The 114,997-nt window shown below is 55.0% G+C and overlaps 3 protein-coding genes across 8 annotated transcripts; 2 read left to right on the forward strand and 1 right to left on the reverse strand.

The window, feature by feature from the left end:
• Positions 1 to 2,976: 2,976 nt before the first annotated feature.
• On the reverse strand, positions 2,977 to 31,814 carry DHX30 (DExH-box helicase 30). Of its 3 annotated transcripts, XM_064647343.1 has the most exons (20): positions 31,748 to 31,814; positions 28,152 to 28,203; positions 18,535 to 18,665; positions 16,309 to 16,419; positions 15,281 to 15,636; positions 14,428 to 14,554; positions 13,265 to 13,414; positions 12,618 to 12,770; positions 10,986 to 11,807; positions 9,754 to 9,832; positions 9,148 to 9,252; positions 7,959 to 8,134; positions 6,541 to 6,747; positions 6,114 to 6,195; positions 5,440 to 5,633; positions 5,198 to 5,357; positions 4,848 to 5,005; positions 4,255 to 4,358; positions 4,019 to 4,158; positions 2,977 to 3,303 (listed from the first exon to the last, which is right to left on the reverse strand). In XM_064647343.1, exons 2-20 carry the CDS (start codon positions 28,180 to 28,182, stop codon positions 3,068 to 3,070), a joined length of 3,522 nt encoding a protein of 1,173 aa, XP_064503413.1. In that variant the 5' UTR covers positions 28,183 to 28,203; positions 31,748 to 31,814; the 3' UTR covers positions 2,977 to 3,067. The 3 variants fall into 3 exon arrangements, with proteins under 3 accessions (XP_064503413.1, XP_064503253.1, XP_064503334.1); XM_064647183.1 differs by lacking the exons at positions 28,152 to 28,203; positions 31,748 to 31,814 and adding an exon at positions 23,601 to 23,778; XM_064647264.1 differs by lacking the exons at positions 28,152 to 28,203; positions 31,748 to 31,814 and adding an exon at positions 23,394 to 23,544.
• A 2,484-nt stretch (positions 31,815 to 34,298) lies between these two features.
• SMARCC1 (SWI/SNF related, matrix associated, actin dependent regulator of chromatin subfamily c member 1) lies at positions 34,299 to 96,478 on the forward strand. Its single transcript, XM_064647531.1, has 28 exons — positions 34,299 to 34,508; positions 39,622 to 39,741; positions 42,128 to 42,213; positions 45,706 to 45,787; positions 46,890 to 46,982; positions 48,229 to 48,298; positions 49,136 to 49,205; positions 50,439 to 50,514; positions 51,205 to 51,330; positions 51,633 to 51,751; positions 52,598 to 52,722; positions 53,532 to 53,591; positions 54,218 to 54,255; positions 55,396 to 55,517; positions 56,487 to 56,558; positions 60,458 to 60,571; positions 60,654 to 60,807; positions 61,103 to 61,216; positions 62,836 to 62,895; positions 66,379 to 66,637; positions 67,330 to 67,491; positions 74,362 to 74,417; positions 75,949 to 76,063; positions 77,128 to 77,282; positions 81,862 to 81,996; positions 86,260 to 86,518; positions 92,991 to 93,164; positions 94,783 to 96,478. Exons 1-28 carry the CDS (start codon positions 34,314 to 34,316, stop codon positions 94,866 to 94,868), a joined length of 3,297 nt encoding a protein of 1,098 aa, XP_064503601.1. The 5' UTR covers positions 34,299 to 34,313; the 3' UTR covers positions 94,869 to 96,478.
• A 3,723-nt stretch (positions 96,479 to 100,201) lies between these two features.
• Positions 100,202 to 112,878, forward strand: CSPG5 (chondroitin sulfate proteoglycan 5). Of its 4 annotated transcripts, XM_064649139.1 has the most exons (6): positions 100,202 to 100,371; positions 101,579 to 101,751; positions 107,057 to 108,302; positions 109,244 to 109,432; positions 110,702 to 110,774; positions 112,353 to 112,878. In XM_064649139.1, the coding sequence occupies exons 1-6, from the start codon at positions 100,217 to 100,219 to the stop codon at positions 112,512 to 112,514; spliced, it is 1,998 nt and encodes a 665-aa protein (XP_064505209.1). In that variant the 5' UTR covers positions 100,202 to 100,216; the 3' UTR covers positions 112,515 to 112,878. The 4 variants fall into 4 exon arrangements, with proteins under 4 accessions (XP_064505209.1, XP_064504950.1, XP_064505036.1 ...); XM_064648880.1 differs by lacking the exons at positions 100,202 to 100,371; positions 101,579 to 101,751 and adding an exon at positions 104,937 to 105,351; XM_064648966.1 differs by lacking the exons at positions 100,202 to 100,371; positions 101,579 to 101,751; positions 112,353 to 112,878 and adding exons at positions 104,937 to 105,351; positions 111,188 to 111,930.
• Positions 112,879 to 114,997: the final 2,119 nt, after the last annotated feature.

Raw genomic sequence — 114,997 nt, forward strand, 5'->3', positions numbered from 1 at the left:
GGGGCCCGGCGGCCCCCGGGCTTGGGAGGAATGTCCCCCCCGAGCCCTCCCGGCCCCGGGACCCCGCGGGTGGGGCGGCAAACGGCTCCGGGAGGCAGCAGTGGGAATGCTCGGGCTCTCCTTCCTCCTCCCCGCTGAACTCCGGCCGGGTGAGCGTTTCCCCCTCCCTCCCCCGAGTCTCGGCGGTGTCTGGGGCAGGGTCAGACACGAGACTCCATCGTGCGCCCTTGTGCTCGTCCCACCTTCGGCATCACCCGCAGCTTCCATTGCCCGCACCGTAGGAACACCGGCCGGGACCGGGGGGTCGGACACAGGGTGAGCAGAGCCCAGCCCGGAGGGTGGTCCCGGCCCCGGGCTCCCTCCTCGGTCTCGGAAGCCACTAAACCTCTCTGCCTCAGCTCCCCCCGCTCGGGGTGACACTCTTTACCTCACCGGGCTGTGTGAGGCGTGAGCAGCGTGTGACGTGTTTCAATGTGCCGTGTTCCTGTCGTTTGTGTCATAGGGTTGTTTGCGGGTGCCCGCGGGGCGGACGCGGCTGTCCCCGGGCAGGGGGAGGGCAGTGCTCGGTGTGAGACCACAGCTCCGGGGGTGGGCTGGGGCAGAGCCCCCCGGCCTGGGGGACCCACCCGTTTGGTTCTGCCTTCGTGTCTCACCCTCCCCGAGGGGCTGTAAGACCGTCGTCTCCTTAGCAACATTTCCTGACTTGATGTTGTGATTCTTACTATTGTAAAGGGTTGAAATAAAGCTTCTAGATGTTCCTCCTCAGCTTGGGCCTGAGTCTGTGGGGGTGGGAAGGCCGGGCAGGGCGTGGTGGCACAGTCAGGGGCACCTGAGATGCCGCTGGCACAGGAAGCCATAAGGAAGGGGGGGGAGGAATTCGGTTGGATCCGATTCCTTCAGCCACAGAAAATCCCCATCATGGCTTTGCTCCTCAAGCCTGGGATCAGAGGGGAGAGGCGTCCTGTGGGCACCCCCCGGGGCCAGTGAGAGCCCTTGGTGCCCGTGGCAGTGTGTCACAGCTGGCACAGCCAGGGGCAGAGCCACAGGAGCCGACCTTCCCCTCCTGCCCATCCCACCTGGCTTCTCTTGGAGTGGCCCGTGCCAGGCCCTGCACACAGGTGACCAAAGGGGAACCCCCAGGGGCCACCACCCCCTCACTGGTACGAAGGGAAGGTTTTCCACCCTGGCTCAGACAGACACAACCTGGGACCCCACACAGCATCTGGACCCAAGGTCCAGGTCCCTGAGCAGCAGCAGCTCCTCTGCCCCTCCTCGTGCCCTGCCCTGGGGACACACTGGGCTGGTTCCCCCGGGCACCACCAGCCCCGGACAGCTCTGGCACTGCAGGGGGACTGTGTCCTGCCAGCTGACCCCACAGTGATCCCTCAGCCCCCCAGGCTGTCACTGACAGGGGGTCCCACAGTGCCAGGTCCCTTTAGCCCCCTGTGCCCTCCCCACCCACCTCACCCCTCAGCTCTGCACCTCTCCCACCAGAGAAGTGGCCAAAGAAAAGGCACAAAATTCCAGATGGTGCAGTAAATAAATAAATAGCAAAAAAGAATGAAGAGGACAGAGGCAGTTCCTACTCTATCCCTTTTTATTGTCTTTAATCTATGTTGTAAAAAGATCCAGTATCACATAACAGCCACGGAAGTATCCCAATATCACACTAGTTCGGAACCATTTAGACAATAGCTTAGTCTTTTTTTTTTTTTGTCTTTTTTTCTTTTTTTTAAACCTGCTGGAAGGGAAAACCATACTGCCCATTATACAGGCCAAAAGAAACAAACACTGGTCAAATAATAGTGACAACCTCAAGCAAGTGAAATGAAGATGAGAAGTTTTGAGTGACCCCAGGCTGCAGGACTCCGAGGGCCCCTTGTGCTGGCATAGGGCACAGTGCCTTAAAGCCCATGAGCAGTAAATTAAATCAGAGAACTGGGAGAACCAAAGGGGGGCCCCGGGGCTGCTCTGCCGTTGTTCCAGGGGCAGGAACGGCCTCGCTCCCGCTGCCCGGAGCAGTGCCCGGCTGGGGCCCTCAGAGCCCACCACCTCTGCTGCAGGTACAAAGAGCATAAGAAATGGGAATAAAAAGGAATGACCCCAGGCCCCGCGGGCCCCTCCAGCGCCGGGGGCACAGCCCTCGCGCCCCGAGTCCCTCCTGGTACAAACGCCAGCGAAGCCTCACAACAGCCCTGTGAGGTAGGTCACTGTCTTACGGACAGAGAGTCCAAGGCAAAGCTGGGATTAAACTCCAGATTCCTCGTTGAGTGCTGTGCCTGTCGCAATCCTCCTTCCACGGAAATATGGTCCCTGTTCGTAGAAAACAAAGGTCTGTGCCTGCGCTCCCGGCGTCCCGCGGGAGCGGCGCCGCGGGTGGCCCGGCAGCTACAATCGCTCCTGTGTGCACAGGGGACAGGGATCGACCTCCTCGGCAAAGGGAGAACGGGAGATTTAAAAAAAATCATAGTAACAACGCAAGAGGACGAAAAGTACGGGCGGGTCGGGAAGGACGAGCCACATCTCACACTCATGACGCCACGACTGAGGGCTGGCAGGGCCCCGCTGGCAGGCTCGCAGATCCCCATGGAATGTCACCTCCATCCGGCGCCTTCGGGGCTTCCTCCCCTCCGGGGCACGTGGAGAGTGGAGAGACGGCGATCCCTGCGCTGCCGGATCCAGGCTCGGCCTGGCACGGCCGAGATCCGTCCTCGTGGTGAGCCCGGGGGAGCTCTGGCAGCGGAGCGGCTCCAGCCCGGCCCCGTGGGGAGGGGGCACGGGACGGCCCCGGCGGCCGCGTCCTCGTTCCCGTCAGGGACGGCGCTGGGCACGGAGGAGGCGGGTGGGTGTCCACGCAGCTCGGGTCCATCGGCACTCCCAGTCCATTCCCGCTGCTCTTCCCACGCGGTGACCATGCACGGAGCCGACAGCAGGAGATTCAGACAACATTAATCTTCTAGGATGGAGAGAGATGACTTCACAAGGGATAAATAGAACTTTATTTAAATAAACATTTGTGAACATCTTTATACAAATTACAAGTCCCCACAGGAGCCTCCAGCTCCGCCTACGAGCCAAAGCTGCCGGGAGGGCCCTTGAGCAGATCCACCAGGATGTCGAGCAGTTGGCTGTGCTGGTGGTGCAGGTCCCCGGGGATCGCGGCCATCTCGTAGCACAGGCACGTCTCCACCATCTTGGACAGGGACACGCGGAAGTCGCGCAGCAGGCGGATGGTGTAGGAGTCCCCCTCCAGCACCAGGAGGTCGCTGTCCGTCAGGGACACCGTGGCTCTCCAGCCGTCATCTTGGGAGAGAGCGGAGGGGAGGGTGGGCACGGGGCTCACCTGTGCTGGCTGCTCCAGCCTCTCCACTGCCGCTACACAGCTCCTTCCCAGTTTAGACCAACAGGGACTCAGCCAGGCCAACAGCTCCCACAAAAGCCAGGCAGCACTGAGCACACACTGGGATCCTCCCAGTTTCCCACAGGAGGTGACTGACAGCAAGCCCGTCTGAGCTTGAGGGCTGGAGACCGACTGCAGCACTGCCAGACCCCAGGGGCTGAAGGGACACGTCCCCAGGGACAGGTGGGATCAGGCCAGCTCAGCCTCTCCTTCCCCCAGGATGATCCAGGCACACAGGCCTACAGGCTCAGCCTGCTGGGGGTTGCCTTCCTGGCCTCCCTGCACAGCTACAGCTGGGGACAGCTCACAAACCACCATTCCACAGCCCCACCACAGCAACACCCGTCCCAAAGCGCGAGCTCGGAGAGCAGGGCAGGCCGAGGGCCCGGCAGAGCTCGGGTGCCCCCCGGCAGCACTGGGTGCCCCCCGGCAGCACTGGGTGCCCCCAGCAGCACTGGGTGCCCCCCGGCAGAGCTCAGGTGCCCCCCAGCAGCACTGGGTGCCCCTAGCAGCACTGGGTGCCCCCCGGCAGCACTGGGTGCCCCCAGCAGCACTGGGTGCCCCCCGGCAGCACTGGGTGCCCCCCGGCAGCAGTGGGTGCCCCCCAGCAGCACTCACCTCGGACGTGGATGTCGGTGTCGGTCATGAGCAGCACGGCCAGCGGGTGCACCTGGGACGAGTCCCGCACGAACACGCCCCCGTTGGACTTGACAGCCATGAAATAGGTGAGCCAGCGGCTGTACAGCTTGGAGGCCTCCCTGCATGGACAGCCCTGTCAGCCACCGCCCGCTGGGCTCTGGGGCTGGCACAGCCCGCTGGGCTGTGCTGTGTGTGCTGTGGGGTCTGGCACCCACCTGTTGATGGTTGACTTGTGCAGCAGGACGGTGCCGGCCTTTGTCCGGTACGCGTAGCTGTTGGGTTTGAACTTCCCCTGGCGGGTCACTTTGCCTTGTCTCACCTGGAATGGGAGGAGAATCTCAAAGGCCTGCACAACCAGCAGGCCCTGCCCACCCACAACCAGCTCTCCTACGTGTGGGGAGGCGTGAGGATGTTCCTCTACTCCCAGAAGCTCTGCTGGGTTAGCAGAGCACACTCATGGGGTGACCAGACTGGGCAGTCACCCAACCCTGTGCAAGGGGCAGCAAACAGGAGGAGAAAGATGCCACCTCGGGCAGCAGGCAGGAGGAGGAGCCACCTCAACAACTCCCAGACCAAGTAACAAGAACCCAGGTGTGGACCTGTGCAGGCCAGGATGGCCACTCCTCCTGAGCGGGGATCCAGGGATAGCCCTGGAGAAGCTGGCAGGAGCACAGGCAGGAGCACAGAGCAGGAAGCCTGGCTTGGGGGGACACTCCCAAGAGAGCACAGGCATCTCTGGCACCTCAGCGCTTCCCAATGCCACCCACTGTGAGCAGCAAGCCCAGGAGGGTGATGGCAGAGCCAGTACCTGGATGAGGTTGGGGTAGAGCCCAGCCATGAGGACTCCCTTGACCAGTTCCTCCTCTTCACTGTACTGGTTACACACGGATGATGGCATGGTACAGTCAGACGGGGACGACACCAGGAAGGCTTCGTAGAGGTTCTCAGAGAACTGCTTGACAAGGCCTGGAGGGGATTAGACAGCCCCAGGGATGAGATTCATCCTCTCCCTTCATCCCTCGGAGTGATTACCTCAGCAGGACAGACAGGAGCTCCATCCTGTGGCAAAGCCAGGCCCTGCCCAGTCCAGCCCGTTCCTGCCCCCCACCCCTCACGGTGCCTTTCTGGGGGACGGGGAGCAGCAGGCCCGAGACTCACCGTTGATGAAGCGCAGGCTGGGCCCGTACAGGTAGTAGTCCTGCAGGTAGTTGTCCCTGGCACGGCTGTCCCTGCGCCTCAGCACCTCCTCCCAGCCCGCCACGGCCCGCACGAAGGCCAGGTGGTCACTGCCGCTCTCCCGGCTCAGCACGGCCTTGGCCTGGGACAGGGACACACGTGGGACACACGTGGGACACGGCAGCCCCCTGCCCCTGCTCCCCCCGCCCCGGAGGGCCCCTCACCTTGTCCACCTCGGCGCGGTTCTGCAGGCTGCTGCTGAAGGGGTCCCGCGTGAGGCAGGACACGATGACGAGCAGGGGGTGCAGGCAGCGGTAGATGGAGGCCAGGACGATGGCCTTGGCCAGCCGAGGGTCTGTGGAGATCTGGGCCAGCCGCTTGCCCAGGGTGGTGAGGGCCTCCCGCTGGTCCAGCACTCCTGCAACAGAGCCCCCAGGGTGGGAACAGACATCAGCTCCCGGGGGCTCTGGGAGCTGCCAGGAGAACCCACCCACAGCACTTGGGAGATCTGGGGGACCTCCAGAAGAGGCACAGGGACAGGGGCCTGCAATCAGCACCCAGAACCCCCCAGGTCTAACTGAGCTGAGGCTGAAGAAATGGCTGTCACAGGCACATGACAGTCAACAAGGCCCAGCTCTGAATTCCAGATCACCACTCCCCTTCTTTCCCTGTCACCCCCTTCCCTTTTGTTTTTAAACCTTGGAAAGTTCTCCCCACTCTTTGAGCAGAGTGGTGTGGGAAATAAAACAGCACTAGGCGTGTGGTTTGGGAAGTCCCTATTAACTGCCATCCCCCTCCAGGGATAATCCTGCAGAGTCTGTCCCACAGGATCCTGTGCCAGCTCCCACTTCCCATGTTTAGACAGCAAACACGTTTCCAGGACACAGCATTATCTCACCAATCTCCTGCAGCAAGATCACGGCTTCATCCACAGCTTTGATGTCAGGGCTGTCCAGAGCCTTGGAGAGAAATTCAACTGCCTGCAACACAGCAGGGGGGAGAGAAAAGGGACAAAGTGGGCAAGTTTCCCATGCAGGCATGTGGGAGAGCCCTCTGTCCTGCCCCAGGGCCCTAGACTGCAACAGCGTTCCCTCTTTCTTTGCCTCCAGGGATATGAGCTCAGCCCCCTCCATTCCTTCAGTCTTCTAGACACACTCTGTAATCGAAGGGTTCTTCACATTTCCTGGTGTTAACATCCCCAGACAGCCCCGTGTTTAGGAAAGCAAGATCCCAAGTCATCAGCCCGCTGGCTGTTCCCCACTCCTGTCCCTGGGGCTGGCTCCAGGCTCCCGCCGGCGCAGTCCCGCAGCCGGCGCTGTGCTCACCGTTTTCTCCGGCATGTGGATCTTGGCCTGCACCACCAGGTTCTCCAGGGGGGTGCGCAGGATCTCTGGCACCTGGTAAGTTGGCATCTTGTCCAGGCGGCTGCGAGGGAAGAGGTGGTAGGCAAAGCCCGACTGGCAGCGGCCGGCGCGGCCCCGCCGCTGCACCACGTTCGACTTGGACACCCACACCGTCTCCAGGCAGGACACCTGGGGAGAGGAGCAGGCGTGAGTGCTCCCAGGGCTGCTCAGATCACAGAACCCACACTGCTTTGGGTTGGAAGGGACCTTACAGCCCATCCAATCCCACCCCTGCCATGGGCAGGGACACCTCCCACTAGCCCAGGTATCCCAAGACCCATCCAACCTTGGACACTTCCAGGGATGGGGCAGCCACAGCTTCTCTGGGCAACCTGTGCCAGGGCCTTACCACCCTCCCAGGGAACAATTTCTTCCCAATATCCCACCTAAGCCTGCCCTCTGCCAGCATGAAGCGACTCCCCTTGTTCTGTCACTCCCTGTCCAAAGTCCCTCTCTTTGCATTTTTCCATCCACACACAGACTCCAGACTGACCAATGATCCCAAAGGGCCAGGGAAGCCTTTCCCTCTCCTGCCTCCTGCAGTGCTGGTCTCTATCAGGGCATGGATGGGACCCAGATGCCACCTGCTGGACACCTATCCCAGGTCCTCATCCCAGGGCTCCCTGGGATCTCCAGCCCTGCCCCTGGTTCTGCATTCTGAACTGGGAAAAAACTGGGCAAATATCAAAGGGATGGATTTAAACCAGGACTTGTCCAAGATGTGAACGGCCACCTGGCCCTGGGAGATGATGCTCTAGAACAGGGGCAGGGGGATGTAGCCAGAATTCCTTCTCCTCAGGGCAACAGCAGCACAGTTGTCTTCACCTCGTTAGGAAGGTGGACAGACAAGAGCCTTCACAGGGCTCAGCACTGCCAGACACGGGGTCTGAGGGCAGTGAAGCCCCTCTGGAAGTCCAGGAACCAACCAAGGGATTGGGGTCAGGAGAGCTGCAAACTTGAGCAGGGTCAACAGGTCAGGGCTGCCCTGCATGGGCCAGCAAGAGGTTTTTGATGACATCATGGAAAAAGGCAAAAAGCAAACAGAAAAGCTACAGACATTCCATGGTATCACAGACTTGGGAAGGGAGTAGGATTTGCCTTGAATTTCTTTGAAGACACCAGAATTTTGCCTGTGGGGAGCCTGGCACAGAGCTTGGACAAGGCAAACACTGGTGATGAGTCAAACACTGTCCCCAAACAGGGACACAGCACCCATGCCCCAAGGGCCAAATGAGAAGCAGCTCCATCATCCCGTTAATGACACCTCAAGTGCTCCTCTGAAAACATCCCTGAGGTTCAGGGTGTCCCCAATGCCCTCAGGGGCAGGAAAGCAGCAGTACCTTGGTCTTGAGGTCGTAGCGCTCCTCCTTGTGCGTGCCACTGTCCACCACGTGCACGATGTCGTTGATGGTGATGGAGGTCTCCGCGATGTTGGTGGCCAGGACAATCTTCCTGACGCCAGGAGGAGGCCTCTGGAAGATGTTCTGCTGGTCCATCATGGGGATGTTGGAGTGCACTGGGAAATCAAACCAGAGTCAGTCCCACCCGGCTGAGCTGGTGGGCAGAGATTCCTCTTGTACCATCCCCTCCCACTTCCAGAAACGTGGGACAGAAACGGGGGCATCAGTGATGTTCACTGTCAGCAGCTTCCTGCCTGCCAGACCCCAGGGAAGATCTTCCACACATCATTTGGGAAGGCCTCACTTCAGCTGCTTCAGCCTCTGGCTCAGCAGCAGGAGCTCTGCTCACCTCCCGTCCCGGAGCCTGGCGGTGCCTCCGGAATATCCCTCAAGTCCCACTCTCTCCCACAGTCCAGTTCTGCAGCTCCCCCTCCCCACAAGTCCCCCAGGGCAGGAGAATGGAGTGTCCTCCCTCCCATTTGGGCCCTGTTGGTCAGAAGTGGTTCCCAGCAAGGGCCTGTGGCTGTGCTGTGGCAGAGTGGCCTGTCAGAGCTGGGTGACACAGAGGCAGGGCTGGCAGTGGGGGGGGGGAGCAGGAGAACAGGCAGTTCCCATGGAAGAACACCTGTGTTCATGAACAGCTGAGCTGCTCAAAGCTCTGCCCCTGCCCGGCCTTGTTCCACACTGAACAGGGAGGGCTGCTAAAAAACAAACAAAGAAGTGCCAAAACCCTTCACAGCCTTGCACAGCAAAACTGCCTTTTGTCATAAACTTCCTCCTGGGATAAGCAATGTTAAATTCACCGATCAAAGCTGAGCTCCACAGTCCTTTTGCATCCAACAGAACAGGTCCTGAGGATCTTTTCTGGGCAGGCTCAGCAGGCAGCTACAGCAATGCAGAACTGAGCTGTTTGCCCCTGGCCTAATTCCCAGTTGCTGGAGGCAAACGGGAAGCCACTCGCTTTGATCACAAAGGAGGAGTTACTCACGCTCACCACACACTCTCACACCACAGGTACATCAAAGCACACGAGCTCTGTACCAGAGAGCAAAGCTGAAGGGGCTCAGCGAGTCAGCTGTCCCAGATTCTCCTGAATCCTGGGAAGAAGGGGCTGGCCCTGCCCTCTCACCTGGCAGGACGAGGTAGCGGCTGTTCTGCGAGCCCAGCATCTCCAGCAGCCGCTGCTGCACCCCTTTGATCTCCTGCCAGCCAGGGAGGAAGCAGAGGATCCCACCTGGAACACACCAACAGTTAGGAACACGCAGCCTCCAAATCCAAGCACCTTTCCCCAGCTGGAGATACAGGCTTTCAAGGCAGAAAGCAACCAGGCTGCCTGTAGTTTCAGAGTGGATACCTGTGAGCTTTGAAACACTTAAAGCTCTTACAAGTCACCTGAGAGTCCTGCCTTCTTCCCAAAACATCACCTTCCAGGCAAAAATATTTAACAGGGATGGGGCTCCAATATACAAAGATAATTGTGCAGCTCAAGGCTGCAAATGCTGGAGCACAGACAAGTCCTGCTCTTCATCCCCAGGAACAGCTGCCCAGGACACTGAGGCTCAGATGTTCTTAGCCAAAGACTTGGAATCCCCTCGTGCCACACTGCTCGAGGACACTTGGGCCAACAGGAATTCAAGGAGGCCTTGCACAAGAGGCTCAGCATCGTCTGGGCTCTGTAGGGTTCACTTTTATCTCCCCAGCAGGAGAAAAGAGCCATGGGAAAGGCAGAACCCACCTGGCTCTCCGTGGGCATCGATCTGGAGCACGAGGTCGGTGATCAGGTCAAGATCCAGCACACACTCATCGTCGGATTGCTGGATGGGACAGGACACGTGGTGAGTGAGGTAAGGCCAGCACTGAGCACACAGGCACAGCCTCCAGAGCATCTCCCGGAGTCTGCAAATGCCTGGACTTGGACAGCCTGCCCAGGACTTGGAGCCAGGAACCTCGGGAGCCTGGTTTTGGCTCCATCTGGAACCTGCTCTGGTCACAACTGCTGCCAGTTCCCTCTGCTGTGCAGTGAGAATACACAGTCCCTGCCCAATCTCCAGATTTGGAAGCTGAGATTTGTGCACCTCTGCTGAACAGCACCTCACAAGTAACAGAATTCACATGAGATTTCTGGGGACAAAACTGTGCCACGTGCACCTGGGACTGCAAAGCCACCAGACACTGAGCAGCAGCTTTTGTACCTCCTGGTGATTTGGGACAGGCTATCAGAGAAGCTGATAAAACTCAGCTACAATCCCAGCCACATCAGAATCAGGAAGAATGCCCTGAAGGCAATGGGATACCCCAAGCTGGTTTGCTGATGATCCAGGACTGGGACAAGTGGTTCATACTCCAGACAGTTGCTCAGCCACAGGGAGGGATCTCTCCAGGCTGGAGAAACGGGCTGACAGCTTCCAGACCAGCAGGTTGGACCAGAAACTGTCTGGAGATCCCGGCCAAGCTCAGTGACTCCGTGACCCACCGCTGGTGTAAGATTACCCACAGCACAGAGTGCACGTCTGGAGGGCATTTTCCAAGGGAACAGTTGGACTAGTTGCAAAAAGCAGCAACCAGGGAATTCAGTCATGCAGGACACGAGCACTGAGGTAACGGTGCTGGAAGGCACAACCCTGCCAGCCTTGGACAGGCTTGCAGAGAGTGTGCAAACCTTCCAGTGTGTGTCAGTGTCTATACACACACAACAACGAGCTCTCAGCCTACTCGAACGTCAAACTTCACACTAAAGGGGGACAAAAGTAACTTGACCCCCAAAAAGCAATCTTTACCCATTATTTAATCAAAGTACTCTGTGATTCCACTAAGCTGACTTCACCTCACGAGGGCTGGTGTGGAATTAAAGCTAAGCAAACAGTGTCCAGGAACCAGAGGGAAGTGGGACCAGTTCCAGGCCCAAACTCTCCCGTGATAACACACCAAAGTCAGTGCCCCACCCCAGGGCAACACCTGCCCACCCACCTTGATCTCGTAGTGCCGGTGTCGGTGCCGGCCCAGCTTGGCCAGGATCTCCTCCAGGTAGTATTCCTTCACCGGGTACATGAAGCCCGGCACCTTGACCACAGGGCAGTCCCCAAAGTAGTGGGAGAAGCGCTGGTTGTCCCCCGTGGCGCTCATGAGGACCAGGCGCAGGTCGGGGTTCAGCTTCTGGATGCCTTTGAGCAGGATGAGCAGGAAGTCGGTGTTGACGTCTCGCTCGTGCACCTCGTCCACCACGACGTGGCTGACGCCCTCCAGGCTGGGGTTGCCCTGCAGCTTCCTGAGCAGGATGCCCACGGTGCAGAAGAGCAGGGCCCCTCCCCGGGCGGGGGGTTTGCTCTCCAGCCGCACCTGGTAGCCCACGTTCTTCCTCATGTTGGGCCCCAGCTCCTGTGCCACGCGCTGGGCCACGGAGATGGCGCTGATCCTGCGGGGCTGGGTGATCACCACGTTGCAGCGGGCGCCGCGGCCCTCCAGGATGTAGTGTTCCAGCAGCAGCTGCGGGATCCGCGTGGTCTTCCCGCAGCCCGTGTCTCCCGCTATTACCACCACGGGGTTCTGCTCGATGGCTGACAGGATGGTGTCCTTGTGGGGGTCTACTGGCAGTGGGTGGCTCTCCTGCCAGGAGGCTCCTCTCCTTTTCCAGAGGGCCAGGAGGTTCTGGCTAAGGCGCACTTCCTCTGCCTCCAGCATGGGGATGTAGGTCTTCCCCGTGATGGCGTCGCTTATCGCACCGGATTCCTTGGTCAGGTTCATCATGTCATCGGCAATCCGGGGCCGGGACTCCCTGATGTCCACGGGATACTGGGCAGAGGGAGGAAGTTGGCAAGGACAGAAAGGTTAGTACCAGTCCTGGGACAGACAGAATGAAACAAGTGTCTGGAACACGCTCAGCCTGCCTGGCTTTGCCATGACTGTGAAGCTTTGCCACGACCACAAAGCTCTGCCATGACCACAAAGCTCTGCCAAGGTCTCCTCAGATTTTTGCTAACTCAGTCACTTCTGTTCTGAACTGAGGATATTTAAGGTGAGAATTAACGTGGGCAGCTCCCTGTGCTTTCCTTGCTGTGCTCCCTATTTCAGGAGGTATTAGTGCTGATGCCTGAACTGACAGGCACAAACCTGTTACTTAAGCTCTCCAATGCAACAGCTCCTCCAAGACAACTTTTGGAAACTATCACGTTACACCACCACCCTTCTCTCCCTCGGGAAGCCCAGACACATAACTCACATAAAACACAAGTGTTTTTGCCTGAGCCAGAAATATTCTGTCTTGGCAAAAGAAAAAACGGAAGTCCCACATCCCACAGGACGAACTAAAAGGAGCAACAACAGGTCAGGAATTGTCTAGAACACAAATCAAGGCATTGGCCCAGATGTTCACAGATTAAAAGCTGCTGAACTTTTAATCAATCAGAACTTTCGGATTCAGCCTTAGAGGCACAAAGGGAAGACCCACTGCCCAAAAAGGGTCTCCCTTCTCCAAAGGGGCAGCAAGAGACTGGTCAGGTTTCGTGGGAACAATCAAGCCACGAATTCCCTCAATGTTTTGCCATGAAGCTTTCAAAGACACACAGTTCCTGTGGGCAGGTGGGACCAGGCAAAGGCGCTCACGTGGTTCAGGTAGTTCTCGATCTTGCGCAGGGTGGCCTCGGGGACTTTGATGTGGCAGGGCTTCCTCTGGTTCTCCCCCAGCTCCCGCAGGGAAGTCATGTTGTACATGGCATGGCTCAGGGGGTTGTTGTTCTTGTCCACCAAGCCAAGGCTCTGCAAGGAACAGGCAAACAACACTGTCAGCCACGAGACTGCTCACACCAAGTGCTGGGATACAGAGCACATGGATCCCTCACATGGGGACAGGCCAACTCCCTGCCATCCCAAATCCATCACTTCCTGGTTTTCTTGCCAGAGCAAGAAACAAGACATGATCCCACCTCAGCTCTGGAGAAAAAGACACACCAGAGCCAACTACATGCTCACAACACTCACAAGAAGGTCTCAAAGAGACCCTTTGGAGGAACAGTAGCCACGACTGTACCTGACAAAACCCTCTTGTTAATTCCCTTGCTCTGGTTCTGGAATGTTGTGAATCCCAAGCTTTGGAAACACATGTTTATTAGGAATTAGTTCATTAAGCATTAGGCCAAAGGTCAGAAAGTTACAGGCATCCCCCCATCAGGCTCAAATACAGCGAGTGAGGTGGAAGGAGCCTGTACCCACAGACACCTCCAGGGATGCAGGAGCCAGGGGCACTCACTCACCTTCAGCTTCTGACAGGCCAGAGCTGCTGCTTTGTTTTCTGCCTCCACCTTGCGCCGGCCCTTGGCAGCGAAGGTCATGGGGCAGGGCCAGCGCAGGGTCAGCTTGCAGATCTTGGTCTTGGTGCCCACCGTGCGGAACTGCATGTACTCCTGGGGACAGACACCACCATGGGGCACCCTCGGCCGGGAGGGACCCCAGGGGTCACCCAGTCCCACCCCTGGCCCTGCACAGACACCCCAACAATCCCCCCAACCCTCAGAGCGTTGTCCAAACCCTCCTGGAGCTCTGGCAGCCTTGGGCTGTGCCCACTGCCCTGGGGAGCCTGGGCAGTGCCCGACCACCCTCTGGGGGAAGAACCTTTGCCTGAGATCCACCCTGACCCTGCCCTGACACAGCTGCAGCCATCCCCTGGGTGCTGTCCCTGGTCAGACAGCAGAGATTGGAGCTGCCCCTCGGGAGAAGCTGCAGACCCCGAGGAGTCTCCTCTCAGTCTCCTCTGCTCCAGCTGAAGGAGCCAAGTGCCCTCAGCCACTTCTCGTACGGCCCCTCTAGACCCTTCACCACAGGGCATTTCTGGTGGGGTCTGTTTGGGTTTTTGTTAGATTTAACAGAGCACTAGAACTTTACTGCCCTGAATTCCCCCTCAGCTCCCAAGGCACTGGCTAAGCAGGAGTGAGAGCAGGCAGCTGTGTGGGGAACATCCCAGATGTGTGGGGAATGTCCCCAAGAGCCTCTGGGGTGGAGCACAGCTCCTGTTTGCTAAACACACGAGCTCTGGGCAGGAGGTGGGTGACACCGAGGAGGAGGATCCCTGAATACTGGAAAGATTCTGTCAGCACAGAAATTACACATCGCTCCCAGTAACACAAACTTGTGCTTGTTGGAGACACAGGGGGAAATGAAACCTTAGGAAATGACCTCCTTCATTCAGACAGCAGCTCCTCCACTGCCCTGACCTCAAGGAATAACATTCTGCATGGTTCTATTAAGACATTCTCTCAACTCTCACCACAAAGTCTTCTCCTTGCTCTTCAGACTGATTTTTCTAGGCCTAGTTCTAACTTGCTTCCCCTCCCCAGTTCTGCTCCCCAAACAAAGCATCCAGTGATTCCAGAGGGAGGCTCTGAGCTTCGTCCCTGGCAGGGGTCAGACAGCAGTTTACCTTGACTGTGGAGGAAGAGGTTGCAATCTGAATCACTTGGGCCAGGAGGTTTTTGGGCAGTGGGAACTGCGTCAGGGCACGGATGGCAGTGTTGTCGTCGGTCATCTCAATGGAACTCCCTCCTCGGCTGCAGGGGAGGAGAACAGGTGATGTACAAATGCCCCCTGTGTGCTCACACCCACCTCACTCCAGCAGCTGCTGAGCTCTCAAACAGGTGGGCAAAGCACAGATAACTCTGGTCGTGGCAGAGTCAAGCTGTCCCTTGCTGTTCAAATCTGTCAGTCATAGAACAACCACCCAGCCCAGCAAAGCCACCCACTCCAAACCTTCACACTGAGGCTGCAAACCAGGCAGCATCGACAGACTGTAACAGACTTCACAAATAAATAACTCCCAATCCAAAGAGCATCCCTAGAAATAACCACCACCGCTGTGGCCTTACAGATCTTGCTCCTGTGCCTATTAAAAACCCAAGATTTGTGCTCATAAAATATGAAGTCAAACAAGCAACTATGGTGATGAAAAGCAGCAGATTTAACGTTGCCCTCAGGGTGATCAAAACCAGGTCTAAGTCCACATAGATCATTTCTGGGAATGGAAATCTCTTTAGACACAGAAGAGTAAGGCAGGTAACAAGCCTGGCAGCCTCTCCAAAGGGACAGCTCCAGGGAAGAAGCCTGTGCATTCCCTGGATGGCAGCCAGCTACAAGACCAGGCTGCCCAATATTGCTGTGGCCCATCTACAGGCCCCACCAGCTGCAGCTCAGCTGTGAGGAACTGCAGGGGTGGATCAGCCACAGGGAAAACCCTCGCTCCCCGTGCCCTGGATGAGCAGCTCCTGGGACAGACCCACCTGGCATCCCTGCCTGGGGTCCGGGCGTCCTGGTGTGCCATGGGCAGGTAATCGGAGACATCGATCGCCTCCTCCTCCAGCTCCCCCTCCTCCAGCTCCCCTTCCTCCAGCTCCCCCTCCTCCAGCTCTTCCCTCCTCATGGCTTTGGGCATCCTGCCCTGCTCCATGGGCTGGATGGAGTCGTCGGGCTCCATCCTCCGCCAGCAGGTGGACAGGTCTGCCAGGGAGGGCCCGGACTTGGAGCGCCACTTGCCCTCGGAGCACCAGCGCTCGTCGGGACAGCCCAGCTGGTCCGCCAGGAGCCGGTACTTGGCAGCGTCAAAGAGCTCGTTCCGGGGGCCCAGCAACCCCCAGCCCTGCGGGAGAGACACACACAGTGATTCCTGCATTCCCCACCGCGAAACAGAGGAAGAGAAGGGACGTTCGGGGACTTTGAACTTCCCCCTGCCACTATTTCTTACCAAAGGGAACCTGGTCCCTGCCCTCCCTTCCCCAGGCACGGCTCTGAGCCCCACACAGCTCCTCAGGGTGGGCCAGGATTTACTGGGATTTTACAAACTCAGCCCTATTGAGCATCCTCAAGGTTTGAAACCACTCCCAGCCTAACTTAAAAGTAACAGTAAAGCAGAACGTGTAATTGCCACACTGTGGCTTTGATGAAGAGGGAATCGGAGGATCTGAAGCTCCTGCGACTGCAGACACACCCAGGTGGGCTGGCAGAGAGGAGCCCTAGTGAACAGCAACAGCAAACACACCTGAGGGAAGCTCTACTCGCTGCAGATGCTGACACTAAGGAGCTGACTGAGGTCCAAGACACAAGGAACAAGGAGCGGGACTCCAAGGGCTTAGTGAGTTCATGCCTGGCTGACACAAGTGGCATTTTAAGCTCAAATGGATTCACTCAACACTTCACTCTCCACCCCTGACTAATAGGACAACTGAGAGAGTGAACAGGCAAAGAGAGAGAAAAAGATTCCCACCCCCAAAGGCCAGGCCTGCACCCCCCAGGGATCGTGCCCCCCGCTCACCTTGAAGAGCTGACAGGCCGCGGCGGCCGCCTGCCGCTCCGCGTCGATCTTCTTGGTCCCATAGCCCTCCACCTCCACGTTCTTGGGCCACTTGATGTGCAGAGTGACTTTCTGAAAAGCAGAGACAGCCAGCCAAGTGAGCCAGCACAGCCCGAGCTCTCCCCTGCCCCAGGAGCACACCCACTCCAGCCACCTCCCAGCTCCAGGCAAAGAAAACTGTGGACAAGGTGCCTGCCTGGTGCCTTTGTGGGAAGTGCCATTCCAGGAGCACTGGAAATGGAACAGCCTGAGCAGGGCACAGAGGTGTCACAGCCCCACAGGAGTGCAGGGCTGAGCCAGGCTGAGTCCAGCCAGGCTGCAGTGTCACAGTGTGTCAGCTCCAAGGAATAAATGCCAGGAGCTCATTCCAGGAGCAATTCCATTTCAGGGACCATTCTCTGCTCACTGCAGCACACCAGACCGTGCCCCAGAGCAACATGCCCTCTCCAACAGGATTCCAGTAAGGAAATCTCCATAACTGCTTCCTTATTGCAATGCAACCAGCAGCAGGTTGCCTCAGGTCCCCAGACAGCTCCTTCAGGCACAGGAGGATCCACCTCCAGCCCAACACAAGCACTGGGAGAACCACAGCCCCCCCAAAACTCCCCCTGGACGGGAGCATCCTCTAAATGGGAGCTAAAAACCTGCACAGGCAAAGAATGCTGAAAGCTGAACCCTGCCATCATCAAAATATTGCTCCAAATCATCTGCTCCCAGCCCTGCAGACGCTGGAAGGCTCCAGGAGGGAAATGCTTGGGGAAGTCTCTCCTGTCTCTGCAGCACAGATGAAAGGTGGCATTTCGATCCGCTGGGAAAACCCCACCTCCAAGGCTGGAGCAAAGGCTCCTGCCTTTCCAGCAGCCTGCCCTGGCTGGCTGCCCACCTGCCAGCGGAACCTCAGCTCTCGGGAGGAAATTCCGAGGGATTTTGCCTCGGGGCTCTGCGTGGAAAAGCAGGAAAAAAGGTGTCTCCTGAAGGCCAAGTCACTCGGTGCTCAAAAAACCTCTGGGTCACTTCCAACCAGGAGCTCTCCAGGTTGTCCCACCTGTCCTTGCCCCACACACCTCCTGGGCTGGTTTTTGTTGGGTTGGTTTGGGGGGTTTTTTTGTGATCCGACCCTCATTTTCTCCATGAGCTCCTGGTTTAGCTTTTTGTTTTAATCTGAAGCTATCCCCAACATCAATCTACTGAAGTGCCAGTTAGAATGTGAACTGATTACACAAACTAGAACTATGAGGCATTGGCTGTGGTATTCCAAAGCTGAAGGATTAGGCACTGGCTGTGGTATTCCAAAACTTAAGTTAGGAAACTGCAGTGGAAAAGCAAGAAAAACAAACACAAAGCATGAAGAACTCTGAAGTAACCATTACTAATGTATCCCTAAAATTCAGGGATGCTTTAAAAGGATGTGGCAATAAAAACTGTCTGGGAAATTTTAGACAGAATGTTATTGGAAAATGTTAATCCATCAGAACGGAGCCTTTTCCTGGAATGTACGTTCCAGTTAAACTTGAGCTGGAAAGGGCTCTCTGGAATGAGCTGTGCTGTGACAGCAGGAGGCAGAGCCCTGCCCACGGAGCACCCGGGAGGTGTGTCCTGCAATCTGGGCCTCTCGCAGCCCAGGGACAGCTCAAACCACCTGGGAAACTGTTTGCTTGGAATTCCTCACAAAAAAAGAGTCTGTATTTTGTTTTGCCCTTAAGTACCATGAGAACCCTCCCTCCTCGCACACAAATTCTTCTCTTCTGGTTGCAGTTGGACATTTCAGGCTGTGGCATTTGTTCTACTGGAATCTACAACCAAATCTAGGCCTACTGAGGCCCAAACTACAGCATTTAAATTTTAATTTTCTAAGGCAGTGGGGCACCTTGGAGCACATTTAAACACAGAGTACGTGTCTTTCTGCTGGGAAAAGCCAGATACAGCAAGTTACCCGAAAGAAAAATATCCATCCTTCCACACACAGAAAGAGGGACAGCACCTGCATTTATACACCTGTTGAAGCACATGAAAATTAGGAGAAACGGGAGGAATTGGGAATATTTCTTGTTTAAAAGATTACAATGCAACTTTTATGTGGAATGGAAACACTTCTGTGATTTTCTCTGGGAAAGCTCCTCCCAGGATTACAGGTTTTTGGGTCCCTTCCCACTCATGTCCCTCCCATCTCCAGCCCCATGGGATTACCTTTTTCCTTGGCCCATTAGTGTGGATGTAGACCAGCTTGTCCCTTGCATGGGAAATGCCCAGGGCTCGTCCAATCACACTGTTGAGCAAGTTTTTAGGCTGTGGAAATTCCTTTAATAAGTCTCTGGAATCTGGAAAAAAAACCAGAGAGGAACTAAATGTCTTACAGTTCCTGTGCAGTCCTGTCCAAAGACATGTTCCAACACCTGCTCCAAGCAGCTCTGGGAGCATCTGTGTCTCAGGGTTACGGAGAGGGAAGCAAGGAGTGTTCAGTGGCTCACCCACAGCAACTCCAGGCATCAGCAAGATCATGGAACCATCCAGGCTGGAAAAGCCCTCCAAGGTCACAGATCCCCCCTGTGCCCGATGCCCAGGCTGGTACCACCCCATGGCTGGTACAAACCAGGGGCCATTGGCCTCCTGCCCCCCTGGGCACACCTGGCTCACGTCCAGCCACTGTCACCAGCAGGGATTTGGTGCCATTTCCTCACCATAGAGGCAAAAGCAGCTCAGTATCACCCCTCAATACCAAAACCCAACTGAGCAATAACTACTCTGAACAGTTCTGGTTTGCACAGCCCCCAGCCATGGATGAAATCAAGGGGCTCACAAGGAACACAGCAGAGCCAGTCAGTGGCAGTAATGGGAAAGAAGCCCCTTCTCCCAGGCTCCAACACTCCCACGAACCCAGACAAGCAGATCCACAGCCCTAATCCAACAGAAAGCCAAGGTAGAAAAAGGGAATACATGGGATTTGCTGGGCTCAGGAGTAAATCAGCCACCACAGCCCTGCAGGTACCCAAATCCAGCACAAGGGAACAGGGAGAGGGATGGGGTCTCATCCCACACACGCTCTCCCCAGGCTGTCAGGACCCTGTTACCCACCCTGCAGACCCCCCTGGGGGTGAGCACTCCCTCTAAGGAGGCTTCTAAATCCTCTGCAGGAATTCAGGGGAAGTTTCTGCAATGAATCAGAAGCCATACAATCACTGGTACCAGCAGCAACTGGAGTTTCTGACTGAGCCACCAAATCCAAGGAGAATGGAGCCAACAGTCACACTCACTGGAGCATCACCAAGATGTGCCACCTGTTCTGCTGGAAACTCTGATTCCAGAGTTGCTGCAATGAAGACAAACAGTAACTCCAGGTGATAAGAGAATCATGGAATGGGCTGGGTTGGAAGGGACCTTACAGGTCATCTCATTCCACCCCCTGCCATGGGCAGGGACACCTTCCACTAGCCCAGGTTGCTCCAAGCCCCCTCCAACCTGGCCTTGGACACTTCCAGGGATGTTCAAGGAAAGTATTTAAGAGAAAAGCTCTGCAGGTCTGACACATGACATCCTGTGGATGCTTGGCTAAGGGAGAGGGAAAAGCCATACTGCTGATCCCATCACCCTCTCCAGAAAAAACCCAGCAGGCTGACCCACAGTTCAGCACAAAATTATTACTGGGGACACCCAGCTTTGAAACTTCTTCCTGCAAATCACAGAAGAACCACCTGGGTCTCAGAGAAACACTTTCAGAAGCCTTGGACAACTCCAGGGGAATTGCAGGAATTACTGTGATTTATCACCACTACTTGTCCATGAATTACCTTCTATATATTGGTCAAGAGAGCAGGAAAGTGGTCTCAGCCCCACAAAGAACCACGAGCCAGTTTCCTGTAACTGTACAGCAAATGTGCTCTTTCTACCCACTCAGGCAAGTTCCTGGTCAGGAACACTGGCCAAGTGTCCAAGACTTTGGCACTCTGCAGTTCTACCCCATTCCACGTTGGTGGGATGCAGGGAGGGAGGGGTAGGAACACAATTCCCAAATGCACCGTTAAATTCACTTCATAAAAAAGAAAAGCTAAAAAGCAAACTTCCAGGACCAGCCTGGATTATTTGGCCTCCGGTTGTTTCCTCTTTCCAAAACAATAACCTGGGAAATTCTGGGACAAGAAGTGCAAGAAGCACCCTTTTTTAGTGCCCCTCCAAAATGCAACTATCTACGACAGAGCCAACTCCTCCCACTCTGAGGTGACTCCTTGGTGAAGACTAAATATTTAATCTGTTCTGGAGCGAAAAATAGGATCTGTGAGTGACAGAGCCCAGCTCTGGCCGGCGGCTCAGGCTCAGAATTCCCAAGGAGGCACAGTGTTTGCCTCCCAGCTGACAATGGCACATTCAGCAGCACCAGCTGACGTACCAAGGGCTGATGGATCCCCCTCGTGTCCCCAATTCCCCAGCTCGAGGATCTCATCCTGCAGGAAGCCATCCCTCACTTGCAGCTTTTAAAGAAACAACCCCAAATTGCAGAACTGGATTTGCAGTGTTGCCTTCCCTGCCAAATTGGATTTCTTGGCACCTCCCTGCGAGGAGCGTCTCAGCTCTGTCACAGCTGGGAACGGGTGTTTGGGTGGCAATGCTGTGAGTGGGAGCACAGGGAGTGGAGCCCAGTGCTCCCAAAACTGAGCTGATTTTCATGCCCAACTCCACACATGATACCCAAACCATGGCTCAGAGATCATGCAGGAATATTAAAACCCTGCCTCGGAGAGAGACAAGTCAGGGTGGGGCTATCAAAGAAGCCAATTAACTACTTAAAGTTCCTCAAAGCCAGTGAGTGCTTCGCTTAATTTGATTGTGAAAGTCCAGGATAATTGCAAGCAACACCAAAACCACCAAAAACCAGGCCCCAAACCCACCAAACCACCCACTGGAATGGCCAACCCTCCTCCAAACCCCAACAGATCTGAGGAGGGAAGACACTCAGGGACAAGAGCACAAATAAACCAGCCCAAAGTCTTGCTCAAGGAGAACAGAGGAGCATTGGGTCCATTTAGTTTCTCTCTTCCCTCCAATTCTCTTCCCAGGAAAAGCAACGAATGAGCAGCAAGGACAAACTATTAAAGACAGAACTCCCCAAGATACAATAAATTCAAGTAATGAATCCAAGTCGGTGAAGGGTGTTTGTAACACATCAAAAATCCCCAGGGAAGAAGAAGAAAGCCCTGTGGCTCCATAATATCCATTTCATCAGGAATTAGCCCAGACATGTCCTGCTGGAGGCAGAGAAGGTTCCACCTGGCTTGGTTTGGAGCACACCAAAGCACTGCTTTTTTGGGATTTGGGGGGTTCAAACCTCAGCAGCAAAACCGACCACGGCTCCTTCCAACACACACAGAACAAAAACCCACAGGAAACTCCCGCCTGAACAAGAACTCAGAAACTGGGCAAACAGACCAGGCTTCTCCAAAGGCCCGTGGGCTGAGCCCAGGAGGAGGAGCAGTGACCAACCTGCCCTGGAGACACTGGGGAGCCCCAGTGCAGCCCCAGCCCTGCTGTGTCACCACAGGCCAGCACATTTCATCAGCTCCGAGGGAGATCCCGGAGCAAACCAGGGGGCAGGATCACGTCAGCCTCGGGAACAAGAGGGAAGTGCCACAGCCCTGGCTGAGCTCCCAAAACCCCACTGTGTGAGCCAAAGGAGTGAAGCTCAGATGTTAACACGGATCTAACAGTGGCTTTTCCAGGCTGGCCTGGGTTCACAGCTGGTTTTTCCGTATTTGTATCCAAGGCTCATAACAAAGCAGCTCCCGGGCTGAGGGCTCAGAACCGACCTCAGAAAGAGGTCTGCAAAATAACATTTCTAATCTGCACCCGTTCAAGCAGCAGCTGTGCAGGTAGGGCAGGCTCAGGAGACCCTGGGGGAGTTTACTTGCTCATCCAATAAATCCAATCGGAAACAATTCCAGTATCACCAAACTCCCACCAAAAGAGCTTCCTGTGGTCAATCCACCACACAAACTGGAAGGGTGAACCCAAGACCAAAAGTAAAAGTACTTGAGGACTCGCAAAAAACACACCTTAGAAAGAGGTGCTCAGGAATGAAGTACAAAAGAGGAAAGAAAAAACAAATCCTAGTTTATTACTTTTCTCAGGCAACACCTGAACCAGCTCATTAAACAATAATTTGGGGTGGTTTGCATTTGCTTTAGCAGGGAGTTAATTTGCTCTGTTGAACAGCTTGAATGCAACAATTAAAAGCCCATCTGACTCTGAACTCCAAGATAAAGCTCAGCAGCTTCTGAAAGGCAAATGGAACCCAAAGAATCCAGAAACTACTGAGAGCAAATAATAATAACAATAAAAAAAAAAGAGCTGGAGGGTGGGAAAGAAGCACCAAACACAGAAGGATGAGGGGCAGGAAAAAAAGAAAAAGTTTTATGTAATAATGACCCAAATTTCCAAAGCGGGAGATTGCACAGTATGAAAGAAAACTGAAACCAAACCGGCGACTTACAAAGGGAAAATGTCGCGGTTCAACCTCCGGCACAAAACCACTCGCATCTTTCTAAACTCCAGGTGTTCTCCACGCTCCACAATCCAACAAAAAGCGCTTCAAAACGCGACATCAAAACACAGCTTTGAACGATCTTTTAAAACGGCAACGATCCTGAGCCCCGGGATTTCCCCTTCCCACCCGCGCCCCACCGACATCCCGACGGGAAAAGCCTCCGCAGCCCTGCCCAGAGCCATCCCCCCGGCGGGTTTCGGACGCGGCGGTGCCAGGGGCCCGGCGTTCCCGAGCCGTCCGTGTGTCCTGGGCTGTGCAGGTGGATCCCGGCGGGATCCCGGCAGGAGGCGCAGAACGGCCCCAACGGCGCCGGCCGAGCGCTCCCCGAGCCATCCCCCTTCCCACCGAACCTCCGTGCGGGATTTTCCTCCCGCGTCAGCGCTGGGAGGCGGCCGGAGGTTCGCCCAGGCCCCGGCTCGGCGACCTTGAGGGGAATCACCGGGGAAAGCCAACAAAGGGCTCCCGGGGCGGCCACAAAGGCGCTCCCCGAGACCCCGCGGAGACCCCCCGGTACCTGCGCAGCTCGGCGGCTCCTCGCCCTGGCCGCGCATCCCGGTGCCGGCGGAGCGGCGGGAAGGCAGGGAAGGGAGGGATGGGGGAAGGAGGGAGGGAGGGATGTGGCGGCTCCCCCCGCCCAGCCGCGGGCCCGGGCTCGCCCCTCCCTTCCGCTGCGTGAGGGCCGCGCGGGGCGCGAGCGCCGGCCGGTGCCGCCGCCGCTCACCCTGCGCCGCGTCGGGCTCCTCCTCGTCCTCCTCGTCGCGGCGGGGCTCGGCGGGGCCGTTGGGCGCGGAGCAGAGCGCGCGGGGGGCCGCGCAGAGCCCGCGGGGCGGGCGGCACAGGCGGAGCGGCCCCGCCGCCTGCAGCAGCAGCCCCAGCGCCGCCATCTTGGGCTCGCCGGCGCCCCCGGCCAGGGGAGGGGCGCCCCGCCGCAGCGCCCCCTGGCGGGCCGGAGGACCGAGAGCGGCTGAGGGAGCCGGGGGGGGAGAGGCCTCGCGTCCCGCAGGGAATGGCGAGGGAAGGGAGGGAGAGGGAAAGGACACGGGGAAAGCGGGAGGAGAGGGAAAAGGAGGGGAGAAAGAGGGGAAAAGGAGGAGAAGGAAAGGGAAAAGGAGGGGGGGGGAGAGGAGGGGGAAATGAGGGGGAAAAGGAGAGGTAGAAGGAGGTGAGGGAGAGGAAAAAGAAGGAGAGGGAGGAGATGAGGGAGAGGGAAAAGGAGAGGGAGAAGGAAGGGGGAAAGGAGAGGGAGAAGGAGGGGGAAAGAAGAGAGGGAGAGGGAAAAGAAGGAGGAGAGGAGAAAAGGAGGAGGAAAGGAGGAGAAGGAGAGGGAGAAAAGGAGGGGGAGGAAAAGGAGGAGAAGAAGGAAAGGTAAAGGAGGGGGGGAAAGGAGGAGAAGGAAAAAGAGGGTGGGGAAAGGAGAAGGGGAGAAGGAGGAGAAGGAGAGGGGAGAAGGAGAGAGAGATGGAAAAGAATTGAGAGGGAGGAGAAGGAGAGAGAGGGAGGGAGAGGCAGAAGGAGCTGCTGTCCTGCCGTGCCAGGACACGGGAAGGTCGCACAACATTCCCGGGGCTCCTGTGCCAGCACAGCCCCGCGGGAGCGCTGGGACCGTCCCGGGGAACTGCCCGGCCGGGCTCCGAACCAGCACCTTCCCCTGCCTGGGACAGGGAACAGCCCCCCTATTCCCTGCTCCCAGCTCCTGCCCAGGGACAGGGAACATACACCCCATTCCCAGCTCCCAGCACCAGCACCTGCCTGGGACAGGGAACACACTCCCCATTCCCAGCTCCCAGCATCTGCCCTGGGACAGGGAACACACTCCCCATTCCCTGCTCCCAGCACCAGCTCCTGCCCAGGGACAGGGAACACACCCCCCATTCCCAGCTCCCAGCACTTTCCCCTGCCCTGGGACAGGGAACACAACATCCCCCCATTCCCAGCTCCCAGCATCAGCTCCTGCCCAGGGACAGGGAACACACACATCCCCCCATTCCCAGCTCCCAGCTCCTGCCCAAGGACAGGGAACACACCCCCCATTGCCCGCTCCCAGCACCAGCTCCTGCCCAGGGACAGGGAACACACCCCCCATTCCCAGCTCCCAGCACCTTCCCCTGCCCTGGGACAGGGAACACAATCCATTCCCTGCTCCCAGCACCAGCTCCTGCCCAGGGACAGGGAACACACACATTCCCCCCATTCCCAGCTCCCAGCACCTGCCCAAGGACAGGGAACACAATCCATTCCCTGCTCCCAGCACCAGCTCCTGCCCCGTGTTCCACTCCCACCCATTTCCCTCTCAGTCCTTCCCCCTGCAGGCAAAGCCAGCTTGGGGATGGTCTCACACAAGTGACCTCGGGAACTCCCCTGGGACCTGAAACTCCTCTGGGGTTTGTTCCCAGCTCCACACACCCAACACACCCCCAGGCCAGGCAATCCCTGAGCATGGTACTGAAAAGAACTCATCCTGCAGCCCCTTATTTACAAATATTTAAGGTAAACACCAAAAATCTTAAAGCCTTTATGAGATTTTAAGACCTTATAAATCTTTAAAAAGGTCTTAAAATCCAAAATCCTCACAAAATCTTAAACCCGTATAAAAATCTTAAATCTTCATAAAACCTTAAATCTTCATAAAATCTTAAGTCTTAAAAAAAAAAATCTTAAATCTTTGTAAAGTCTAAAATCTCTCTAAAAATCTTATAATCTTCATAAAATAGATCAGCACTTCCCCTTCTTCCCCACTTCCCCCTATTCCAAGTTATGATTTGGTTCTACATGAGTTATTTAATATAATTATTATTCATATATATCAATAATTATTTCACACATAAATGACAGTAATCAATTCATATAGATCAATAATACACATATATCAATAATTATTTCACATAATCATCATTTTTGAGATATAAAATTCTCAAGGCTGTGGAGCTGAAATTCCAACCCTACAGGATTTATTTATTTATTTAAATCTGAATTATTATTCTAAGCAATCAATCTACATAAATTTTATCAGCCCTGGTTGCACCTGGGACAACCATTAAGTTTTGTGTTTCTTTAAACCAAGGTCTCATTTTTGTGTCAAAGACTTTATTATGAGCATTCTCTGTGTAAAGTGAAAATTTACATGAATATTTGGATGAAAAATGGGGGGGGGTTAGGAGGCTTTTGGGTGTTTTCTGTTTATTTTTAAATCAGAAAGAGAAATCTTCAATAAGTCACAAAAATATTGACTATGATACTGGCAAAGTTCAGTTTTACAAAGCTCCACAAGAAGAGGTTCAAGAAGAGGAAAGTTATCAAATAAATCCCTCTATTAAAATAAAAACACCAACTTTGGAGGAGTTGAACACTCAAAAAATAAAGTGTCACTAAACCAAATTTGCCTTTTTCTGTACTCACACTTTTTAGCACTTCTGCATTAGTTGTGGTTTGTCTCTGTAAGTTCGTTTACTTAAAAAAAGATCTGAATGCTAACAAAAAACCCCAGATTTTGAAACAGCACCAGAAGACACAAACAAATGCATTTTTTTTTAAAGACATGAAGTTATTCTGGCACTTAGAGTACAGATTTTAAGAGCATTGGTCCCCTAAAAAGGGAAAAAAATCATTCAAAGCTGATTGTTCATTCAAAAATCATCCACATCACTAAAAAGGGAAACAAGCCATTCAATTTAAGAGGATTAATTCTGTGTAAATCTTTTGATAGCACGTTGTACAAACTATTATTTTTATTTTTTTTACTATTATTTTTACTATTTATTCAGAAATAAGCTTAGGTGGTTTGGAAACAAAAGCTCCAAGGAGGACTAGAAGGAAAGGGAGGCTGGGAAAATTCCTGTATCTTCTGGGAAGAGAAATCTGCTGTGTAACAGCTTAATTTGATGGATTTGCTGGGGTTTTTAGTGTTTCCCACAGCTCCAGGGGAGGCAAACGAACTGTCCAGCAGGGAAGAAAACCAAATTATAACCATGGCTACAGAGTTGTTTCAAGTCCTGACCATGAGAGAAGGAACCCGGGAGGGAGATCCCCAGGAGATGGTGGGGAAAGCAAAGCCAACAAACCAGATGAATAAAGCCAATGCCTGGGGAAAGTCTTGGAAAAACACAGCCAGTGGGATGGGGAGGGCTGGGAGCAGAGGCTGCCAGTCAGTCCCAGCCTGTGGCACAGTCAGGGCTGAGGGCTGGTGGTTTGTCACAGACACAGAAATTCTCTTGTGAGCACAGAAAAGCAGTGACGACTCGATTCATTAAAAATTCCAGAAGTGGCCCATTCCCAGGATCTTTAGTTTGCAGGGAGCAGCGTTAACCAGCACAGGATGATCTCCAGAGCCACCTCCAGGCTTTGGCAGCTCCCTGGGATGGGCTGGGGCCATTCAGCTCCTCCAGCCAGGCCCCTGCAGAGGCAGCAGCTGTTAACGAGCCCTGGTTCATTAAGGAATTCCTTCATCCCAAGGGCTGGAGAATCCCGAGTCCCAGGGCCAGCCTGGCACCACAAACCACCAGCCCTCAGTGGGAAAGGCCCTTCTCTCCACCCCAACTCACGCTGGGTGCTGGAGGAGAGGGTTTGCTTCCCACATTTCCCTGGATGTGTGCAGCTCCCCGGGAATTCCAGGTTTCAATCCAGCCCCCCGGGCTGGTGCCTCAGGAGTAGGGCAGAGCTGGGCTCCCTGCTGGGTCCCCCAGTGCCAGAGGGGGAGTTCCCTGGCAGGGAGGGACTGATCCCTCTGCTTCAGCCACAGCTGGAATATTTTATTCCATTCTTTAAACCTGATTTAAGACCAAGTAGGAGAGTTCAGGAAAGGACAACAAATCAAACCAGAAACCAGCCGGTGACTGGAGGGATTCCTCAGGATAAAACAGGATTGGAGGAAAGGCTGGGAAAGCAATGATGGGGAAAAGGGACATGGAGACAGTGCCAGGTGTTAAAGCATCAAACCCCAGGGAGAAAGAGCTCATGGAATTGGTACTAAAGGATGCAGGAATGTTCAGGAGGGAAAAACTGAGAGGGAAAAAAGGTCTTTACTTTGAGGTAAACAGCAAACAAGTGTCCAGGGTCTCCCCTGGATAACACAGGGCTCCTCCCCTTCCCAATTCCCTTGTTCCCTGAAATTCTGTCTGTCCCTCCTGGGGACAGCTTTCCTGCCACATTCCCTCCCTGCTGCACTGACCAGGGCACAGCTGAGCCACCTCCTGTTCCTAACACAATTTAATTCTCCCAAGCATTAAACCCCACCAAGGCCAAGCTCTGGGGAGCTGAGGGAGCTGTCAGGGCTTACCTTTGAGGGAATTCAGCGAGAACATCTCCATCCCCGTGGGAAGGGTGGCTTCCTGGGACAGCAGGAGGGAGCAAGGAGAAACAGCAAGTTAGGATTAATATTTCCTTCAAAATGTTTCAAGTGCTTCTGCTTTGCCTCCACGGTGACAACAATTTGGGGAGGTTTTAAAACCTTTATTAGGCCAGAACCGAGTCACTTATTGCCATTATTCTCCTTTTCAAAGGAAAAAAAAAACAAAACAGAAAAAAGAGAAGTCCTTTTGATAACCTTCTTTGCTGAAAGTGTGTTAAACTTCTTATTTTAATTTCTTATTAAAAGAGCTTTCAGTCAAATAAGAAAAAATCAACTGTGTTTTGTGGTGCTTTATTTCAGGCCAGAGATCAAATACATTGCAGGAGCTCTTGGAACAGAGTAACAGGGATTTTCTGACCCCCTTGTGTCAGAAGGGTGAGGACTGAGGAGCCTCATTTATACAAAGTGAACAAAGTTTGGAGCTGGACTTCCATGGTCCTGGTGGGTCCCTTCCAGCTCAGGATATTTTGTGATTCCATGGACATCAAATCCCTCTGAATGACTTCCTGTGCATGCAATTAACAGCCTGCAATTATTATTATTCAAATTCTTCACTTTTGCTTTCAGCAAAACCTACGACAAATTCCTTCAGCAAGAGCAGCAAAAAGGGCTTAAGATAAACCCCCCCCCCTTCTGGACATGACACCTGGGTCAGGAATTCCCTTCCCCGTGGACACAGGGAATGAACCTGCCCTGGCTGCCAAGGCCACACGTGGGCTTTTCCAAGGATTGGAGAAATAAACCCCGGGGGATGGGAGTTTGTGACAATGACACAGTGTGCTGGGGGGGATGTCAGAGCAAACAGCCCCGGGGTCAGCAGCTCCCTGCAGGGACAGAGCCAGGGAGCTCCTCTGGGGGAGGGGGAGATCCCGAGGGGAGCGGAGCCACAGCCCGGCAGGAATGCAGATGGAACTGCAGGGAGTGGAGCACAAGGCAGCCTGGGCCCCTTCCACAGGGATCACCCCAGCCTGGGCTAAACCACCTCAGAGCCAGCAGTGTCTGTGAGAAACTGTGTGAGCCCAGAGAGGAGCAAACCTCCTCCAGAGAGGAGCAAACCCAGGAACAGCCCACAATCACTGGAGACAGAAACCCAGGAGTGGGACTGGGAATGCTGCAGTAAATCCAAGTCACGGAGGCATCAGCCACATCTTCCTCCCAAACTCTTAAGCATGACCAAAGCAGGGGGAGCTGCTTGCCTGGAGAGCCCGAGGGTGTCCCAGGGAACACAGGGAAGTTCATCTCCATCAGCCTTCTGGGACAAGGAGAGCAGCTCCAGGCACAGAAACTGCAAAGGTCCCTGTGGAGCAGGAATTAGGGGAAAGGGAGCAAAGAACATCTCACCCACACTGGGACAGGGGGGCTCATCCAAAAATGGCCTTAAGCTGAAGGAGGGCAGGGATAGATGGGATATTGGTAAGGAATTCCTGGCTGGGAGGGTGGGAAGGCCCTGGCACAGGTTGCCCAGAGAAGCTGTGGCTGCCCCATCCCTGGAAGTGTCCAAGGCCAGGTTGGAACAACCTGGGAGAGTGGAAGGTGTCCCTGCCCATGGCAGGGGGTGGCACTGGATGGTCCTTAAGGTCCTTTCCAACCTAAATCAGCCTGGGATTTTATGAATAAACACAACATAAAGCTGATGGAAATGGTCTTTCTGCTCAAGACCAAGGAAATAAAACATTGAAAACCCTCCAGGGATGAGCTTCCAAGACAAACAACTGAGAGCCCCTTGGACAAGCAAGATTCCAACCCAGCTGTTGTTCACAATCCTGTCTGGAGATCCCAGCTGAGGCAGGACCTTTACTGGGAACCAGTAAGAGTCAAACTGGGTGGGAGCTGGGCTGGACAAGGGAGGAGAATAAAGGATGGAGATCAAACAATTTAGGTCCATGAACAGAATCCCATGCATGAGGGATCCCTTTGGAATGACGTGGAGGAACTGGAGGACTTCAGGCTTGAGCACCCAGTGGGAACAAGGCCCAGGCAGAGAGGGAAGAGCTGGGATAGGGGAGGTCAGGATAAGGCCCAGCCCAGCCCCTGCAGCAGCACCACTGGGTCACTCAGGGTCAGATCTGCTGGATCTGGACACCAAGGATCCAGACCTGGGAATCACTTCTAGCCCAGCCAGCAGCCTGGGGCAAATCCCAGGGTTTGGTGCTGCAGATTCGGATCCCAAATAAAAAGGAGTGTCCAACTGTGGCAGCTGGATCAGCATCCATGGAAACGAGGGGACACAGGACCAGCACAAAAAGGGGACACTGGAAGACACAAAATGTATTTTGTCTGACGAAGGAGAGATGTGGGGGCTCCCAGGACACTGGACTGGGAAGAAGTGGAACATGATGACACAGAACAGGCAGTGGTAGAGCTGGAATGAGAATCCATGGGACCATGGAGTCTCCCACTGGGATAACACCGGAGTCCCAGGTGGGAAAAGGGACACCAGAAGTTTGTTAGGAAGAGACTCAGTGCTCCTGCTGCAAAGGCAGAGAGTGAAACCAGGGAATGTGGCACAGGAAACTGCTGGATGAAATCCCAAAGGATGGGAATTGGGTCTTTGCTGGGTTTCCTTGACCCACTGGAAAACGGCTCCATGAGGAAAAACCACATCCCTGAGAGCAATGCAGTGAGTGGCAGAGGAATTCTGATTCCTGCCTGCTGGGATATTCCAGCAGTGCTGGAAGAGGCAGAGCCCCGAGTGGTGAGAACAAAGGAGAAATCCCGTTGTGTCCCAATCCAGCCCCAAGGAGTCCCTGCCCCGGGGTCAGGCAGAGCCAACAGGCCACTTCAGTATTGATTCCCCTGGACTTTTGGCTATTTGGGCCAAGGAGCAGCGGGTCCGTGCAGGAAACCCTTCCTTCCCAACCCTAATCCTGCAGGACTCCCGCTGCTGGCCGGCTGGCCGGGGGATAACGAGGAGCTGGAGGAGGGACGGGGCGTTAGATGCTCCGGGACACCCCCGAGCGCCGGGAACCAAAAGGCTGCCCCGGAGCGACAATTCCAGCGACCACGGGGGGGAACGGAGCCGGGAGCGACAGCGGGACGAGCCACAGGCGGGGAGGGAGCGCCGGGACCGGGACAGGGCTCGGGAGAGCAGCGGGAGCGAGGCATCCCCGGGCAGGGATGGGAACTCCCGGGAGAGCCGCGCTCCCGGGGCTCTCCCGCCGGCCCCGCGCCCGGGGGATCCCCGAGCATCCCCCACCCACCGCGAGCCTCCCCGGGCCCCCCGAGCATCCCCGGGGGCACCACGAGCATCCTCGCCCTCCCCGAGCGTCCCGGGACGCCCCCGGGCCTCCCTCGTCCCCCCGGGGACCCCCGAGCCCCCCGAGCGCCCCCGGTGCCCCGGAGCATCCCCGCCCGCGCCGCCCCGCCCGCACAGGCCGCGGCCCCGCACGGCCCTGCCCGCCTCGCCCCGCTCCGCCCGGCGCCATCCCCCGCTGCTGCCGCCACTCCCCCTCCTCCCGCCACCCCCGCGTCCTCCCCGCTGCCCCCCGGAGGTCCCGGCCCGGCCCCGCGGGCCCCGCACCGACCTCCGCACCGCGACTGCCGCCGCCGGGCCGCCCTCGGGACTACAGCTCCCGCCGGCCCCCGCGCGCGCTTCCGGCGCCGCGCGCGCCTCACTTCCGGACCCCCCGCCCCGGAAGTTGGGCCGCCCGCGCGCTCCCTGCGCCCGGCGGGAACGCGGGAAGCCGCGCGTGCGCGCTGGGCGGGGCGTGCTGCCATGGCAACGGACGGGCCAATGGGCGGTGTGGGGCGTTCCCATGGCAACGGCGCGGCCAATGGGCGGTGCGACCCGAGGGGGCGGTGCGGGCCCGGGCCCGATCCTGACCCTGACCCCGATCCCGGGTCCAATCCTGACCCTGGGCCCGATCCAGATCCTGGACCCGATCCCGGTCCCGATCCTGACCCTGACTCCGATCCCGGGTCCGATCCTGACCCTGGGCCCGATCCAGATCCTGGACCCGATCCCGGTCCCGATCCTGACCCTGACTCCGATCCCGGGTCCGATCCCGGCCCTGGCCCCGATCCCAGGCCCGACTTTGATCCCAATCCCGAGCGGCAGAAGAGCTGCTGGGGCAGATGCTGCAGCCCCAGGGGCTCCGACCAGGGAGCTGCCCAGAGCAGCTGTGGCTGCCCCATCCTTGGAAGTATCCAAGGCCACGTTGGAGCAGCCTGGGCTAGTGGAACGTGTCCCTGCCCATGGCAAGGGGTGGACCCCAAGGGACCTCTCCCTGGCCGATATTAAGGCTTTATTCCCCATTCCATGAACTAGATGTGGTTATGAAAAGATGAAGGAGCTGTGGAGGATTGGTGCACATCCCTGTGGGTAATTATGTCAGCAATTAACTCCCCGATTGGATCGCAAGTTCACACAAACCCTGAGCTTCAGCTCACAATTCACCTATTCGTGTTCTCAGCTCTCTCTCAGGGAGCCAAATTTCCTAAACCAACCGTGCAAAGTACCCCACAGTCTCGAAAGGTACCTCAGGTGAGGGTTAGAGGAGACCATAAATTTGGCAGATATAAAGGTGAGTGAGGTGTGGGTGCAGGGCTAGGGCAGCACTGCCCGTGCCCTGGAGATCCTGTGGTTCTTAAGGCACATAAAGTGTGCCTCGGCTCCCAGAAAGGAAATCCCCTGACATGGAACCCACCAGGGGAAAACATCTGTGTTTGGGGCCCGGACCATCCCGGGAGCTTTCTCCAGCCGGTAGCAGGGGCACTCAGGGTGTAATTCTGAAGGCTGGAGCGCTCCCTGGGCAGCACACGAAGGGCCCTGTCCGTGTGTGTGTGTCCCCGGGGGCGATCCCCGGGCGGGCCCTGTCCGTGTGTCTGTCCCCGGGGGCGATCCCCGGGCGGGCCCTGTCCGTGTGTCTGTCCCCGGGGGCGATCCCCGGGTGGGCCCTGTCCGTGTGTCTGTCCCCGGGGGCGATCCCCGGGCGGGCCCTGTCCGTGTGTCTGTCCCCGGGGGCGATCCCCGGGCGGGCCCTGTCCGTGTGTGTGTCCCCGGGGGCGATCCCCGGGCGGGCCCTGTCCGTGTGTGTGTCCCCGGGGGCGATCCCCGGGCGGGCCCTGTCCGTGTGTCTGTCCCCGGGGGCGATCCCCGGGCGGGCCCTGTCCGTGTGTCTGTCCCCACTCTCCCCTTGGCCCGCTCGGTCCCTCAGAGGACCTGGGGGGGCACCTGCGGGGCCGCCCGGGCGCGCGCGCAGGGCCCGCGGGGCGGGGCCTCGGAGGGATGGGCGGGGCCTCGGAGGGATGGGCGGGGCCGCGAGGCGGGGCAGGGGAGCCGCGCGCGCGTTCCCGATCTCATTCCCGGGCGCGTTCCCGATCTCATTCCCGGGCGCGTTCCCGATCGCGTTCCCCAGCGCATTCCTGGTCGCGTTCTCAATGGCGTTCCCAGTCGTGTTCCTGAGTGCAGTCCCGGGCGTCTTCCCAATCCCGTTCCCCAATCACATTCCCGATCACATTCCCAACCGTGTTCCTAATCCCATTCCCGATCCCATTTCCCATCCCACTCCCCATCCCATTCCCAATCCCGTTCCCCATTCCCATTCCTGATCCCATTCCCGATTCCATTACTGTTCCTGATCTCATTCCCATTCCCGATCCCATTCCCATTCCCACTCCTGTTCCCCCGATCCCATTCCCAATCCCCATCATATTCCCAATGCCATTCCCGTTCCCGATCCCATTCCCTATTCCATTCCTGTTCCTGATCTCATTCGCATTCCCATTCCCGATCCCGTTCCCATTCCTATTCCCGATCCCATTCCTGTTCCCCCGATCCCATTCCGAATCCTTTTCCCGTTCCCGATCCCGTTCCCGATCCCGTTCCCGATCCCATTCCTGTTCTCCCGCTCCCACTCCCGCTCCCATTCCCAATACTTTTCCCACTCCCGTTCCCGTTCCCATTCCTGTTCCCCCGCTCCCACTCCCGCTCCCATTCCCAATCCTTTTCCCGTTCCCAATCCCATTCCCGACCCCATTCCCAATCCTTTTCCCACTCCCGTTCCCGCTGTCGTTCCGGGCGCGCCCCCGCGGGTGGGCGGGGCGGTGTGGGGCGCGCGGCGCATGCGCGGCGCGGGGCGCGCGGGGACAATGGCGGCGGCGGCGCTGGCGGCGGGCGGAGGCCCCGGGAGCGGCCCCGCGGCGGCCCCGGCGGGCGGGCCCGGCCCCGCGCTCGCAGCCGCCCGCCGCAAGGACGGCGGGCCCGCCGGCAAGTTCTGGGAGAGCCCCGACACCGTGTCCCAGCTCGACTCGGTCCGCGTGTGGCTGGGCAAGCACTACAAGAAGGTGCGGCCCGGCGGGGGCGGCGGGGACCGGGCGGGGCGGGCGGGGGGTCCCGGGGTCGGGACGGGACGGGACGGGACGGGACGGGACGGGACGGGGGGCTCGGAGCCGCGAGGCCGTGCCGGGGGCAGCCCCGGGGCCGTTCCCCGCGCCCCCGGGGCCGTGTTTGTGTCCCCCGGTGCCCGCTCGCCCCGGGGCCGTGACTTTCCTGCGCGGGCAGGTCCCGGCCCCGCTCGGTTTCGCTCCAGCCGCGCCCGGGAGGTGTCGGGGAGCTGGAAAAAGGGAGGAGAAAACAAACCGAAGGGCCGTTCTGTGCCGCTCGGAGCCGCGCCGAGCCCCGCGCGTGGCTCCGCTGCCCTCGGGCTCCTCTTCCTCCCTCGCGCACTTCGTGCGCTGCTCCTTCGCTTTCTTTAAGTGTTTGTTGTTTTTTTTTTTTCCCCGTGTGATGATTTTGTAACTTCATTTCAACACCCGAGCCTTGAAAACCCACCCGACGTAACTTCCCGGCGTGTTCACAGCGCGGTGCAGCGATCCCGGAGGAGCTTTGGCTGGATCCGAGGGGATGCTGGGCAGCCTAAAGGCGCCTTAATCTCGGGATTTACCCGGGTTTGGGGCCATCCCGCCGCTCCTCGACGTGTCCGGTGTCAGCGGCCCTTGGATGAGCTTTCTCGTGGCTGTGGGTTGGGTTCTTTGTGTGCCCCGAGCTGGAATCCGAGCCGGGAATGTGAACTGGGCTGGAAGCAGCGCAGGCTCAGGTGTGTTTTTCCGGTCCTTCCAGCTCCTTCCAGCAGCCACAGACGGTCGGAGCTGCAGCTCGAACCAGCAGCTGGAGCTCTTTGTGTGGAGGAGGAAATGGAACAGGAGATTTCAGGAGTTGGGCTCTGTTTTGGAGCCGCTTTGCTGCTGCTCCAAACCGCGGAGGAGCCGCGTTGTGTTTGATTCCCGTGGCTGAGCCCCCCCGGGAGCACAGCACACCTTGGGAACGGGCTCAAAGCTGCTGCTCTGCGGGGGATCCAGCACCGCCCTGACCCCTGAGCTGGGCTGGCTGGGACCCCAAACCACCCCCGGGGCTGTTCCTGCGTCCTGGCCCGGGCAGGGATGGAGCTTCCTTTTTGTGTGCAGGGAAAACTCCTCCGTTAAAATTGGTTATAAAGTTTAGATACTCATTTCTGTCGGTTCTGGGAGGTGGTCAGAGCTGGGCTAAGGAGAAATCTTTACAAGGCAGGCGGATTTCAGGATTTTGCTGTGAAAATCCTTTTTAAAAATGGAACATAATTTTAGTTGTGGGAAACGAGGCAGCTCATGCTACCAGATTTAGCCTTAATGCTCCAGAGGGAAGGGTTGATTCCTTTCTGGATGTGCAGTGAAAGGACTCTGGGTTATCTTGTGTCTGTTTTCAACCTCCTGTGGGTGTGTGGCTTTTCCAGGGAGGGACATGGTGATTATAAGTGACTTTTGTCCAGCTCATACTCCTAAAAATGGGTGTTTGGCCATCTCTGTGCTGAAGCCATCAGTGGGAGTTGGTGTGTCCAGCTCTGGGAGCTCCAGGGACACTGGGGACCAGTTGGAGAGAATTCCAAGAGCAGCACCAAGCTTGGTCAAGGATCCAGAAGGACCATGGGCAAGGAGAGAGTTAGAGAGTTGCAATTGTTCTTGTCTCTGGATTAGATGAGTCGTTAATGTTGGAGAGATCTTTGTGTCCCTAGAAAATGACAAATATTGGAGAGTTCTTTGTGTCTCTAGAAAGTAATGAGTATTGGAGGCTTCTTTGTGTCTCTGGAGTATAATTAAAAAAGTAAGAGGTTTTAGCAGTGGTGTGGAAGACCACAGTTAATTAGGAATTCATAGTTCACAAGTAAACTGGGCAATTACTGTCTATTCTGTTTATGCTCATTTATCTCTAATACTGTGTTGTTTCAGTAGTTCTGTTCTCATTAAGCCACAAATCTGTCCTATTAAAATGGGTTGTCACCAAGCAGAGTTATTTCTTGCACTTCAAACATCTTTCTAAGGTATTTTGGGAGGTTTTTTAGCACGGGCATGGTGAGGGGTGCAGACACTGCCCCAGGCCTCCAGCCCTGCTCCCGGGGCCTTGCTCACACCCGGGTCAGTGCACTGACCCCTGGGAGCTCGGGCTGCTCAGTGCCTCTGGAATCCCTGCCCCTTGGAGACAGAGGGCTGGAGAAGGGGATTTTTGGGAGGCAGGGAGGAGGGTGTTGGGGTTTTTAAGGAGCAAGTGGAACGTTGTGTCAGGGCTGAGTTAGAGGGAATGACGGTGCCGTTGGATCCAGGTGCCATCACTGGGAGCTCTGGATGGTTTGGGAGTACCTGGCACCCCCTTGCACTGGCACAGGGGGTTCTTTCCACGTTCCTGGGGCTCCTGCTGCTGTGAGGGGTTGGGCTGATGCCCCTGGAGCGTGTCTGGTGGGATCCCATTCCTCCCTTCTTTGAATAGCCCTCAGGAGGGGGACAGGCTGGTTCCTGGCAGCTGTTGGGAAGGGGCAGCTGTTCCATCTGGGATGTCTGGTTGGAGCCCACCTGCCTGTTCCCCCAGCCAGGGGCTGAACTGAGGGGATTTGTAGTTCCCTGGCTCTGCTGTCCTTGGCAAGTGGTTCCTCAGTGCCTGACTCTGGTTCCATCTGAGGGAGGGGTTTGTGTCTCTGCAGCTCTTTTCTGTCTCACCTTTGAAAAGGGAACAAGGGTTGTAAACCCAAATCAAAGCATTGTCACGTTGGCTTTCCTCTCTCTGGTATTTGGTGCTCTGAGCTGAAATGTTCTTTGTTTTGGGGGAAGGAAAGGATTTGGTGCATCAGGGCCCCAGCCCAGAGCGCTGGGTGGTTCTTTGAGGTCAGTGACCACAGCAAAGCTGGCTGAGGGATCTGTCCCTCCCTCGGGGACAGAGGCTTTCCAGGGCAGCTGCACTGGCAGGTCTGGCTGGAGAAGGGATTTCCTCTTAAGGATATGGGGGGATTTTGGGGGTTCTAACTGTCGTGGAAGGGTTGGAAAACCCTTTGCTGTGTCCATGGGGCTTTGGCATCTCAGAAATGGAACAGGGCATCGTTCTGTCCTCTGGAATTCACTGCTTAAAAACCTTTATTTGCTGCAGAATCATCTCCTGCTTCTGTGGAGATGAGTGGAAAACCTGGGGATCTGCTGGGACTTGGGTCCTCTGTGACCCCTTGAACCCCCTGGGCATCAATCAGGGATCCTCTGCCTCCTCTTGCTGCCTAAAGATCCCTTTGTGCTGCTCGTTTCTGGGCAGAAATGGTGGAGAGGAGTCTTGTGCTTCCTGTTGAGGGTTTTTTTTCCTTTTTGTGTAGGGGAAACCTCAGGCAAAATAATGGGTTTCCCATAAAAAGGATGTGCAGGACAGTGGCAAAGTAGGATGAGGAGTTCCTGGTGTTGTCTTCCTTTATAGCTTCCAGCTGTTGGTGCCTCCTGCAAGAGGGAAAAATGGGATCTGTGGGTAAAGGAATAAATACCTGAAAAAAATTCACATGTGTAAGAACAGGCTTTGCAAAGTGTTTTCTCATGGAATTTTCCTTTTTTTTTCTGAAGGAAAATATTTGAAAAGAATACAGTGAGTCCATACAAGGATGTCACCCCTTCTGGGTTTGGTTTGTTGAAAGAGGTTCAGAGAATCACAGAATGGTTTGGGTTGGAAGGGACCTTAAGGATCACCCAATTCCCACCCCCTGCCATGGGCAGGGACACCTTCCACCAGCCCAGGTTGCTCCAAGCCCCCTCCAACCTGGCCTGGGACACTTCCAGGGCTGGGGCAGCCACAGCTTCTCTGGGCAACCTGTGCCAGGGCCTCCCCACCCTCCCAGCCAGGAATTCCTTCCCAATATCCCAGCTCTCCCTGCCCTCTGGCAGTTTGAAGCCATCCCCCCTTGTCCTGGCCCTCCATCCATTGTCCAAAGTCCTGTTCAGGGCCAGGAGTTGGACTCAGTGATCCCTGTGGATCCCTCCCAACTCAGGATATTCTGTGTTTCTGACATAATTAAATCATTAATTCCCGGGGGAGGGAACAGGCCAAGGAGAAGGCATTTGGAATTTTCGTGTTCTTCACCAGCTCCTGTTTCTGGGTGGGGTTTTATGCCCAGTGTGGGACACCTGGGCAGCCCCACAGGGGTTTGTGTCCTTTCAGTTACAGAGATTTAATGTCTCAGATGTGTCTGTCAGCTCCTTAGAAAGCCCTGGAGGAACTTGCATCCCAGGGTGGTCAAATCCTGTAAAATGACAATGGAGAAGTCAATGTCTTTGTGGTGTCTTTGGCTCAGGAGCTGGTGCTGTGGAAAACTTCGATTGGACTGGTACTTAAACCATTGCTCCAAAGTTCTGAGGGTTCTGTCTCTTAAAATTGGTTTTTAAAGGGCTTCAGAAAACCTGATTTGAGGGAGGAGCAAAGGCTCAGAGTTACCCAGGTGAAAGTTTGGGGTGGCTCATACTGCTCCATGTTCTGCCTGGAAAAGGGGTGTTTGTTCTACCCTTGGAAGTCTTCTGGCACATGGAGGAGAGGATGTTCAGTGAATGGATACTGGACATCAGGAATAGCAAAAACTCATCTGCTGGGTGGGGCTGTTTTATATTTCATGCTGTGATTTCCCCTTTTGTATTTACATTTCATTTACATTTACATTTTACTGGCAGTAGAACCTTGGGAACTGCCCAGATTGTCCCAAAACGTTGCAGGTGGAGTTGTCTGGCCCAGATTTTCTCTTTGTACCATTGGATGCTCTGAGGGTTCATTAGCACTTGGTTCCAGAAGGAGCTTGGGAAGTTATTGCAGAGAGCTCTGTGTGTGGGGGCAGAGTTAGGCTGTTCCTTTATTAGGAACTACAAATGAGCTTGGAGTTAATCTGTGTCTGCCACAGGAGGAGCTGGGGATGATCCACAGGTAGGTGCTGGATTTTAAGCCTAAAGCTTGGAAAATGCTTGTGCTTGGTGCTTCTTCTGTGCAAACCCCATCCTTTACCCTCTTCCCAGCCTTACAGGGATCCCAAAATCTTCCAACCCTGCTCTACGACTGCTGAGATAACCTGGGGTGTTACTGAAGCACCTTCAGGCTTTATCTCCCTCTCCCCCAAGTAAACCCGTGGTTTTTGTCTTTCAGTACGTTCAGGCAGATGCTCCCACCAACAAAACACTGGCTGGGCTGGTGGTGCAGCTGCTGCAGTTCCAGGAAGATGCCTTTGGAAAACATGTCACCAATCCTGCCTTCACAAAGCTTCCTGTGAGTATCGGGGCTCTCCCCCTGCTGTTCTCCCTCTGCAGCCTGTGCTGCATCCAGGGCTTTGGGAGAGCCCTGCTCCAGCTGGGATTCAGCCCCTGGCAGGGCTGGAACAGCCCCTGGCAGGGCTGGAACAGGGCTGGAAAAGCAGATTTTCAGTGTAATGCAGCTTATTCTCTATATATTTGAAGTGATTCCTTAATGCTGCGAGAAGGTTTTCATTTCTACTAAAATTTGATGTGATTCCTCAGTTCTAAGTCAAATCTGAACTGGTGCACCCTGAACTGAGGGAATAAAATGCACTTTCCAAAGCAAACAAGCTCCCCTCGGGCATTTCTGTTGATTAAACTTCAAACTTGTAATGGTGCCAAGGCTGAGAGACGACTTTCCCATGGTCTGGAGTATCATGTAATTAGTTACCTCGGATAGTTTTCCAGTCCCTGGGGATATTGGTACCTGGAAACAATATCAACAGACTGTAAGAGCTGTTTATTTAAAATTCCAGCTGGAGCCATGCCCAGCACCAAAGGGACCTTTCCTGGGGAGTGTGAGGTGCAGGAGTGGCTGGAGGGGTGGGGGTGCAGCAGATGGAAGGACAGGGGGAGCTCAGGGAAGGGCAGGGGTGGGCACGTGGTGCCAGGGGCCCAGCTGGCTGGTTTAGGGGGGCTGGGACAGCTGTCATACATGTGTGAGGTGGTGTGGCATCAGCAGGAGGGGCTGTGCTGGTCTCTGAGGCCCTGGGGAGGGGACAGGGGGTGGTGGAGCATTTACAGCCAGTTCAGACACTGCCCTGGAGCTGTGCTGGACACTTACAGATGCTCCTGTGTCCCTGCTCCACCCCCATGGAATGCTGTCTGTCATTGTTCATGGGGGTTTCTCCCCCAGACCCTTTGCCCCTGTCACTCCCTCAGAGGGGGGGTCACTGGGGCGAGTTCTCCTCACAGGAGTTTGCAAACTCCCGGGGTGAATCTTGGGACAATTCCTGGATTCATTTCAGGAGGAATTCCTGGCTGGGAGGGTGGGCAGGCCCTGGCACAGGTTGCCCAGAGAAGCTGTGGTTGCCCCTGGATCCCTGGGAGTGTCCAAGGCCAGGTTGGAGCAGCCTGGGCTGGTGGGAGGTGTCCCTGCCCAGGGCAGGGGTGGCACTGGATGGGCTTTAAGGCCCTTCCCACCCAACTCATACTGGGATTCTCTGAGTATCCTGGTGCTTTGGAGAGCACCCAGGAGCACCACAAGGTGCCATTAAGATCTATCTCCCCATCCCTCCTGGAATATCTGATAGCTCAGTGATGATAAAAAGCTTCAGGGACAGAGGGGAACTTTGTGATGCTTTATTTTGGTGTGGCAGCATAAGCCATAAAACTGTCCCTGTTCAAGAGGTGGATAAACCATCTGAGTGCTCACCAGCCTTCAATCACTTTGTCTTATCTTGAAAATGGGCAATAAAGATTGCAGTGGCATCGTAAAGATGCTGTTCCTGTGCTTGTTCTTGCTGTTACAAAGGTGTAATCTGGTCAAATTTGCTCAGCTCAAGTTTAGAGCAGTTGGATCTCTGTCCTCTCAGCCCCTTCCCACAGGAGACAACTCATCAGTGCCCCTTCCTTTGTGTTTTTCCCTGGGAGATGCACTGTGTGCCCCCAGGTGAGGTTGGCAGGGGCTTTTTTAGATGTTTAGTGTCAGGTGCTGGTCCAGGCTGTGAAGCAGCTGCTGTTACCCCAGCACAACCCTCTGAAGGGGTGCAGAGCATCTGAGTTGTGCTGAGCAGCTCCCAGCCTGCTCCTGCTGCTGTTTGGGGCTCAGCTGTGGAATCCCTGGGGCCTGGTTGGGAATTAAGTGACTGCTGGAACTGGGAGGGAAGAAACGAGCTGGATTTGCTATTTTGGGGCAGCTCTGCCCAGTGACCTTTGCAGCTCTGTGTGGTGAGGGACGTGACTGGAGCTCTGGGAGCTGAATGTGAAATATCTGAACCTCTGCTCCAGGGGTTCATTTCTAGTGACTTGGTTTGGTCTCCCTGGTGCAGATGATGCTTCACTGACAGCTCTGATTTCAGGTTTAATTTGCTATGAAATGGGTGTTCAAAGAGTAGCTTGGATTTTTACAGCTCTACAAGGAATTTTTTTCAAGCTGCTCCTATAAGGAAGGACGTGGAGCTTTCAGATACATCAAGTTCTGCTTGCAAATACAAAGAGTTCTGCTTCAACCAAATGCATTTAACCCTCATGAAACATTCTTAAAGGAGAACCTATAACTCCAAAAGGGATTAATCTGAAAATTAACTATTCATTTGCTAAGTCAGAGGTCTAAAACAACCAACAAGTGTGTATTTGTTTAAAATAATTGCATATAAGTCACTACCTCTGTGATTTCCTGTGGTTTTTTTGGCTTCCAGGCAAAGTGCTTCATGGATTTCAAAGCTGGAGGTACATTATGTCACATTCTTGGTGCTGCTTACAAATATAAGAATGAACAGGGCTGGTAAGTTTTTTATTTGTGATTTATACACCTTCTGCATGAATCCAAGCACACGAACTGCTTATGCAAAGCACCCAATGTTTAATCCTTCCTGGAGACTCGGGGAGGCAGGGACTGGAGATGGGAAGAGGGAATGTTTTCCTGTGGTGCTGATGGTGGCTTTTTTTCAGGCACACCCCCACACTTCTAAATTTAAAGATAATTGGCCAAGTTTGAGGTCTCGGGCCTGTAGTTGGAGTTAATGATGAGTTTGAGGCTCCTTTTTTGGCGTTTCCTCGCTGTGAGACTGAGAAAATGGGCAGATGTGATGCCTCACATCTGTGAGATGTCCATCTTTGTTGCTGTATTGATTGGAGGGTTTAGTTATAACTGGGGGAACATGAAGACTCTAATAAATGCTCAGTGTTCCATCACTTATCTGTCTCCAAAAATGGGGAATGCAAGCCCTTAGAAGCTCTGCCCCTGCAGCTCTGGACACTGGTATCAAAATATCCCTGTGGCATCCCAGGAGTGTTCTGTCCTGCATGTTTTTAAGTCAGAATCCTCTTTCCAAGAGAGCAGGAGCACAGGATCATAAAACCATGGAATGGTTTGGGTTGGGAGGGACCTCAAAGCCCATCCAGTCCCACCCCCTCCCATAGACCAGGTGGCTCCAAGCCCTGTCCAACCTGCCCTTGGAATTACTGTATCTGAGAACACTGAGGGGAAGAAACGAGGATGAGAAGTCAATAAATATAAACAAATCAGTAAAAGTAAGCAGAGATTGGTTTTGTGTGTGAATCTGATGTTTCTGATCTGTGACAGCATTCCTGGAATTGAGCCTGTGTTGCTGTTACACACAAGAGCCAATTAAAAGGCAAAATGAAGCTGTTTTAGGATGACTGGTCGATTTTAGGGGCTGTTTATACTCATGTCAGCTCTGTCTGAGGTGGGTGTATCAGGAATAAGCTCCTTTCAGGGATTTTCCTTCTCCAGTTTTGCCCCCCCTGGGCCATGGCCCCTGTTTGTCTGGGGTGTGCCAGTCTGTCTTGCTGCCCTCTTTGCCTCAAAAGAGAGGAATTAAGTGGTTCCCGCTTCCTGGATATCCAAATACTCCATTTTTCACCGTGCAGGTCTAGTTTTCAGTCACAGATTTGCCAGCAAAGCTCAGCCACGTGGTTCCCTCCTCCCTCCTCCCTCCCCTGCTGCCCCTCACAACTAGTGTGGGTAGTGCCTTGTGTCTGTGCATGTGGGACGTAGAGGGAAGTAATCCTGGAACTTAACTCTCAGGATCAGACCTAGAGCTTGGAATGTGTCCCTCACTGACTCAACCAAATAATACGTGGTGTTTTTGCCTGAACTATGATTTGATTTGATTTTTGAACGCTCTGCATTGTCGCTCTTGCTTAACCTGTTTGTGAATGATCTGTCTTATAGGAGAAGTACCTTTCCTCGCCATAATAGGTATGTCTGCCAGCTGACATACCTTGTCCCTCACTGCAACCCAAGCTGTTTGCTAGAACCTGGCAGAGGGAATCACTTAAGCTGAGGACAGGAGGAATTGGTGCTATTTGATCCCAAGGGGCAGCTAAAAATGATGCTGTTAATTAATACATCAACACGCTTCTCTTAAAGGGGGGGGTTTGAAAAGCAGGAATTTGGGGGCATGTGGAGCATTCTGTGAGTGCACAGTGCAGGTTTGGAGCAACAGATGTAAAAAAATTTTTGGTCAAACTTCCATGCCCTGAGTGGTTTTGTCTCACGGGTACCAAGAGTTCATTGGGTATTTGGGTCAGTTTGTGTTTATTTGTTTATTTCCCTTCATTTCCATGAAACCATTCTGTGTATTTCGGGTACAAACCGTGGCTGAATAACAGAGAAGTGGCTCAATCTTGCCTCTAAAATCCTTTATTAAGCTGTGTTGTGCAGTGACCTGACAGCCCTGATGTCTGACCCTTCTTCTGCAAGTCACTGTGAGCTTCTCCACGTGCACAATGCTGCTTAAACCACTCATAAATTCCTCTGAAAAGGGGTGATTCTGACAAATCTGCCAGGATATCATGTTCAACTTGCCATGCCCTCAGTGTGAAGGGAAGAGCCCCTGATTTAGGAGACAATCCATCCCTCCCTGCTGGTGGCTGTTCCCACAGAACCCCCTGCCTGGGCACCTCCCTCCTGGACAGCCCAGGGAGCCTCCAGGGCAGGAGAACGTGGTGGGCTCAGCTGAAGGGTCTTTGTTCAGTGTAGTGGTGTGTCCTTGCTGTGCTGCCCTCCTGCTAACGGGGTTTGGGGCTGAAAACTCACTGTCCTTTACCTGCACTGAGTGTTTATCAACCTGAAAATGGACCTGTTACTGGAAACAGGGATGTGTTTGTAAGGAACTGTCAGTAGATGTGGGATAAATGTGTGTTCTAGGCTGGGGTGGGCACTTGGAGCCTGGCAGTCCCTGCATGGGGGGGTGTGCACGGCTGTTTCACCATGTTAAATGTGCCCAGGGGATTTTATTTCACTCTAAGGTCCCTTCTGACACCACCTCAGCACCCAGGTGGCGTTTGCAGGCTCCAGCAACAGCTTTTCCCAAACCCTGGGAGGTGCAGCAGGTCATGTTTTACATCTCAGAGTCACCAGCCTGGTGATCTGAAGTGATCCTGGTGCTTTGGGAAAGGCTGGGTTGTGAAGGGTCAGCCCCAGGTCTGTGCTAAGCCCTGGTGGTGCTGAGCCCCCTTGGCAGTGCTAAACATGGTGAGGGTGCTGGGGTTGTCCCACCTCTCATGTTTTTGGAAGTCTCCACTCAAATCCTTCCTTTGAGTCCATCCATCCGTGGATCCCAAACGTGTGCACGGTCCAGGTGGGTACAGCAGGATGGATTTGGGGGGTCCTGTGGTGCTTCCCAGTAGGAAGCCTCAGATTTTGTGTTATCCCCCCGTTTCTCATGGACAAACCTCCATGGTTACTGCAGCAGTTTTGACTGTTTGTCTGTGAAATAACAAAGTTTGAAGTCCCAGAGTCCAACAAAAGCGATGAGAAAACACTCCTGTGGATTATCAGCTCCCTGTGCTCTGGGGGGTGGTTTGTTCTCACATCAGGCAGAGGAGTTGCTGCTTTTCCTGCATTCCCAGGACAGGTGGATGGGTGCAGCTGGAAGTAAGAGAAACATGAGAGCTCATCCATGACTGTTCTCACGTAGTATTGGAATCCATCGTGATCCCGTGTGTCCAGGGATCCCCTGGGGCTGTGCTGGAATGCACAGCCCTGCTCCAGGGCTTCGTTGGACAATGTCAACCTGCCTTCCCCCCCCCCAACCATTTCACAAATCAGCTGCATTTTGTTGATTTGGTTCCTCGTGGTTTTTCTGGCCCGTGAGGGGCTGCCCAGTGGAGCAGAGATAGGTGTGGTTGTGCTCTGAGTGTCCTCACGTCGCTCCACCAGCCACTGTTTGTGTGCAACGGGAAGGATTCTTGGCTGCTGGAGGGTGGGGAGTGGAACTCAACATTTTTGACTCCTTTCCCTTCCCAGGAGGAGGTTTGACCTGCAGAACCCCTCGCGGATGGATCGGAACGTGGAGATGTTCATGACCATTGAGAAAACACTAGTGCAGGCAAGGAGCCCCCACCCACAGCCCACGGGCCCAGGGCAGGCTCTCCCTGGGGCTTTATGTGCCTCACGACCCTGGGAGGGGTTTCATCCTGGGCTTCTGCAGGAATGTTGGGCTCTTCTCTCCCTCTCCCACCCATTTCAGTCACAATTCCATGTTGTCACTTGGAAAGTTCGGGGTATTTTCATCTGTACTCTGGGTATGCAGAGGGTGAGGGAAACCTGTTGTGAGGTGGGAGAAAACATCCTGAGTGTCCCCATGTCCCACCCTTGGGGCTGAGGAGCTGGTTCTGTACACACCCATTCCATGGCTCACTCCTGAGACTTTTAGTTTGATCTACATTTGACTGTTCTCAGGTTAGGAAACATCTGAGAGTCTCACTTTATCAAATGAGTTATTATCTATATCCATTAAGCAACTCTGTGGAGGCTAATTTGAAGTTAAATTTTTTTAACTCCCGCATGGGAATAATATATTACTTTTTTTCAAACTCTAAAGCCAAGCTCAGTGTATAATAGAGTCAAAACTTGACTTTCAGGAGCTTGTCAGGAGTGGAGATAGAAGGAAGGGACAGCAAAAAGCCACAATACTCTCACTATGAAAACCTCTTGCTGTCGTTGGGGTGGTTTCAGTGCATAACAGAGTCAAAATGAAAATTGCAGGTTTGGTCAGTGAGTCCCTCAGTGCTGTGGCAGTGAGTGACTGTGCATGGCAGTGCTGCAGGGCAGATCCCAAACTGGGAGCTGACCCTGGGAGACTCCAATTCCCTTTGAAGCGAGGTCTCCCCCAGGCTGTCAGGAATTCCTTGCCCTCAAAGCCGTGGTGTGTGTTCAGGGTGTTGTGGAACAGGAGGGGGAACAGCCCCGTGGGGTGAAGGTGTGGCAGAGCTCACAGCAGATCCAGACAGAAACCCTGGGAGGGCTCTGCTGGGGAGGTGTGTGAAGGGAATACTGGGGGTTCCTGGAGCTGGAATTGGTGAGCTGTGTCACCACCTGACCTGTGCTCCTTTGGAGCTTCAAGCCTTGGGGATTTTAATAGGAATGTTATGATTTTTGTCACAAATCACCTCCTAACTCCTCATTTGATGTGCTGTTCTGTCCCCCAGAACAACTGTCTGAGCAGACCAACCATCTACCTCATTCCTGACATTGAGCTGAAGCTGGCAAACAAACTGAAGGACATTGTCAAACGGCACCAGGTGAGTGTGGGGAGCAGATCCTCAACCAGGGCTTCCAGGTAACACATCTGTGCCCACCCTGAGCCCGGGAGTTCCATCTGGAGTGTGTCTGATGGCTCGAGGCAGCAGCACCAGGTCACCTGTACAAAACCCACCTCTGCTCTGAAGGTGACCCTGGACCTGCTGCTGGAGTGAAAGGTGCCTCTGGGTGAGGTGGGTGCAGCCCCAGCTGATTTATTGTTCAGTTCTTGTGCAGAGGGAGCAGGAGCTGGGCCAGAGCTGAGCCTGGGGAAGGCAGGGTGTGATACAGCTGTTCCACACGGGTGGGCACAGCAGGAGGAACCTAGAAATCATTGTGATTTTTTGCTTTATTTCACTTCTTTGTTGCCTGTGCTGAGCAGGTGGGCAGTGTATTTCTGAGAGCCAACGTGTTGCCATTGTCATTTAATATACTAAATAATGATCTGAACAAGATTGATGACTTCATCTCTTGAAAATGTAAACAGTATTTTCACTTCTCTTGAGAGAAATACCTGGAATGTGACCTCTGGATGATCTGGTGGCCTTTTGTGTCAGGATCATGCAGAGCTGCAGCCCAATGGTTTCTTTCCCAGGTTAAATGTATTTCCTGTGTTATGATTATGAACCATCATATCAGCTTCAGTTGGGTGTTTTTTCACAAGTTACTTGTAACTATTTGGCTGATTTGGAATGTTATCTATTGCTTAAATTAGAGTTAACGAGTCAGTTTTCCTTTCATAAAGGAATTCTTTCCCAAAGGAGTTCTGTGGTGAGCTCAAGGCTTGCTGTATCCAGGAGTGATTTAAGGGATTTTTAAAGCAGGCAGCTTTGTGTCTAAAGGGGTGTGAAGAGCTGAAGACAGAAATTGCCCCTGGTTCTGCTTTTTGGGCTTTTTTTCCTTTGCTCTGCCTCTGAATTCTCATCTTGTTGCCAGCTTTGCTTCTCACTATCTTGATTATTTTCATTTATTGAACCCATTGCTGTCATGTCTCCTGTATTCCACCCCCAGTACCTGTGGCTCCCTCCTCCTGCCATCCCAAGTCCTTGTTGCAGCCCCTGCAGAGGAATTCCATGGCCCTTGTCCCAGCCCAGTGCCCTGGGATCTCTGGGATTGCAGGGAGAGGTTTGTCCTCTGTGCTGCTGCAGATGCTGTTCCTGTCCCTGGTTCTGTGGGATGTGGGCAGGAAGCAGCAGGAGTTTGGGTGATGTGTTCAGGGTTTCTCATGTGGTTTCTTTCTTCCCCCAGGGAACAGTAACTGAAGAGAAGTCCAAGGCCACCCACCATGTTTATCCCAGTCCTACCTCAATGGATGATGGTAAAGGCCCTTCCCAGTTTGGCAGTGGGAATGTCTTGGGACTGAATTCCACGAGCAGTGGGGTGTTCACACAGACTCAGGGTGTGCCCAGCCTGCTCCTGAGAGCCACCCACCAGCTCATGGACAATGCTGTGCCAGGGGAGGGGCAGGTTGGATACTGGGAACATTCCTCCTGGAAAGGGCTGTCCAGCCCCAGGGCAGGGGTGGAATCTCCATCCCTGGAGGGATTTCAGAGCCCTGTGGATGTGGCACTTGGGGACATGGTCAGGGGATGGTTGGACTCCATGGTCTCAGGGGGCTTTTCCAGCCTCAACAATTCCATGCCTGTGTGTTCCTGTCTGTCCAGGAATTCTTTTGGGAATGCTGCTGCACATCACTGTGTGTGGTTGGCAGAGTGGCTGCAGTAAGGAGGCAAGCTGGTGGATGGTTGTTGGCTGTGATACAGTTCACTCTGCCTCTGTTGGAAGTACTTAAGGTCCAAAAAACCCCATAATTTAACAGCTGCATCCTTCAGCAAACAGCAAAAAATTGCTCTCATTTTTTAAATGAGACTCCATTTAGTTGCCTTTTGGATTGTTGTTGTTGACTCTGAGTTTCACAGCCATAAACCCCCTTTTTCCATCCTCCCTGGCCTGTGCTGGCCACTAGATGGAAGTGTCCCTGCTGTTTGCAGGGACTGTGTGTCCTCTGGAGCTGCTCTGTGCTGGCAGCTCCCTGCCCAGCCACGGCTTTGTGTTTATCTTTAACCACTTCAGGTTCATGGAAATATCCAGAGCATGGAAAAGTGAAATAATGTGCTGTTAATCCAAATGTGACCCAGATCTCTTTCCTTGGCAGATGAATGGTTGAGACCTGTGATGAAAAAAGACAAGCAGGTGCTGGTGCACTGGGGCTTCTTCCCAGACAGGTAAGGGAAGGTGGGGCAAGAAAGCAGATTCCAAGTCTTAATTCAGTTTGTTGAAGGCAAAGTCCTGATCTCAATGCCCAAAGCTTGAAAATAACCACTGATTTACAACTGAAATGTGCACATCCAGTGGTGGCACTGGCAGGTGGGGGTGGAAAGGAGAGGGGTTTTCTGCAAAGCCACAAGTAGCTGGTTGCAAATTGATCCAAATTTCAAAGGGTGGAATGAGCCTTTCCTCTCAGCTTCAAGGGAGAGCTTCTGGTTGAGCTCTGGCAGAGAGGTTTCACTCCATGGGTTGCCTTCAGCCAGGTGCAAGTGGCTGTTAAAGCTGCCACTGGAGAGAGCTGGTGTTGTTGGGAGGTGCTAAAATACAGTGGATGTGCTGTTGGGACCTTCAGTGTATTTGCAAGAACCGCTTGTGGAAGATGAATCAAAAGATTGATAACCCAGCATCGACCTCGATTTCAATAACCTTTTCAGGCTCCCAAAATCTGCTGTGCACACACAGAATTCCCAGGAACCATATTTCCCATGAGTGTTTTGGTGGAAGAGAACAAACAACAGTCACACTGAAGTTTCTTCCTTCATACAGATGAAGAACCTTCAGATGTTTCTGTGTCAGTGGATTTTGTGTTGGTTCTGTGTGTGTGTTTATAAATGCAGGTATAAACACCAGGAATTCTACACATCCTGCCATGCACGTGACTTGCCCCAGTTCCTCATTAGGTGCCTGCTGTTGATTACAAAGTGTTTTGGCTTTTGCTCAGTGCAGCAATAGTAAATAGACTTTGGAGGGAACAGCGTGTGGAAAGATGAGGGAATAGCATGGGGAAAAGTGAATGTCAGTAATAAATGGTTTCCAGAAGGAGAGGGTGCAGACTCCTTCCTTCCAGGAATCCAGCAGCTCTTGCTTTAAACTCCTAAGAACAGAACAAAGTGAGTTAAGTTAATTCCAGGGTTTGGTCAGGGCCTCAGAACTGCCTTAGCACACCTGGATCTCTCCAGAGTTACAGTTTTAACCTGGTCCACGGGCGTGGTTTTGGAATTCTGGTGTGCACAAGATGCCTTGGCTCCCTCCCTCTGCACTGTGTCCTGTTCCTGTGGCAGCAGGGATTGTTCCCTGTGGAGAACACTCTGCTGTCCAGCCCTGGGAGCTGACATGTCCCATTGCTGCTGCTGGTCCCTGGGGAGGAGCAGCCCAGGCACCAAAGATTGTTCTCTCCCCTCTCTCCTCAGCTACGACACCTGGGTTCATGCCAATGAAATAGATGCTGAGATTGAGGACCCTCCAATTCCTGAGAAGCCATGGAAGGTGGGTGTCCCTCAACAGCTCCCAGAATTCCTGGGTTTATTCTGTTATTGGCCTTACACAGAGTTCTGGGTGTGCTGCTCATCCCCACAGAGTTAGAGCAGCTCAGGCCTGAAAACAACTTGGGGTCTGTTCAAACACCACTTACTCCAAGTAGTAATTGGTAACTAACTGGAAAACACTCTTTTTGAGTATAAATCTGCCATGAATAGTAAGATATAATTGTGTAAGATATTAATAAATCAAAAATAAATTGTATCAGTTACTCTGAAGCTCAAGAAGTTTTTTAGTTCTTAAGCTAAACTTTATTTGAAGATGGATATTTTAAATCAAGATATGACCAATTCTCCTTACTTTTATTGATGTTTGTGGCATATCTGCTCAGGTGATCTGTGTATTTAGGAGATTTTGATGGTAATTTTCAGCATCCAGAGCTGCTGTCCCAGCTCTGAGAACTGCCCTCACATTTCAGGAGGCTTAGGAATGGTCGAGGAGCAGAGATTGTGTTCTAGGCTTGGTCGTGTTGTCCTGCCTCATGAAATTCTCATGACTGTGTGTAAAACCATGAGGAGACAATTTGGGTGTTCAGACCCTCCTGAAGCTCCAAGAATGTCCTTAATCCTGCAGGGAAAGGTCTGCCATGAAGTGCTTTGTTTACAGAGCATCTGCATGTCCCTGTTTTCTGTTGCTCAGGTCCATGCCAAGTGGATTTTGGACACAGACGTGTTCAACGAGTGGATGAATGAGGAGGATTATGAGGTGGATGAGAACAGGAAATCCGTGAGCTTCCGCCAGAGAATCTCCATGAAGAATGAAGAGGTGGGTGGTTCTCTGCTGAGGAGCTGTGCATCCAGCTGTGCATCCACTGGGGTTCTTTATCCCTGCATGGAGAGAGCTGGGGGGCTTCACTGGAGAAGAGGAGGCTCCAGGGAGACCTGAGAGCTCCTTCCAGGGCCTAAAGGGGCTCCAGGAGAGCTGGAGAGGGACTGGAGTCTCTCCTGGTGTGTGTTGGGATGTCACTGCTTTTGGCTCCTGCTGTGGGCTGGATGAAGGAGGAGTTTAACCTGCAGCACAGCAGTACCTGATCTTTGGGGTGAACTCACTGCTCCCCTTCTCCACAGCCCGTGCGGAGTCCGGAGAGGAGGGACAGGAAAGCAGCTGCCAGCACAAGGAAGAGAAAACATTCCCCTTCTCCACCCCCCACCCCTGTGGAGTCCAGGAAAAAGACAGGGAAGAAAGGGTGAGTGTGGGAGCCCTGGAACTGGGGAGGAGCTTCCCAGAACCGCTCCTGGGGAGATCTCTGGCACCTTCCAGCTCTCCCCCGAGGGCACCCTCGTTGTTTCCACAGTGGAGTTGGGTGGTTTTCCCTGTGCATTGGGTGTGATTCCCTCACTCCTCTGCAGGAATGTGTTGGCTGCAGGGGGGGGAGGACCTGGGGCAGGTTGTCCTTTGCCTGTGTCAGGGACAGGGTTTCATGGCAGCTCAAGAGTGGAAATGAAAGGCAAAGTTGCTCAGGTGCTTCCAAACTAACCCACACTGGTTGTGTTGGGGCACTCTGGGGTACATGCTCAGTTCTTGAGTTCAGCCCCAGAAATTCCTGCATTTAATTAAGGAGATTTTTATTGATATAGTCAAGTACTTTGAAGTCCACTTCTCACATGTAAACCTTAACAGGGAGACATTTGTGGCTTAAAGATTAGGGGGGTTATCAGTGTTTAGTTTGATCTCTTAAAAGGAAGAAAATCCCATATTCTACCCAAATAAAAGCTTATTTGTGGGGCTTTATGTGTGGATATGGAGGGGAGCAATTCTGAGCTAAAAATGCAGGTCTTGTTCATAGGACCTGCTGGGCTCTAATAAGACAAAGCTGGAAATTTATCATCCAAGAAAGAATGAGTGGATAACCTGAATTACTTCTTGTTCCAGTGTAAATCCTGAGTTAGGTCCTGCAGGGAGAGGTGTGGGTGGTTCTGCCTTGGTTCCCACGGGGATTTCAGAAGGGTTTTAACCCACCCTTTAATCCTGGTGTGTGAGCAATGTCCAGGTGAGAACATCTGGCAGAGAACCTGTGTCTGCTTTGTTCCAGGCAAGCAGCTCTGTATGGGAAAAGGAGGGGGCAGAAAGAAGAGGATGAACAGGAAGATCTTACCAAGGACATGGAGGATCCCACACCAGTCCCCAACATAGAAGAAGTGGTACTTCCCAAAAATGGTAAAATATGCAAACACTGGATTCTTTGAATGTTAAAACATGGCTTAAACTGCATAAAAAATACACATAATATTTTGTCAAATCTTTGAAATACTTTGTGGCCATGGGGCCAGGTGATCTGATCCCATCCAAATTTGTCTAGTCAGGGATGTGACAGCTGGGAAGGGCAGCAGCCTCACCTTCCTTTGGCCTTCTAAAGTATGAAAATACATTTACAAAATACACTTTTTAAAATGCATTTACAAAAATCTACTTAAACATTTCACTTTTTTTGGATTTGTTGGTGTTTGGGGGGGGGGGGGGTTGGAGTTTTCTGGAGTGAAAATGTTTCTCTGCCAAGTCCCCAAGAGAAGGATGTTAAATAAGTGGAAACTCTGCAAGGTGTCAAGTGCTTTGAGCTGTTAATCCTTCCCAGGGAAGGGTTGATCTGGACAATACCTGATCTGGGCAAGGCCTGTTAAATGAAGAGAAGCCAGAAAAATAATTCCTTCGGCAGTCCTTGACACCAGGGCGTTTTGGGAGTGGCTCCATTTGGGTCTTCCTTGGTGTGACCTGGGTGTTGAACAGGTGGCCAAGTGCAGGGTTATTCCCTGGACAGAAGGGGTTTTGTGTCCAGCTGGGAGTTCAGGGCAGTCAGAGGGGCCCTTGTGCTCCAGCTCACACATGAATGGTTTGAGCTGCAGGGACAGGGCCAGCAGAGTGTCTGTGGGTGGGACAGGGAGATCTGCTGCATGGGATCCCTTCTCCTCCTGCTGTGCTCTGTCCTTTCTCCTCCTGCTGTGCTCTCACAGGTGCTTTTGCCTCTGCAGTGAACCCCAAGAAGGACAGTGAGAACACGCCGGTGAAGGGAGGCACCGTGGCAGACCTGGGTAAAGCCCCTCAGCCCCCCGAGTGTCCCAGCCCTGCTGGGAGCCCAGCACAGCCCAGAGGCTCAAGTCTCTCCATTTTCAGAGCAGTCTCTAATTCTACTGTTCTGTTGAATTAATTCAGTTTTCATGTGTATTCTGGTTGAAGTGTGTCAACTCTTTTTTTCACTTGCAAGGCTCTTCCTTCATAGACTGTTCTTACTCTTATTTTTTATTATGACATATAAGCTCTTTTCTAGCTCTTTTCCTTGTCTTTACTGGGACTCAAGGTGCATCACAGGTTCCCTGAGCTTTGCTAAGCCTTGACATAAGAGAGCCACACTGGTGTCCCATATCCTGTAACACAGGGCTCATCTGGGGCACTGGGAAGGGTGGTAATTAAATGGGGATTCTGGAGTGAGGGGAAATCATCATTGTCCTTCCTCTGTATTCTTACTGTTCCCTGGGCTGGGAGGGGTGAGTGAGGATGTCATTGCTTTAGTGATGGGTGATCCACTTTCCTTCCCTCCTCATTTCCCATCCAAAATAAATTAAATGTTCTTTCCAACTAAGCTTTTGTGTTGCTGGGGAGGCTCCTGAGCACTCAGATGGTTTTTATTGGTGTAATGCTGAATGTTTTTACCTTTCAGATGAACAGGACGAGGAGACAGTGGCCACTGGAGGAAAGGTAACAGCAGCTCTTTGTTGTGAACTTCACAGGAACTGAGATCAGAGAGTCCCAGCCTGGTTTGGGTGGGAAAGGACCTCAAAGCCCCTCCAGTGCCACCCCTGCCATGGGCAGGGACACCTTTCATGAGCCCAGGTTGCTCCAAGCCCTGTCCAACCTGGCCTTGGACACTTCCAGGGGCAGCCACAGCTTCTCTGGGAACCTGTGCCAGGGCCTCCCCACCGTCCCAGCCAGGAATTCCTGCCCAATATCCCATCTCTCCCTGCCCTCTGGCAGTGGGAAGCCATCCCCCCTTGGCCTGTCAAGGTCTTAATCTCACCTTCAGTAACTGATGATTATCAAGTGATCTGTAAGATTAAATTAGTTACTGATGGGAATGTTTCTGTTAGTATAAAAATTCTTGAAATTATGTGGGGTTATTTTGTATTTTTAAATCTGGTTGTGGGATTACTTTGTCATTTTAAATCTAGTCTATTAAAAAGGACAATGAGGAGACAGATGCCAAGTATTTTTGGAGAAGCATTTTTCAGACCAGAGGCTTTTCAAAGCTTTTGCTTTTTCTTTAGGTTTTAGGACTAAATTTAACCCCAGGTTGGGCTCCCTGATCATCTTAATAGAGTTGCAGGAGTAGTTTCTGTACTGAATTGCATTTGTGGCACTCTTGTACCAGCTTGCTGTTGTCAGGTCACTGGGTATGTTTAGAGTGCTACCTTGTTGTCTTTGGGGGAATTTAATCCCAGTTAAAGGTCTGTTATTGATACCAGGGACTCTTTGGGGTCTTGCTTCAGGGACTGGGTTATTTTTAATGTTGAGTTACCCCCGTGCTCTTCAAACAGCCCCTGAGGGTTTTTGTACATGCAATGTCATGGCCTGATCCTCTTTTTATACTTCTGTGCCCTCTTCTTGATCATCTTGGGTCAGGAATTGAACATTTGCTGGGACTCAAGGTGTAGAACCTCAGGTGTTCACAGGGGGCCTCTGTTGTGCAGCAACAGAGTGACCAAAGACTTGTCCTCCTCTTGGGAGTGTCACAGAGTCTGACAGCACTGGAAAGCTCTTGTTTTGGACCAGCTCTGCTGTCCCAGGGCTGTTGGGGTGTCTCTGGCAAGCCCTGACCGTTGTGTTCCCCCCCTGCTGCAGGAAGATGAGGATCCCAACAAGGGTGACCAGAGTCGCTCCATCGATCCGGGGGAGGACAATGTCACAGAGCAGACCAACCACATCATCATCCCCAGCTATGCTTCCTGGTTTGACTACAACTGGTAAGAGGGGAGCTGGGGGGAACTTCAGGGTTTGGGTTGTTGGCTTTTTTCATAAATTAAGCCAAGAGGAAATGACTGTTGGTTAAGTCTGGTTCCCATGTCTGGGGGCAGCTTTTCCATCTGAAAACCTTCCTGAGCTGACTGCTGGCTGTTTTCAGGGATTGGGAATAAGGAAGAGGATTTCAAACAGCAGAGACCCTCAGTCTGCCTTCTCAGCAGTTCTTGTTTTACACTGATTTCCCCCCCAGTGTGGAAGATAATTCCTTTCTCTTCCCTGCTTGTCTAGTCCTTGTGTGATCTGTGTTTGTATCTCCTTCTGAAAGCCAGTGCCTTTGGATTTGGCTTCAGAACTTGCCTTTGAGGATAAATCATTGGCTGTACAGGGAGGACACTTGTTTCACCTTGGAATCCTCCTTGGACTCAGGGATTTGGGGGGGTGGTGCCCACACAACCCTGGTGTTCTCTGTACTCAAACCTTGCTGGTGTGGGAGGAGCAGTGAGTGATGGGGAAAGGAAGGCCCTCTGGAAGTTGAACTCCTAGGGAGCACTTTTTAAAACAAAAAGTGCTTTGGAAGCACAGCAAGGAACAGTCACTTGTCTGGAAGGCTCTCCTTGAGCACCCACTTTGTCTTGGCTCTGGGAGTTCAGGCTGGCATCTGAAAAGATGAGCTGTGACTCTGGAGTGTTGGGATTCATGTGCAACTCCCAAAAGTGAGTGACTTGTCACAGCAGTGGATTCAGGTGGGCTGGGAACTGTTGGTGGAGGGCTTGGATCGATTCCCAGCTCGGGCAAACTCCGTTCCCTTGGGTCAGTGGCCTGAACAGAACCAGCCAAAATCAAATTTCCAGAGTACTGGGATTTCTGAAAAATAATAATCCCAAATAACCCCTGTTGTGACTGTTCCTTGGGGTGAGCAGGGCCCTGCAGGGTTGTTGTGTTTGCCATCTAACAGGGGGTTCTGGTTGCAGCATCCACGTGATCGAACGTCGGGCGCTTCCCGAGTTCTTCAACGGCAAGAACAAGTCCAAGACTCCAGAGATGTGAGTAAAGCCTGGGAATGTGGATGGTAGGAGTGTGGCAAGATAAAGGAGCTTCCCACTCCATGAATCCTGTGGATACTCCAGCTGGGGGGGGTGTTAAGCTGGTGTTTTCTGCAGAGCATGAAAGGAAGAGCCACTGATTAATGTCTGGACAGTATTGGAGCAGAGGTAAAAGCTTAAATATCAAAGAAATAATTAACAGTGGTTATCCAGGAAAAATAAAACTGATTTCTCCCAAGTAATATTGAACAAATTCTTGAACCTCGTGGTACAAAATGTGATCACCTTCCAAAGCCATCTAAAAATGTCATGGTAGGGTAGAAACTGAATAATCCTCCTGGATTCTCCCTCTCTCCTCCTGTGGTTCTGAGGCTCAGGAGTTGTGTGTGTGGGCACTGAGTGTGTTTTGGATGCTGTGTCAGGCCGTGGAGTGGATTTTCCACGGTTTTCTGGGGTGATTTCACAGTTCCCTGAGCAGCTGGTGGGTAATTGTGAAGTGCAGGTGAGGGTCAGGAAATGAATCTTCACAGGCCTTGGATGTGACTGCTCTCAAATGTCAGGGTCTGGTTTCAATCACAGAGTTCTGCATTGCAAGAAGGAAGGTATTTTTTTTGTCTCCAGCTGTTCCAAAGCCTCTGGTGACACCTCAGTTCTGGCCATGCCTGTTCAATCCAGGTGGATTTAGATCCAGTTTGTACCTGCCTCATCTCCTTGTGGGATCTGGTTACTGCAGAACTTGAGTGGTCTTAATTCAGAATTATCCACACAGGGCTGTTTAAACAGCTTCAACATCTCCCTGGAGCTGTTTAAAATAATAATTAAAATAAAGCTGATTATTGTGAGGTATTGCAGGTTTTGTCACACATCAGATGATTAAATTCTGCTGGTAACAAGATCAGCTGCTGATTTTGCCTCAAATGCTTGAGAATCCTCTGCAAAGGTTGTTCTGTGCATTAGGAAAGTTCACCTCCCCTTCTCTGAAAATGTTCTGTTCTAACAGTAACTTTCATTATTCAGAGCTCTTGAAAGGGGATCTGTAAAGGAAGATGGGCAGTGTCAGACTTGTGAACACTGTGCTTGTTTCTGTTTAAATGATCCTAGAACCTGAGATTTCACACCAAAAAATCATGAACTTTTGCCCCAGTGTGTGCTGGTCCCCCTGGCCTGTGGAACTGGGCAGGTTGTGTCCACTTGATCTTGGTATCAAATCCTGGCCAGCTGCAGAGCAGCTCTGGGAGATTTGAAAAGGTTTTCTTTCAATCAGCTACTGAATGAAATGTTGGGTCTGAGGCAGCTGAAGGAATGCTGATCTCTGTTTCCCACTGATGGGGTTGTCACCTGTGGTCCCAGGATTCCTTTCCCACTTGGCATCAAAACATCAGGTCTCCTGATTCTCATCCCTGAGCTGCTGCTGGTCACTGCCTGTGAGTGGAGCGGGTCAGGGGCTCCTCCCAGTCCCCCTGTTGTCCTGGAGATCTATTTTGGTCCCATTTAGGGGCTGTAGGAGCAGCATGTGGGCTTGGCTTTGTGTTTCCTGTTTAGATCCAGGAGTGCCACCCCTGTGAATGGAGATGGTTTGCCTCCAGCTGAGTGTTGAGGCCAAAGCACGTGTTTGAGGAGCTCAGCCAGGTTCATTGTTGTGACAGCAGTGCCTGGGGGTGGCTCCTGTCTGAGCAGGCTTTGTAACTAAATCCCACTTGACTTCCCTTCTCACTGTTGACAGGTTTTAGCTGATGGGTCCTGTTGTGGTTGAAAACCATCTCCCTTCAGGATAAAACCTTGGGATGCTTCTGTCTTGGGCTTCTCTCTGCACCTCTTGATGTGACCTTTGCTAATAAATATTAATTTCTGCAGCCAAGACCTGTTCCTGGGCAGGTGGGAACCCAGTTCTGCCCTGGAGCATTCAGAGATGTGCCTCAGTATTCCTCTGGGGAAGAGCTCCCCTTCATCTCCAGCTCCCAAACATCCCCAAGGAGCCCAACACCTACCCCAGGGTTGCTCCTGGCCAGCTTCCTATGGAATTTGGTCAGCAGGGAGATGTGGGATTTTGGCAGGGATCTGTGCTTGCAGCATCTGTCTCCTTATGCTTTGCCTGGATGATTTATTTATATTTTTGGTTACCAGCTGCTTTACACACACTGCATGTGACATTCCCTCTGGAATTTTCCAAAGGGAGGGATCTGCTAACAATACACTGTTTTAAACACAGCTTTTCACAGGATGCTCATTTCACAGAATCCCAGGATGGCTTGGGTGGGAAGGGACTGAAAGACCCCCTAATTCCTCCCCTGCTGCTGTGGGCAGGGACACCTTCCAGCAGACCAGGTTGCTCCAAGCCCCGTCCAACCTGGATGATTCCAACTTGAATTTGGCAGATTGGGGTTTTTTTTCCCTCTAAAGAACAGGGCTGTCAGTAATTTTCTGGGAGGTTATTTTCTGGACAATTTTTATTAGGAAGCATCAGGATATTGCAGAAAATTCCTGAGGAGCCTCTGAAGCCACAGTGCAGGGAACAGGCTGAACCCCAAAACCTTGGGCTGTCATGTGCTGAAATGTGGGAATCTCACAGGGATTGTTTCTGCTCCAGCTGTTCCCAGCTGTGCTGGCTCTGAGCTCTTATGCTCTGCTTTTCAAAGATCTGCTCTTCCCCATGTTGCTGTTCTCCAGCCTTTCCTCCCTCCTCTCTTCATCCACTAAAAACTCCCTGTGTAGCCACAGCAGTGTTCCAGCTGCTGTGCTGCTGCTGCTGCTTCTCTGTGCAGCCTTTTTCCTTCCAGCCTCACACAGGGATGGACAAGGATTGTTTACCCTGTTTCCATGGGAAGACCAGACCCCACTAGTTTTTTCTGCAGCTACTACTGTTGTGTGAATATTTGGTTGATGCCCAGCCTAACACAGATATTTGTGTGACTGCAATTGGAGCGTGTTTCCATCCAACCACAGGGAAAATCCAGAGTGAAACAGTCTGGAAGAGATGGGTCACACTCAGTATATAAAAATAAATCCACTTAACCTGTTGCTTTGGATGCTGATTCCAAATTTCACCAATAAAAACAGCCTGTTGGTGTTTCCTTGTCAGTGACAGGGGTGTTTGGAGGAGGTGAATCCTGAAATAGATGCTCTGGATGTTGTGAGCCCTCAGAGCTGTGTGACTCTTGTGTGGCAGAGACCTGGCCCTGATGTGTGACCCTGGGCATGAATCCATGACTGAGTGACCCTTGAATGGCAGAGACCTGGCCATGAATGTGTGACCCTTGTAGGGACACACATATTCTGCCACCATGTGCGGCAGATACCTGGCCATGAATCCCTGACTGTGTGACCCTGGTGTGGCAGAGACCTGGCCATAAATCCATGAGCTGTGTGACCCTTGCGTTGCAGATACCTGGCCATGAATCCCTGACTGTGTGACCCTGGTGTGGCAGAGATCTGGCCCTGATGTGTGATCCTGGTGTGGCAGATACCTGGCCATGAATCCCTGACTGTGTGACCCTGGTGTGGCAGAGATCTGGCCCTGAATGTGTGAACCCTTGTGTTGCAGAGGCCTGGCCATGAATGTGTGACCCTGGCCCTGAATCCCTGACTGTGTGCCCCCTGTGTTGCAGATACCTGGCTCTGAGTCCCTGACTGTGCCCCCTGTGTTGCAGATCCCTGGCCATGATTCCATGACTGTGCCCCCTGTGTTGCAGATACTGGCCCTGAATCCCTGAGTGTGCCCCCTGTGCTGCAAATACCTGGCCATGATTCCATGACTGTGCCCCCTGTGTTGCAGATACCTGGCCATGATTCCATGACTGTGCCCCCTGTGTTGCAGATCCCTGGCCCTCATTCCCTGACTGTGCCCCTGTGTTGCAGATCCCTGGCCCTCATTCCCTGCCTGTGTGCCCCCTGTGTTTTAGATACCTGGCCTACAGGAACTTCATGATCGACACGTACCGGCTGAACCCCCAGGAGTACCTGACGAGCACAGCCTGCAGGAGGAACCTCACGGGGGACGTCTGTGCCGTCATGAGGTGACCGCGGGGACTGCGGGGGCCTCGGGGCCTTGGGCAAGGCTTCAGGTGGGAAGCTTTGATTTGCCCCTCTCTCTGGCAGGGTCCACGCTTTCCTGGAGCAGTGGGGCCTCATTAACTACCAGGTGGACCCCGAGAGCCGCCCCATGGCCATGGGGCCGCCCCCCACCCCTCACTTCAACGTGCTGGCCGACACCCCCTCGGGGCTGATGCCCCTGCACATCCGCACCCCACAGGTGAGTCCCGGGGCTGGCTGGGCATGGGCTCTGCAGGGCCATGGGGCACAGCAGCACAGTTGTTCCTGCCCAGCTGAGTGAAATGTTCCCTCTTTTGTCCCCCTGGGTGGAGCATTTCAGGTCGTTTTACATGAAACACTTGCCCCCATTGCTCAGATTTGTTCTACAGTCACCTCCCCAGACCTGTGTTCAGCTTCTCTGTCCAGTCCATGTTCTGGTGGACACTGGTCTGAAGACCTTGAGAACCTTGCAGTTCTTGCCCCCATCACCTTTCCCTTGTGATGTTTGTTCCCAGGTTCCAGCTGCTCAGCAGATGTTGAGTTTTCCAGAGAAGAACAAGGAGAAGCCAACTGACCTGCAGAACTTTGGCCTTCGCACAGACATTTACTCAAAGAAGACTTTAGCCAAGGCAAGTCTTGGGACTTTTTTCCCCTATTTCCCCTCAACCTTCTGCTGAGCTTTCCTGCTCAAGTGTGCCCAGCTTGGTGACATTGAGGTGACTTTTGTTACTCTTACCCTCCCAGTTTAGATTTCTTCCCTGGGGCAGGACACTGAGAGGAGTGATTGTCTTGGAATTCTGATTTTGTAGGAATAAAGACACGGATCAATTCCCATTCCCCTGTCAGCCTGCAGACCCCAAACTCACTGTGTTCCTGCAGATTCCACCTGAGTGGTTCAGAATCATCAGACCATCCAATAATTCCGACCAGGAGCTGAGATCCTCCAGCAGGATCTTTAGCTATCCTGTTTTCCAAGTCTGAGCAGGGTTTTCCAGCCTGAGAGAACAAAAAGTGTCCCCAAATCGTTGCAGGGGACATTCTGTGACTGTCACTGCAACATGTTGCACGGGATAATTAAAACTTTGACCATCATGCAGTGCTGTGATGATTCTGTAACCTCCTGCCTTCCTCCTGCTCCCAATACCTGTGTGTGCCTGGAGGTGCTGCAGGAATCCCATGTAACCATAACACAGCCTTTGGAGGTGGGGAGTCTCCAGAGTTTCTGGGCTCACATCAGACTTAATTCTGTGTAATGAGCCCGTTGGCCTAAGAGGTCACTATTTAAACCTAAGAAATAACTATTTATACACTATTATTTATACTATTTACACATTATTTGTTCCTTCAGAGAATGGTTTCAAAACCCCACAAACCCAAAGCACTACTTCTAGAGATAAGTATTTTTTATAAAGCCTCATTTCATCTCACATTTCACAGACTGATTTTTCACTTGTTATGGGGAGTATAAATATTCTCCAAATCCATCAATCCCTTCCTGGTTCTGGACTCTTTACAGGATCCGTACCAGTGAGCTGGAGCAGATTTCTTGGCAGATACTGATTTCCCTGTTTGGTTTCTGTATGACTGTTGGGTTTTTGGCTCTTAAATCAGCCTGTTGTGGAGCTGATCAGCTGCTGGGTGATGATGAGTGTTCTGTTTGGGTTAATGATGTGTCTGAAATGCATCTCGAGATAATATTTATTCCCCTAAATACCCATTTCCTTTGCTGTGCTCTGGCACAGAGCCACCCAGTGATGTTCTTTAGGGGCAGGTGACAAGCTGCTTCTGTCCTTTTTTGACACGTGATGGGCCAGGGTGTCACAGGAGGGGAAGTTTCACCATGAATTTTGTGATTTCTTTTTTTTTTTAAGCTAATCCCAGCAGTTAATGAGGTATAGATTTGGGAGCAACAACTCTAGGAGCAAGTGATTGCTGGAGTGCAAATGGTCTTGCTGTAATTACTTTTCCTTCTCACACAGCTCATTTCACTTGTAAAGATTTATCATTTCTTTACTGATGAACTTATAGATAAATGAAATTATTTTTTACTGATGAACTTCCTAAATAGATGAACTTATTTTGGACCAGCACACACCATACACAGCCCACTGCCTTCAGCACTCAGAGAAGGGTTTATCATTTAGGAAAATCCTCTTTTTTCTTTTTCTCCTCAGTGTTTTCTTCTAAAAGGTTTTGTACAAAAACTCCTGTATTTCACTTCTTTTTTTTTTTCTCCTGTTTTTTGTAGAGTAAAGGTGCAAGTGCTGGGAGAGAATGGACAGAGCAGGAGACACTGCTGCTCTTGGAAGTAAGTTCAGGAGGGCAAAACCCAAGAGTGGGAAACAGAAACGTGCAGGATATCAGGCTTTAAAAACCTGGTTACACTGGAGTTAGAGAACAACTGCCACCATGGGCACAAGGATCCTACTGCAGGAGGAGGGGGCAGAACATCTGTGTGAGTCACATTTGGTCTGTGAATTAGATTGGGCTCTAACTTGTACCTGCAAGCCAGAAATTGAGTATTTAAGAACTTCAGGTAAAGTCAAGAAGAAGTTTTGCAGTGCAGAGGGGGGTTTTCCTTCAGCAGAGGCCCCTGGCAGTGTGAACTGATGGTGAGTAACTCAAGCCATGGGAGATAATTCCAGCCAGGGTTTGCTGCCTGCTCAGGTGAATCCTTGGGAATGCTGGTGGTCTTTGCAGTCTGACATCCTGGGGGTCTGCACAGTCCCTGCCCCTGCCAGAGCTCAGCAAACAGCTCATCTTCCAGGGTGCAGTGGTTCTCAAACAGTTCCTGGCTCCTGCCACTGAGGAGGGAGGCCCTTTGGGGGCCCTTTGGGGGCCCTTTGGGGGCCCTTTGGGAGCCCTTTGGGGGCCCTTTGATCCCTCCCATCTCCTGGTTGCTTTGGCCATGGAGCTGCACTTGGGGTGTTCTCTCTTTTCCTGGAAGTCTACAGGAAATATCCCAGAGATGGCTCCAGTCAGGTGCTGTAAAATGAGCTCAAAGAGCTGCTGCAGGCTTTTGTCCCCCAGGTCCCTTCCTCTGGTGCTCCTGAAGCACGTGGTGATTGTGGGATGTCCCGGAATTCCAGTGGGGGATGGAAGCTCCCCCTCCAGAGGCTGTTCTGGTGTCCCACACTGACATCAGGGCACAGTTGTTTTTCTGGGCTTCATCAGAAGAGGAGTCTCAGTGGCCTGAAATAATTCAAAGTGCTGCCACTTCCTGTAAAGAAAAGTCATCTCTCCAGCTTTGCTATTCCAGGGACATTCTCTCTCTCCAGTGGCTGCACAGCTGATTTATTTCCCTTTACGTAATTCAGGGTTCTAAGAATTCCAGTTTTGGGTTCTATTTTTGTTTATTTCTACTTGGGGAGCTTAAAGCAGATTGCAGCTGCCTGATTGTTCCAGCCTTTTGTCTTCCCATGTGTCAATAAACCCACCGAAAAGTTAAATAGTTAGGGAAAAGCCTGGAGAAGGGACCTGGATAGTGCTGAACAACACAGCTCCTGTGACTGAGCCCTCACAGATATGAGGTGTGGTTACCAAACAGCAAAAACTTCCATTTTTTCCTCTTTATTTTAGGTTGATATTCACTGTTTAGCCAACACTTTTCTATAGGCACGTGGAAAAAAATTTGCTTATGGGGTGTAAACAGCTCAGATGTTTTCCACAGCATTCTTGGAGGAGAAACAAGGCTGATGCCTTGATACACTTGCTGCTTTCCTCTATTATTTATTTAAATGTATTATTTAAATTAATACTATTCATATAATAATTATTTAAAATTCAGTGGTTTGTACATTTGTAGCTTCTGGTCAGACACAGCAAGTTGTAGCCTAATGAAATAATCCAGTGACATATTTGTTTAAAACACAAGGAAAAAAAAAAACCCAACCAAATCTTGAGATTGCAATTTGATTTAATGAGTTTAAATTAATAATGTTTTTGTTGCTCATTTTTCCTGAGTTTGCCCTCTGAATAAATCAGTGCAGAGTATATCAGTTCAAGCATAAGTAATTGGGCTGTAACAAGCCAGCTCGGTCCAATTAAATCCTCAGGGCAGCTTTGGGCAAACAGAGATGCAGCCAAGTTCCAAAAAATAAATCATATCTAAAATAATTATTGTCCCTCTGCCTGTTGACTGAATTAATGGGGGAGGAGAGAGTTTCCCTCCCTGAATCCTCCTCCCTGCCCCAGCCCCTGTGTCCCCACGGAGCACTGCAAGTGCATTCCCAGCTATTTTTGGGAAGGACAGCAATGGGGGAGAGGGTTTGTGTGGCAGGAGGATGAAGCAGTGAAGGAGAAGGAGCAGAGCCCAACCCCCTGGGTTGGGAGGAGCAGAGCTGATCTCCTGGGCAGTGTGGGTACAGCTGGCACACAACTCCAGGGATGGAGGGAGGGCAAGGGAGGTGAAGGCTGGGCGGTGGATAAAGATTTCCCCTGAATGTGACCTACTGAACTGAGCAGTTTCTTGTTTATTAAGCTCATTACTTCTTTATTAGTTTTTATTATTCTCATTACTAACCCCCTGGCAGATCAGGGGGAGGGCAGGAGAAGGGTTCAGCAGTGGTTGGGAGTGGTGATTGCTGTGGTAGGACCAGGCTGCCCAGTGCAGTCTGTCCATTCGTTCCCAAACTCAGATTGTCTCAGAAATGTAGAAATTAATGGCTCAGGATAACTCAGCACTCATTTTATGTTATACAAATGCTTCACTAAAACAGTTTTCAGGGAAAAAAATGCTTGTTAAGGGATAATAATTTATTAGGCCACCATTTGGAGGGTTTTACAGGACTAATTTGTTGGGTTTTCATAGACTAATGCAGGGCCTTCAGTAGCTCTTTGCTATTAAATTGTTTTAAGGCTTTTCTTAAGTTTAAAAGTGACTGAAATTCTGAATCACAAGATCTTTGATTTGAAATAGTTCTTATTTTGTGAAGTGCTTATCTACCCAATAAGGGCTTGTTAACAGAGATCAGATAACTGGTGATCTGATCTCTCCTGCCTTCAGGGGGTGGGATATTTTTCCCTCTTTTCCCCTGGTGTATTGGTTTGATGCTTTTCCCCTTCCATAACATCTGTTGGATCTGAAAACTGGATTTCAACATCACAGCCAGTGCTTGTGTGGGACACAAATCCTGTCCCTGCCCCAAAGAGCTTCGTGTGTTCAGTGGGAGAACACAAGAGCCCTCGGGGAGGAGTGGTGGGGATTGAGGAATTGTGAGATGTGGTAGGACAAGCCAAGTTCTCTGTGAAAGCAAATGGAGAAACACCAACTGTGTGAATATTGGTAAATCCCAAATCTTCTGCCCATTCTTTTTGGTACAGTAACAGCATCAACTCATGTGATGATCCCTGGGGCTTAAATATCACTGATATCCGAGGGAGGTGTTCACATTTCTTACACAGATAATTTTGCTTAAATATCACTGATATCCGAGGGAGGTGTTCACATTTCTTACACAGATAATTTTGCTTAAATGTCACTGATGTCTGAGGGAGGTGCTCACATTTCTTACACAGATAATTTTGCTTAAATGTCACTGATGTCTGAGGGAGGTGCTCACATTTCTTACACAGATAATTTTGCTTAAATGTCACTGATATCTGAGGGAGGTGTTCACATTTCTTACACAGATAATTTTGCTACCAGGAAGAATGTGATTTGTATTGGTTGTCTGATCCCGATTCGTTGTTCCATCACCACCTAATGCATCACTGCAGGTCTCTCTGCCTCAGGCAGGGCTGTTTCCCCCCGGCAGCTGGTGTGCCCCCAGTCACTCTGTGCCTTTTGCAGGCCCTGGAGATGTACAAGGACGACTGGAACAAGGTGTCGGAGCACGTGGGGAGCCGCACGCAGGACGAGTGCATCCTGCACTTCCTGCGCCTGCCCATCGAGGACCCCTACCTGGAGAACTCGGACGCGTCGCTGGGCCCCCTGGCCTACCAGCCCGTGCCCTTCAGCCAGTCGGGCAACCCCGTGATGAGCACCGTGGCCTTCCTGGCCTCGGTGGTGGATCCGCGCGTGGCCTCGGCCGCCGCCAAGGCCGCCCTGGGTACGGCTGGGCCCTGCCTGCTCCTGGACTCGGGGGGTTGGATTGCCCAGTGATGGATCATCCACGGCAATTGGGGCCTGCAGTGCAGTAGGACACAGCTCTGGGGTTCCCAGTGTGGGTTGTTTGTACTGCAGTGGCCTGTTTTCAGGCAGGTTGCCCCGTGAGGCACGTGTGGGGTGTCGTGTTCAGGGCTGGGCTCCTCAGTACGAGCCGAGGAGCTGCTGGAGAGGGTCCAGGAGGGCCCTGTGGATGATGAGGAGTCTGGAGCATGTCTCTGATGGGCAGGGGCTGTGGGAGCTGGGCCTGCCTAGTCTGAAAAAGAGTGACAGGGGATCCTGCCATGGGCAGGGGCACCTTCCACCAGTAGGTTCAAGTGTTGAGGGGACATTAGATGTGTCCACCTGATGAAGTAGTTCTTTTCACTTTTTCCTTGTTTTTCCACATGAAATACAATTTTATATAATTGGGAAGAAGCTGTCTTCAACCACATTGAAAAGACAGAACCAACTGTTTTATAATTTGGAAGAAAGTCTTTTCTGCTACATCAGAGAGACAAACCCACCTGCCTCATGTGAAAAGATGGAACTTGCATATTTGAGAACCCACTTTGCCCCAGGATTTACCTGGAGAAAATACAACGTTCAGTTTGCCAAAAAAAAACCCAGAATGTACCATTTTGTGTGTTTTCGCAGAGGAGTTTTCCCGGGTCAGAGAGGAGGTGCCTCTGGAGCTGGTGGAAGCTCATGTGAAGAAGGTCCAGGAGGCAGCACGAGCCTCTGGGAAGGTGGATCCAACCTACGGCCTGGAGAGCAGCTGCATCGCCGGCACGGGCCCGGACGAGCCCGAGAAGATGGGTGAGTCGTCCACCCACTGCAGGAGCTCTGCACGTGGGGTTCCTTGGGCTTGGCTTCTGACTCAGAGTAAACCTGGAGTTCACCTCCAGCAGAGGATGGAAATCGTGGGTGAGGAGAGGGGGGTGGGTCACTGCAGTTGCCCTCGCTGTGGGATCAGCTCTGGGAACTGCAGGAATGAATTCAGACCCAGCTGGAGCACTGGGAGTCTGTGTTCCTGCTCTCACACGTGGAAACGCCGCTGCTGGGGGTGCACAGAGTGCAGTGACCAAACACACCAGAGCAGAACGTTCCACGTTCACTCTGTGGGTGTGGGAGCAGCTGGAGGAGCTGCCTGTGGGGGGCTAACATCACCCAAACTGAGGGGCTTTGGCAGTCAGTCCTGAGGGGAGTCTGGCACTCGGAGTGTGTCACTCGCTGTGGTGGCAGCAGAAGAGGAATTTTTGCTGGGCTGGCACACGACAGCCCCAGTGCTGGCCCTGGGTGTGGGTTACACTGCTGTAACTCTGCATTCCTGAGGGGCAGCAACAAGCTCTGCTTTCGGAGCTCGGTGTCAGATGAGCCCAGTTCTGTCGTGGTCAGCAAATATTCTGCTGTTAAGTCTCTTCTCTGAAACCTTGAGAGCTGTAAATGGGTGGCTCTTTGCTGTGCAGTGTGACAGCACCTGGTGGCAGCTCCCTGTGCAGTGGCAGCCGTGTGTAGCCCGTGTTTAACCCCTGTGGCTCTCCCCAGCAGGGTGAGGAACAGCTGAGCAGACTCAGTTCCCTCTGTCCCCAGGGCTGGCTCACACTCCCCTCTCCTCATCCTGGTGCAGCCCTGCCATCCTGTCAGGGTTAGTTCTCCCTCAGCACTGTGGGCTCTGTTGTGTGCAGCTCGTCACAAAGGATTTCAGTGACTGCAGTGACTGGACACGTGAAGGCACGGCTGGCTCTGGGTACAACCCAGCAGGATGTGATGGAGCTTGACTGGGGGGCTGGATTTGGGATGTGCTCCTGCATTTCATGGCTGACCTGCTGTCACCCCATCCAGGGACACGAGCAAGGTGCCAGATTGTGGGATGGGATCACGAGAGACCTGTGTGTTGGTGCTGTGCAGTTCTCAAGTGCTACTCAGGCAGGGCTCCTATTTATAGTGCTTAATGTCTGTTGCAAAACTACCCAGTGAATGAGATTGAAAATGCCATTTAACTCATGAGGATCATTTTTAAATGGAAAAGAAGTGAACAGACCACTCAGTCCTTCTGTCACATCTCTCAGTTCTCTGCTCAGTGGGACAGACTTGACAGGAGGCAGCTCAGTGCTTTGGGAAGATGTGGAGTGTGTGCTGGAAAGGGAACAGAAACATCTGGGATATGTGCTGCTCCTGCTCCTCAGTGCTGCCTTGCTCGGGGCAGACAGCAGGCATTGCAGCTCTGGTGGAAGGACAAGGCTTTGGGGTTTGTTTGCAAGTCAACTATAAACCAGATCTCGGTGTTACTCTGTCTGGGACTGAGTTTAATTTGATAGCTGCTTTAAAATGTGCTCACCTTCAGTTAATTTTTTCTTCCAAGGACTTTGTTTCCCTTTCCCATATTCTCCAAGAACAGATGTCACTGTGGGATTAAGGACCTCACAGAATGGTTGGAAAAGCCCTCCAAGCCCATCAAGTCAACCTGTGCCCCATCCCCACCTTGTCCCCAGCCCAGAGCACTGAGTGCCACGGCCAGGCCTTCCTGGGACACCTCCAGGGCTGGGCACTCCAAACCTCCCTGGGCAGCCCCTGCCAAGGCCTCACCACCCTTTCCAGGGAGAAATTCCTGCTGATGTCCAACTGGAGCCTCCCCTGGCACAGCCTGAGGCCGTTCCCTCCTGTCCTGAGCACATCCTCTGTAACACATTCGCTGCCTTGAGCCTCAATTCCTAATCCTGCAGCCCAGCCCTGGAAGTTTGTCCCGCTGCCAGGCTGTGGGTTGGCCCTTCCCTGGGAGGCTTTGGGCCCAGGTTGCAGTGCAGGGTCTGAAGTGGCTGTGGGGAGGCACAGAGCAGATGCCCATAACACAATTACTTCTGAGTGGTGAGTTCAGAGCTGCTGCTGCCCCGTCGCCGTTAATGCGATTTGTGCTGGGCTGTGACTAATGGAATAAATTAGGACAAGAGCAGATGGTTCTCCCTGGGGGAGCTGCTCAGCCTCAGTGAACTGGGTCACCCAGCAATCTGTGGTGCCTTGCACCTCCAGAGAGCTCTGCTCTGGGGGCCTGGGGTCCAGGGCTTCCGTGGCACGGGTGGGATCATCCCTCACAGGATCTGCTGGGGAGGGCAGCTGCTGGCATGGAGCCCTGGCTTTCCATGGAGACCTGAGGGTTTAAATTCAACTGCAGCTGGGGGGAAATAAAAATATCTACTTAGGGTTCCATACTGTAGTTAGAGTTCAGGATGGTTTGTGTTGGAAGGACCTCAAAGCTCATCCAGTGGCACCCCTGCCATGGGCACTTCCACACCTTCCACCAGCCCAGGTTGCTTCAAGCCCTGTCCAACCTGGCCTTGGACACTTCCAGGGATCCAGGGGCAGCCACAGCTTCTCTGGGCAACCTGTGCCAGGGCCTCCCCACCCTCCCAGCCAAGATTTCTTCCCAATCATCTACTCCTGCTCTCTTCCCATTTAAAGCCATTCCCCCTTGTCCTGTCCCTCCAGGCCCTTGCAATGCCATCACTGAAGGTTGGTTTTACATTTAAATGCAACTATGGAGAAATAAAAGTATCTGCTTGAGGTTCCATTCTACAGTTAAAGTTCATGAGCTGTTACATTTCAGAAATAAAATTGTATCTCAGCTCCATAATAATTTTAAAACACTTTATATTGGTAAATTTTAGACAATATGGGATGTGAAAGGGGAAAATGACTGGAACAGCTTGGAGGAGCTTAAGTTAATACCCAGGAATCTCTTCTTTTAAGTCTTCATTGTTAGGTTTCCTAAAAGCTGGTGATAATTCCTGTTAAGTTGATCAAGTGAGGCTTCAGTGGAGTTCAGAGGAGACTGCAGTGGGTCAGGGGCTGTGGGGAGTGTGGTGGGCTCTGTCCTCTGCTTTCAAAGAATCATGGAATAGTATCCTGGAAGGGTTTGGGTTGGAAAGGACTAAAGCTCATCCAGTGCCACCCCCTGCCATGGGCAGGGACACCTCCCACTAGCTCAGGTTTCCTCAAGCCCCACCCAACCTGGCCCTGGACACTTCCAGGGATCCAGGGGCAGCCACAGCTGCTCTGGGCAGCCTGCCCTAAGGTTCTACAACTGTGCCTCATGAGAAATATTAAGCCCTTTGTAGGCTCATGCCTCGCTGAAGGGTCTGTGTTGGAGTTAACTGAGCAATTTATCTGTTCCTCCAGCAAGTGTTTTCCACTGCCAGGCTGTAGCTGCTCTGTGACAGTGCACGAGGGAATGGCAGTCTGGTTTTGTGTGTTCCTGCACCTGTGAACCCCTGAAATGGCTGGTGAATTCCCCGTTTTGTGGCTGGTTTGAGTCGTTCTCAGACACACACGGAAACCACACTCAAGTGTGCAAACACTGGCGGTTGTTTTATTTATTCATTTTTGGCAGGGTGGCTCCTCTCGTGGTCTCCAGGGCGAGCTGAACTCTGAAGTGATGCAAACATTGCTGAGATGAGCTGGCTCCCGAGTGCTTCCCTCGTTTGGGGGGATGCAGGTGCCTGGGAGCTGGCCCTGCTCCCCCGGAGGGCTGAGCCCCTCAGTGCCCTCCTGATGGACCCCTGGGAGCTGCAGCAGCTCTGTCAGCTCCCCAGCCCTCCCCAGAGCCCCCGGGGCTGTGCCTCCAGGCTGGGGGGGCAGGAGGCTCCCCAGGCTCTGCAGTCCTGAGTTGTTGTGGGAAATGGAAATGATGGTTTTGATATCGTTACCATAACCCAGGATATTTCCACAGCTGTGGTGCATTTCCTCTCAATTAAATATTGGCTTTTGACAGGTTGTGTGTGTTGCCTCTGTGAAAACAAAGGAGCCTGGAATGGCTGGAGGGTGTCTTTAAACTATTTGCTGAGCTCAGGAAGTGTTTCTGTGCATTCCTGTGCAGGGTTTTGCTCATTCCTCCTGTGGCAGCCGAGGCTCTGTGTCTGCTGGTGCTGCATCTGTTTGGCAAGGCAGGAAATCCTCACCAGGGAAATGTTCTGGTTCTCCTTGTTGACCTTAGGTTGGTTTAAGTTCTCTGGAAAGTCACTGGGCTTGGTCAGAACAGGATTTAGGGACAGGATTGCAGGGACAGACAGTACCTGCTGGGTCAGGGTTAAGGGGAGCGTGGAGAGGTGATGGTTCCTGTCCTGTGACAGGGATTTCTGGGGCTTCCTCACTGAAGGCAGGGCTTCCCCTCTGTCCCAGGGACACGGATATTCTCCAAGTAATCAATGCCTCTGGTACAGATCTTCATTAACCTCGTTAGATCACACAGAAAATCAGTACAGTGGGTTTGTGTCCCTCCCAGGGGCCTGAGGCAGTTCTGTCACCTGTGTGCAGAGGGGCAGAAATGTTTGGGGGGGGGTTGACCCTTTCATCTGGGACTTGGGGATTCATTTTTGTTGGATTCAGCTCTTTTGAGGGACTTCTGGGGGAATATTTTTGAGGAATTTCTCCCTGGAAAGGGTGGTGAGGCCTTGGCAGGGGCTGCCCAGGGAGGTTTGGAGTGCCCAGCCCTGGAGGTGTCCCAGGAAGGCCTGGCCGTGGCACTCAGTGCTCTGGGCTGGGGGACAAGGTGGGGATGGGGCACAGGGGGGATCCATGGGCTGGGAGGGCTTTTCCAGCCTCAAGGAGTCTGGAGTTCTGTGAGTTTTCTCCACCTCAGCAGCATCAGCCCCTTAACAGCTCTGCCCATACCCATGAACTGGTCTGGGAATTCACCCAGAGAAGCTGTGGCTGCCCCTGGATCCCTGGAAGTGCCCAAGGTCAGGCTGGACAGGGCTTGGAGCAACCTGGGCTAAGGGAAGGTGTCCCTGCCCATGGCAGGGGTGGCACTGGATGGGCTCTGAGGTCCCTTCCCACCCAATCCAGCCTGGAATTCTGCAGATGTGTCATGGTCAGAAAACAAACCCACCACCCAAAGCTGAGTTCAGAGTGGGAGGGGAGCAGGGGCAGGAGCTTCCCTGGCCTGTTCCACCTGGCTTGGAGCCTTGAGTGAGGCAGAACTTCAGCTCTTCTCCCCTTCTCCCTGGGGTTGGTTTAGGTTGCTTACACAGCTACAGACGTTTTTCTCTCAGTTACTCCATATCCCAACACCAGGAATGTTGGAAGCTCTTGGTGTTAGTGCTGAGCCCCCCCAGAATGAAAATTCTGGTGTTTCTGCACAGTGTTTGTGTGGTTTGAGCTCAGCACCTTCCCCTCCACCAACCCAGACACACTCAGACTGTTCTGCACTTTGTCCCCACTCTTTTTTCTTTTTGCTCGAGGATTGAATCCAACTTCCTCTGTCAATCCTTCTCTCCCACTTACTGGGAGGGATGATACTTTCAAGCCCAGTTTGGAATTCTGCTCCTAGGCTTGAAAGAGCTGTCTGACAAAATCTACTTGAGATTTTCCCTGTGACATTATGAGGTCACTAAATCTTAACTCTGAGATAAAACTTGGGAGGAACTGTGTCCCTAAATTGAATTATGGTGGCAGATAGTTCAGATTAGTAGGTTTATCATCCTAAAATAAGCCAAGAGGAAAAGCACTGTCGTTCAGTCAGACATTTTAGTCTGTTTTTCTTATATATAGAAGGGAGTTCTGTCAGAAATTCCCTGCAGGATCACTGCTATTGTTTTCCCTCAGTGTAGCCCACAGGAATTAGCAGGGAAATGGGGATTACTAAAAATGAACACCAGCAGCAGCTGATGTCTTCAGAAGCTTAGAGATGGATCAGGGGTTGTCACCACCAGTTCCACAGCGAGTCCAGGAGCTAAATAAGCTCCTTTAATGCCCTGGACATAAATTGTAACATCCTGGGCCAGGACTACAAGGTGGTGCTGACACTTCCCTCTTGTTCTTTCTTGCAGAGCTGGAATAAATTGGGATTTCTTGGACTTTGATCCAAGAAAATATGAGGAATAGCAGTGCATTACCCAGACACCTCCATGGTGTTCCCCATCAAAGGGCTCGTTGTCATCCCCTGATCTCAGAGCCCAACTGTCCTTATGGGGACATTGCAAATAAGTGTTTTAGAAAGCAATAACTTACTGAATGAGCCCAGGGCTGGCTCCAAGCCCTGCCCAGCCCTGAACTCTTGATGCCACTCCAGTGTTGAAAAATTATTTTGAAGTCTGTGTTGGACAACTCTGGTGTTTGCAGCACCTGCAAAAAGGGATTTAAACCTTCCCTGACCTGCAGCCTGTGCTGGTGCCTCGGGACAGACCCCCCTGGCAGCACCTCAGGGCTCCTGTGCTGAGGAGCAATTCCAGGGCTGGCAGCACTGGCACTGAGGATCATCACCCACCTGACAGCCATCCATGGGATCAAACTGTCTGTGTTGGGGAAAACATCTTCTGGTACTGTGACTGACCAATGGGAACTGTGTGGGACTGGAACTCTGCAGAGCAGGACAACCAGATGCTCTTTGTGCAGCTCAAGGGGGGGTTTCTCTCTGTGGGTGAACTGGGGGCTTCAGCAGAGCACTGGTAATTTAAACAAGCAACTTAATGTTGTGTCCTGGACTGAGCAGAAAACCCAGTTCTATTTAAATTTACAAGTAAACTTCATTTATAAACTAAAGCCAGTGTCATAAGCTTTGAGCCTTTCAGGAGTTTAGTGCTGTGGCTTTCTTGAAACCACTGTTAGAGACCAGAAAATCTGAGCTAACCCTGGAATAAATACTGAGTGATAATGGATCTTACAGCAATTCTGTTTCACTTCTTGTTTTCTCAGATGCAGCTGAAGAGGAAAAGATGGAAACAGAGGCAGAGGGGCAGCAGGCTGAGAAGGTGAGTGGGTCTGCACTGCTGCTGGAAAGAGACTTCTGGCACTGAAAACCTGAATCCTCGTGTTTTAGAGAGCCTGGGAAGGCAGGTGGGCATCATGTGCTGGTCAGTGTGTCCAAAGGGAACAGTCCTCAGCTCCACAGAGTGAATTCATCTCACACCAAAGCAATGAGATACGAGTGTGTGGATCCCTGGTCCTGAGCAGAAAGGGCGGACTGGGAGGAAATGTAAATGGGGTGGTATTGGAACTGGAGGAATGGGAGATTGAAGGAATGGGAGGTTGGGGGAATGGGAGGTTGGGGGAATGGGAGATTGAAGGAATGGGAGGTTGGAGGAATGGGAGGTTGGAGGAATGGGAGGTTGAAGGAATGGGAGGTTGGGGGAATGGGAGGTTGAAGGAATGGGAGGCTGAAGGAATGGGAGGTTGAAGGAATGGGAGGCTGAAGGAATGGGAGGCTGAAGGAATGGGAGGCTGAAGGAATGGGAGGCTGAAGGAATGGGAGGCTGAAGGAATGGGAGGTTGAAGGAATGGGAGGTTGAAGGAATGGGAGGCTGAAGGAATGGGAGGCTGAAGGAATGGGAGGCTGAAGGAATGGGAGGCTGAAGGAATGGGAGGCTGAAGGAATGGGAGGCTGAAGGAATGGGAGGCTGAAGGAATGGGAGGCTGAAGGAATGGGAGGCTGAAGGAATGGGAGGCTGAAGGAATGGGAGGTTGAAGGAATGGGAGGTTGAAGCTGCAGGAGGATGTTGGCCCGTTGTGGTTCATGACCTGCAGTGTGGTCTGAGGCAAGTGTCACTCTGAGCTCTTTGCTCTGGAAAAGTTTTTCTGGCAGATCCTTGACATATTCCCTTCCCATCAAGGCTTTCCAGGAAGTGGTGAATTGGGGATAGTCAGTGTTTTACCACCATTTGTGTCTGAGGTGCCTCCAGAGCTGCTCAGGGAAACTGTTCCTGGCAGGAGGTCTGGGCAGACCTTGGACACGGATGTGTGTTTGTGTTCTGATGCTGGGCATGATCCAGCCTGCCCATAAAGATCAGATATTTAGACATCAGTTATCATTACCAAATTAATTATCACTATCCTTCAGCCTGTTGATAATGCCTGCTAGCACACAGTTATTGAGGCTGATTAGTGCAGCCCTGGGGCTCCCTCTCACTGTTTCCAGGTAGTTCTGCTGCTGCCTCTCTGCCAGCCAGCTACACTTGGGGAGGTGTGTGGCAGACTCTCAGGGCTTGGAAAGCTGCATTATTCCCAGCCATTCCATGATTCCACCAGCTTAGTTCAGGATTTCTTGTACCTGCAGAGTAGCCCAGGTTGGCCTGGGTCACCAAACCTGACACACTCTGCCCAGTTTGGCATTTACTTTTATTCAGATTTGGGTTATGTTTGTCAAACTTGGCTTAAGTAGCAGCCAACCTTCACAGTTTAATCTCTTCCTTAATGGTAATGAATTAATTTGAAAACTATAAACGAGGTTAACAGGGAATGTCTTCTCTGTCTGACGTTCTCCGACCAATCTTTCATCCCATTTAGGTGGAAAACAAAGCAGAGGCTGAAACTGAGGAAGCAGAGAAAGTTCCAGAAGGAGAAAACGAGAGAAATGCAGAAAAAGAGCCTGAGGGGGAAGTGGCTGCAGAGCCCAAGTCAGGTAAGAGTTCCCAGCTGCTCCTCGAGCTGGGCTGGATTTACCAGCCTTCCCCAAGTGCTGGGACAGACCATAAACCCAACTGGAAATATTTCCTCGTGCACATCAGGCTCTTTCATGCTTCAGTGGAACTGAGCCTGGTTTAATTTCACTGCAGACTCGGGCTCTAAATCCTTCCTTGAGCTCACTGTAGAGCTCAGCTGAGCTTTCTGTGCAGGGACTGAGAGAGGGAGCTGCAGTAACAAAGTGCCTGGAGGGCACAGAAATGATTTTATTTTTGCCCATATTCCACAACATTTGATCATTTTGGATGCAAAGAAGTGGAACTGCTGGAATTGTTCAAGGCCAGGTTGGATGGGGCTTGGAGCAACCTGGGGCAGTGAAAGGTGTCCCTGCCCATGGCAGGGGGGTGGAATGGGGTGAGCCTTAAGGTCTTTTCCAACCCAAACCATTCCATGATTCTCTGTTCACTTCTACCCTTAAAAGTTAATATTTTAGCTCAGTTTCTCTGTGAAGTGATGCAGATGATTTTCACAGGCTGAGGAATAATGTTGTTTTCTACATGAACCCTCATTCTTGTTTATTTTTAACATGTTTCCCTTGTGCCTTGTGGAATCCTGGAATGGTTTGGGCTGGAAGGGACCTTAAAGCCCATCCAGTGCCACCCCCTGCCTTGGGCAAGGACACCTTCCACCAGCCCAGGTTGCTCCAGCCTGGCCTGGGACACTCCAGGGATGGGAATTCATTTATTGTCTTTTCCTGGCACTTAGATTCAGTTTTTTAGCACAGGTAGAACAGGGAGCATTTGGGTTTGGTGTAATGGTGGAGTTGATTTGGAAACACTGAGAGGAAGCTGATGGCAGCTGATGGACTGAGAGGATGGGAATGGAAAGTGTTTCAAGCTGTCCCCTGTGTTGGGTCAGATCCTCTCAGATGGGGTCCCTGTCAGGGTTTGGGGGGGAGCAGGGCTGTGACTGGGGATGGGCTCGTTACTGTGAGAGCCCTCCCCACCCTGAGGTGCTGCAGGCCAGGGCAGCACACAAACAGCCTGGGGGGATGTGTTGCAGAGGAGAAGGAGGCAGAGGAGAACAAGGAGAACGTTGATGGGAGCAAGGACAAAGAGAGCGAGGCCGGGAAGAAGAAGGTGGAGCACGAGATCTCGGAAGGGAACGTCGCCACAGCTGCAGCTGCTGCCCTGGCCTCTGCTGCCACCAAAGCCAAGGTTGGTTCTGGCCCAGCACCCCCTGCCTGGCCTTCCAGCTCCCTGAAATCCCTGCCTGAAGTGGCTCTTTGTTCCAGAGCTGAGTTCACATCCTAATCCCTGACACCTCCAAGGAGCACAAGTGCTGCCTTCTTTTCTTCTGCTTGAACCCCTGCGTGAGAGAACAGACAGTTCTAATTTAAGCAGCTGCTTTTATGGTTAAAAGTCGATGAACATCCCTAAGAAACAGCCCCAAAATGTGTTTGTTATTTCTTGGAAAGGCTTTTCTCTGCTGGGCAGGTCTGGCTGCGGTGCTGAGGGTGTTGGGCTGCTGAGAGAACCTTCTCTTGCCCTTCCTGCTGCTCTGGGGGCTCCACACAAACCCTGGCCCTGGGCTCTGTGAACACAGGGTGCTGTTCAGCTCTGGCCTTGCAGTTTTTACAGACAGCTTTAATGATTTGATTCCTTGTTAAGACGTCTGTTAAAAGCACCTCCTTGTCTTTCTCTCCCTGAACTTGTGTTTGTCTGTGGTCTCTAATGAGCTGTGTGTGAAGGAGGGTCCCATCTGACAGCTTTTCTTCACCCTGTAATTACTGATTGCTCATTGTCTCTCCTTTCCTTTTTGCAGGAACCACACTGCTCTCATTTCTCTTAGAGTATCTTTTTTTTTTTTCAAAATCTGTTTTCTCTTTACCAATTTCTGTGGATTCCAGTTTTAGTTGAGGGTTTTAATTGCTCTTGGACTCAGTGCCGTGTTCCATGTCCACCTCCTTTATAGACACCAAGGGCAGAGCATGGGTGCTGTGTCTTCCTGAGGGGTTTCCAGGATTTAATGAGGTGGTGTGTGTTGTATTGACTTTTGCACTCTGACCTCTGACTCTTCAAACTTTAACTTTAGACACTTTCCCCCACCTGCATCCCCCAGACTGAGGATGGTGGGTGATGTCAGGGCACAGTCCCTCCTTTTGAACCCGGGACATTGAGAATCTTTTAGTTGTTACCCTTCAAAACAGGTTCTAAAATCCCAGGTTTCAGCAAACTTGGAGTCCATTAAAATCCCAGATTGCAGGTGAGCCTGAGGTTCAGTGTTCTGGTGAAGTGCAGAGCCCAGACTGGCTCCCTCTTGCATCACTGTGTCGTCACCTGAACCTGAGAGGAGCTTGCAGTTCACCAGACTCACAGAAATTCTCAGCCAAGATGGAAAAAACCTGCTCATATATAAGGAGCCATGAAATTTAATGTCTGTTTTATGGAAGGAAATAAAGCTGAGCTCCTGTTTCCCTCCCTGGTGCTAACGAGCCCTGGAGGGAGCAGGGACCTGGCTGGTGGCAGTTTTCATTATGTTAATAATAATGGTTGGGGAGAATTTTAGCTTTGCATTACAGGAAATAATGGGTTGTAATTAGGATGTTGACACTTCAGAGGAGAATTCGGGTCCAACAGGGATTTCTCTTTCCACTCGCTTAAAAACCCAGGCAATAATAAAGCTTTTGGTGATCTGTGTCTTGTCTGAGGGAGTAATTAAATTCTTCCTCATAAACTCTAGTCCTGGTCACGTGAAAAGCTGTCACAAAGGTGTTTTCCTTGGGATTTTGTGTCAGAGGAATGTTGCAGTTGGCTTCTGAGGAGAGACGGGTTAGAGGCAGGATCTTGAGGTGGGTTTGTTTGTTTGTTTGTTTGGGGTTTTTGTCTTTTGGGATCAGTGGCTTCCCCAAGAAGTTGTGCTGTTTGAGAGGTGATCAGTGTGTGTGTCCAGGGGTGAGACTGTGTTACATACAGAGCAACAGTTTAAAGGGTGTTTTTGCAGGGTCTGGCTTCTGAACAAACAATATTAGAATTAAAGTCCCTTTTCCTCATTTCCCTCTCAGATTCCTAACCCAGTGTAAGCTGTTTTTTCCTTTCTCTCCAGTATCCCCTGATGGATCATGTCCTCTGCTGCTCTGAGCTCTGCTCCAGCTGGGCTGAACTGCAGAGCTCCTGCTGAGCTCCTGATCCATCCCTTCCACTGCCCCAAGGACTGATGTGGTCCCAGTTTGACCTGCAGCACTGATGCCATGACTGCCCTGAACTCCTGGCCTGGGGTAGCTGGCACTGAGCAGACCTTGCCTGGAGCCACTGATGCAAAGGGGCTCCAGGGAGCTGGAGAGGGACTGGGGATGGAGGGACAGGACACAGGGAATGGCTTCAAACTCCCAGAGGGCAGGGTTAGGTGGATATTGGGAAGGAATTCCTGGCTGGGAGGCTGGTGAGGCCCTGGCCCAGGTTTCCCAGAGAAGCTGTGGCTGCCCCTGGATCCCTGGAAGTGTCCAAGGCCAGGTTGGAGCACCCTGGGCTGGTGGGAGCTGTCCCTGCCCATGGCAGGGGGACTGGATGGTTCCTAAAGTCCTTCCAACCCAAAGCAGTCTGGGATTCTGGTTTACAGAATCATTTAGGTTGGAAAAGCCCTTTAAGGTCATTGCTCAGTGATGACTCAAGGCTGGAGCAGCGCTGGGTTTTTAATTTAAATCCCCATTGATTCTGTGTTACTGATTTTTCCTTGTGGTCTGTGCCCACGTGGGGCCCTGGGTGATGCCAGGCTGAGGAACAGCCTCTCTGGGCCTCTCCAGGAAAAACTCCATTGGCATTTCCTTTCTAATGTGTGTCTTGAGACCTGTCCTTTACCTAATCATGTGCTTTGCTGATTTGATGTTCATCTGGTTTCACTGTTAAAATTGCACGTGAGAAACGAGGCAAAACGACTGGCAGGAGACTCTGTACCAACCACAGGGCTGCTCTCGCTCTGGATTTTCATACAGAGGAGTTTATTTCACTGAACACTGTTATTTACATTAAGTTCTCTAGCCCTGCCAGCATTATTTCATTATTTCAAGTGTGTGCAGCACTTTGGTCGGTGTTTAGCTGAACAGCTGCTTGACTTTCACAGGGATGTGGTGTGGGATGAGCTTGGGATCACCCTGAATCTCTCAAACTGACTGAAAATTCACCTCAGTGAGAGTGTGAATGTTTATTATCCAGCTTCCCTGAAGCCTTGCTTTGTTGCTGGTGGGTCACAGATGTGTCACATGACACAACAGTATGGAGAAATTCTCTTTATAATTAGGATTACAGGGAGTTTTTGAATGCTGCTTTCCTCCAACTGTGTGTTTTCTCACAGTTCTGAGCCAGTTTGGGGCCCAGCTCAGTAAATATGAGTCTGTTTGCAGCTTGAGCTGGATAAAATCCAGCTTTTTCTTTTTTCCTTCTTCCCCTCAGCCCTCACCTCTGCCTTCTGCCAGCCCAGTCCTCCTTCCCCTCAGCCCTTGGATGTCAGTGAGGCTTGGCTGGGACACTGCCTGGAAACATCTGGGGCTGCAGAACCCCCAAGCAGCACAGGAGGGGGGTGTTTGCAGTGAATTTTCATTCTGAACGAGAGGTTTTTACCAAAAACTGGTGGAAGGCATCATTAACACACTTCTCACACTCTGAGAGTGTGAACACTTTTATAGGAGGTCTCATAAATATATAGACATATATAGATCTCCTGAATTATTTATGTCTAAGTGTGCATATATAAATGGGATAAAGCTAAACCCTTGCAAAGAATCAATTTGCCTTTAACCTGAGAAAAAGTTATTTTAGTGGCCAAGACATGCAAGAGTCCTCTCTGTGTTTTGGGGGTTGTTCCAGGGAACAGCCTCCTGTGAGTGCTTTGGGGGAGCTGTATGGACAACCCATGGAACAGCCATCTCCCTCATTCCCATTCCCACTGGAAGTGCTCCTGTGCCCAGTGCTGGGAAGGCTCTGAGGCAGAGCTGGATTGCTCCGAGCTCTGAGCATCCCCAGTACCTCTTGTGTTAAACCTGAACACCTATTTATTCCATTAAAAGCATAATAACCCTCCGGTTCCTGGTGTAGGATTGATAATTAATTCCCTGCTTTCTGTGCAGGAGTGGGATGGGATGGGCAGAGCTGGATGCAGGCAGAGCTGGACTGTCCTTCCCTTGGAACACTTCCCTCTGCCCACATTCCCAAACCAACCCTGGCAGAGCTGGACTGTTCCTTCCCTTGGAACACTTCCCTGTGCCCACATTCCCAAACCAACCCTGGCAGAGCTGGACTGTTCCTTCCCTTGGAACGCTTCCCTCTGCCCACGTTCCCCAGCCCAACCCTGTGTTCTCCCCCAGCCCAACCCTGTGTTCTCCCCCAGCCCAACCCTGTGTTCTCCCCCAGCCCAACCCTGTGTTCTCCCCCAGCCCAACCCTGTGTTCTCCCCCAGCCCAACCCTGTGTTCTCCCCCAGCCCAACCCTGTGTTCTCCCCCAGCCCAACCCTGTGTTCTCCCCCAGCCCAACCCTGTGTTCTCCCCCAGCCCAACCCTGTGTTCTCCCCCAGCCCAACCCCGTGTTCTCCCCCAGCCCAACCCTGTGTTCTCCCCCAGCCCAACCCTGTGTTCTCCCCCAGCCCAACCCTGTGTTCTCCCCCAGACCAACCCTGTGTTCTCCCCCAGACCAACCCTGTGTTCTCCCCCAGCCCAGCCCTGTGTTCTCCCCCAGCCCAACCCTGTGTTCTCCCCCAGCCCAACCCTGTGTTCTCCCCCAGCCCAACCCTGTGTTCTCCCCCAGCACCTGGCGGCCGTGGAGGAGAGGAAGATCAAGTCCCTGGTGGCCCTTTTGGTGGAAACCCAGATGAAGAAGCTGGAGATCAAACTGCGCCACTTTGAGGAGCTGGAGACCATCATGGACCGGGAGAAGGAGGCAGTAAGTGGGTTTGGGGGTTGGACCCCTGCAGGGATCCGTGGGTGCCAGTGGGAACCTGGGCATTCCGGCTCTGCCTCCCCCTGAGGGCTCTCTCTCTGCAGGTAAAACCCACAGCTGCCTCCACAGTGGCTTTTGAGCCGTGTCCCCCTTTATCCAGCACTGTCTCTGCCACAGGCCCCACTGGTGGTGCCAGGGATGTGCTCCCTAATCCCAGCTCCAGGCAGGGCTGTGGGGCTGAGCCTTTCTGTGCCCTTTGCACGTGGCTTCTGTCCCACAGCAGGGCAGCTCTTCCCTGCAAAGAGTGAATGGGTGGAAACTTTCCTTCCCCAGGGGGAGGGAGCAGCTCTGCCTTTCCTCCCAGGCCCAGCCCAGACCTGGTTCCAGCAGTGAAGTTCAGGTTTTTGGGGGGCATTCTCAGCAACCCGTGGGAAAGCCCTGGAAGGGGGATGTGGAGGGGAAGGAGGTGTGTTCAGGAGTAACAGCTTCAGTCTGTGATGGTGATGATGGGTTTGGCTGAGCTGGGAGGGCAGCAGCAGCTCCAGGAGAAGGGAGGAAGCAGCGAGGTCAGGACATGGAAGAGGTGCTGTCTGGGCTGTCAGCACTGGATTGCTCAGCAGGTCTGAGGGTTTGTGTCAGATACAGAGCAAGAGGCTTCCAGGGAAGTGATTCCTCTCCAGATACTTAACAGATGACTCAAAACTTGATTTTTATCAGTGATCACTTTTAATCCATTTTTTGTGTTGTGTAGCTGCCTCGTTCTTCTCAGAAGCCAGTTACTGTAGGTGGGTTGAAAATGTTGATTCATAATTCCAGGAATTTCCACACTTGCTCTTCTGTGTGAATTTAATGGAATTTACACCCTCATTTGGCATTATTGGCATCACAGACCATCTCAGGTTGGAGTCCAACTCCTCACCTCCCAAAACTAAACCATGTGACCAAGGGCATCACCCAGACACCCCTTGAATTCTGCCAGGTTGATGCCATGATCCCTGGGTCCCAGCCACCCTCTCCATGAAGAACCTCTTCCCAGTGCCCAGTCCAGAGTTCCCTGATAGAGTTTGACAAAGTGTGGTCTCCTCTTGGAGCAGGATGTCAGCAGGAGTTTCTGGATTGCTCCCCATCCTCCCCCGTTTCTGTCTGTGTTTGCCCCTGATTGGCAGCTCAGGAAATGGGCCCAACTCTTTGGGAAAGGTTCCCTGTGGATTCCTTTCTTTGGGGGATATATTCCATTAGTGACAGGGGGTGTTTTTCTCCATTCTGAGGCGTATGACATTTTCCTTTTTAGAAATGTGCATACAGATTTTCCCCTTGGCTTCCTGGTGGTTACAGTCGGTCTTTTCACCTGTCATTGTGGATATTTAGGGGAATAATTAAAGCAAAAAAACCTCTTTAGTGCTGCTGCACACTGTGAATGTGTCGTTACTGCTGCCCTGGCTTTTCCTGCAGGGAAGGTGCAGGGACTGTGAGTGTTGACAGGAATCAGTGCTGCTCTGGAGGGTGTTAAATTTAAGGCAAAACACATTTATTCAGCATTTAACTCAGTAATGTCAGTGCTGCCAGCTCTGGTTGTGTGAAACCAGGGGCCTGGTGGGGGAGCTTTGCTGACCCAGAATTTCTAATGGCACGTGAGAGCTTTGCTGGGTCTGTTCAGGGAGGTTGGAAAATCCCTCCCAGCCCATGGATCCCCCCTGTGCCCCATCCCCACCTTGTCCCCCAGCCCAGAGCACTGAGTGCCACAGCCAGGCCTTCCTGGGACACCTCCAGGGTGGGCACTCCAAACCTCCCTGGGCAGCCCCTGCCAGTGCCTGACCAACCTTTCCAGGGAGAAATTCCTCCTGTTGCACATTAGAACATTGTCAAGTGTAATATTCATAAATATCTACCTAAAATTTTGGCTGATTTCCTGAATGGTGTTGTGTGGAGAGATTCTACTCCCTAGAGGCTCCAGAGGAGACCACAGAGATGATTTGGGGTCTGGAGCATCTCCCTGATGAGCAGAGACTGCAGGAGCTGGGCCTGGTCAGTCTGGAGGAGAGAAGGTGAGAGGGGATCCATCAATCCACACAAACATCCCCCAGGGCTGCCAGGATGGTCCCACACTCTGCTCAGGTGCCCAGGGACAGGACGAGGAGCCATGGCCACAAACCAAACCACAGCAAGTTCCACCTCAACCCGAGGCAGAACTTCTCTCCACGAGGGTGGAGAGCCTGGAACAGCTGCCCAGGGAGGGTGTGGAGTCTCCTCTCTGGAGACATCCCAATCCCACCCGGACACGTCCCTGTGTCACCTGCTCAGGTGACCCTGCCTTGGCAGGGGGTTGGATGATCTCCAGGTGTCCTTTCCACCCCCAGCCATTCCCTGACTCTGTGCAGGTGACACACACAGATCTTTGAGGTGACACACACAGGTGTCACACACAGGTGACACACACAGGTGACACACACGGATCTTTGAGGTGTCACACACAGGTGTCACACACAGGTGACACACACAGATCTTTGAGGTGCCCAACATCACCCCTCCCTCATTCCTGCTGCAGGAATGGCTGAGCTGGGAGAGGTGGAGAGCAAATGCAAATTACTGATGGAGTTCCCCCCGAAAATGTGTTCCTGCCAGTCGTTTTAGTGCCACTCTGGGGGCACAACTGGGGGCTGTGCCCACAAATCCACGTCTGAGCTGGTGACAGAACCTGGTGCAGAACCAGCTGTTCAAACTCAGCTCAGTTTTAAGCCCAGCTCGTGTTATAACGTGTGTTTATGTGCCTTATTTTCCTCTCACCCTCTGTTTTTCCTCATCCTGAGCATAGGGAATGTGTAGAAAGGAAGTTTTCCCTGGTTTTCTTTACTACAAGGTGGATTTTCAGGCACTGGATGCTGTTTGGGGATCCTTGTAAAGGCTGTAGCAGGATGGGGTTCCACAAAGAGCAGAGCAGGGATTCAGAAAGGTATGAAAGGAGTAAAAAACTCTTGCCTGAGCCTTTGTTTGGGGTCATTTGCAGTAATTCCTCTGGGAGCTGCTGGACACCTCTGGAATGTTTCCCCACACGCCCCATTACTCCGGTGGGGTGGTTTTATCGAGTCCTTCCCCACCAAGCCTGAGAGTGGCCGAGGAGAAAGGAGGCATGGCAGCATGAATAATGCCATTGTCACCCCTGCAGGCAGCCCGGAGCCCCCAGCCAGGCCATGTTTTATTCATGAGCTCGGCCCATCTGGGGCTGCTCAATGCGGGCTCTGTGGTGCTCCTTCCCTTCCCAGCCCTGCCTTGGCAGCAGCCAGGCCCAGCACAAAGTGCTGGGGGAGCCTGGGGATTCTTGGAGAACTTGTGCTAGGTGAGAGTCTCCTTGGCAACCTGCTTTCCAGCTGGATTATGGATATACCTTCAAATGCTCATGAAATATTTGTAAACGAGTCACGCGGGGCGGGTTCCGAAGGGGACTGATGCAGGGATCTGTTAGTGGTTGTTAAATAAGTCACATATCACACACTGCCAGAGCCAGGACACTGAGCCAGCACACAAATGCTGAAATATTTTCTGTGGCTTTTTTGTATTTTTGTGGAATCCCACACTGGTTTGGGGTGGGAGGATCTTCAGGCTCAGCCAGTTCCACACCCTGGGCAGGGGCACCTTCCACCAGAGCAGGTTGCTCAGGGCTTGCTTACTCTCTGTGGCTTCATAATTAGTCAGAGTAGCCTATTTTATGGCAATTGGCCTAAATGACCTGAGTTTTTTTTTCATAATACTCTTAATGATGCAAATCACTGTTGTTCAGCTGTCACAAACTTCCTACACTTGAAGGTGTGGAGGGGGATCTGCCTGGAATCACTGAGCTCCTGCTGTTGCACACACGCTCTGCTTTGGTCTCACCCAGAAAATCTCTTGAATTCCCTGTTCTCCTTCATTCCAACATGCAGAAGACTGAGAGAACCCCCCCCCAGTTTCTCCTAGAGCTGTGTTAGGGCTGAATTCTCTGTGGTGGTCGCTGAGGAACCAGTTGTGTTGTGGTAACAGTTACAATAACCGGGAGATTGTAGGACAAAACAAGGTGAGTTCATCTGTTCCAGCTGGAAGATGGTCTGGAGCCTTCACCCAGACCAGCTGCAGGTATCAATAGGGTTGTCACTGGTGCTGATTTTGATTTTGGTGTGGGTGGAACGAGGTGAGCTCCACGGTCCCTTCCAGCCCAGCCGTTCTGTGTTCTGCACAAACATGCTGAAATGTCCCTTCTCAGCCTCCCTTTGCCTCTCCCCTGTCCCTGTGCAGCTGGAGCAGCAGAGGCAGCAGCTGCTGACGGAGCGGCAGAACTTCCACATGGAGCAGCTCAAGTACGCGGAGCTGAGGGCCCGGCAGCAGATGGAGCAGCAGCACAGCCAGAACCCCCAGCAGCCCCACCAGCACCCCAGCGGGCCTGGCATGAACCCCCTGGGGGCTGGGGCACACCCAGGGCTGCTGCCCCACCAGCAGCCCCCGCCCTACCCCATGATGCACCACCAGATGCCACCTCCTCACCCGCCCCAGCCAGGTAAGCGCTGCAGGGAGGGATTCCTGCAGGTAATCACTGTCTGGGATCTGAGCCCCGAGGGAGAGGTGCTGCCAGGTGTGCTGGGTGCTCTGTGTGCTGGGTTACAGTGCTGCTGCTGTCACACACAGACAGCTGGCTGCAAAGGGGAGCTGGGCTGCTTCTCACCTTCCTTTTGGAGCTTTTACCCCCGTTCCAGAGGTGTGGATGGAGTTTGGGGAGGAGGTTTCTTATGGATGGGTGTGAACCCCAAAAGCAGGGAAGGAGAGAGCCCCAGGCTCTCCCCAGCAGTGCCCAGTGCCAGAGTGGGGGGCAGTGGGCACAAACTAAACCATGGAAAATGCCATCTGGCCACAGGAAAACACTTGGGTTCCCTGTGAGGGTCGTCAGCCCTGGAGCAGATTGTCCAGCAGGGCTGGAAGTCCCAGTGCCTGGACACAGTCAGGCTCTAAAGTAAAGTAAAAAGGCAAAGCAACCCCTAAATATCACTTCAGACTATTTTAGGTTGTTTCTGTTTCCTTAGACTTGTTTTATACCTGGTGATCTGAGCAGAGGTGCTCCTTCAAAAACAATCATTCCCAAATTTTCCAGTTCATGGCACACCAAGCCATGGAGAAAAATTAAGGGCAAGGACTGGAACAAGAGGCAGAGGCAGGAAGCTCCTTAAGGAACTTCCTTTGCAGGACACCCAGCTGTGAGAGGTTCCTGTGTCCTCCTTGGATGTGTTTGGTGCCAGCTGGGAGTCACAGGACCGTGTTTGTCAGGGGGCACCTGGAAGTCTCTGATCCAGCCTCCTACTTGGAGCAGGACCAGTTGGATCCTGTGGCAAGGGACTTGTCCTCATGGGGGTTGGGTGTCTCCAGAGGTGGAGATACTCCTGATTCCAGAAGGTGGAGAGGTCAGGTGGGGATGTTGTTGAAATGGTAGTTTAAAATCAGCTGACACTGGCACGTAGTGACCTGGTGGTGTGAGTGGAGCACAGCCAAGGAGAAGAGCTGTTGTCAGTCCTCAGCTGCCTGACCAACCACTGCTCTGCAACAAGATCCCAGTGGTTATTAGCCAAAAATCTTGGGGAAGAATTTGCCTAGGCTACTGCTATTCCTTCTTTTATAAGGAATTTCTTCACAGAAAGGGTGGTGAGGCCTTGGCAGGGGCTGCCCAGGGAGGTTTGGAGTGCCCAACCCTGGAGGTGTCCCAGGAAGGCCTGGCTGTGGCACTCAGTGCTCTGGGCTGGGGACAAGGTGGGGGCATTGGGCACAGAGGGGATCCATGGGCTGGGAGGGCTTTTCCAGCCTCAGGGATCCTCTGAAGAAGCTGAAGAGTTTGGGGTATCATAATCAAAATAGGACATGGCAACAGGAAGCTACAGGAGGTTGAGTTTTCCTCTTGGGAAAAGCCCTGTGTGAAGGGTTTGGGTTGGGAAAGAGCAGAAGGGCACAGGAAAACAGCAGGATGGGCAGGTGACCAGGAAAATGGGAGGCACCTGATCCAGCTGGATGTCCACAGCAGGACAACTGGAGTCACTCAGCAGATGTTGTGATGTTAATTGGGCTAATTGGGCAGGACAGTGGGAGTTGTCTTGTGATGGAAATGCTCCAGTTCACTCTGGTTTTAAGGGTTGGTGAGTTCCTGACTTTGTTGTGGACAAAAAATGCTGAGACTGGTTGGAGCTGGTTTGGTTATTGCTGCAGCTGAACTGGGATGTGCTGAAATGCAGTCTGGTTTAGATTCCAGTAATATCACACCTCTGTGTGTCTGGTGGGGGGGGCAGCGACAACCCAGGGCTGCTCACGTGGCAGTGGAGGGAAGAAATAACCTGTGGAATGGAAAAAGGGGGAATTGAGAACAGATTTAAGGGGGGAACGGTGGCCTGTCATGGACAGCTCTCACTGACACGCTGCTGCAGAGCCTGGAGGTGGAACAGCATGAAATGCATTGTTGTATCCACTGGGGGACCAGGAAAACTCTGTTTCTAATACATTCACAGCCCTGGCTCACATCACACCTTATTAGTGCAGCCCCACCCAGGCTCTGCAGCCCCAGTACTCCCTCTCAGCGTGTCAGGGAGTGGGGGTCTGTGTTAATTAGTCAGTGCCTCTCTGCCTCACATTTGATTAAAACTGGTCAATAGATTGACTTTTCCACCAGCACCTCCCCTGATCGAGGGCAGCAGAGTGGTGGCTCTCAGAGTGCCAGCAGCACTCCTGGCTCCCACAGCAGTGAAGCCTCTGGTGCTGTCTCATCCCAGACACCTCCAGGAGTAGGACTGTCCCCTCCACCTGGCCTGGCAGTTTCCTGGATTGATACTTTTGTGAAGGGAAGAATTTGAGGCCCTTTCAGAGTTCGAAGCCAACCCCTCTGTGTCTGCAACCACATCCCAGCTGATCTTGCCTAGAGAGCAAAAGAGTCTTGTTTCCTTGAGTTCTGCAGTGGAAGTTTGTTGGGAATGCTTGGGAAGTCCACGGGTGCCGAAGCTCTTTGGCTGCACAGTGGAGTTGGTGTAACTTGAGGGCAGGGAGGGAAAATGGCCAAGTCCACCATTTCCTCAGGTTCAGCACCTGAACCCTGAGCCAGTCCTGGGAGCGGGATCTGTACCCTGGGGATCCTGGAGATCCTGCAGATCCTCACTCCCAGGGACCTGCTTTTCTCTTCAGGCAGCTCAAGATGCCCAGAGTTTGGCTTCCCTTGAGAAAAGTCTCAAGCTGTGCCAGGGGAGGGTCAGGTGGGACATCAGGAGGAATTTCTCCCTGGAAATAGTGGTCAGGCCTTGGCAGGGGCTGCCCAGGGAGGTTTGGAGTGCCCAGCCCTGGAGGTGTCCCAGGAAGGCCTGGCTGTGGCACTCAGTGCTCTGGGCTGGGGACAAGGTGGGCATCGGGCACAGGAGGGCTTTTTCCAACATCTGTGATTCTGGGAATCTGTGAACTCTTCATCCTCACAGGGCAAATCTCTGGAAATGTTCATTCCATGGAGGCATCTCCAGAAATCTCACTACCACACTGGCACTCTCAGCAGTAGCACTTCATGTACACCCCCCATATATACATTAAAAAATAATCCTTTATCTCATCATGTTGGTCGTGTTGAATTTGTGGGAAATCCCACAGAACTACTCCTGTGTTCTGCACAGTTTCCCTCCTCTGACATTTCTAGGGCAGTTGTGGTATTGTGGTGTATTTATTGTACTTGTGAGTCTTGGAGCATTACCAGTCCAATATTCTCCTGACAGACCTGTGCACACACAGCTCAGGAGCAATTTCTGCTGCTCAGCTGCTAATTTGGGATCCTTTGGAACAAACTGGGGAACTTCACCTCGTTGACCCCACACCTGTGAGTTCCCTCACTGTGGGTCTGCCCGTGGGGCTCCTGCAGCCTTGGTGGAGGTGCCAAAATGTGGAGAGCGTGGGGAGATCACAGAATCCCAGAATTGTTGGGGTTGGGACCTTAAAGCTCATCCAGTGCCACCCCCTGCCATGGGCAGGCACACCTCCCACTAGCCCAGGTTGCTCCAAGCCCTGTCCAGCCTGGCCTTGGACACTTCCAGGGATGAGGCAGCCACAGCTCCTCTGGGCAAAATCCATTCCAGGGCCTGCCCCCCCTCCCAGGGAGGAATTCCTTGGTGTGCAGCTTCCCAGTGCTTTTGGAAGAAGAAGGAGCCGTTTCTTTCCCCAAGGTCTCACCTTCTCCCCAGTCACAACCTGCTCCCTGAGGTGGCCAGTTCAGAGACCTCAGTGGTGAATCCCACAGAGTTGTTCCTCCTTCAGGGATGAAGTTGTGACTGGAGGTGTGGATGAGCTGCTTCCCTTTGGTCTGTGCAGCAGCTCTGGGAGAAGAAGTGCCCCGCTCAGAACCCCCCCAGCAGCTGAGCAGTGCCTGAGGAGCCCCGAGGGCCTGCCCAGCACAGCCCCAGGGCAGGCTGGCATGGAAATACCTGCACAGCTTCCTGCTCAGCTGCCTGGCTTCACTCCAGACTCTGCCTTGGTCCTCAGTGGTGTTTTCAAACAGGTTTGTGACCTCAATAAGCGCCAGGCAGAGTGGCTGTGGGTGCAGCAGAGCGTGAACAGAGCGCCACGTCCCATGTCCTCAGAGTGATTGACGAGAGCTGAGGAGATGGGGGGGAACAGGGTGAGGAGAGGATCTGAAATGGCATCTAGAGATGGCAGAGGGGAAGGAATCCCTGCTCAGGGCTCCTCTGCGTGCAGAGCTCGCAGGCTGGAGAGGTGCAGGAGCAGTGGCATGAAAGGAAATCCAAGTTGTGCGGGCGGTGAATGGGATTGCAGCTGATCCACAGCGTTGTAACCCGTGTGGAGCTGTGGCTTGGGAGGTGTGAGGGTGGTTGGTGACACACAAATATTGGCACCACCTTGGGTTCTCCCGGTGTAGTTTTACTCTGTGAAAACCTGCCAGGGCAAGAGGGTCAGGAATAGGCCAGATCTGGTGGGTTTGGCTGGAATGGTAAATAAAAATAGTACATGTTTTGTATGTTATAATATTTACAGACTAAAACAGTGAATAAATGAGCCGGGGGGCAGTGGTTGCACTGAGGCTGTGGGTGATGCTGGGGCGACTCCAGTCTCCATCTCCCTGTCCATGAGCTCCTCCGAGGTCTGAGCTGCTCCCAGCTCCTCCCAGGGGGGGTTTACTGCAGATCCCTGAATATTTGAGGGTTCCGGTGCCACCCTCACCGCTGGAACACCCCCAGCAGCTTCCCCAGGCAGTCTCTCCCATCCTCTGTGCTTCCAGCAGCTTCCCCAGGCAGTCTCTCCCATCCTCTGTGCTTCCAGCAGTTTCCCCGGGCAGTCTCTCCCGTGCTTCCCTCCGTGCTTCCCGGGGGCCGGGAATGGGGAGGTGGGAGCGTGGGGGCCCCGCAGCCGCTCGGCTCCCTCGGCACGCGAGTCCCTGGGCTTGGTTAGTCCCACTCCCTGTCCCTGGGCCTAATTATTCACCCTCCCTGCCCAGGGAGGGTGGAGGGGAGGATGGATGGATTCACTGCTGGAATGTCACTGCCCGTGGCAGGGGCTGCAGTGGGATGAGCTTTAAGGTCCCTTCCACCCCGAGCCCATCTGGGATTCCGTGATTCCCGGCTCTGGTGAGCCGTGTTCCCGGTGGGAAGGAGCACACCTTGGGCTTTGCATGGAGCCAGCAGGCATTCCCTGGAGCTGCTGTCTGCTCCTTCCTGCCCAGGGCTGGGAAGCAGCTCACTGAGTGGTGGGAGAGTGGGATGTCAGCCAGGCACGTCCCCTCAGAGCAGCATCTCCTCGGAGCAGCGGCTGCTCCCTCCCAAATCCTGCCCCCAAGTCCTGTCTGCCTTCGGGGGCACTGGCTGGGCCTGCAGGTCTTCCCTGGGAGGGGGGAGCAGGGAGAGGTGTGCAGGAGGGTTTGGATCAGCTCCAAGCCCTGTGCATCACTGCTCCAGCGAGACAACCCCTAAAGCTGTTTATCACTCCAGTGCCCCTCGAGGAGCTGATTTAATAGAGGGAGAGGCTCGTTTGATAGAGATAAATACCTTGGAGAGCCTTTAAAAGTGGTTCCTCATCCGTTTCCCTGGAATGTGGAGCTGCAGTTTGGTAGCAGTGGAATCCTTTGGAGCGACAGGAACCTCCCTGGTCTCTAACGTGGAGAGGGTTTTTTTTAGCCTCTTAAATCTCGTTTTATTGAACCTTTTGCCTTTATCTCTTCCCGCGGCTGCTGTTCTAAGCTCTCTCCCCTATGTAGGTCACACTTCCACATTTTCTGCTTGAGCCACTGTCTTGGAGCAGTTACTCTCTAAAATAGAAAAAAAAAAAACATGTCTGTAGAAACAGGACTTTGGTTTTGCTGTGGTGGTGGCAGGAATTCCCCCGTGTTTAATCCCAGTTTAGTCCAATCGCCGCTTTCCAGCCAAAGTACTGTCCCTGCACGGGAGTGTGTAAAAGGAAATGTAATTGGATTATGCAAAATCATCTCTCAAATGAGGTTTTAAGGCATCACTCCCAGTTGTTGGAGGTGTTCAAAGACAGGTGATTCCAGCAGGTCCTTGTGCAGCTGGAACAGGAAGGTCTCCTGGGGAGCTGCTTTGGGAGCAGGAGTGTTGGAATCTTCCCTCACAGCAGAACAGGGGGATAATGGTAGGAATTCCCATGCAGCCCCATTTCCAGCTGCATCGTTTCAGTTCTCCCACTGAATTAGTCCGTGAGGCTTCGTGGCTGCTCCTTCCCCCCAGGTGCTCCTTTGGTGCCTGCTTATCCCGGGCTGTTTGTGTCCCACTCTTTGGATTCCATCCAGTGCCTTTTGGTGGGGGGTCACTGCCAATGCTGGGTTCGACTGTGCCAGTGTTCCCAGGAGATGCCCAGTGCCCCGTGGCCCTTCCTGGGGGGAGAGTGTGTTGCCTTTGGGGTCAAAGAGGCATCTCCTGGGTGTTTGGGGCCGCCCCTCGCTCTGGTTTTCCCTTCCCACCACTCCCAGGGTCTCACCATCGTGTCTCTCCCTCCCCTCGCAGGTCAGATGCCAGGGCCAGGGTCGATGCTCCCCGGGCAGCCCCTGCCAGGCCGGATGATGCCAAGTGTGTCAGCCAACCTGCACCCTGCCGGGGGGGCCCCCCCGCCCGGGATGGCGCCCATGGCCGGGAACCTCATCGGACCTCGGCTGCCCCTGGCAGCCCCCAACGGCATGTGTAAGTGCAGGCCCACCTCGGGGGGCTCCTGCTGGGGCTCCTCTGTCTCTGGGGAAGTGATTTTCAGTGGAAACCCCTGTATTCCCTGGGGGAGTAGCGGGATCGGTGCGCGCTGCCAGCCCTGACGGGTGCCAGGGATGTGCTTGAAGCTTTAAGTGCTCCTCTCCCCTCTGGGCATCCAAACACACTCCATTGTCCTTTATTTTATTTATAACATCCCTTCTTTTATTTATAATGATACTGAGGCTCAGTAGTGATGATCAAAAACCTCTCCTGGCTCAGTGGAGAGTCAGGAATTCACCATAAATCCTCAAATATCAAAGATATCAGAATAGAAACCAGTTCAATAATTCCTTACTGAAAACCTGGCACCCTGAAGTTGGAACAGGGAAGTCCTGATTAGGAGGAGGCAGAAGATAAACCATGTGAGGAACATTCCCAGTGTAAAACCTACACCTCCAAAAATGAAGTTGATTTATGGCAGCCAAAAAAGCAGCTGAGTCAGGAGCCCCAGTGTGGGTGTTTGAGTGAGTGTGAGAATGTGGCCAAAGCCAGAAGGCAAAAGACAAGCTGGCACAGGGAGGAATTACTGAGGAATTCTCAGTCAGGGATCCCTCAATAAATTGGCCATTATTAATTCCCCCCTGGGCTCAGCTGCTGCTCTGCTTCAGCACAGGAATCTGCACCCCAGGAACACTCAGTGTGACTGTCCCCAGAGGAGCAGGAATTGGGATCACTCTCCCAAAAAGTCACTGGGAAAAGCCCATCTCGTTTTGGCTGGAGCTGCAGGAGCTCTGACTCACTGGTGTTCACCAGCCCTGGTGGGAAATACTCCAGCTGATGCTATTTTTGCTCTAATTCTTCTCCTCCTCCAGCTTTACTTAGTTTTCCTTCCTTTTTCCTGAGCCTCTACCACTGGGAATATCTCATGTCAGGTTATATTCCTGTTTGCTCTCTTCCCTTATCTTAATTTCTCCTTTTTTTCTCCCCTACTAAACAAGTCAGTCATGTTCCATTAGTGTCTCCTCTCTGGGCACAAAGCTGCCCTTTCCTGTCCCTGCTTTCTTCCCTCCTCTCGCTGCATCCCTGGATTCCTGTGCTTTTTACCCTACCTCCACCCTTCAGAGGGGAGTGCAGGCTCTGTTTGTGTAAAATCTGCTGTTCCATCTCTTTGGACCCCAAAAGAGCCGCAGTTGGGGCCCGAGGGCGGCGCTGGGAGGGGAGAGGTGCCAGTTCCAGCCCTGGAAGTTGCCTGGCCTGAGCTTTGCCAGCTGCTGAGCTGCACCCCTGGCACCTTGTCTGTGCAAACAGGGGAATGTTTTCCTCTTTCCCGGATTGCACGTGGTGGGAGGTCACCCCGGAGGTGCAGTGGGGCCGCAGGTGACCCCGGAGGTGCAGTGGGGCCGCAGGTGACCCCGGAGGTGCAGTGGGGCCACAGGTGACCCTGGAGGGCGGGAGCCGTTCCCGGCACAGTCCCGGCTGCCGGAATTCCCGTGGGAATTCCCGTGGGACAGCCGTGTCTGCGGGACATGGAGGCCCCTGGGCAGGGCTGTGGGGTCCCTGCTCCCCCTGCAGCCCCCCGTGTCCTGCTCACGGTGTGTCCTGTGCTCTGTTGCAGATCCCCCCCCGGCGCAGCCCCCGCCGCCCGCGGAAGGAGTGACCCCCCCTCCGGCCGGAGCCCCCCCGGCCTCAGCCGCTCCCTAAGCAGCCAAGGAAGAGGGAAGGAGCTTCCACAGCAACACAGTGGTGACCAAAAAGGAATTCCTCAGCTCCCTTCTGTCCCCTGGGGGGGTCTCACCTCCTCTCCCCGTCCGTGGGTGTGATTTACACACACACTTACGTTCCCCCTCCCCACCGCTCGGAACCCGGCAGGCCTTGGCATTCCCTTGGAAAGCTGGAGATCAGGGATGCCAGGAGTGCCTCCATGTTGCTGGTGGGAAGTCCTTTCCCCTTTGGCCTGCTTGCCTTGCAGAGCTCCACGCTGGTTTCCTTCCTCTTGGTGCTTTGAGCTTTGGCTTCTCCCGGGAAGGGGAAAATAATCCAGGTTTTAGGGTGGGGGCAGGAGCTGAGCTTTAGGACGTGGCACGAGCCCACTCTGGGGTGATGTAGTGTTTTGGGGTCTCTGGGTAGAGCAAAGCACCGAGCTGAGATGCCAAACCAGTGCTTGGAGCAGAGCAGAAGAAGCAGGGAGGGGCAGGAATGGCAGCCGTGTCCCCTCGGGATATCTGGTCCTGACGGCCGGGGCTGCCCCGCTAACTTATTACAGGAAATATTGATCCATGTGAATGAAGCCAGGAGTGAATCAATTGGAATAAAACCACTCAATGGTAGGAGTTTTCTTGCTCCAGTTTTTACCTTTCCTTTGCCTTTGGAGGTGGTAGTTGGACCTTCCCTCTGAGTAGTTCGGTGCCGTAGCCAACTGAGGAATAAACCCCCATTTTTAGTCCCTCTTTTTGGAGCATATACTTTGTACTTTTTAAAATGAAGAAAACAGGAAAAAAAAAAAGATAAAGTAGGTAGCGAAGAAGTGCTAGAATTTGGGATTGGGTTGGGATGGCTGGGATGGGAATGCCAGAACTACCTCCTGCGGACAGCCGGGGCGGGCAGCGGAGCTGGGGACAGCTGGGGGCACCTCCCACGGGGCTGCAGGCTGGGGAGGGAACAGCCTCACCAGGCACATCTGGGAGCGCCTGCTGAGACCTCCAGGCTGCCAAAACTTGGGAGAAAAATCCTGCAAAAAATCCTTCTCTGCCTGTGGTTCGGGTTCTCTGCCCTCGTCCTGCCCCAGGAGGGTTCGGGGTTCCCTGCCCAGGGCCCGAGGCTGCTCCTGGATTGGAAGGGTGGCTTTTGGCCCTGTGGGGGGGTGTGAGGATGGGCTGGAGGGAGGCTCCCAAAAATTCTGGAGCCTCCAGAGCCGCTTCCACCATTTCCCAAGAAAGGCTTTGCTGGGTGCTCCCAGCACAGGCTCCGTGTGCCTCGCAGGGAGCGGGGCCCGCCCGCCTCCCAGTCCAAGGCTTCCTCCCCCTCCAGGGTCTTTGGGTGAGCATGGGATTCCTGGGGCAGCCCTTAGTCCAGTTTAGAGTAACCTCAGGTTGTTTTTAGCGTGATCAATACCAGGGATCCAGGGGGAGACTATTTTTTACTGTCCTAGTGCTGATCCTGCCGAGGACCTGGATCCCGACACTGTTTTGTTTCTGTACAAATAATCCTTGTGCCGACTTTTTCACCTGATCTCTGTATAGGGCCCGTTTGATTCCTGCAGCAGCCACCCAATTTTGTGAAATAAAAGCAAAAAAAAGCGGTTTTTGTACAAAGCTCGTGGAGTTTGTGAAGTCTCCTTTGCCTCTGTGTGCAGGATGAGCTGGGGATTGGGGTGATCCGGGGCTGTTTCGGGGCTGAATCGGAACTGCAGCGGAACAACCACAACGCCTGAGCCTGGAGGAGACACCGACGCCACGCAGGGAAGGGAAGGCTCTTCACACACTCAGAGTTGCTGCCTTGGAAAGGCTGTTCCAGGCTTTCAGAGCCTAATGAATGCAGATGAGGTGCAGCAGCAGCCCAGGCCCGGCAGGACCGTGGCTGTTTGATTCCTGCTTTCCCGCTGGCTCCGGCTCGTGCTCCCAGTTGGATCACACTTGAAAGGAGAGCTCTGAAGTGGCAGGTTGGAAGGGGAGAGGGTTGGGCTCACTGACCTGGAGGGGTCCCACTGCCCCTCCACCCACTCCTCTAATGGGTTCATTCTGATGCTCTTCCCTCCTCTCCCGCCGGGCTCTGGAGCTGCCAGGAGGGTTTTCCTTTTTGATTAAACTGCAACCAGAATCCAGGCTGGATTATATTCCAGCCATTCCTGCTGCTTCACCCAGGGAGAGCCTTTCCCTTGGAAGAAGAAGCACCACTTTCCAGGATCCCATAATGCCCACAGTCCCCAGTTCCCTGAGAAGGAAAACCCCTGGGTCCAGGACACCCCACAAAAGCCCCATCCCCAACTGGGAATTCCTCCTTGGATGGCCTGGGGTCTCCTGCTGAACATTCCCTCAGTGGGCTCCTCAGTGCTGCTCCCACACAGGGCAAGGAGGAGAGGGAAGGAGCTCTTGGATCTTTGCATTTCAGCAAAGCTTGTGCCTTGGGATCTCACCCTTCCCACCTGTGACAGGGCCAGCAATGGTTATTTTCCCTCCTCTCAGCCTGAAGACGTTTTTCCTGAGGGATGCCCAGAACGTGGTAAATCACAATGACAATTTTTCACAGATTTTTCTATTTACAGCCTCCAAAGCTTCGTGGTCGCAGCGGCTGCTGAGGCTGAACTGGGCTGGGCAGTGCTGGGAGTGAGGGAGCAGAGGTTTGGAGGAGCTTTGGGAAACCAGTTCCAGGAATGCTGGTGGGTGAGAGGCTGGACCTGCCCCAGCCCAGAACCCTCCCCGTGCCCTGGGCTGATCCCACAGAGGGGCAGCAGGGCAGGGGGGATTCTGCCCCTGTCTCAGCTGAGACCCCCCTGCAGAGCTGCCCCAGCCCTGGGAACAGCAGCAGGAGGACGTGGAGCTGCTGGAGAGAGTCCAGAGGAGGCCCCGGAGCTGCTGCCAGGGCTGGAGCCCCTCTGCTCTGGAGCCAGGCTGGGAGAGCTGGGGGGGTTCCCCTGGAGAAGAGAAGGCTCCAGAGAGAGCTGAGAGCCCCTGGCAGGGCCTAAAGGGGCTCCAGGAGAGCTGGAGAGGGACTGGGGACAAGGGATGGAGGGACAGGACACAGGGAATGGCTTCCCACTGCCAGAGGGCAGGGATAGGTGGGATAGTGGAAAGGAATTGTTGGCTGTGTGAGGGTGGCTGGGGAATAGATTTCCCAGAGAAGCTGTGGCTGCCCCTGGATCCCTGGAAGTGTCCAAGGCCAGGTTGGAGCAACCTGGGCTGGTGGAAGGTGTCCCTGCCCATGGCAGAGGTGGCACTGGTTGAGCTTTAAGGTCCCTTCCCACTCAAACCATTCTGGAATTCTGACCCTGCTGTGGGTGTTGGGATCCCCACAGTTGGGCTGGGAATGGGATGGGGGCTGGGATTGCTGCTGGATCTCAGAGTGGGTTAGGGAGTGAATTCCTTCCTGTTCACAGCTTTTTGGAATGGATACATCGCCTTGAAGGTGGGTTTAGGACAGGGCTGCAAAGTGGCTCAGTGTGTGCTCCAGAACTGCAGGGGGGTCATTTGAATCCAAGGTGTCATCAGGACAAAGGGAATTACCTGCCTGGGATGAGCCCTTCTGCCTGCTCCGGAAAATTCCCTGTCCCTCCCACTGACACACAGCTGGGCAGGGTTGGCATCTTCACCCCAGTGATCAGACACTGCTGGACAGGGGGGATGGTCCGGGGGGGTTTCTTTCCTCAGCTCTGCAGGGAGCAGGAGGGAACGGGAACCAGCAGGAATGGGAACCAGCAGGAATGGGAACCAGCACTGGCACCTCTGCTTCCCACACCCCAGTAACTCCCCAAACCTCCTGCTGTCCCGGGGGGCCCCAAAGGCTGGGGGTTGTGCTTTTCTGGCTGCTTTAAAGCCACAAATGCCCCTTGGGTCACACAGAGGGTGGGGGGTGTCCCAGTGTGAGCGGGCACATTGTCCCCCCCCTGTGCTGTCCTTTCCTCCCCGTGCCTGTCTCACGAGAACATTCCAAAGGATTTGGAAGGCTGGAAGCTCCTTTTCTCCCTTGGGAGGTTTTACAGGGCCCAGTACAAGGCTGACCCCGGCGCCCATCCCCTGGATAATCCCCCAAATCCCGTAGGAAGAGACGTGCCCCAGACAGGAGGTGACAGGGTGGCTCTGGGTGACCTGCCAAGGGCTGGGCCGTGCCGGGGCTGTCCCTTCCAGACCCTTCCCATCCCTTCCCTCCAGGAACAGTCGCTCTTTGTCTGCTCCAGCTCCTGCCCGGCCGCCTGTGCTGCCCGGCTGGGAATTTCCCCTTTCACTGGCACCCGGGACGCTGCCGGGGTCAGGGCACAGGGACCCCTTCCAGCAGCCCTGGGAGCCCTCGGGACGTCTCCTGGAGGCTGCAATGGGAAACCAACGGGGATTGTTGGGAATTTTTTTCCCCTAAATCCCTCATTTTCTGTCCTTCCAAGTTGCAGTGGGATAAAAACAACCTGGTGTCCATCAAAGCCAGCAGCTTTCCAGGCACGTTCCCAGGAGTCCAGCACTGGGATGTGACTGGTGGTCCCCACGTGCCAGGACTGACGTGTCCCATCCAGCTCCCTGTGGCTGATCTGGCCAGCAAAGATCTAGAGTGGCCACTTCCCTGGGGCAGGATCAGCCCAGTGGGACCTGAGGGGCAGCTCCTCGCTGAGCCCCCGGCCGTGTGCTGCTGGGAGAGCCACAGATCCCTGCAGGATCCGTTCCACGGCTCCCTCCCAGCACTGGGGACCAGGACATTGTGGTCCCACTGATCCAGAGCCGGCACAGCCCTCGGAGGATGCTCGGATGGATTTGGGTGACCTGCAGGTCTGGTTCTGCTGCTCCAGTTTTGGGTTCCCTCCTCCAGATATCCCAGAGCCAGAGCCCTGGTGGTGACTGAGCACCCCTGACCCGTGGTGGGAGGGATGAGGGGGTGTTCCCTGCTCCGGGCACACAGGGGCTCAGCTCCTCTGCTCTTCCCGAGCCTTTTTCCTTCATTTCAGTGGGATAACGTGGTGTCTTCACTCCTTGTCCTGACTGTGAAACAGCTGCTTTGATTCACCCGGATTTCCAGCAGTAATGAAAGCAAAGCCCCAAAGATAAAAAGCTTCTCTGAAGGGCCTTTAGTGCCCTCTTGGCAAAATCACAAGTACTAAACCAGATTCTCCGGCCGGGAAGGAGGAAGGTGTGGGAATGGTGCTGGTGCTCAGGGTGACTTATCCCGGTCTGTGACAGTTTTATTTGTCACCCCTGTGCAGGCTGGGCACGTTCACAGACACAAAAGGTGTTGGATGCAGCTGGCAGGTGCTGTGGTGTGTCCTTGGATGCAGTGCTCTGTCCTTGGGATGCAGTGCTTCATTCCTGGGGCACCCTTGGGATGCAGTGCTTCCTTCTTGGGACACCCTTGGGATGCAGTGCTCCATTCCTGGGACACCCTTGGGATACAGTGCTTCCTTCTTGGGACACCCTTGGGATGCAGCTCCCGCCGTCTCTTCTCCCCGGAGCCTCTCGGTCCCGCTTTCCTCAGGGTTTTCCTCGCTCCTTGCAGCTCAGAGCTGTGACAGGTGATTATTAAACCTCTCCCACCTCTTCCCTGTGCAGCCACAGGGCTCCGTGGCTCGGGAATGGCCCCGTGTGGGAGAGCAGGAGCTGGGGCACAGCCAGGGACCCCTCGGACCCCGGGACTCTGCCCCCTCCCCGAGCCAAAGGCACCACTCCCTGGGCAGGTCAGGAGGGTTTTTTGGGAAGATCCCGGCTCCAGCAGCACGGGGCATGCAGAGCCTGTGGATCCGGGTCTTTGTGCCTCCAGCGTCCTCCCCCGAGCTGCTCGTGCCATCCCAAACGCGGCTCCTGCTTGGAGGACTTGGAATTCCGGCAGTTCTCGGCTCAGCCGGGTGTCGGGAGCAGCTCGGCGTGTGACGGATCCGGGGGGGGGAATTCGCTCCCTGCAGGAAGGGGTGGGATGTTCTCGGGCTGAGCAGGGGGAGGCTGAAGGTCGATGCCGAGTCTCGCGGCTGCGGCTCCTCCAGCGCTCGGTGTCACATCAGGGCTCGTCACCTCGGACCAGCCCGGGCGGTGCCAGCCCTGATCGAGGCAAAGCCAGCCCTAAACCCCGCCTGGCTGAGCTGGGCTCGGCCCTGGGCTCGGGCTCATCCTGCCCCTGCCATCGCCCCCCCATTATCCAGGGGGGATGTCCGTGGGGATCATCACTGGGGGTGGGATGAGGTGATTCCCAGGCTCAGCTGATGGGAAGGAACTGGGAAGGTGGGAATCAGAGCCCATCTGTGCCTCCTCCCCTCAGCCTCTGTCTGTCTGTCCATCCCCGTGGGGTCCAGGGCCACAGCCCAGCCTGGCACCTGCTCCCGTGGTGCCCCTGTGGGTGCAGGATGGGAGGAGGGAGGTGCTGGCGTGGGGCCGTTCCATGGCCTCCGGGAGGCTCCAGGACCTGCCAGCTGGGTGAGCCGGGATGTGGGACTGAGCTGAGGGCTCTGCATGGCATGGGCAGCCAAAGCCTGGCGCTGGCATGAGGCAGGAATGGGGGAGCAAAGCCCCTCCCGTGGGTTTTTGGGGACCCCACAGTAGGGGGGATCCATGAGCAAGCTCTGCTCCCATCGCTGAACAGGGCAGGGAAGGGATTTGGGATGAGATCCCTCCCCAGCTCACAGGATGGACAGACAGAGCTCACACCGATTTGCTCTGGAAATGCCCCAAACGCTGGCTGCAATTCCAGATCTTTTAATTTACCTTTAATATTTTGAGTAACTCTCCCAGGAAAACACGGACTCGGAGCAGCCGCCGGTTCTTCCGGAGCAGAGGGAGTTGGTGCCAGATTTCTCCTTGGAGGCCAAAGAGCCATCACTGTCTGCCTGTCTGTCTGCCTGTCTGTCAGTCCCTGCTGCCCCTCATCCAACCCCCCGCTGCTGCCGAAGCCAAATCCAAGGCAGGTTTGTAGGAATGTGGTGGGATGTGGCTCTGCCCCCACGCTGGGCTCGGCTGCTCCGGGATTTGGGCACTGACAGGGATGGGGAGGCTCCAGAACCGCTCCCTGCCGGGGTGTCCCTGCCCAGGGCACAGCACCCCCACCCTCCCTGTGAGCTCTGCCCACCGAGGGGGGCCAGACCCTCGGTCCCCCCTTGCCCACCCGGATGGATGTCTGGGGGTCCCTGATCTGGCACAGGGATGGGCACAGGGATGGGAATGGAGCCTGTGCAGGAGGTGGGGGCTCTTCCCCTGGAAGGGGGTCTGTGGAGGGCACCATCCCCTGGGACTGGGGGGAGCAGCCTCCAGTGGGGTGGGGGGTGCCAACACCCCCTTTTCCCTCGGGGATCCCGTGGGATCCAGCACAAGGTCCCTCCTCCCACGGCTCAGCCCCCCGGGGTGACGCTGGAGCCTCGGGGGTCGGTACCTGAGGGGACACCGGGGAGCGTGGGAGGGGTCCCTTGGGATGGGAGGGGTCCCTTGGGATGGGAGGGGTCCCTTGGGACGGGAGGTGCCCCTGGATGGGGTGTCCCAGGGCTGGGGTGGGACATGGGCCCCACGGAGAGGAGGAGCCGGTGCTCAGGACACGGTCCCGGGGCTGGGGGAGCCTCCGGCCATGGAGGTGTCCAGGGTGGGACCCCGGGCAGCTCCAGGCTTGGCCCCGGTGGGCCCAGGGGGCCCTGCCAGCCCCCGCAGCTTCCTGCCCCCAGGAGTTACTGCAGGTGCTGGAAGTTTCCATGGGCTGCTGCCCTGCCTGGGCTCCATCCCATCTCCATCCAGGATGCCACTCACCTCCATCCCATCCCCATCCCAGATCCCACTCACCTCCATCCCATCCCATCCCAGATCCCACCCGCCTCCATCCCATCCCAGATCCCACTCACCTCCATCCCATCCCAGATCCCACTCACCTCCATCCCATCCCATCCCAGATCCCACCCGCCTCCATCCCATCCCAGATCCCACTCACCTCCATCCCATCCCATCCCAGATCCCACCCCCCTTCCCTCGGCCTCCTGCTGCCACGGTGGGGACCTGGCCCAGGGCCCCCCCATCCTGTGGGACCCCGATGCCTCTTCCCAACCCTTTCCCGGCCGTCCCAGCCGTGTCCCCCCTCCATCCCGGCGGCCCCTCACCCGTCCCCTTGGAAACGCATCCAGGGCCGGAAGCCTGGGGAATACTAAGCAGGTGCAGCCCCTTCAATCCCCCTTTGAGAGGGACAGAGCGGGGCTTGTTCCCGGCTCACGGAGCCCGGCCAGGAACTGGGGGGAGAGGGGACCCCCATCCCCGGTGGCCCCCCCAGCCCAGGCCCCGAGCCCTGCACACACAGGGCCCCTTGGAGCAGGAGGGGGGGCCAGGGAGGGACCAGGGGGGTCACGGCCCAGCTGATGTGGGACCCACACGGGGGGCACCGAAATGGGATCCCCAGGGAGCACCCACTGCCCCCCCCAGCCCCCGGCCCTGCCCCAGCATCCCTCACTGGGGTGGGATTTGGGATGTGGGTGTGGGATGGCTGATGCAGGATTTGGGATGTGGGTGTGGGATGGCTGATGCAGGATGCAGGATTTGGGATGTGGGTGTGGGATGGCTGATGCAGGATGCAGGATTTGGGATGTGGGTGTGGGATGGCTGATGCAGGATGCGGGATGTGGGTGTGGGATGGCTGATGCAGGATGCAGGATTTGGGATGTGGGTGTGGGATGGCTGATGCAGGATGCAGGATTTGGGATGTGGGTGTGGGATGGCTGATGCAGGATTTGGGATGTGGAATGCCTGATGTGGAATACGGGATGTGGGGTACTTGACACGGGTTATGGACTGCCTGTTGTGGGACGTGGGATGCAGGATTTGGGATGCAGGATGCAGGTTGTGGGATGCAGGATGCAGGTTGTGGGATGCAGGTTGTGGGATGCCCAGTGCAGGATGCAGAATGTGGAATGCTCAATGTGGGATGTCCAACATGGGATGTGGGACGTCCAATGCAGGATTTGGGATGCTCGGTGCAGGATGCCTGGTGCAGGATGTGGAATGCCTGACGTGGGACGCAGGATGGGGGAGCAGCCATGACGGGCACATTGCTGTGCTGCAGGTGGAGGTGTCCAAGGACACACGGTGACCTTGGGAAGCCTCAGCCAGCCGGGAGCTCGGCCGGGGGGGATGAGGTGTCCATGGGGACGGGGTGTCCCTGGGGGACGGGGTATCCCTGGGGGATGGGGTATCCCTGGAGCCCGGGGTGCTGGGACAGCCCAGGAGCCGCCGCTCTCCTGCACACACGTCCCGGCTGAGCCACTGGTGGGAGCAGCCCCCTGCCCCCGCCTGTACCCCTGCCCTCATCCCCTGCCTGTACCCCCTGCCCTCATCCCCTGCCTGTACCCCCTGCCCTCATCCCCTGCCTGTACCCCTGCCCTCATCCCCTGCCTGTACCCCTGCCCTCACCCCCAGCCCCTCATGGATGGGTCACAGATGACAGAGGCCCTGGTGGCACCTGGACCCCTCTGGCACCGGGAAGTGCCCCCGTGGCCGTGGGAGCCCACACGGGGGTCAGGGAGGGTCTGACCCGACACTGGGGTCTCTGCTGGGGGGGTGAGTGGTCACAGCCCCCACTCCGGGCCAGAGCCCCGCGGTGCCCCCAGGCAGTGGCTTTGCCCCCAGGGCCGTGCAGGAGTGGGGGGCTCGGGGGTGCAATGGGGTCCCCCCCCCAGTTGAGGATGCTGGGAGGGGCCCCCGGAGCTGGTGCAGGGACGTGTCCCCGCCCCGTGCAGGAGCAGTCGGGGGGGTCAGAGGGGGCTGCCGGTGCCGGGGGATTCCGGGAGGTGTCCCGTGGTGCTGGAGGGTCCTGGGGGGTGCTCTGGTGCCCCCCAGAGATGCCGGTGCCTCCCCCCGGGGATGCCGATGCTGGGGGGTGCGGGGGGGTCCCGGTGCAGGGACGCCGCCCCACGGAGCAGCACTTTGGGGGTGGGTGGGGTCACGGGGGATGCCGATGCTGGGGGTGCCGGGAGGGGTTCCCCGGTATCCCCCCACAGGGAACGCCGGTGCTGGGGGCAGCTTGGATGTGCCCCCCGGTTCTTCCCCCAGGGATGCCGATGCGGGGGAGAGGCAGAATGTGCCCCTCGGCGCCCCCCTCCTGGGATGCCGATGCTGGGGGGTGCCAGGATGGTCTCCCCCGATGCCGGGGGGTACAGGGATGTGCCCCCAGCGCTGCCCCCGGGGATGCCGATGCTGGGGGGCCGGGATTTGTGCCCCCCGGGGATGCTGCTGCCGGGATGGGTCCCCCGGTGTCCCCCCCGAGGATGCCGATGCCGGGGGGTGCCGGGGGGGTGCGGTGCCGTGCCCGTTGCCGGTGCCGCCGCCGCGTCCCCGGTCCCGCCCCCGCCGCCCGGCCCGGCCCCCCGGCTCGGCTCGGCGCGGCTCCGCTCGGCTCGGCGCGGCTCGCTCGGAGCGGGGCGGGCGGAGCCGCTGCCGGTGCCGGCCCCTGGCCCAGCCGGGGTCCCTCCATGCCGCCATGGCCCCCCGCGCCCCCCGCGCCCCCCGCGCCCTGGCCCTGCTGCTCGTGATCGGCGCCCTCGGTGCGTTCGGGACCGCGGGGAGCGGGCGCGGGGGGGACCGGGATGGGGACGGGGGGGCGGATCCCGGCGGGGGGATCCCCCGGGTGGGGAGCGGGGGGGATGCTGCGGGCCGGGCGGGGGCTGCGGGGCGGGGGGGATCCCCAGCCCGGGGCTGGATCCCATTGCCGGGGGCTGCATCCCCGGGGGGGAGGTGGATCCCGGGGGGTGGTTGGATCCCGTTGCGGGGGGGGGGGGGGTGGTGTTGATCCTGTTGCCGGGGCTGGATCCCCTTTATGCGTGGTGGAATCTGCAGGAGACGGGGAAGGGCTGGATCCCCTTGCAGGGCGGGCGGGACCCGCTTGCCGGGGGCCGGATGCCTTGCGGTGGGGTCTGGATCCTTTGCGTGGGGCCGGATCCCCGGCGTGGGGCTGATCCCCCCTTGCAGGGCGGCCGGAATCCCCTCGCCGGGGGCCGGATCCCCTGCGGCAGGGGCTGGATCCCCGCGTGTGTAGGGGGAGCATCTGCAGGAGGCAGGGAAGGGCTGGAGCCCCTTGCAGGAGGGACAAGATTCTCTTGCAGGGGCTGGATCCTCCTGGGATTATAGGGCACACTTGCAGGAACCAGAGAGGGTTGGATCCCCTTGAAAGGGAGCTGGATTCCATTGCAGGAGGGGCTGGATACCCTTGGAAGGGGGCTGGATACCCTTGCAGGGAGCTGGGTCCTGTTGCAGCGGCTGGATCTCGTTGTGCATATGGAGTGCACTTGAAAGAACAGGAGGAGGGCTGGATCCCCTTGGAAGGGGGCTGGATCCCCTTGGGTGGGGGTTGGATCCCCTTGGAAGGGGGCTGGATCCCATTGGAAGGGGGTTGGATCCCCTTGGAAGGGGGCTAGATCCCCTTGCAGGGGGCTGGATCCCCTTGGAAGGGGGCTGGATCCCCTTGCAGGGGGCTGGATCCCGTTGTGCATATGGGATGTTTATGCAGGAACCAGAGAGGGCTGGATCCCTTTGGAAGGGGGCTGGATCCCCTTGGAAGGGGGCTGGATCCTGTTGCAGGGGGCTGGATCCCCTTGCAGGGGCTGGATCCCCTTGGAAGGGGGCTGGATCCCCTTGGAAGGGGGCTGGATCCTGTTGCAGGGGGCTGGATCCCCTTGCAGGGGCTGGATCCCGTTGTGGGAAGGGCTGAATCCTGTTTTGTATGTGAGATGCATATACAGGAACCAGAGGGGCTGATCCCCTTGGAAGGGGCTGGATTCCACTGCAGGGGGCTGGATCCCCTCGCAGAGGGGGCTGGATCTGCTGGGCGAGGGGGAGTCTGGATCCCATTGCAGGGAGCTGAATCCCCCTGTGTGTATGGGGTGCATTTACAGGAACCAGAGGAGGGCTGGACCCCCTTGCAGGGCAGCTGAGGGGGGTTGGGCCAGGGGCATCTTGTTTTGGGAGGGGCCGTGTTGGGGGGGGTGTCTCTATTGCGGGGGGGTCACAGAGTTGTGGGGGTGACTGGGTGCAGGGGCACCATCAGAGCTGGGGGTTTCTGCGGGGTTCATCCCTTTGGTCCCCGGGAGAGGCTCAAGGATTCAGGGTGGAACCCCCCCAATAGCTTGTTGGGGTGCTGGTGTGTGCAAGGTCAAGCAGGTGAGGGCCTGTCGGGACCCCCCCAGGCTGCCACATCCTCCCAGAGGTGCGGGGGCACCTCTGACACGCCTTTCTGTCCTTGTCCCCCTCCAGCATCTGAGCGGCCCCCCCAAAACACCAGCGATGCCGAGGGGAGAGCCTGGGAGGGCTCACTGGAGAGCAGCCCCCCGAAATGGGACCTGGCGAGCGGAGACCCCCCGGGGGGACCCAGCAACAGCACCAGCCCCGAGGGGGCCGCGGCAGGACCCCAGCTAGAGCCCCCTGGGCGGGGCACGGCCACCACGGACCCGTCGGCGACGCCGGAGGGGTGCCCGGGGTGCTCCGGGGAGGGCGATGCCAGCGCCGTGCCCCCCGGGGCCGTGACCTGGCCCGGGGCCGGGGGGACGGTGCCCGTGGCCCTGGGCAGCCCCGAGGAGCCGGGGAGCGGCGAGCGGCCCACGGCGGCCTCCCTGCCCAGCCCGGGGGGCGTCGGGGGGCTCCCGGCCGCCCCGCCCAGCCCCCCCGGCCCCCAGCTCGCCACCGACTCGGCCGAGTCTGAGCTGCTGCCGGCGGCCGGGGGCTCGGCCGCGCCCCAGAGCCCCGTGCCGGGCGAGCCCAGCCCCGTGCCCGCCGCCGCGGGGGACTCGGGGGGTCCCCCGGAGCTCTGGGCGGCCCCGTCCAGCCCGGCCCCGGCGCAGGGGGCTCGCGGCTGGACGGACCTGACGTGGCTGCAGGAGCCCATCACGGCGGCCACGGGCCCGGCCAAGCCGCCGCCCGGCCGGCCGGGCTCCGACATCATCGACGTCGACTACTACGAGCTGTTCGAGGGGGGCGACGGACTGGGGGGCTTCCCCGGGGCCGGCCGGGAGGCGGCCGGGTCTGCGCGGCGGCGGGAGCCCGACGGGGCGGCCACGCCCTGGGCCCTCCACGAGCTCTACGACGACTTCACGCCCTTCGACGACGCCGATTTCTACCCCACCACCTCCTTCTACGCCGACGGGGACGACGAGGACGAGCTGGAGGACGAGGAGGAAGAGGAGGAGGAGGAAGACAGGGAGCTGGAGGATGAGAACGGCTACCGGCCGCCCGCCTCGGCCGTGCCCGGCGCCGCCCCGGCCCCGCGGGACCCCCGGCCCACCGGGCGCCGGGACGCGGCCCCGCTGCCGTCGGGCGTGGCCGGGGGCAGCCCCACGGCCTGGCCGCGGCCCGGGGAGCGGGGCCAGCCCGACAACGGCTCCGAGTGCCGGAGCGGGTACGTGCGGCACAACAGCTCCTGCCGCTCCCTCTGCGACCTCGTGCCCAGCTACTGCCACAACGGCGGCCAGTGCTACCTGGTGGAGAGCCACGGGGCCTTCTGCCGGTAAGGACGGGGGCCCTGGGGGGGCTGGGGGACATGTGGGGGCTCGCCACCCCTGGGCACCCCATCCCTAGGCTCTCCATCCCCTGTATCCCATCCCGGGGCTCTCCATGCCTGGGCATCCCCTCCCTGGGCTCTCCATCCCCTGTACCCCGTTCTCAGTCTTCCCATCCCCATGTAACCCGTCCCTGGGTTCTCCATCCCTGTGCATCTCATTCCCAGTCTTTCCATCCCTTGTTTACTCCATCCCCAGTATCTCTATCCTCCATGCACCCCATCCCTGACCTCTCCATCCCCCTGTACCCCATTCCCAGGCTCTCCACCCTCTGCCCCTCACCCAGGTCCCTCCGGCCCCGCATCCCGATCCCGCCGGGACGCGGAGGGGTTTCCCTGCCCCCCGAGCGGCGGCTGGGCAGGAATTAGGTCAGGGCTGTGCAGCCGCGGCTCCGGGGCGGCCGCGCTAATCGGCCCCGGCAGATGCGCCGGGGAGGCCGGTGCCGGCTGTGCCGCACGGATCGGGACGCGCCCCGCGCCTGGCACCGAGCCCGGCCCCGCGGGGGTCCCCCCAGCCCTGCTCCCACTGCTCCCGGCGCTGGGAACCCTCGGCGAGGGGGACCAGCATCAGCGGGGGACCCCGACCATGCTGGCCCCCAGTGTCCCCATCTCACTCAGCCCCGGTGTTGTGGTGTCAAACCTCCATCCCTGGGGACATTTAGCCCCCAAACCTCCATCCCTGGGGACATTTAGCCCCCAAACCTCCATCCCTGGGGACATTTAGCCCACCCACCCCTCAGCTCCAAGGTCCCCCTCGGGGACCCATTAATCTCCTCCCTCCCAGACACCCGTAATCCCCCCGATTACAGACGCCACATCCCCCGAGGAGGCTCTGTGGGCTGGGGGGGACACGTTTTGGGGCGGGGGTCCCTGACGGCGTGCCCCGGCAGGTGCAACACGCAGGACTACACGTGGCACAAGGGCACGCGCTGCGAGTCCATCGTCACCGACTTCCAGGTGATGTGCGTGGCCGTGGGCTCGGCCGCGCTCGTGGTGCTGCTGCTCTTCATGCTCACCGTGTTCTTCGCCAAGAAGCTCTACCTGCTCAAGACGGAGAACAGCAAACTGCGCAAGACCAAGTGAGTGGCGCGGGGAGGGGACGGCGCTGCCGCCCCCCGCGCTGCCCCCAAGGTGTCCCCAAACAGCCGCGGCGGGGCCGGGCTCAGCTCCCGGCATCGCAACGGGGCTGGGCGCGATCCCGTCCCTGCGGGGACAGCGCTGGCACCCCTCAAAATGTCCCCAGACTGTCCCCAAACAGCCGCGGCGGGGGGTGGGCTCGGCTCCCGGCAGTAGCACCAGGGTTGGGTGTGATGCTCTGTCCCTGTGGGGACAGTGCTGGCAGCCCCCAAACTGTCCCCAAACGCCCCGACAGCCGCGGCGGGGGGGTGGTCAGCTCCCGGCGGGACGTGGTCCCATCCTTTGGTGTCACCGGGCCCCCCAGTGCCGGTGGGGACACGGTGACGTGTGGGTGGGAAAGCTCCCGGAGGCGGGAGCGCGGCGGGGCCGGGATGTGGCTCCTGCTCCACGGTTAATCCTTTAAAGCTGCTCCTGACTGGCACCAGTTAATCTGCTGCCCTGGGAGCTGGGGACACCGGCTGGGCTCGCCGGGAAATGGCCCGGCTGGGGACGCGGCTGGGGGGACAGGGAATGGTTGGGGTCACCCCCCCGCCGCGGCCACTGCTGCCCGGCTCCTGGAACAAGGAGGAGGGAGCCCTCCCAGCCCGGTCCCTAATGAGCTGTTAATTGGTGTTTGGAAGTGCCAAGTGTAATTAGCAGGGAAGCTCCGTGCCAGCCCCTGGGTCTCCCTCTCCGGCCCTGGGAGCGGCGGCTCCCGCTGCCCCGGGCTGCCCTTCCCGCTCCCCCCAGAGCGGGGGTCACCCCAAACCCCCGGGGACGGGGGCTCTGAGCCCCCCAAAATGTCGCACTGAGCTCATTTAGTCCCAAGTCTCCATCCCTGGGAGATGGAGATCCATCCAGGATCTCTTGGATAGCCCCCAGAACTGGGAACTTTTAGCCCCAAACCTCCATCCCTGGGGACATTTAGCCCCCAAACCTTAGATCTGGATGCATTTGACCTCCACAAACCCCCTTGTTTTGGGGCATTTAGCCCCCAGATCTCCATCTGTGGGGACATTTAGCTCCTAAATTCACACCGATGGAGACATTTAGCCCCCTAAAGCCCCCAGATCTGGGGGTATTTAGTTCCAAACCTCCATCCCTGGGGACATTTGCCCCCCAGACCTCCAGCTCTGGGACCAGTTACCCTCCCAACACCGGGGTCACCCCAGGGGTGCGGGGGGTGCTGGGGGGTCCCCACTCTCAGCCCGTGCCCTCCTGTCCCCCCGCAGATACCGCACCCCGTCCGAGCTGCACAACGACAACTTCTCCCTGTCCACCATCGCCGAGGGCTCCCACCCAAACGTAAGGAGCTGCGTGGCACCGGCCCCCGTCCCGCTTCCCGTCCCACCCTCCGCCCTCTGCCCGTCCCCCCTCCCCGATCCCAGCACTGCCCCCCTGTCCCCATCCTGCCAAGGCCACTGCTCTGTCCCCTTGCTGTCGGGTCCCCAGTGACCACCCTCCAGAGTTCCCGATGGCTTTGCCCCGTGTGCGGGTGGCAGGGCTGGAATTTGCAGGGCGGGCAAGCCGGGCTGTCGTGGCTCTGGCAGCGGATCCTCCCCGGCTGTGGCACCGCCGGCAGGAGCAGCGGATGGCTCCGGTGGCAGCGGGTGATGCTGGGGGGTGACACGCTCCGGGATGCTGCTGCTGTGGTCGGGGTGCAGCCGCCAGCATCCCCCGGGATGCCCGTCCGACCTCCTGTCTTTGACTCGGAACAGAGAGAAGCGAAGGGCTTTGCGGAGCCGGAGGAGGAGCGTAGGTCCCTCTAAGCCATTCCCTATCCACGGTGTTCCCACCTTCCGACGCCTTTAGCAGCCGTAGCTGCCCTGACAGGAGGCTCCCGGGGCCGGCTCCCACTGCTGAGAGGATGAACCTTGGGATGGATCCGGTGTCGCTCCCGGCATCTCACCGGGGTCTGACTCGTCCCTCGTCCCTCCGAGATGTGGAGGGTTTGGCACATGGTGTAGCACACTGAGGATGCAGAGGGATCAGAAGGGGAAACACCCCGGGAAAGGGGTTTTTGGGACCCCCCGGTGGTGCCCATCCCATTGGGAGCTGATGGCACCAGCCCCGACTGGCTGGACGTCGCTCGTGTGACACCCCCCTCGGTGTCCCTGTCCATCCGTCACTCTCCGTGTGGCACCAGGAACACCGTAACCACCACGCCCATCCTGCCCTGGCAGCCCCCCATGCCAGGGCTCATCCTGCCCCACCAGTGCCAGCGGTGCCACCGGGACCCTCCTGGCACAGCCGTCGCCCGGCACGGCCGGAGCTCAGCCTGGTGCCGGAGGGGCCGCTCCCCCATGGATGTGGGACAAACCTGGGGCACAGCCCAGCCCCGGGGAGGGGAAGATGCTCCTGGGGGGGCATGGGGAAGTGTCCCCGGCTTTGCCAGCGGCACGGTGGGACCAGCTGTACCCTGAGGATCCGCAATAAATCCAGCCCCTCTGGCCTCCTGCCAGGCCGGGAGTTGCTCATTGTCCATGGGATGAGCCGGGCTGGGAACGGGACGAGGAACTGGGTGGGGATGGTGGCTGGGATGGCTGGGTGGGAGGGTTCCCGTGGCTGGCACAGGCTCCCATTGCTGGCACGAGCTCCTATGGCTGGCACAGCCTTTGGGGCCTTTTGGGAACTGGAGCATCCCAGGGTGGGGGAGCCGTGGCGGGGCACGGCCACGTGTCACCACAGGGGGGTCGGACCCTCTCGCCCACCGGGTCCCCCGTGCCGAGGTGTCCTCTGGGTGGGGGGACATTTGTCCCCCCCAGTGTCTCCCTGCAGGGGCAGTGCCCGCGTTGGGGTCGGTGGGACATCGGTGCCCTCGCCCAGTCCCTGCTGTGGTCACCCCCCGTCCCCAGCACCCCCTGACCCCCGTCTCTCCTGCAGGACGATCCCAGCGCTCCCCACAAGCTGCAGGACTCGCTGAAATCCTGCCTGAAGGACGAGGAGCCCTTTAACATCCACAACTCGACGTCGCCCAAGCACGACGGCGGCAAAGGGGAGCAGGACGGGGGGGAGCTCAACTGCCTCCAGAACAACCTGACGTGAGGGCGAGGGGAGGAGGAGGAGGAGGGAGGGGAGGGGAGCCAGGCTCCCCCCCTGCACCCCCAGCCCTGCCCTCCCGCTGTCTCTTTTCCCGTGGCATGCTTTGGTGTGTTTTGTACAGAGGAAACCAGAAATCCCGGTACTAATTCGGCCGTGTCGTGGGGGTGTTTGGTCCGTGCTCCGTGTTTCTCGCTTGGGTTCGTTCCGCGCTGTCATTTCTAAACCTTCGCCCTCCCCGCAACTGACTTTTTTTGTACTTTTGCCCCACTTTTTTTGAAATACAGGTAAAAACGACAAAAAAAGGGAAAAAACAGAAAAAAAAAAGGAAGATCTTGAAATAATAAATAAACCATTTTTTTTTTTTAAAGTCAAGGCTCTTGCCGGTGCCTGCGATCTCCCGGCGCGGACACGGTGGGGATCGGTCCCTGCTTCCACAGGGTCCCCTCTGAGCGTCCCCCAGGGGTGGGGGGTGCCTGGTCCCCCCTCCTCACCCTCTCCAGGGGGTGGTGGGTGCCTGGTCCCCCCTCCTCACCCTCTCCAGACACCTCCCCAGCTCTGCCAGGCCAGGAGTGCAGCACATCCTGCTGCCATCCCAGACACGCTCCGCAGCAGATGGGACACCCCGGGGTGTTTGGTGGAGGTGTCTGGGCTGCTCCAGGGCCTGCTCCATCCCCATCCCCATCCCTGTCCCCACTGGGGGTCCCCCCAGCCATGGGGGTGCACACAGGGTGACAACTCCCGGCCTCTCCTGCCCCAAGAGCTGCCCAGGATGTCAGTGGGACTTTGGATGAGACCCCCCAGGGTTGTCACCCCCCAGCTCCCTGTTTCCATCCCCTCGGAGAAGAACTGGCCCCGCTGTGGTTGGGCTGGTCCCATCACCATCCCCTGGCACTGGGCATGGAGCAGGGATCTCTCCCCAGGGAACCCCAGCATTCCCACCACCCTCCCCTCTGGCCGTGGCTCCGTGTTGCTTCCCACAGGAACCCATTTCTTCTGGAGAGGGATTCAGCCAGGAGCCAACACTCCCGGTTCCTCGGGGGAGAGCACCCGAAGCCATCAATCACCGGGCAATATGAGGTGTGTGGCACAGCAGGGATGCAGCCACAGCTCTCCCGGGGCTCTCCCAGCCCTCTCCTGGCCCTCTCCCGCTGCTCTCCCGGGGCTCTCCCAGCCCTCTCCCGCTGCTCTCCCGGGGCAGGTGGGAGCCAGAGCCGCAGCTCTGCGTGGATTGGGTGTTCCCGATGTGTCCTGTGAGCTGCTAAATAATTAATTCTCGGCTCACTCGGGGAGATTAAAAACCGAGGAGCGGTGGTGGGAGCCGGCAGTGGATCCCGGGAGTCACGGGAAGCGCAGAGAGCGGCTCCCCGGCACCGTCGGGGGTTGGTCTGTGCCATTCCTCTGCCAGCACGGAGCTGTGGGACAGGTAAAACCATGGATACAGCTCCGGGAGGGATGGACACAGCAGTAAGAGAGGGTGGGGTGGGGCAGAGCGATGTGCTGGTGGAGCAGGAGCCCAGCTGAGCAGAGGGGAGATGCTGATGTCCAAGGAAACGCCTGGAAAGGTGGGATATCCCGGCACAGGCAGAGGCTGGGCACGAGCTTCCCGTGGGACTGGGAGGGAGGGAAAGGGAGCTGGGGAGGGATGAGCATCACTGTAACAGCAGGGAGAGGGTCTGTGCTGTGCACGAGGAGCGAGGGGAGCAGCAGTGGTTATGGATGTGTAGGGATGGGGGTGTTGGAGGTGGTTATGGATGGGTAAGGATGGGGGTGTTGGAGGTGGTTATGGATGTGTAGGGATGGGGGTGTTGGAGGTGGTTATGGATGTGTAGGGATGGGGGTGTTGGAGGTGGTTATGGATGGGTAAGGATGGGGGTGTTGGAGGTGGTTATGGATGTGTAGGGATGGGGGTGTTGGAGGTGGTTATGGATGGGTAAGGATGGGGGTGTTGGAGGTGGTTATGGATGTGTAGGGATGGGGGTGTTGGAGGTGGTTATGGATGTGTAGGGATGGGGGTGTTGGAGGGGATTGGGAATCCGGGAATGACGTGGGGTTGTGGGTGAGGAACACCTGAGGGGATGCAGGGAAGAGGACAGAAGGGGAGGGCACCCCTCACCTCCAGCTGCCCTTGGAGGGGCTGGCAGGGTGGGGTGCAGGGAGAGGTGGGATGGGGCAGCCAGGGAATGATTACAACCATGGAACACACGGCTGGATGGTGGGACCTGGAAACCGTCTGCTCCTTGTTGGGATCCGTCCTCATGGTGCCTGTGGGTCCAGCTGGACACTGCCTGGAGAGAGATCCATCATGGATGGTGTCACCTGGGAGGTGAGACTGGCACAGTGCAGCCCCTCCATCACGGACAGTGTCACCTGGGAGGTGAGGGTGACACGGCACTGCCCCTCCTTCCCAGCACAGCCCCTCCATCCCAGACCTCTCCTGGCCCCACACAGAGGTGCCCACCTTGGAGTGGTGCCCACCTTGGAGTGGT

This window comes from Pseudopipra pipra, chromosome 1 (genome assembly GCF_036250125.1).
Source record: "Pseudopipra pipra isolate bDixPip1 chromosome 1, bDixPip1.hap1, whole genome shotgun sequence".
Classification (NCBI taxonomy): Eukaryota; Metazoa; Chordata; class Aves; order Passeriformes; family Pipridae; genus Pseudopipra; species Pseudopipra pipra.

Excerpts from the sequence above, each read along its gene's own strand:
- SMARCC1 (XM_064647531.1), top strand. The coding sequence starts at position 34,314 with ATGGCGGCGGCGGCGCTGGCGGCGGGCGGAGGCCCCGGGAGCGGCCCC. Across the intron at positions 48,299-49,135 it reads TCCTACCTCAATGGATGATG|ATGAATGGTTGAGACCTGTG; the intron begins GTAAAGGCCCTT and ends TTTCCTTGGCAG. Across the intron at positions 50,515-51,204 it reads TTCCTGAGAAGCCATGGAAG|GTCCATGCCAAGTGGATTTT; the intron begins GTGGGTGTCCCT and ends TCTGTTGCTCAG.
- DHX30 (XM_064647183.1), bottom strand. The coding sequence starts at position 23,763 with ATGGCGGCGCTGGGGCTGCTGCTGCAGGCGGCGGGGCCGCTCCGCCTG. Across the intron at positions 18,666-23,600 it reads GGAGCCCGACGCGGCGCAGG|ATTCCAGAGACTTATTAAAG; the intron begins GTGAGCGGCGGC and ends TTTTTTTTCCAG. Across the intron at positions 6,748-7,958 it reads GCTACGACCTCAAGACCAAG|GTGTCCTGCCTGGAGACGGT; the intron begins GTACTGCTGCTT and ends TCCTCTCCCCAG.
- CSPG5 (XM_064648880.1), top strand. The coding sequence starts at position 104,952 with ATGCCGGGGGGTACAGGGATGTGCCCCCAGCGCTGCCCCCGGGGATGC. Across the intron at positions 108,303-109,243 it reads AGCCACGGGGCCTTCTGCCG|GTGCAACACGCAGGACTACA; the intron begins GTAAGGACGGGG and ends GTGCCCCGGCAG. Across the intron at positions 110,775-112,352 it reads CCGAGGGCTCCCACCCAAAC|GACGATCCCAGCGCTCCCCA; the intron begins GTAAGGAGCTGC and ends TCTCTCCTGCAG.